At 29.9% G+C, this 144,179-nt stretch overlaps 1 protein-coding gene across 1 annotated transcript; it reads right to left on the bottom strand.

Moving 5' to 3' along the window:
- Positions 1 to 29,328: 29,328 nt before the first annotated feature.
- Positions 29,329 to 90,938, bottom strand: LOC147072186 (agrin-like). The gene is made up of 20 exons (XM_085946685.1): positions 90,842 to 90,938; positions 86,429 to 86,665; positions 62,547 to 62,762; positions 61,047 to 61,262; positions 60,316 to 60,528; positions 59,756 to 59,856; positions 51,838 to 51,952; positions 45,605 to 45,838; positions 43,934 to 44,410; positions 42,614 to 42,877; positions 42,062 to 42,208; positions 41,268 to 41,762; positions 39,792 to 40,503; positions 38,579 to 38,785; positions 36,088 to 36,248; positions 34,968 to 35,220; positions 32,011 to 32,175; positions 31,221 to 31,406; positions 30,270 to 30,461; positions 29,329 to 29,541 (listed from the first exon to the last, which is right to left on the bottom strand). The coding sequence occupies exons 1-20, from the start codon at positions 90,936 to 90,938 to the stop codon at positions 29,463 to 29,465; spliced, it is 4,767 nt and encodes a 1,588-aa protein (XP_085802811.1). The 3' UTR covers positions 29,329 to 29,462.
- Positions 90,939 to 144,179: the final 53,241 nt, after the last annotated feature.

The raw sequence follows: 144,179 nt of genomic DNA, 5'->3' as shown, positions 1-144,179 counted from the left end.
CTAAGTATTTTACCAAAAATTGACAGTTATCGGAAATACAACTATTATTTACTAATCTCCGGCAACTATGGTTGCCAATAGGGATTGCAATACCGAATGAAAATATCAATACTGGTTTAATACCGGTATTCATTACAATATAAAAAAACAGAATTATTTATCAGTACATATAGCTATTAAAATCTCTTTAAAACATTATTGTAAGTGTATCAAAAACCTACATACCTACATTTATTAAATTCAACTACATTTAAAAATATGTATTGATCATAACATTGTAGAATTGGTGATTTTACAAATAATTTGAATATATTGGTAATTTTAACTAAAGCTCTCCAAAATGCTAGTTTATCAACACTCGCGCAAATAAGTCTGGCTTCAGGAAAAACTTCTTAAATTCAACGCTTATACAATAAGATTGAACATTTTGTCACGGATGTTTTCTATTTCGAAATTTTGTTTTATTATTATTTCACCTAGAATCAGTTAATATATTTGCATTTTAGGAACACATAATTATACCACTCAATTTTATAGGCAAAACAGTACAGAGTAATGGAAAATAATATTAAAGCCATTTTCAAAAACGTTAACGAATGTGCTTTCTTAATACCAAAAATTCCAGTATTTTGGATTTTTAAAACCGGTATTTCGGTATTGATAAATACTGGAATGCCAGTTTTAAAATACCGTTATTGCAATCCCTAGTTACCAGCAACCAGAAAGTGTGACCGATTGTCGCAACCACGTGCGTTAATGCTGATTTCATTTTTTATTGGTGAATGTTACCGGAGACCAGTCGATAGTGCATAAGTGGGCATTTAACAAAGATTGCCTTCATTTTACCTGCGAAATTTTATGACTTATGGTTCTGGATGATAAATTACATACATGTGTAATGCGTCGATCACGGGATGTGTTTTGTCGATGGCACTATAAACTCATAGAAACTGAGTCGAGATAAGGTAAAAATCGTGAATATTCAGTTGGAATATACTATAATTTCATCGAGTTATTGAAGGGTAAAATTAACCATTCCTATGTGTATTTCCCTAACCAACTTACGTGAAATTCGTTTTTCAAATAACCACAAAAAAATCTGTGTGAACTATTATTACTTTATTCTTATTGCATCAATAACGGACTGCCTAAGGAGTGAGAGAAAGAGAATAATATATGTGACCTCCCGCGCTTTTTAACTTTTACTTAGGTGTAGTTATCCTTACCGTCGCGTTGTATGCTCTTTGTATATTGCAAAAAGACGACCGAAATTTATAATTTTTACGAAGAATGGGAAATTCGGTATTCCTTTGTATCATTATTAGTATAGTCACCTAAATATAATACATTTGTTCAAGTAGAATAATGGCAAGGAAAGAGTGTGGTAGATCACTGACAGTTATTTTTTTATTCTGGATAGTAAAACACAGCCTGCTTGAGATTGGATATGGCTGGATTAGGTAAAAGATTCATGGGGCGTTCAAACCGCTTGGGTGATCGGATGAAAGATATATTTGAAACAAAAAACTATATACTCTAGTTAATATCTATACTCTATAGCAGCGCCCGGCAATCTATGCCACGAGTGCCACTAGGTATCATGCGAAAGGATCTTTGATAGCACGTCTCGAAAGTGACGATTTATTAAAATTTTCGGTATTTTAAAAACTGTACCGTAACATTATTAGCAAAATTTCTCAGCTCATTCCAGCCGAGCGCTGCTGCAGTCACTGCCAGTCACTTTCAACTGGTGCATCTTATTGTGTGTATATACAGTACATAATAAGTATGCAATGGTAGCATTTATGTACATATTATGTACATAAATACTACCATTGGACTATGTGAGTGTGTTAGGCGGCAACCAAGCTCATGTGAAAAATAATGTCTGGCTGGCCTGACATTAAAGACAGCTACAAAATTAACGAAGAATATTTTGAATTTTTGAACATTGAGTATGTTGATTTAGAGTAATTCGAATTTAAGAATTCTGAAATTTGGAAATTAAACTTCAAAACTGCCATAGATGAAATTATCTGGAAAGATGAAATTATCAAGAAATGATCCTGGGATATTAACAGATTTGTTTTTTGCGAGAAATGAATGCCACTTGCACAACCTATTAAACCTCGGACACCCACAACATTATAAACCGATAGGTTGCCGCTAGGTCCTCATGCGTATTTTTTATTTAGTTATGATATTTTGTCGGATTATTAATTATTATTCCTATATTTAGTAAATCTGAAGTAAAGCAAAATTAATCATTGGTTGAGTTCTTTTACGTTTTTTTTTTAATTTGTAGACCTTCTGCTTAGAAATGGTCCCTATTGTAAAAAATATCAATTCTACATTATAATTTATAATGTCCCATAAAGTATTACATACGTCAAATTCATTATTTTTTTATTTGATACAATAAGTAGTTTCGTATTCAATTGAATATACCTCCATAAAAATAATATCCTTATACCATACAACCTAAATAATCACTGAGCATTTTGTATAATATTTTCAAATCTAAAACGACACGATGTAGGTATCCTTCGAGACTGACTTCAAAATACAATGCATGGTATCTGTTTTGTCACCTGGCCACACCTTAAACTAAGAATAATATAGGATTATTTAAATTTTATTCAGATAAAATAGAAAAAAGGTGACATACACGGACGATGTTAACTTTTTTTATTTTAGTGCTCTCTCTTTATGATTGTCAAGAGCTTTCTGAGCAGGTCAATGACTCAACAATAAATGTGTATCGTAAAAATATGGTAATAGTGGGTTTGAAGTCAATATTACAAGACATACAATACTATTTTTAGAATCACTTTACTACTATTATATCAATGACACTTGTGTTGTAGATAACTTTGGAGGCAAACTGAAATCTAATTTATAATAATATGTCAGAAAAAAAAATATTTGAAACCCATCTCTATGATTTTTATTCGTCTATTGGTCTGTTACATTCATCAGGGATCAAAGAAATCAGGTGACTTGTGTTAAAAGGAACTTGAGGTGGTATGATGGTGTTCTCCTTTCTTTAATCTAAGACAAGATTTTTGTGCGGCTCCTGAGCTATTTTGTTTAAAGGCCGTCATCTTGAAGGTAACTATCAGGTGATTTACGAGGGTGGGTCAATAAGTCCTTAGAAAAGCCGACAGGTGGCGCGACTAGTACTGTAAGCGGTTTGTTTTCATGCAGCGGCACTACCGATTCAGTATGCTGCGAAGTTTCAATCAGATTGGTCGGGTTGTTGTGTGTTTCTCGTACATTTAAAAAAAAATTTGCTTGTTTACAAAAATGGAGAAAATTGAGTTTAGAGCTGTTATTAAACATTTTAATATAAAAGGGTTAACAGCAAAGGAAATAAAAAATGAGTTGGATTTAGTTCACGGCACATCTGCTCCTTCACTTGCAACTATTTATAACTGGTTAAATGAATTTAAACGTGGTCGTACATCAACAAAGGATGAACCACGCTCAGGACGTCCTGTAGAGGTGACTACACCAGAAATGATCAATAAAATCCACGATATGGTGTTAAGTGACCGAAGATTAAAGTTGAGTGAGATAATTGAGGTTACAGGGATCTCAAAAGGTAGCGTCATTTCTATTTTACATGACAAATTGGGCATGAAAAAAATGTCTGCAAGATGGGTGCCGCGTTTGCTCACAGTCGACAATAAAAGCAATAGGGTGGTGGCCTCTAAAGCCCTGTTGTCGCTCATGCAACGCAATCCGGATGAATTTTTCGTCGCTTTGTGACTGTAGATGAAACATGGATACACCACTATACTCCCGAGATGAAAGAACAGTCAAAGCAGTGGATTGCAAAAAGCGAACCATGTCCAAAGAAGGCGAAAACCGTAAAATCAGCTGGTAAGGTTATGGCTACTGTATTTTGGGATGCACGTGGAATTATTTTCGTTGACTATTTGGAAAAAGGAAAAACAATAACAATGGATTATTATGCATCTTTATTGGACCAGCTAAAAAACAAAATTGAAGAAAAACGGCCTCATTTAAACAGGAAAAAAATCCTCTTTCATCAGGACAATGCCCGTGTTCACACATGTTTACGATCAATGGCTAAAATTGAAAAATTGAAGTTCGAATTGGTCGACCACCCACCGTATTCACCAGATTTAGCCCCCAGTGACTTTTTCCTTTTCCCAAACTTAAAAAAATGGCTAAGTGGACAACGTTTTTTTTCAAATGAAGAAGTCATCGATCGGACAAATGCTTATTTTGAGGACCTTCCGAAAACTTATTTTTCTGACGGTTTAAAAAAAATTGAGAAACGTCTAACCAAGTGTATTGAGCTCCAAGGAGATTATGGTGAGAAATAAAAAAAAAATACAAAAATAAAAAGTGTTTTAATGCTTTTTTCTAAGGAATTATTGACCCACCCTCGTACCTTCAGGGATGTGTTAAGACTAGATTGCAAGAAGATGGTCGAGAAACAGAACGAGAAGAAGTACGGAGAAGGGTTACAAAATATAATAGATATTAGGCAAAGAGCGCGTGCCGCTTTTTATATAGTATGGTGATATCATAATAATTAGTTTGTTGACTTCTTGTGTATGATATTCGGTTGCAAGTTCATATTCCTACGACCATATATTGGTCCACACTTGTGTTTATCAAGTTAGTATACTTCTATAGGTATTGCATCATCTTATATAGATATTATTTATCAGCCCTTATCCACTTGTCAACTTGAGTAGGTATTTCATCAGCTTTGATAGGTATTACATACTCTGAAACTTGGGAGGTCACAATATGACAGCTTAATCGATTTTGAAAGATACCTTCAAAGTTCTGTACAACTTGATAAAGTAAATATCCAGAAAATGAGTAGGTAAATAATATGTAACCCCCATTTTTAGGGCAATATATTATCTTAGATTCAAATTGATATATCTATTATAATAGATAATATTTTTAATTTGGTAGTTATTATAATTTGACATATTTAATATTAATAAGACTTATACCTTATCAATATTTAAAAACACAATACTTGTTAGGTATATGGTTGTCATGTTTTATTTTAATTTACCTATATATATATATATATATATTAAAATCACGGTTTCAATAACAGCAATGATATCATAATAATATATATGAGTATATCGAAATTCATTAGCACTGTGTTGTTATGTAAATAAGTAATTTTGACAGTATTTATTAAACCTACGCAATAGTCTTTGAACAATATCCTACATATAAGTAAACCTACATTATGAATTTTATCATAGGTATATGAAAATTTAATTACAAAATATATATTCAAGGTTATTAAACCATTGTTAAATTATCCGAAGTGATTCGGGAAGATATTCACTCATTATGATCAATCTGTTTTTAATATTTTTTTTATCATACAAAATATATAAAATACATACTGTAAATCTAATTTAGTAATATATTGTTGTATATTCATAATAGCGTTAATTTGACTTAATCAAAAATAAAATAATATTTAGATATTATGCATTACAGTCACAACCAAAATGTATGCTGTGAAGCCCAAAAATGGAGACATTCATATTCATCGTTCACAAACCCTTAGAGATCACATAAAATATGAACAAATTTTACGTATAAGTGCAGTCCAAAATGAGAAAAACAATGAAAAAATTAGAATGCATACGTCAAAAAGACGCATGAAACTAGGCTCCCACATATCGTAGGAAAGCACTACCAGCCGTCATGCTACAACTGCTAGGCCTCATAAGAGATAGAAAGATAGCTACGACCGAATCGGTCTAAAGATATAAAGGTATGCAAGAAAAAAAATAAGTAGTATTATAATGAAAATGTTTTATTTATGTACTTAAATTAATAATATTATAAAATGTTTAGTTTAATTAAATAGGAAATAAAATAAAGGAAACAGCGGTATATTTAGTAAGTATTTATTCCATTATAAAATACATAATAATTTGTTATAAATCTTAAAATCTTTGTTGAAATTCACTGAAAATTGATACGAATTAAATATATCTAATCACTAGAAATACATATTGTTTAATATCGGGTTTAATGAAGAAAAACAAAATGTCATTAATGAATTATTATCTATGAACGTGTTAATATCATCAAAAAAAATATTCATAATCAAATAATGATAATAAACTTTCGTGGTATTTGTTCATATTTCATTTATTTCTTTGATAGCGATCGAAAGCAAATGTAATTTCATAAGTGTGTCTCATTACCGTCAATAACGATATTCACTGATAAAAACACCAAAATATCACAATGTATATAAAAAAATATATTTTACAATATTTCACAAAATGTTTATAATATAATCCATATTAATTTTATTAACTTAATATACCTATACAAATTGCACAATTAACTTATATTGAAACGATAAGGATAACAACAAATTTCCGAAATGATATTTACCTACTTAGTGATTAATTTCATCGGTCATTTTAAAATGTCCAATAAAATATTTTGCGGGTTCCACTAAAGAAATACCATCACCATTATTTGTACGGTTATTTCTAAAAAAATGATTTAAACACCTATCGTCTATTATTGTATTCGTTTTTGTATCATTTTTAAACCGTACCTATATGTTAAATGTAATATTATTACTTTCCAGTTATTCAATAATACAGTACATATATAATATTATTATTATTGTTAATACAATATTATATAACCCATTGAAATATTACTTATTAACGATGTAGATGGAATGGTTCTCTTAAATATTGCGCACACGAGCGACATCTATCTAGTAGTGAAATTACCAAAAAAAGTGCAATTACATTGTATTGTCATATTAGATTCCGAAATCATTAAATATTTTGTTTATATATATATTATTATAATAAATATATTTTTGTGTTATCTAAACTAAGCCGTTGAAACCTACTATTTGATTCGAGTGAGAACAATAGTAAAGTTATTTCAGTTTAATTTTTAAAATACATAAAGTACCTATGGTTTTAAAGACAATAGCTTATACCTATAAAAGTATACATTGAAAGCATAGTAATTTATTGTTTCCAGTATCTGAGGTATGCTGGGTTACTACATTATATTTTATTTTGATTTATAATAAATACTTTATTATTGTTAATATTTGCCTTGTCAGTTAATAATATGTTTCAAAGATACTGCACTTCTATATTATTATAATATTATCTATGTTCTGTGATTTTAACTCACACAGTTGACGTACCTAAGCATTTTAAATAGTCTGAAACCCTAAGAAACTAGATTCCTCTAAGTATGTTAATTTTTCTACTGTTACAAATGCTGTTAGGCCTTGGAATTACGTCATATCAGTTCATAGCTGTAATATATATTTTATTAGTATGCACAAATCATGAAAGTGTCACTCAGTATTTCCAAAAAATCGAGAGCTTACTTCAACTCTTTCTTCTAAAATTTTCTCCGATTTAAACGGCTTTTTTGTACGATTTTTTCTATAAAAAATAATTTTGAGAGCATTTTTTAGGTTTTCATTTATTTTTTATGGTTTTTGTGCGATTTCTTTTTATACGATATTTTTTTTGTTAAACAGAAAATTCAGTTATAGCTCGAGATCTAGGACGTTTTATCTAGCTGGATCCCAAAGCTTTCCTATGAATCTGTGTTACATAATCTTTAAAAAATGAAGATAATAATATTTTTTATGAAGAAGTGTAATATTATTAAATATTTAAATGATGTACCTTCTTATTGAGTTTGTAAAATATATGATTTATATTTTAGAGGACTGTTGGAATATATATTAGTTTCTTTATCATAAAAGGAAGTAAATTTTAAGATCAAGAAAATCGTAGTTCTCTGCCTCCTTAGCATTTACATGTCACATAAATCAGCTAACCCGCTGAGCGATAGGCGCAGTTGACAAGAACAATGTTAATTTTTTTCAGAAACTTTGAGCCCTTAATTACTTACTTAAACACAAATAAGCAGTTAATAAGATTATGAGCAATTTGTTTTCAAATCTAGACATTGTAAATAGCCTTGGCAATTAGTTTATTAGGTATTGTCATGAAACACGATTTCTTTGTGGCATATTATGGCATAACATGCGTGGTTTTATTACGTTTGTTTTATAAATTCCAACACAACTACTATTTTCTGTGGTCATTTACCTTTCAGTTTAAAATAATGATATATATATTTTTTTTGTTTTCTTCAAAATTATATTTTACAAGTTACTCTACTTCTACTACAGTCATTAATGTAGATATCTGATTTGTAATATTCAGATAATTAAAAATTTATCACTATACTTATGATATTTAGACGAAGTTTTTGTTGAAATAAAAGCAAAAATTTTTGCCTAGACCCATAATATAAATGGTCTTTATTAATAATGAGGAATGTATTTTAAATACTTTTCATTTATTTACATTGATTAACTCACATAAGAGAGTGGAGAAAAAATAAAAGGAGAAGAGAATAACATTCAAAATAATAATAATTTGGATAATTTGTATCTGTTGGTTTACAAATAACAGAATCTAAATTAAATCCAGGTGATAGACTTGCACCAGGTTGCCCGCGCAATGTGCTATTACAATAAGTCACAAAAATAGACTCTGAGAAGTAGGAGAAGGCAAACTAAGAATCTTATCAGGGTATATTATTTTGTTGTGTTATTATGTAATACAATCATTTAAAATCCTAATTTCTATCCTCATTCGGCTATTTTTGTTATACAACGCGGAGTGCTGGATGATATCAAAGGCGATTGAGAATTCGGTGGAATATTAAAAGAAAAATATGCAATCATAATATTATATATTATACATTGTACAAAGATTACAGAATCACACACCATATTCTGATTTGATGATTTGGTGAGTAGGAGAAGTATTGTGGATCAATGATGGCAAGTCGTGCTTGAAAGTGTTTTAGGAAAAAAAGCAAAAATGATTTGACACCCAACGCAAAACAAATATGGTATCCAATATTGACGTTTTATAGTTCAGGACTGTCGTGCTTCAAATCTAAAAAGAAATATGAAAATTCGGGTTTTATAGGGAAAAAAGTTATACTACCTTCTCGGTTAATAAGCAAATATAATATTATTATTGTTAATATGTATCGACAATAAAATAGTCTAGTTTCTCAGTTGTCAAAATATGAAAACTATTTCGTATAACGCCAATATTTAGCAGCTAGACTTTAGTGACAAAATACTTTTCGACACGAAACTTTCAGTGAACTTCATTGACCTTTAGTTTGATCAATGATTATTTTTATGACTCAAGATTTATATAAGTAAATTATAATTTACAAAATACTTATAAATACATTCAGTAAATTATTTAAAAGTAGAGCGATGCATCAATATCTTACGTATACGAAGGTTAGAATAATATTAAGTGTTATTTGATTAATTGCTAAAGATAAGCCACTGGGTTGAAATTACTTCGGTTAAGGAGGATTTATATATGCATCGTGACATCTTCAGAAAATATCTCATTAAAGCCACGAGGACTGCCTGAATTACCACGATTATACCACATTAAAAAAAATGACCAAAAACGATATATTTATTTGTAATACATACCTAATACTACAATCATAATAATTATTTTGAATAAAAAGGGAGATAGTTATAGAAAGGGACAGAAAACTGATTGCTATGTTGCGATATTAGGCACAAATCGATTGCAACAGTGTTAAAAATTAGGATGTATGATTTATTATGACAGTACGTAGAATTTACGCAAATGCAAATTTCTTCGGATGTTTTTTGTTTTGTCTTCTTATGTCAAAATACTTTTTTCCTTTTGAATAATATGTTCGAATTTATGTTTGTTTTACCTATTTTTATGTTCAGTTTGTAGCATTCACTTTTATAAAAATATTTTTATACAATACTTGTATGTTTGCGTATTTTTTTTGGTCATATTTAGTGAAAATAATACCAGATAAAGATTCCATACATCTTACGCCAAGTTGCAGGCGGATCTGATGGATATCAAGTTGGTCGAATATTTGATGGAAATAGTTGTTTTTATAAGGTATCTATTTAGTATTATAAATGTATTCACGAAGGAAGCACACAATTAATCATGAAATACTTACATATTAGTAGATTGATTTCGTCTTCATACTACATTTATTACAATATATTTCTATCTTGATTTATCTATCTGTCTATAATGCATAAGCTGTCTCTCTCTGACGTACCTCAATTTACATGCGAAAGTTCGTATTTGTTGCGCGATCGCATAAATAGAACACATACATTGCACCCCACTTATGCGCGCTGCGCTTTACTTGTCGCGTACATGCATTTCGATCACACGCTTCTCAATGAAAGTTTTCATGAACACTCATGAAAATCATGAAAAAATATACCGGATTTATCGAAATAAGATATTGGTATTCAAACCGACGCATTTATTAGATATGATTATTGTTACCCCATATTGCTTCGCTTATGATATTACTGTTAGATAAATAGTATTATTGAGCGCATCGACAAGAATGGTTGATAGGTGGCAATACCAACTGGTCATTTTATCTAGTTATTATTTAATTATGTATGATGCGATATTACACTGCCAACCACTAATCACAATAATCGAACAATTGTTGATTAATTTCGGCTTACCGCCTTAATGAGTCAAAAAATTACAAACTTTAACTGAACGTACATAAAAAATACTTTCTTAAAAGCTTATTTTGCGATAGAAAAGCTATTCCCCATACTATCTGCTTCTGTTGAAATAATTGATTTCGTGGTAATAGTTAATTCTATTACGAGTTATAATAGTTATCTATTCTCCCAACACTATATACAAAATATATTGAAAAAACATCATGTATTTTCTCTAATCCCAGGATCTCACTCTACTAAGAAGGCCAGTATGGGTGCAAAACTTTATGGTACCTATTTTTGATTAAATTGTTACTTTTTAGTTAGGTACTTATTACCATAATATTTGTAATGCTAAAACATGTAGGGCAGTACTTAAAATACCAACAAGAAATGTCGGATATAATATACTATATTTTAAATCTCTTAGCTTGATTTTGATAATTAACTCTTAATGTCGCTCACCTTTGTTCGAGACTCCCACACTTATTAAGTCTCACGCACGCGTCCAGACCCCAATAGTTTAACAATGAAATAGAATCTAAATGACCCACATTTTAATGACATTTTTCCACGCTTTTGACCAGTAAATTAAATAAAAAAGATGTTTAGTCATTGATATCTAATGGAAACACACTTTAGATTCGAATTATATATTTATCACAACAACCTTTGAAATATTGTGTCGACTGCATTCCAAAGATAGACTGAAATTAGTACAGCATGGTTTTTTAAAATACTTAATATTCGCTGTGAATGTTTTCAAAAACAATAATGAAATAGATACCTCTATACCAATAATTTCTGACTGAGCTTATATTATGATAAAAACACTGCGCTATAAAACTGTTTAAATGAATAATATTTTGAAGATAACCAAATATTTAAAAAAAAATATATAGACATACAAACCTATTTGAAAAAAGCCGAGAAAAGTTTTTTGACCGAGAGATATTGAAATTCACACCTTTCATCGTTCGGGTAAGTGCTCGTTTTTATAAAACTATCGATCCATCTATGAATTATGTGAATTATTGGTAATACTTACGTTATCTGAAGTGTATCAAATTCTGGCAAGGAAGGGTTACCAACTACGTAATTTGAAGCAACGTATTAACATGACTTGTATCTGGAGTTATACATTTAATTTGAAAATAATATAATATTCTCTATATAAAGAATCTTTTCAGAACCCACATATTTAATATAAAACAACTTGTTTTATTGGAAATATATTATATAATAGATTCGTTTTAGTTTTTTTTAAATACATTTTAAATATAACAAAAAAAATTTTAATACCTATTCAATTACATAATTTAAAATTATGTCCCTCAATAATTTACATAAAATTAGACAAGAGCAATTTACGTATTTTCTAACTTCGCTAGATACTTTATACTGTCTAAGTATAAAGTTTATAAACATTTTTAGCTTAGATACCTACAAATAAAACAAATAGTATATATGTTGTGTAGTCCATGTAAATGCAATGTACTATTTAAAAATATATAATATATTAAATCTCTCTCAGATATGATCTGTATGCTATTCCATGTGAGCAATAATTTCAATCCGGGTTTTGACTTTCAGCAACTACATGCTCCAGTGGTGAAAGGTGACTTTTAAAAAGAAGTAGGCTGTGGTGACCAGAGAAAAATAACACACTTGTCAGGTATACCAAAGGGAAATAAGAAGATAATACGATAGTACTACTGATGACAACGACACGCTAAATCGATGAAATTTCAATAGATTGCTCACTGACGATATAGAATTGAGCGATGAGTTAATGTATTTATACATTTATACACATAAGAAAACATTAGATAAAATTAATTTTTATTTTTAAAAATAATCTAAGTATATTTATATGTGATTGAATGCCATAGAATATTTTTTTATTCTTATTATTACTTAATTATTTTTGACAAAACTGCAGTAATAGGAAATAATATTATGCCCAAAGAGTTTTTAGGCTTCGCCTTTCGAGCCTACCGTATTTTATACATTACGGTAGTCAAGGCTGAAATCCACGAGGTAAAATCCATACAAAAAATCTGACATTCTTCGCACAATAATCCAATATATACAATAAATAGTGGAAGAGAGATAGAGCAGTGGCATATTTTTTCAAACCTTTGACAGATGGTTCTGTGTATTATATTTATAATTTATTTCTACATTTACGACAGTTGTTGTTAGCAAATTAAATTATTTTTGTAGAACATAAAATAATCAAGTTATTATTTAAATAGGTTTATACGCAATTAAAAATACTTTTATTAATAAGATAGGCCTTAAATAATCGCCTAGTATAGTCTTTGCCACTGACATGCTCTATATATACCTATATAATATGCTATCTATACAACTGACAAGAAATATATTCTTTTTAAAGAGATAAATTATAATATGTCATTTTACTACTATATTAGTAATATATGCAAGAGATTTCCGTTTACACACAATTCCTATCTATATTCGAATCGTCACATTCAAATCTCTTTTGATTTATGTGTCATACAGCTCATACCGAATGCTGATTTTCCGGAAATCCGGAAAATATTGGACCTGTGAACGTTGCGGCAAATCTCACGCTACTGGAAGCACACGTGATTGGGAGGGGCCTATCACAAAACACTGATGCAGCCAGGAAATGGAATCTACGTATGAACGTATGGCTTTACTGCGAATATTCATTTTGTAGTTTGAGACGGTAAAAATGAGTCTCGAAATGAATATTCAAAACATTGGCGGTAAACGGTAAATGTTTCGAACATTTGCATTTGCGTATCTTTTAAACGTTATCGATTCAATTCAATCAATTCTAGAAAAGATTAACACCACCTGTCTCTTAAAATATCAAAAATGACTATTTAAATACTACAATTAATACGAACACAAAATGGTAGTATGTGGATTCATATAATATGCGTAATAGCACGATCGGCGGAGCATTGAGCGGCGCGCGCAACTCAAACGTATAACCGTGTGTGAAAATGTTCGTAGACAAAGTCTTTTTTTGGTTATACGTGTATACGGTTATACGTTTGAGTTGCGCGCGCCGCTCAACGCTGCGTCGAACGCGCCTACCCTGGACGAGCGCTTACTCACAATTAACCTAACGAGAAGCAGTGTGCAAATAGTCGCTTCTGCAACATTCAGACCTAAAGAATTGCAGATACTTCACATAACATCGGGTATGGTACATACAGATTTGTTGGTGGGTATGAATTATTTCAATTGTCGAATAAATCTCTTTAATATAGTAATCTAAAAAAAACTACTAATATTTAAATAATATTTTTTGAAATTCAAAAATATTGATAGGTATGCTTAAAAAGAATTTGTTTGATCTTAATTTTATTAATAATGCTTTTTATTAGAATACATGACAATGTTGTCATCCATAAAAAATGTAGAAAAATCTTATCGGTACATTTTAAAATATAGGAACTACTTTAGTACTATATAGCTATCCTTCCAATTTTTTTCTGTCTAACCTATATTTTCTTTAAAAATCTGTATAAAACCAAAGTGGAGAAGTTTTTTTTAGATGTGTGTAGATAATGTGCTTTCATCATACTTCTATTTTTCTAAAAAAATCCTTCCTTATCCAGATCAAGTTTTATTCAGTGGTTCAGGAGGTTGAATTACAAGGTATATGATGAAATATTGTAAATTTTTCTTGAATATTTTTAATCTATTTTCCAGTGTCAAAACGTTATATTTATTGCTATATGGCAGATTTTATAGATATAGCGTATTTTGCACGCTAGAAGCATATAAAAATGCTAGTTCTGGCAAGATATAATATATAATAATTGTCTAGTAACTAATATATTATTTTATGTACCACATATATATGTATATATAAATAGCGTAAAGTTATACAATCGACTGTAGATAATTAATATAGTTTGTATATATTATATATACCTACATCATATTATTCAGTTACATAGTTATTAAGTATATTAATTCATTTAAGGTAGTTGTTAGATAAAAGGGATATATAAAAATGCTTGCAAAAGTATTATTCTGAATACACTTATATAGTAAAATTGTATATGTATACACAATTTGCTCTTCATAGTTTATTATTATATTCTTTTTATGTACTATGTGGATACGTTTTTTATTATATGAAGACTATGTATTTCATCTAGAAAAGCAATATGTATGCTAATCTTTTTCATTTGTTTGTATAATTATTACCATGAAGCATTAAATCCTCATTTTTAATAACATAAAAGTCAAAGAGGGAACCCAATTGCCATCAACGTACATCCAAGCAAAAAACTGCATCTTTATTTTGTATATTGTGTACGTTGAGTCGGCAGTCGCCTCTCGCAAAGTGCAACTCTGCTTAAATTGAAGCCACTATAGCGCAATACTAGAGAGAGTTCCGTTCACCGGAAAGTATATGCGGAACAAGGGTGCCACATTTCGTGTTCCTGATACTATAAAATCTTTAACAGGGCACTACTAAATGACTCGATTATTATTTGTTATGATTATTGAAGAATATATTTTATTATATCTAAAATAATTAATAAACAAATTATTTAGATGGATACCTACCCACCTAATAATATGTATAAAATATATCTTATAACCGTGGCATGCTCCATCATTAGAGCATAAAGCGACCATAAAGTCACACCACTTCTCTCATTCAAGTACCACATGTATCGTCGTTTGCCATGTATTTTCGTTCATAGATCGTTCTTGTAGCAACACTGTAGTGTGAGCAGGGCCGGCTATGATCGCATTTTTTTAAAAACCAAATATTAATACAACATATCACTTGAGATTCCTATGATTGACTATTATAGTATTTGAATTTTGGAGTGGCAGTGACAATCGAAGAATCAAGAATGGGTCATTTTTTATTTTATTTTTATTTAATAGTTACCCTAACAGCTGTGTTTGATGAGTTATTAAGTATTTACTTCGTGGTATTACACTTTTTATCGAAATATCATGTAAAATGACACACTTTAATTTAGACATATTTTGACTACTGACATATAATTTATTTTTCATCATAAATTTTAACAAATATGAACAATCTCTGTTAGGTTTCATACAATAGGTATTTTCAATGATAATAATAATTATAACGTATATTATAACGTATATTATAATATATATTATAACATAAGAACAGAACATATTTTATATGTTTAGCGATACCCAATATTAATTAATTATTATAAGTAATTTAACTATTAATGGCGTCTCAGAACTCTTTCAGATTTGTTCATTGGACATATACAAACTTACATACTTTTGAAAACACTTCTGAGAAAATATAATAGTATAACCAAAAGAAAAGAAAATGAAAAAAGTGTTTTCAAAATTATGTATGTTCAATAATTAGAATGTTACATTCTTAAATGTTGTAAATTATTCATTGAATAAAAAAAATAGTTAATATACTTACAAACTATTTGTTTACTACAATTTGGAAAATGCTATCACTTTATCAAATTACTTACTACTTTTCGATGCCTTAAAAATCATCATTATATCATAATTCGGCTTATGTAGTGTTATTCAGTGTCTAATATTATATCTAATATATATATATCTACATGTGTAAATCTATCACAATTTTATTAAACCAAATAATATATGTTATGAATATTCAAATAATTGTGAATTACTTTAATTTATATTCACTCAAAAGACCTTGTCACTAAAATGCTTTTAAATGGCTAAGTACGAGTAAGTGAATGACAAAGAAATAATTATAATATACTCAACTATAAAATAGTTACATATACATAGTATATAGATAATATAATATGTTAGTTTGGCCTGGCTACTGAGTAGGCAGGGTTATTTTGTGCGTTATAATATTAATGCTTTACAATTTGACACACTGTCGCAGTATGAGAATAAGTATGACAACCTCAAAATGAATGCAAGCAAATGAGAATTTACATCTTATGCGAATCAAAATCAATTGGATTCGGTAGTTTCGTGTAAAAATTGTCTTGAAGGCGTATAGTTTATTATACGTTTCCATACTTCATAAATCTTAGACGATGCTACTTACTAAATTATTACTTTTTTTATTTAAAAAATAGCCAATTTTATTGGATGTATTGAGTTCGACCACTAGATAAATAAATATAATATTATTTATACAACCTTCTACTATTTCCATTGTAATTTTTTCTTTTCTATTTTTTTACAATGACAATGATACTGAGAGACCGCAATTAAAGGAGGGAACCTCTATGATAGAAAATATTGGAAGTGACAAGGTGACATTTATTTTTCATGTTTGTCAAAATTATATTCTGATTTCAGATTTCCTACATTGATAAAAAAACTGTTAAAGTTAATAAACCGATTTGTGAAAATACCCACTCATGTTTTTCTGACGGTTACATAATATTCTTACTTTTTTCACTGGGTCTATTAAGCCGCATTTAGACCAAGCGAGCGAATGTTTGTTGTTCCCCCACTCCCAGCAAAATTCTCTCTTTTTTGTTGAGCGAGCATAAGAATTTCGCTGGAGTGGGGGAAGAATAAACATTTGCTTGCTTGGTTTAAGTGCGGCTTTATGCAATGCATATCTGGGCCACCTCACGAAGAGGTTTCTAAAACGATTTTTGTTTTACGAGAAATAGATGTTAACCACTTACTCAACCAATAAGGTCCATGCTCTGAGTCTGAAAAAACATCATGTAAATTTTTCAGACCCGGAATTTGAACCGAAGACCTACAACTTTATAAAGCAACATGTTACCACTTAGCTGTATCGGGCGTATGTTTATTTATACTTTAACTTAATGCTTATCTACTCACACTATCAATCTGTAATTGAACTAATAGAACAGACCTAGTTTACGACAAGGGTTTTTTTTTTTGTTTATTTAACATAACATAATATTTTATAGTATGTTTTTTTCACATTTCAAATTTTATTTATATTTTCACATTTTGCATAATATAGTTTCAATCATTGTAGGATACTCTCAATCATTGTAGGAAATACTCTCAATCATTGTAGGATCTTACGTTTCATCTGGATCGGAAATGATGATAAAATCTTTGAAATTAGAATGTAAAATTACACCTCTAATAGTTACGCCAGATTTAAAATATAATGTGTGAGCATCCCTACTTTAGAGCTAATAGTGAACAGGAAGACGCCGTTTTCTGTGAGCAATATAAGATTAATCCTCGGGACGTGCTCGACATTTTGGATTTGCAGCAAATCTCTGTGTATGTATGTGTAAGAGTTGCTGCCGTACTTCCACTCTCATATGGAAACAATGTGATCTTTTTGAAGTCATTTAAGAATTTTGTATTACATATTCAAAGTTGATGCAAAAGCTATTCATTTGATATAAGAAGTATAATGTTAACATTAATCTAAACCCGTCCTGAAACTGGGTCATCATTTTAGTAGATACTTTTAGTATCCTAAAAAATATATAAAAATCGTATTTTCCTGAAGATCTTGATAAAAAAATATACATTTAATATAATATTTTGATAATTTTCTCGTTATGATACGTGCCAGTATTTTAAAATGTAATATATTTCAACCAATTTTCTCACTGGTATAAATCTGTAATCTTCAAGAAACCCTATTTAATTGATTTGATGTGTTGTTTCATGTTAATATTTTCTGTATTACGATTAAGCTAAATTTGTCTTTGTTACAAAAAAATTAATTCGGTTAAGATTGTAATTATTTATTGTAATTCATGTTAATCTGTAATTTATATGTATTACTGAAGAAATCTTTTGTTATCATCTAATTTAGTATTTTTTTTCCTCTTGCATGTTCTCTACATTATTAACCCAATGCTTATGGGCCCTTTTAATTAATTTTGTAATTAACGTGTTAATTTGCATTTGAAAAGCAATTAGCAAAAACTCAATTTTGTGCGGCCCGTAAACATTGGGATTGAATATGGATTCTAATATACTTTTACTGTAAATTGTGGTGCATTGGTAAAATACGATTATGTTATAATTTATGTAATTAGTGTTAATTCTGAATAAATGAATTACCTACTATAATAAGTATAGACCTTTGGTCAGTTGACGGACTATGTAGTGGGATTTCATAGTTGTATTATAATGGAATTAAGTTTTGTAATATTCCTTTGAGTCATTTTTGCGACTCTTGATTCGTTTTAAGACATTTTCAGGCACTATGTGCACTCACGAATAATAACTGACATCGATTGCAGTGAATTCTTGCTAATACTTATAACATCCATTTATTTTACTATTTTTTTATATTAGCCAGAATTAACTGAATTCGTTGTAGGTATGCATTTATCACTGGTAATTTAAATTAATTCTTTTCCCTAATAATTTGTAGCTTTAAAACCTTTTTTGAGAATATCCAGTGTAAACCATTAATTTACTACTAGCTGAGTTTAATTGTTCATTATCACAGATGTAAGTAAACAATTAAAAAAAACAATAATACGAATAGGATATCACCTAATATTACCGTACATGCTAGTAAATAACCATATTAATAATGACGTTGTCAAATGGTACGTGTATTTCAATGAAATGCTACATCCGGATAGCTTCATCACTCATTGAAAGCATCAAAAGCCCTAAGCCACGATTCTATTTGCCCCTTTCAGTAGCGTGTAATCAGAGAGGTTTTTAATTTAGTTTTATACGAAACTTTTATAATGAATGAGCAGCTAATATCTTCGTCAGCTATTTTTTGTAATATAACCTACCTACCTTTCTTCATTGTTGTTCTAAAAATAAACTTGTGTAGGTTTTATTGTTAAAGTATAATTAAATATTCATATTATTATATTTATAACATGGTTGGGCGATACAGAAAATAACTCCAATTACTTATTATGTCTAAGTAAAAATAAAATTCGGTTCCAAAAAACTTTTGAAATAGTTATTCCGTAATAAAGTTAAATCTATTGGTAGGGCAAGTAGTTAGTGAAATGTATAATATATCAAAAATATTCTTTTTTCAATTTAGTTTCCGATAATGTTGCAAATTATCAAATTTTCTCTTTTGGCTTAGCAATCTCAACATTAAATTGAAAGATTTGGTACATACCTGATTAAAAAAATGTTGCCCAACATACTGGTCCATTTGGTAGAGGGGGGTTCCCAACTTTTCTTAAGATGGAACACTTCGAAAATCTTAAATTTTTGATGGAACACCTTGTTAATTTTGTAAGGAAGGTGAATGAGAAAAACAATAAATATTTACTTAGTAATTATTTTTGTACCATTATAAATAAAAATATAATTGGATGAAGTAATCTTATGAGTTCAATAATTTTGGGTCCTTGAATTGTAAATTATGTTGATCTCAGGCACAATATTATAAAGTTGAGATCTTATATCTGATGTGGCATCGGGTTTGTTCCTGGACTTTAACTTTATTGTAGCAAAATATAGTCCTGCTTAGTATAAATATGTCGTAGTAAACGGAAGTAAAACAATAATATAATTTGTTTTGACGCACTGTGGTACTCTTGTAATTAATTACAAACTAATCATTGAAAATATATAATGATAATATTATTATGAATGTCTTCAATAAATTTTTTTTTTTATTTATCTTTGGATTTGAATAGTTTATTATATGCATAAGTATAGAAAAAATATATTTGATTTATTGCCTTGCATCAAATTGATAATAATATTATTATAGGTTATTATGAAAAAATAATTCTAATAGTAAACCATGTGGGCATCAACCAGAATCCGTCGATGTACCTAATAAGCAGCTTACGCTACTGAGGTTTGCGGACTGTCGCCTTTACGAGCGAGCAGAACTTTTTAATCAAGCTTTCATTTGCATTCAGCTGTCACGTCAAATGAGGTCTGCCTAGAGCGGTGTTAATTTTGCCATGGCACAAAACAGTGTTGAAAGTTGCCACATTGGCATGCTTTCCTTTATTTCTAAATAAAATCATGCGTTAATGATATAAATAATACTATCACCTGTTTCGTGAAAACGTTACTAAAAATATAAGTTTTATAATTTAATTAAGTACTTATAGTAAATAATTACAAGATAAAAAGTACTTGTTATATACAATGTTTTTAAATTTTCTGTTGAATCATATAAACTTGACTAGCTTAAATGATCAAACAAATTTGTATTTGATAAAAATAATACTGAAATATCTTATAATAGATTTCCATAGTAATGCATTTATACATTAATATTAATAATTTAGTTGCTAGGAATCACTTAGCAACCAATAATAGTTTTACTTTTTACGGATTTCATCCGAAATAACTTTTCATACAAAACAGAATTAACTGAAAATGAAATCAATTCTACTTAAATATGGCTAAAAGTATTAAAAATGCATTGGCATCGTGTTCTGATATATTCTAAAAGTTAAAATGTCTAACTAGTCGGGAAGTTTTTTAAAAATCAATTGCAAGTTTTGTACTGGACAAACAACCACCGAAAAAACAAGAATACGAGCTAAGAAAAACGTTGTAAAATACCAGTGGCGAAGGGTGACTTTTGGAAAGAGGTAGGCTGTGGAGATCTGATAAAAAGAGCACACTTGTCAGGTATACTTACGAGAAAAGTACGATATTTACTACTAATGAATAGGTATACACTAGTAAATGACAACGACACACTAATTCAATGAAACTTCAAAAACTCATTGACGACATAATAATGAGCGATGTGTTTAAATTACGTATTTTTCAAAACATGTAGGTATACCCATCAAAAATCATTAGATAAAATTTATTTTTATTTATAAAAACAATCTATACTTACTTATTTATTAATATTCGATTAAACGCCGTTGAAATTATTTTTTTAATTATCTAATTATTAATGATTTTGGACAAAGTGCGCAGTCGTGACAACATTATTATGCGCAAACGAGACGTAAAGTCCATACGAAAAAAAATCAGAATTATTTCACACATTATCGGAGATTTATTTACGTCGAGACGTCGCGGCGTTTATTATTTATATACGGCGCGCTGTGGTATATTTTTTAATACCTTTGCAGTTGTTTTGTAAACTGTGTAATACTGTAATACATTCTTACATAATATACGACATCTCTCGTTGGCAAAATAAATTATTTTTATATAACATAAAATAATGAAGTGATTAAGTATATAAATATGTCAATATGCATTTAAAAAATATTTTTCTTAATAATGTAGGCTTTAAATAATCACCTAGTATGGAGTCTTCGCCACTGTAAAATACATATTGTTTGATACAGTTTATTGTCTTTAAAATTAGTTTATATTTTTTATGTAACTGAACCAAAGATATTTTAGTAAAAACTTGTAAGTGATTCTCAATGTGGAATATAAGCTCAACAAAATAAACATAAGGCCAACAACATTGACATTTAATTTTGGAGCATTGTGCATTTAAATAATGATAAAGAAGCATAATTTTAATAAACTTCAGAAACATGCCCTTTAGAAAGAATCTTAAAAAAAATACAATGCCATGAACAGAAGATGATATTTGGAGGAAAAATTCCTGACGTTGGATAGTAATTGAGGTAAGTGCATATCATTGTTACCTTAATTCAAACTAAAAAATCCAGTTTCCAATATTACCTAATTTTTTAATGAGCTTCACCTGTATAACTACTAGTTAATCGTCGTAATTGGATGATGATATAAAAATAATAGGCAGCTGATACTCTTGATGATTAATCATTATCTTCTTCTTATTATGCCATCCCCTAGCGGAGGTCAGCCACAATCAATGAGATCTTAGCTTTGTCGTCTGCTACCCGGAACAGTTCAGTGGAGCTGTACTCGTACCAATCACGGAGGTTTTTAAGCCACGAAATGCGGCGCCGTTCTCTGCTACGCTTACCATTGATCTTTCCTTGAATGACAAGTTGGGGAATGCTGTATTTTTGTCCTCTCATAATGTGGCCGAGGTACTGTAGTTTCCTGGTTTTGATACTACGTAGAACTTCTCGGTCCTTCCCCATTCGATTGAGAACTTCAACATTTGTCACCCGGTCAGTCCAAGGAATTTTGACGATGCGTCTATACAGCCACATTTCGAAAGCTTCAAGTCTGCGTGACATCTCTTGGTTTACCGTCCATACTTCCATACCATAGAAAAAAATTGAGAGAACATAACAACGTACCATACGCAGTCTCAGATCTAAGTTAAGATCTCGATTGCTAAGGAGGCGTCTCATTTTGAAAAAGGCGCTTTTTGCGATCTCAATTTTAGTTTTTATTTCCTGAGACTGGTCCCATTTCTCATTGACCCATTACCTAAATAATGGTTCACACATTTGATTGTTTCACTGTTAATGACAAAATTTGTGTTGATGTCTGATGTCGCTATTTTTTATATACTATATTACTAGTAATAGTTTTGTTTTCTTGAGGTTCATTTTTAAGCCATAAGAAATACTGACCTCATTAACCTTTTCTACCAGTTGATGTAAACTCTTTAAACTATCAGCAATCAGCACAGTATCATCGGCATATCGTATATTGTTAATATGTTTCACATTAACCAAAATACCCACCGATTCACCTTGTAAGGCTTCCTTGGAAATAGCTGCTGAGTACATGTTAAATTGCAGAGGTGACAATATACACCCCTGTCTTACACCGCGGCAAATTTTTACTTCTCCACTGATTTCGTTTTCGATCTTAATATTTGCTGTTTGATTCTAATAGAAGTCAGCTATCAGTTGAATGTCTCTTGCATCGATGCCTTTCTCCTGTAAGAGTTCGAGAAATTTAGGATGCCTAACAGTATCGAATACTTTTTCGTAATCAATGAAACACATATAAACATCAAAATTAACATCTAGGCATCTTTGCACTAAAACATTCAAGCTGAAAAGTGCTTTGCAAGTGCTCAAACTACATCTGAAGCCAAATTGTGCGACATCTATGTCTTCTTAGCATTTACGAAAAATCATATTATGGATGATTTCTAAACTCGCTGCACTCCTTTGCATTCGCCTTTTTTGGTAGAGTGATGAATGTCGATTTCAATCAATCATCGTAATCATCGGGAATTATGCCCGTTTCGTAAATTGTATTAAACAAATCAACGATAATTTCCAATTGATCTTCTTATAATTATTTTATCATTTCGTTGAAAATATTATCAAGGCCGACAGCTTTATAGGCTTATTACGCTTTGCGTTTATTATTTCTGCCTTATTCATGCATGGGGCTTGTTCACGTTCATTAAAAGTATAGCCAATAAGTCCCCTGTCACCATCAAACAGATTTTCAATATATATGTTTTCCAAGAAATCAGCTTCTTTTCTATATCTTATATAATACACCCATGTTCGTCTTTCAAGATAGTTGATGAGGTTCCTCTTGTAATTCCTAATATTTCCTTTATCTTCTTGTGCATATTAAAGGAATCGTATTTTCGTTGGGAGATTTTCAATTTCTTTGCATTGGTCGGACATCCTTCCGTTCTTTAGCTGTACGAATTTTTCTGTTTATGGTATTATGAATTTTCCTGTATTGAGTTTCATTTTTATTTTTTCATTTTCTTCTTTCGTCCATTAAAGACAGAATCTCATATGTCATCCATTTTTGCTTCTTAGCTGTTCTTTAATATTCTAATTGATTATTAGATATGGAGGAGAACCTGCCCAGGGGCCCGATTTCCTAACTATCGTCTGGTGCCACACGAGACGATAGTTAGGAAATCGGGCTGCAGAATGGCAGAGTTCTCATTTATACCTCGTATAAGACGAAAAAAATACGTAGCTTAATAAAGATTTCTTCTAAATAGCAGACTGCAGTATGTAAGCATGCCTAAGAGAAAGTCAGTTGGATAAAGCTACGGATAGTATCCATACAACTTCAAGTAAAGGAGTCTCAAGAATTTCTTCTGTACCCTCTCCACTGATGCGGTGCCCAAACAATAGACCCACTTTCAAGTCTGCTTCGAACTAAAAAATTAAATAAAAGTTTTAATACCGTAACATCCGAAAATACCCGGGAAGTACGCATGACGAAGCCCAACATTTTAAGCGCCTTGTTACAAATGGTAACTATATGGTTAATAAATGTCAGTTTACTCTCAAACGTAATGCCAAGATCCCTTACAGATGATATTCGTGACAGAACTCTGCCGTGCATCGAGTATTGGAAAAAAAAACACTTTTGAGGCTCTGGTAAACGACAAAAGATTGTATTTATCAATATTGAATTCTAGTTTATTATGCCTGCCCCAATCTAATATATTATCTATATCGAGTTGGAGCTGACGACAATCGTCCAAGGTGACAACTTCCAAAAAGAGTTTCAAGCCATCAGTGAACAACAAAAACATAGTATTTTTTATTACCAATGCTATGTCATTTATAAAAATAGTGAACAGCAACGGGCCTAAGTTTGAGCCCTGAGAGACACCAGAAAATGCGTAAAAGATCTGTGACTGATAAAAACCGTACGATACGCATTGTTTACGGTTCCTAAAATAACTCCCGAATAGCTTCAAAAATCGATCCGACAATCCAATTAGTTGGAGTTTTTCTATCAGGATGTCATGATCGACTTTGTTAAATGCTTCCGAGAAGTCATTGTAAGAGCAGTCAACCTGGCGGCGTCTATACAGTGCCGATGACACATAATCGGTAAATACCATCAAGTTAGTTTTCGTTGATCGGCTTGCTCTAAATCCATGCTGTTCATTTATTATAAATCACTCAATTTTTGGAGAAATCATGTTGTGCATGATCATCTCATGAACTTTTGCTGGTGGAGAGAGAACAGCTACTGGCCTGTAATTCTTCACAGATGACTCTGTACCACTCTTATGGATTGGAGTAACCTTTGACATCTTCCACGTTTCCGGAAAGATACCTGTCTCCATTGCAAGATTAAATATATATGATAGCGGGCCTTTGACAAAGTCAATACAACCCATTAAAAAAAGTGTAGGAACATAATCAGGTCCCAAAGAGCGAGTATTCTTTAGTTTTTTGTAAACTAAAGTACGTCGCCCTCATTAATTGAAAAAATATCGACGAATTGGGCACCACATGACGGTTTTCCTGACGTTGAGGCAACATCCAGATTTGGAATACTACTTGCGTAGACAGACTTGAAATGAACAGCAAATGCTTCCGTCACTCCATGTCTGGTCACCTCTTTGTTCTTCCTACTCATCCTATCGGTAAACCTACCATTTCTTCTTAATGATTTTATGTAATTCCAAAACAATTTAGGATTTTCGCGAATGTAATCTCCTACCGTTTCCATATATGTTCGATAGGCCCGACGAACAGCTTGTCTCACTTTCGAATGATAGATGCTAATCATGATATAGTCAGTCTGATCATGCCCAGCTTTTCATGCTGTATGATAGTTATGCTTGACCTTAATGTCCCCAATAATCTCCCGAGAAAACCACCTCGGGTATCGCCTTCCACCACGACATGGCGACTTCCTCGAAAAACATTGATCATGACATGACATGTCAGTTCCTGGATAGGTTTTAGTAGATGTTACGCTATTTCTGTAACAATTTCGAATTAATATATAGTATAGTTGATTTCTTACAATGTTATTGCCATCATCTTTTGAGGATTTCCATGTATACAATCGCCTTGCTGGAAGTTTGAATATTGTGTTACAAACAAATATACTTTGTTTCTGGCAAAATTGTAGCAATCTTTCTCCTCGATCATTTCTTTATCCTAGACCAAATTCTCATACTTACTCTCCACTTTTACCTTTACCAATCTTTGTGTTGAAACCAAGATAACTTTATTATCTTTCGTCGATTTTAGAATTTCATTTATCTGTAATCATATAATTCTTCTATAATATCGTCATCTTTGTCGGCAGTTGAAGCGTACACCTGTATTATATTAACATTACCCATCCACGATTTGAGTTGTAATAGCATTACTCTAGCAGAGTAGGGAACAAAACTATTGACCGATCTGTTAATTTTATCGGTCACTATGATACCCACTCTATTCCGATGGTGGTTATCATCATTTCTCGAGTAATAAAAGGTGCCGCTGTCAGTTTTAAATCTGCCGTTTTCCTTCCACTTCACTTCGCCGATACCAATGATATCTAATTTTAACCGATTCATTTCCATAATGACGTTTTGCAATTTTCCACTTTTAAACATTGATCGCACATTCCAGGTCGCAATCTTTATAGCCAGCCCGTGGATTCTTAGCACCTTCTGACCATTTAAGGTCCTGTGATACCGGGGTCACCTCTAGGAGGATGTGGTCACCACGCACAGACGGTCTCGGTAAGGGAGAAGCTAATGATCTATTTTAGAACTATATTACGCATCCACTTGCCTTGTAGGAGAGTGAGGACCAGTGTCTGGTTTACTCAGAACAAAGGTACTACCTCTGCAGTCCAACTTAACTCTATTATAACCCTATTAATCATTATAATTATTTTAAATTGCATAGATGGATCCTTAGGCTTTATGCGTCACACATAATAATTTTATAGCACTGACCTCATCAAGCGGTGGGATAAGCCGTATCGCGAACCTCCGATTTTTATTGATTTACTATCATTTTACAATGCTTGATACCACTGTAGCGAGAGGATGCCTCATCTGATCCGAGAAAATTTGATGTTTTACGAACTATTTTTTCATTTTTTTCCTGTTCGAACTACTCGAAAAACTGTCCGGCACGTCAGACAGTCAAAAAATAATATTTGGGAAATTTTGGCACGTGTACATAAAAAGGTTCATCATCCCTGGTAAAGTGTATTAAATGATGAAAAAAAAAATATTTGGATCACTAGGGCTCTTCGAGGCTATATATAGAAGCGATAAATGTGCAACTATGAAATTACTATGTTCTCTGTACAGTAATTCTCTTTTGTATCCAATGTGGGGTATATTCGTTGGACAGTCCATGTACCTACCTATCAAGGATTGAAGATATCGAAAAACCAAAACGGCTCTTCTTTACTATGCTAAATCGGAAAAATAAGGATAAAATACCTAAAATGAGGTATTTATAGAACAATTTTAGTACGACTAAAATATAATAAGATATACAGAAAAAAAACTATTCATAGTATGTCAACAAAAATTAGCTAGGAATATTCCTCGTAGCATTGAAAAATAAATAGCCAACTTCAATAATATACTGAAAATAAATTGAATTTTGTTAGTACCTATATTGATAAGGATTTATTGTAACATTGAATATTAGTGTTATTTCGTAGAGATATAAAAAATTTAAAAATATTCATTCTGGAACCTACTTCTATTTTACTATTCTAATGGAAATAGATTATTTATCAAATAAAACACAACTTAAATGTATTTTAGAAGAAAAAAAAACCATTATAATGCAATGATGGCAACATTTTACTTAACATCAAATTTTGTAATTACTATTCTGCAACACATGAACTATATACATGTTGAACATACCTACATACTTTGAAAATACCTCAGATATAAACCTACTAGAAAAAAAATGTTTTTCTTGTAGTTTCTGTACTACTTTTCTACTAGTTAGTTCTGAATTTGAATATTGTTATAAAATCATGTCAATATTTAATAAGAAATTGTACTTATGAAATCTGCAGTTATACTAATTATTTATATTGACCAAATAATAATAATAAAGCCGTCGGTCCCAGGTTCGAATCCTGGGTCTGGCAAGTACACATATTGTTTTTCAATTTGTGTGTGTCAGGGTATGGACCTAATAGTTTGAGCAAGTGGCTGACATCCATTTCTCGTAAAAACAAATCTGTCAGTATACAATCCTCCACTCTGTGGAGGCCCATATGATCTTGACATGACCGAAAGAAGAAAATTATTGAATAAAATTGTTATAAGTATTAAATTGATATGTTTCAACCTTTTCCTATAAGATTTGTGGTTTAATATTATAAGGAGGAAATAAAAGAGATTAATGGATATGGAAAAGAGTATTGGTCAAATAAAACAACAATTTTGTGTGGTAATGTAAAATATTCAATATAACATAAATAATAATTTTATTGTATCACATTGTATTATTATTTACACGCAATGACAATTATTGTTTTACTTATCATATTTTACATACAAATACAAGTGATTTATTTGAAAATAATAATAATTAAGTTTCTATATTTTTTTATTTGTATACAGACAAATAATATTTTTATATCTAGGGGTTTTAAACATTTTTACATACACATTTTCTATTTATTATATTATCAACATTTTCTAAAATAAACAAGCTATTTTTACATGACTACAATAAAAAAACGTTTGTTTACGCCAAGCTGGCTGGCATTTTAAATGCATTTATTCAACATTTCACAAGAAAAATATAAAATATTAAACTAAATAATGTGTAAAATAAAAATAATTCACGATTTTTTTAAAACGTGTACACATAAATAGCATTTAAATTATTATAAAAATCTTATTATTATTGAAAAAAATACACAATAATTTAAAAGCTTTATAAATAAGTGTTTTAATCAAGGTCGATATTAAAGTTTTATTTTTTAAAGCAATCCATCCATCAAATGAAAAATAATTACGTACATATAATTATAATATAACACAATTTTTACCTTTTTTATTTTACTATAATTTTGATTATTAAGCTCCCTTTTCAATAAATGTTATCAATTTTTAATGTGACACAAAATATACTATGTACGTATGTTCTACGAAAAGAAAATTATTAGTGTCACAAAAATAATAATAAAAATAAATTTAGTATGTATGTTTTCCTAAATTTTAACAACACATAATATACATAAGGTTGATTTGAAAACAAACGATATGTCCATGATGATAGATATGCTCATTATTTAATATTTTTTTGTGATTTAATATTTCATTTTAATTTTTAATTTATCAGCTTACTTCTTCATAAATGGCTTCATCGGGATGCTTATTAGTTGCCAGATTGTCTGAAGATGAAGGTGTTTTCATTCTGTAAAATACAAATATTAAAAAAATAAATTCATGAGTTTTGATTATGATAAAAGGTGTTTTGAACACCCAAATATTTCTAGTTTACTATCAATACTATTATTTCACCATATTCGATCCTTAGAAGGTCATATGTGCCTCTACAGAGTATTTATAATTTAATATTTTATTATCTAAGTACTAATAATTCTCAAATAATACTATTTATTGTATCTGTGAATAGTAGTATTATTATCATTAAGCAAATAATATATTTGGTCGGAGCATACATTATAATGCTGTTTATATTTTATTATGTATTCGTGTTTTTTTAATTATACATATTTTTAAATTGTATAAAATAGTTCTAACTTTATATTCTTTCTGTTTATATTCGAATAAATGTCTTTGAAAACAATAGATAGAAAATAAAAAGTAGTCCTATTTTAGATGTTTTTTGGCAAAGCACTATAAAAGCATACATTATTTTTATATGATGCAAATAATTATTATTGTAAGTAAATAAGTTACGCCTAAAAGTGACTCAATTTTCTCAATAGGTTTCTTTATAATAGTTATTTACTAAGAAAATCATAATGTAATATGTTATCAAGGATACAATACGGATGTTTTTATATAAAATAGTATTCTTTTAGAATTGTTATAATATACAATTCATATAGTGCTATTGATTGTAAATCCGGTCGGATTATACATCTAATATTGAGTTATTATAATATATGTACTCACCGTTCCTTTCCTTTAATTTTAACGGTGTGATGGAAAGTTCTACCAGAAATTTCATTTTCTTTGTCAATTTCAATTGTTTGACAGGTGTCTCCTCCAAAGCCTTCGTCACATCGGCATCGGAAGTCTGCCAGGGTTGGGATACAAATTCCACGACCAGAACAAGCACCTTCCAAACAAGGTGGACCTCGATACCTAAAATGTAACATTACGAAAATACATATATGATATATTATTCTCTAATAATAATTATAATCTACTATTTTTCATTTAAATTGCATCGCCACCTTTACTTCAAAATATAGTATATTATAAGCTTCCTGTGATTTTTATAAAAATATTTAGTACCGATTTACTCAATGTAATAGTCATATTTTAGGTCATAATATACGGTACCATATATTGATTTTAAAAGCCTAATGAAGATTTTACCTACCCACAGAATTTGAATATGTGACTCATAGACCAAGAGATGGCTATTCTAACATTATGCTCTGCAGTCGACTCATAAACTTTATTGATTTCAATTTACTTTCTTCTATATCACAATATATTATATACTAATGAAGTAATAATAATAGTATTGAATCCTGTTTATTTGAAAGATTTTTTAGATATTAATTATCTTATCGAATAACTAATAATTAATAGTTACTACCTACTTTTGATTGAATGATACAATACTATTAAGAAATCGTATTAATTAATATGGCATTTTTTACTTTTCAAATGTATTTCAACTAGGCATGCCATGATTATTAGTGTTGATTGTCGCCACCAGAACTATTTAAAAACATATATATTATATGAATGTAATTATAACATACTAAAAATATATACATACTCTTACTGTGAATATTATAAAACACTTGCTAGATAAAATATATCTTCGTTAAATGATTTAAACTGTATTTTCCTTAATTGTTATTAGTTGTTACTACATAATTATTAAACCTGGTTACTCCCGGACTGGAACATGCAATTTGAGTACGTAGTTCAGTATTGAAGCTCTTCGGTCTTATTTCACACATGTTGTAATGGTCTAATATCTTCAAAGACTTCCCGTTGACAACTACCCGCTGAACAGCCCCCAGTAGTCCAGTTGTGACTCCGGATAATCGATGAACTTTCATCCAAGATCTGAAAGTTATACAATTGTGGAACATTTAATTTAAGTACGAGTATCATAAAATAATGAGTATAACATAGTATTATACTTATGGGTGTTTTATATTATTTGACACTTATTTTGAATTAATCATATCGATCTAATAAGAATTTACTCTTTATTATAAACATTGCTATATTTCTTTTAATGTGCACTATTTTGTGGTATTAATTGATTACACTAGGCATTGATTTCAATATAATATAGGTAAGTGGTATCTCTTTAAATTTATTACTAATAATGGAAATAGTTTTATTCAAATATTTGTTTTAAAATTTATACTGAAATACTTTATAGAGTTTATTATTTTAAAGATGAATTTGAAGATTTATATGCCGGTGCTAAAAACAGTTATTTGGAGAAGTGTTTCTTTAATTTTTATTAAAATGCCATTTATTAATTTTAGACATTTTTGATTTATATAAAACTTTTTTTAGATATAAGTTAAATTTAAATACCTACATTATAAGCAAAATATTTTCGTAATATAAACTTATATTTTTTGGCCCTAGTTTATTTGAAAGGTATTGACACTCACTTTAAACGGTGTGTGATGTATTATTATCATTTACTTACGGGACATATCCAATGTAAACAGGCTGCTCAAGATTGAGTTCAAGAAGGGGACCAGGAGACGACCCGCGGACAATAGTTGAGTTATCCAATTGAATGAGACCATCTCTTCCACTCCTACGCACTTTCACTTTGTGCCAGGTCTCCAAAGTAATGCTTTCACTTGATCTAAAATGATGAACATAAATCAAATATCATGAAATAAATCACGTTTTATGACTATTTATAAAAACAATATGGTTTTTATTCGTTTTTCTCCTAAATTTCATATAAATAATTATAAAAATTAAAAATATAATCTATATTGATTGGTCTTTTCAGATAAAAATACAAATTAATATTATATTCAATCCATATGCATTAATCTTTCCTATCACTTCCTTCAATTTCTACCTACTTCGTTTATTTAATAAAATATAATACAATATGTGGTGTTCTTATAGTTCCATAATATATTATATATACAGATAGATATTTATTATTCATTCGCTAAAACTCCCACTTTCAAAGATGTAAAAGATTTCAATTCAAAGTGATTTATTCTTTAGGATAATATTTAAATAAAATTAACACAGTAATAATAATTTTAACTGTAATAAACCCAGTGCTAAAATCTATCACATTTAAATTGCGATTACTCTACCAACAATTGACAAAAGGCTAGTGGGTTACTAATAAAGTTTGTTAATTTTATTGAGAGTGGTATTATTCTTATTATTAGTTAGTGCAAAAAAATGAAGAAGGAAAAACTATTAATTATAGATATTGTATTAATCTAATCTCTCTTAATATTTACAAGATAAAAAGAATTTTTTATATACCACGTTTTTCAATTATCTGTTGAATCATATAAACTTGACAATAATTGTTCTATGTATTAATAAATACTTTTTTTTTTGTACTTGATAGAAATACTGAATAAATATAGAATATTGAAATGTCAATTTGACATTTCATATTGATTTCCATAGTAACCTAAAACCTAAGTAACATAAAATATTAATAATTTAGTTGCTAGGACCCCCTTAGCAACCAATAATAGTGTTTTACTTTTTACGATTCTTTTCCGAAATAACTTTCCATACAAAACAGAATTAACTGATAATGAATTCAATTCTGCTTCAAGATGGCTAAAAGTATTAAAAGAATGCATTGTCGTCGTGTTCTGATATATTCAAAAAGTTTCAAATGTCTAGCTAGTCGGGAAGTTAGTTAAAAATATTCAATCGTCCAATACAAATCTTGGACAAACAAGAAAAAATTTGTAATGGACAAACAAGAATACGAGCTAATAAAAACGTGGTAAAAATACATTGTTTTACTTTAATTATATTGAAATGCACTTAAAGAGAACTTTTGAATTAAATTAGGAATTGGAGTAAGTAAGATATTTATAACACTATCTTCCAATATATTATAAAATGAAAACATATTGGCTAAAGCTTGATTCTTTAGTGTTTCTTTTTTATTGAATTTGGTTTTGTCTCTGTGTGTGTTCTTCCACCTTTTTATCGTCAGATCATATTCATTGTTAATAATAATAATGCATTAAAGTGTAATATTACGAGTATAGATGCGACCTCTAAAAATGCATCGAAAATATGCGGCTTAGCCTACAATAAACGTTGCTCATGGTAAAAAGATTGATAGTTACTGTGCCAGTTTCGACGAAGATTAAACATTCAATTTTGTTTGTCAGTGAGTCATATATTTTTTTAAACATCGTCCATTGTCCATATTCATATTATCGGTATACGAGTTCAGCTAGATGATTGCACGCGAAAAATGTCCCTTATTTCAGGCAAGTGAAGTGCATGGCTTGCATTAATGAAGTGTTTGAAATCACTGATAGCGTATATTATTTCAATTGATTTACCCTTCCGTGTTTACTTACATGCATCCTGTTTGTCAATATACTTACGATATAATTTATCTCATAATTTTCCACCAAATTCATATAATAAATAAACAGTACGCGAAACTACATTATCTTTTAAGAAGAAGTAGAAGAGACTATGAATGAATGAGGAAGGGGATGGTGATAGCATATATTCCATATAATAGTGACACATCGATTATTTTTTTGTAATGGTTCGAAACCTAAAATAACTACGGGTAGGTATTAATTCTACAACCAATCTAAAATTATTATAATTCTAAATTATCATTTCATTATTTTAATAATATGGTCCAATTATTTTTTATCAGCAACAAAAATGTAGCTATTGCATTTATTTTTAATAATAATTTGTAAAGTTTTAAGTTTGTTTTTATTAATTTCTCAACGCCCATCACATTTCTACAACGTTTTTATTAGCTCGTATTCTTGTTTGTCCAGTGGTTGTTTGTCCAGTAAAAATCTTTCAATCGATTTTTAACTAACTTCCCGACTAGCTAGACATTTGAAACTTTTAGAATATATCAGAACACGGTGCCAATGCATTCTTTTAATACTTTTAGCCATCTTTAAGCAGAATTGAATTCATTTTCAGTTAATTCTGTTTTGTATGGAAAGTTATTTCAGAATAATCCGTAAAAAGTAAAAGACTATTATTGATTGCTAAGCGGGTGGTCCTAGCAACTAAATTATGAAATTACTATGAAAATCAAAATGATATTTCAGTATTCTATATTTGTTGGTTTTTTATTTATTTCATATCAAGGACAAGTTTGAGCATATTTAGCATAATAATTCAACAGAAATTTTTAAAACGTTGTATATAAAAAATATTTTATCTTGTAATTATTTTGTTATTTAATTGTGATAAATATTTCAATAATTATTCATTTAGTAGATGATAATAATTTGTATGATGATAAATTGAACGGAAAATAATAATACTATCGACCTAAAGTACTTGGTGGAATTTGAATTTAAATCCATTAGATTTTGAACGGAAAAATTTTTTCTATTTATTTTATCATTGAAAACCTGCCATCATAATATTATGTTCACTTACGTTAAACTTGCAACTCCACTTCCAAGGTTAAAACGGAATTGCACGCGACCATCTACGAGGTTCACGGATATGAAATCTCCTTTCCCTTTGGTGGAGCTTTGAGCAGTGTAGAATAGCTGTCCACTGCTTTTCTTCGCCAAGAACCAGATTTCTATTTTGAAGGACTTTCCGAGGCCAGATGGTCGAGGTATCTGAATATAGCTTGACCCTGTGAACTGGGGGATCGAGTGCATCTCTCGCTTTTTGGTATCCGCTGAAACACATAAAAATCAAATGATTAATTAAATTAGAAATTATAATATGCTCTTTTCAATGTATGGGGTATATTTGTAAAAATTTATCGGTACCTTTTGATTATGGGCAAAATTTGATTAAATAATTTGAAAACTTGATTTGTTTCAATAATTTTGTGAAGATAAACTTTTATTATTTATATTAAACTTTACTTATATATATTACAATAATAGTATTTAATTGATTTGTTAATGAGATAAACATATTAATTACTTTATGAAGATATCAATAATTCATCTATGTGTATCAATTATACCGTACAAAATATTGATTTACATTAATTTGTTCATAATTTTATATATAAGTATTTAAAAATATTAATATGTTTGCATTTATTTATTAATTTAATGATTTATTAAAAAACACAGTCTTTTTACTAAATAATATACTAAATAAAGACATCATTGTATTCTTGAAAGTATCACCATTGCATAATAATATTTGTATTTGAGTGAAGTGCACTAATACTCGTATAGGTTCATTACGATCCTACACTGTTAAAAGTGTAATAATTATTAGAGATCTGCATTCATGATTGTACCTCATTGTTAATATCTACTATTTTAACAATACGACTATAGGTATCTGTTTAACTTCACATATTATATATATTATGCATTTGTACATATTTTAGTGAAAGTTATCATCACCTGGCACCTACATAGCAACATAGAAAATTATTACTATTTCACGTTCATGTATCACTTATTTTACTACCGCATATACTTTAATATGAAAATTGAATGTGCATATTATATTATTATCTTGACTCACAGCGAAATTAATCGTCTAACTTATGTGGAACTTTAAATAATAAAACTCTTACCAGCGACGCAATTTTCGGCTGGACCTTCGTTTTTGCTGCACTCGCATCTGAATGTTGTTCCATCAGGCATACACAATGTTCCATTTTCACAAGGATCTGAAGAGCATGGGTTTAATACTGTCTCACAGAAGTCGCCCATGTAGCCATCGACGCAAGCGCACCTGAGAATCAAATGAGGATTTTTTAAATATTATAATTTCAATATTAATCCTAAAAGATATACTGTGTTGATAAAACTGATTTTTAGAGTGTAGTAAATAACTACATCAATTATTGGTATAAATTATTTATCATATTTTATTAAATGTATCATAATATTTTTAATTTGCGATAATAAATAAATTTGATAACTCAGTTTTTTTTATTCAATGAATACACAAAATCTTATTGTACGCACTTTGGAACACAACGCCAGGGTTACAATAAAATTAATTGTCGTAATCAGTGGGTCTATTCTAAACTTATCGAACACTAAATTGATAAATAGTATCAAACTTAGGGTAGGTTTGTATCAAAATATTAGCACTTATTGTAACAATTGCCGGCCACAGACGGACAGTTCTCGTAACAGGTTGAACATGCCAGTTAATAACTATACAGTTATCTTTGGTAGATAATCTGCGGCGCCCATAGACGGACACTTTTCGACCTTTCAGATATGTGCCATGTTCAAACTGCCAGCGACCCCCCACTCCCGTGTTTTTGTAAAACTGTTGGAATTTCAACTAGCCGAAAGTTCTCGACTGACATTAGATGGCGGTAACGTAAAGTAGAATATACCGCACGATACAACTACGGCTGGTGTTGCTTGTTATAAAATACAAATTCATTTATTATTAAAAATATAATAATATTATGTACGCGGAGATCGCAAATATTATATTTTATTTATTTTTACGAGAGTAAAACAAAGTAATAGTTATTTATGTAAACATATTATTTTATACAATATAATATAAATGTTAAAAATTTAGAGAGCATTATAAATATTAAGTTATTGTGAAAATATAGACTAATTTTATTTATTGTATGTAGTGAATATTACAAATTATTAATTTAAGACGTTCACAACATAAATTAATATACCTAATTGTGAATGACAATGTCGCTAAATCTAAATAAAATCTAAGTATATATTTTAATAATATCATAGTAATTAATTATTATACTGATGATTGATGTAAATATAATTTTGTGGCTTATTGTATATAAAATCAATACCTTTATAAATATTACCGTTTTCTTACTTAATTAATACTGTCCATTAAAGGGAATAATTTATTCAAAAGAAAAGATTATATTTTATATTTACACGAATGTGTATAATATTGTTTCGGTGAATCGATAAAATACACAATCCACTAGCGAAATCATGATTCATTTTACCAACGTCATAGGTGTGTATTTATGTCAAATTATTCGTGTATCATCGTTCAAGTATACCCTACCTAAAACTAATTTAAACAATACCCCTGTGTATTATCTCCGCGAACATAACCTCCATAGTTTTTGACACTTGCTCTGCCACGGACAATAACTGTACGTATATGGGCACGTCTGTTGACAGTTCGACAGATTTAAATGGGGTAGTTAAACTGATCTGTGGTGTGTCCACTAACGTACAGTTATTGAACAGTTATTGTCTGTGCCATGTTCAAACTGCTACGAGAACTGTCCGTCTATGGGGGCCTAATTACACGAAGCCGGTTTTTATTGTTGCAATAAGTGCGATATTTTAACAGCAGCAAGATAGGTGCTGTTAAAATATAGCACTTATTGCAACAATAAAAACCGGCTTCGTGTAATTGTTACAATAAGTGCTAATATTTTGATACAAACCTACCCTAAGTTTGATAATATTTTTCACTTTATCACTTTAGCGGTCGATAAGCATAGAATAGACCCACCTGTGATATGCATTTAAAAATATATTTAACTTTAAAAAAAATATTGGTTGGTAAGTTTTTAAGTTATTTGAGACACATGAAAAACTGATATTCTATAAAGAGTTTTAAATGTTGTAATCCTAGAAAAATATATATTAACCTATTTAAAAATTACAAGTCTTAATTGCATACAATAATGCAATGTTTATTTTAGAATTATTATAGGTACCTAGCAATTTTATTTAATACTGTTATCAATTTTATTCAGTCTTCGTTAAAATTGTGTGTAAGTTTTCTGCATAGGTATCTGATAATGTATCATAGACATTATTATATTCTATGATTCTGTATTTATTTGGGGGTATATAATTTAATCAAGTTATATGGAAATTATAATGTTACTTACATTATTAGGTAATCACGCAAACCTTAAAATTATAATTTTAGTAAGTACCTACCTACCTACAATAATAAAAGTAATTTTTGATATTGTTGATAAAATCTAAATACAAAATCTTTTAAATTGAAATATAACTTAATTTGGTTATCCAAAACAAATACACAACTATGAAATTGAAGATTAGAATTATACTGATATTGTTTACCTATAGAGCTCTTGATCGAGTGCGTGGCACGTTCCACCATTGGAGCACGGCATACTTGAGCAGGGGTTAGCGGAGCACTCTTGAACATTCCTGGAACTGTAGACTGCGTCGTTGCGGCCTGCCTGTGGGTACACCTGGTTTCGACCTATCTTTAATCTGCGGATGCAGCCGATGAAACCCTGTCGGATTCCTATGTTTTCGAATACTCTGGAATGGAATTTGAGATTCTAATTTGAGAATTGCTGCCCGGATGGATGCAAATATTTACTAACGTCAGTATACTACAATTTTATCGATATTTATAGTTTACAAAAGGAGATCTTTACACTAATCTTATTATGCTCTTAATATTAATGTAATTACGGTGTTATTAATTCAAGAATTTTGGGGTTATGTTATAAATAAACTCAAAGTGTGAATGAGGTCTGAGAGTGATTATGAGAATTTAGGTTTTAAATTTGTAATTTTCTCTTTTATAGTAATTGTTGATAAAAATGAACTTTAGATACTCTAACTCTGAGGTACAGTTATACTTAATACAACTGGGAAAAAAACGTATACTTACTTTAGTTGGTAAAAAAAATATGAAAGAAAAAGTATTTACACTTTATTAAGTGCTTTCTGATATCTATGAATTATATTTAACCACAAACAATCAATAATAATCGGTATAAAATGATCCCAAAATCAAAGTCACGACTAATTTGTTAACATATTAATTATAAACGATTTTTAGTAATTAAATTGCAGTGGCGAGCGGTGTATTTTGAAATGGGGCACGCTCTTCTAAAACATATTAAAAAAAAAACTATTTTCATATAATTATTAAATTTTTACTTTTGACAAGGAGGATGTTCCAATTTTGACATTCATTATTTTTACTGAATACTCGATGAAAGATTTTTGAAATATTTGAATATTATCGGTTTCTAATTGAATTATACGTTGATGACGGTCTTAAAATAATGGAAACAATGGAAAAAATACCATCTAAGTACTAGTAAATTCGAACCACACCACATTTTCTCCTATAATGAGCAGCATCATGAAACTGGTATGTTATAAATTTATTTATTAGTTGTACAAAGACTTATATAGTCATATATATATGAATATGCTTATTTAAAATTTAGAAAGCGTAGGTCAAAATTATCAAATTTTTATAAGTATATTTAAACATTTAAAACAAAATGAACAATTAATATTATTTTACCTTGAATAATTGGTTGGTACGTATCCAATGTAGGCATGATCAACGAGATCTAATGCTTTTAGAGCTCCTTTAGACTGTCCAACAATGTCTTCACCGTCGTCCAGTTTCAGCATTCCGTCTCGGTGATATCTTTTTGCTGTAACTCTGTGGACCATATTCATTCGCACGGCATCTGGTGTGATAATCGACACCACTCCATCGCCCAAGTTATACCTCATCTCAACGTGGCCATTGACTAAAGCAACGGAAATAAAATCACCACTACCATCAAGCTTTTGCTGGTTGTACAATAGTATTCCGTTATCAGCAAAGGCCACAAAATCTATTTCAATACTGAATTTATGATAGGCTGACAATGGTTTCATGGTGATGTATGCGTGTCCATCAAATGATGGAGTTTCGTATTGCTGTACTGATATTCTGAACTCGCATAATCGCCCCGTGGAGTGTGGTTCACAGACGCAGGTGAAGCCGTTTTCAGGCAGGTTCATACACGTGCTGGAGTAGTGGCATGGAGACGTATCGCAAGGTTGGGGCTGTCGGATGCACTCTTGACGGTTGGAAGATGGAGCATATCCTGGTACGCAGACGCATGCGCTACGTAGGCAACGGGTGTTCGGAATCAGGCAGTCGGAACTTCCACCGCAGAGGTCACCTATCAAGGCAGTGATGGTTCCAAAGGTCGTACGAACTGTAGGGTAAGCTTTGTCACCTATAAATTAAAGTTTCAATGGATTTTTATTTTTACACTATCTACTAAAGGTAGTTACTTGATAGAGATTTAATTCAAATTCTTTAATAGTTTTGAACTGTTCCATAGTAAAGGTTTTAGTGACTTGGGTTTAGCCTCTCATCTCTCAGTATCAACTATATTGTTTATATTATACTAAATTAAATAATTTACTTTGTGCTTTAATATTATATTCTTTTGTATTTGTTTTAATCAGTAATTAAGTATATTTTTTACTTTATATTTCACTATATATTATATAATATAGCGCATTGGGCAAAAATTGTAATTACATGATACTGTTTTTTTTATAAATAAATAAACAATATAATTAAAATATCGTAGAGCTGACATAGATCGTAAAGTTTTATTGAAGCATCAGTAGGTAATTAATAATGTTTATAAGCATTTCTTTTACTATAACTGATTGAATTTTAAACTCGGTTACCCAAGTTAATTTGATTGAACATAATGTTTGATTTATATTATGGTCAATAGAATATTATAACGAAGACTTTTCGACTATTATTTGTTTTTGAAAGATATGTTTATTTAGTGTGAAATGTGTTCAAACCAAACATATTATAGAAATGTATTGGTTGATTACCATAGATTGTAACATTTTTGCACAATTGAACTAAATATTTTATAATTTAATAATTATATGTTATTTATTTATAATATAAAAAGGTAAATTACATTGAAAAAAAAAGGTTTTTTTAACATTATTTAAAAAAAAAACTCACCAGCTCCATTAATAGAATTTTTTGCCAATACATTATTCCCGCCAACATCCAAAACAACCTCTGCACCTAGAGCGGTTTTGTGATAATTCATCAAGTTTTCATTGTCTTTTCGTGGCGGAAAATGTTTAGGCTCAGGCATTAATAAATGCCGAGTGCTTTTGGAAAGATGTACACCTCCGTCATCAGGTTGAGTATAATGCATCGGAGTGTATCTCCTCAGTGGCCAATCAGTGCCTCCAACAGTGTCTTCTCGGCAGATTCCAAAAGCTTGAACAACTATGTCAGTTTGCGTCCTACAAGCACGTACTCTTAGATGACACTCTGACGTATAGGTCTGGCCGTCGCTTCCACAGACCATAAGGGTGTCCATGGATTCTGGCGGACACTGAGCAGTTGCGCATTCACAAACTGCTAGTCCACTACGTTCAATACACGAAGCTCCAAAGTAACAGTTGAAGTCTTTGCAAGTGGTTGGAGGTAAATGCACGACGTCCGCTTAAAAAACAAAATAGTCATGTTACGTATTTATTTCTCCTAACAATACGTCATAATATCATCAATTATGGTACTACCTACATCCCTAAGAGGGTTTCGGCTACTTTATTCATTAAAAAAATTCAAAAAGATTCAGCACTAACTCTATGTATACACACTCTTATTTTTGACTGGTATCAAATAATAATTTTAAAATTCATTTTCGACAAACATTGACTTGTGAATGAACACCACAGAATTCGACCAAAAATATAACAAGAATAATATAGAAATACCAAGTGAATATTTTAAACCCATACCAGAAAAGCACCCATTTGGTCCTAATATTTTATCATGGCTGGTACATATAGTACATTTTTGTCCTTGTATTCCTGGTTTACAAACACATCGCCCTGTCATTTGTTCACAATCTTCGCGCACCGATCCAAACATCGAACAACCGCATGCTGTAAATAAAACCAATTCTCAAAAAAAAATTCATTTAAAATACAGCATATATTTCAAATGTTATGTTTTTAAATTGTGAAGTATATTATATTATGTTATTTCTGTACAAGTATGTAGCTACTTATGTTTACATCATATGTGAATAAATACATATTTTACGATCATTTAAACACATCCAACCATCGTATTTCATAAAATAGCAATGCAGTATTTCATAATAATGGATAAAAATGTATGTCATATTGTAATCAAATACTTTGAATAACTAAAATGATCATGAGATAATTGAGTGTATATATATTGAATATATTAAGTACCTACGTTCATAAAAAAATAAATATTATAATTAATTGATTATAAAATTGAATATATAATATTATATTGTATGTTATCATAAAACTTACGTATACAACCCTGATGGCCTGCAGATATTTTGGGTAATCCCCAGTACCCTGGTTCACATCTGTCACATTTAAGACCACCGACCCCTGGCCTACAATCACACTGTTGCGATTCGGGATTACATGTTTCGGAAAATGATCCCAGCTTATTACAGTTACATTGTGAAGGACATCCGCCAAAATCTGCTCCCTGTGCTGGAGTTAAACTATCCGGGCAGCATCCAAACCATGAGTCTTCACAACCCTTCTTCTCCTCTTGGACTTTATCTAAAAATATAATATAATAATATGATATATGCTTATACAAATATAATGAACCTACAAATAATTCGATGTCAACAACTAGGTTTATAATTATTATGTTTCTGAAAATCATAATACCTACTTTTTTATGCACGTAAATAAATAAACAATTTAAGTAACCCGGTGCTCTTTTTTCGGATTTGTTAGAAAAGAATATTATGAGCATTACAGTTATTGGCCAATGCGCCATACATACTACATAATAAAATTTCAATACAACATTATAAATAATAATGCAATGTCTTTTATTGTGTTAACTGTCAATTCATGGTGAAAACGCATTGTATTAATAAAATTTAATTGAATAAAACGCAAATTTTTATAGTACTTTTACCACTTTTATTAATTAAATCTGGACCGGTGTCGTCCGCCTCAGAGGGACATTTTCAACGAAAGTGGTACTATGAAAATGTAGTGTAGTGAAAGTATAAAAATTTGCGTTTTATTGAATTAAATTAATAAGTAATGAATTGAATAAAAAGGACCTACTTACTTTTAATAACTAACATTAAACACTAAAGAGGAAAAGAGAGTAAGTTATTAATTTTAAAATAATATAATAACAAAATTTGATGCACCCTAATTAGTCTCGTCAGCAAAAATATATCAGAATATGTAAGCCAATTGGCATGATACCGATATTCATATTTTTTAAGTAAAAAAGTAGCCTGCGGCGCAATTTTATTTAGTAGCTACACAGATATATAATATGTACTTTATAAATTGTGTTTACGCATTGTTAAGTTTATAATTGCTCAAAAAATATATATATAAGCCCTTGGCGATTTTTTAAACTTGCATTATGCCTACATGGGAAAAAGTTGCCAACCGATTTTTTTTTTTATATTAAGTTTATTGAAATATCAGTATATTAACAATTTATTAATTCTATTAAATTTCATACATTACTTACCAGATTCAATTAAAAACATGTTAAACTCATAATATGTGTACTTCTGCATAAATATCAAATATTTTGAATTCTTAGATAAAGAATAATATAATATTGAATATCCATACCCTTTTTGCAGCACCTTGCTGCTCTAGTTGTTTGATGACAGTAGCTTCCAGATGGACAATCTTTTCTATGCGGTCCACTTCCACAATCTAGTTCTAATCCGGTAACCAAGTCTACAAGAGGAGCCTCTCCACTGCAGGGCTTAACTTCAAGACCTTGACAAAGCTCCAGCGGCCTTAGTCTCAATTCTTCCTGGCGCTGGCATGCTTCAAGTTTCATAGCGCACATGGATGGATAAGTTCTTAGATCAGAAGCGCAAACTGGCTTGACGTTTCCTTTGGATGCCGTTGCGCAGTCGAAGAGACACGAACATCTGGGGAAGTTATCGGGACCTAGCTCGCAAGTTGCTTCATAGTCGCAATGAATATCTCTACAAGCCTCACGCTCTGGGCTTGTCCAGCCCTTTTCAGGCATCTCTGTTGGTCCATGCGCTATTTCGTTGCTTATTGCTGGATTTGAATGACCAGGCAGTAATGTTGCTAAAATGAAGAAAAGTACACTTGATAAGTTGTTTTATGTCAAATAAAAAGGAAATTTATAGGCGATTATCGGTTTATTTTTTATTTGTTTGTATAATATAACAAGATCTCTCAAATTAATATTTTTTTATTAAAAGTAATCCTATAGTGTCATAATTTTGTGGTCAAGTATTACCTACTGGTTTAGATTAATTACATTTATTTAAACCGGTATATTTTCATAATTATAATAATACGCCTTTTCAAGTAAACATTTATTTAAATTTAGCAATACAACTAAAAATATTTACCAATATAGACGGTCATTTTAAGTGAAAATCTTCTTTACTCATCAAATAAAACTGGTTTTGTTGTTCGTTTAAAATAAACATTAGCTAAAACTGACATTCTTACAAGTTAATGACCATAAAATATTATCAAAGAAATCATCATTGGCGCCGCATTAGCCACAATATGTATTACTTAATTAAATATGTTGAAAAAAACATATAACTTTGGTAATAGTTTTAATTCATTTACATATATAAAAAACACCTGGTTCTATCAAATTAATATACTTAGACGCAAAATTTTGTAGACTTAAAAACATTAAAGAAAAATTGTATTTATTCAAATTCAACAAAATATGTAACAGTGACGACAACATAGTTTAATAATGATCAAGACCAATTTATATTTAATTTATTAACTCAGCATTTCTCAATATATAAAATTGATCATCGGTTAAGAGTGTCCTATCAAAGTAGATAAAATCGGTCCCAATAGTAAATACATTATGTAGACTAAATAATATATATATATATATATATATATCTTTTGAATTAGTATATACAGTCTTTCTACTAATCCTAATTCTGTATGTGAAAAATTCATGAATCAGTCACGTCAAAGTATACATATTATTTATAATCAGATACGTGAATGAAAACAGGAACAACTAAAGTCAATTAATTTCTCTTAATAAATAAATTTCATACACACAATCTTTTTTCGATTCTCCTGAAAAATAGACTCTTTTCTTTATTCCTTAAGATATTATACACTAAATTGATAAATTAAATAGATGAACATGACAGCAAAGACGTGGGGACCGAAAATAGTGCTGGGAGATGTGAGAATGCCTGCATCCAGCTGTAGATTGACACTATTTTATGATGATGGTGATATAAAATTGATAGTATAATATTGTCTCACTTGGACCACCGGCAACCGCGAACCTCTCCCGGCAATCTCCATAGAAGATGACGTTCAATGGGGGACCACCAGGCATTTCACATGCCGCCCTCTGCAGCTCACACTCGCTGGGATATGTGACCATGGTATTTGCGCAAACAGGCTCGGCATCAGAACCACTGCATTCTCTTGGGCAAATACACTCCCCGGCTGAACAATGCGCGCCAAATTTACATTCGACGTCTTTGCATGCAGCTGTAAATACAAAAAAATCATGCAATTAAATAATTTATTTCATTGTTTGAGCATACATAATGTGTTATACTATATTATGTAATACCTCAAATACGAGGGTGGGTCAATAAGTCCTTAGAAAAGCCGACAAGTGGCGCGACTAGTACTGTAAGCGGTTTGTTTTCATGCAGCGGCACTACCGATTCAGTATGCTGCGAAGTTTCAATCAGATTGGTCGGGTTGTTGTGTGTTTCTCATACATTTAAAAAAAAAAATTGCTTGTGGAAAATGGAAAAATGGAAAATGGAGAAAATTGAGTTTAGAGCTGTTATTAAACATTTTAATATAAAAGGGTTAACAGCAAAGGAAATAAAAAAGGAGTTGGATTTAGTTCACGGCATATCTGCTCCTTCACTTGCAACTATTTATAACTGGTTAAATGAATTTAAACGTGGTCGTACATCAACAAAGGATGAACCACGCTCAGGACGTCCTGTAGAGGTGACTACACCAGAAATGATCAATAAAATCCACGATATGGTGTTAAGTGACCAAAGATTAAAGTTGAGTGAGATAATTGAGGTTACAGGGATCTCAAAAGGTAGCGTCATTTCTATTTTACATGACAAATTGGGCATGAAAAATATTTCTGCAAGATGGGTGCCGCGTTTGCTCACAGTCGACAATAAACGCAATAGGGTGGTGGCCTCTAAAGCCCTGTTGTCGCTCATGCAACGCAATCCGGATGAATTTTTTCGTCGCTTTGTGACTGTAGATGAAACATGGATACACCACTATACTCCCGAGACGAAAAAACAGTCAAAGCAGTGGATTGCGAAGGCAAACCATGTCCAAAGAAGGCGAAAACCGTAAAATCAGCTGGTAAGGTTATGGCTACTGTATTTTGGGATGCACGAGAAATTATTTTCGTTGACTATTTGGAAAAAGGAAAAACAATAACAGGGGATTATTATGCATCTTTATTGGACCAGCTAAAAAACAAAATTGAAGAATAACGGCCTCATTTAAACAGGAAAAAAATCCTCTTTCATCAGGACAATGCCCGTGTTCACACATGTTTACGATCAATGGCTAAAATTGAAGAATTGAAGTTCGAATTGGTCGACCACCCACCGTATTCGCCAGATTTAGCCCCCAGTGACTTTTTCCTTTTCCCAAACTTAAAAAAATGGCTAAGTGGACAACGTTTTTTTTCAAATGAAGAAGTCATCGATCGGACAAATGCTTATTTTGAGGACCTTCCGAAAACTTATTTTTCTGACGGTTTAAAAAAAATTGAGAAACGTCTAACCAAGTGTATTGAGCTCCAAGGAGATTATGTTGAGAAATAAAAAAAAATACAAAAATAAAAACTGTTTTAATGCTTTTTTCTAAGGAATTATTGACCCACCCTCGTACCTACAAGAAAAGATCTTTTTTTTAATACGACATCCGAAACTTTATCAATTAAGCTACGGGCATCCTATCTATTTACAACGAAATTAAATAGTAGTTTTTACATAAAATGCTTTTCCAATTGCATTAATTTCTAAGCTATCGGTTTCAGTGGTTTAAATCAAGGTGTCAATTAAATGCCCTAATTACAAACCGACATCCGGGTCGCTCCAAATTTTACTTTTCTTTTGTTCAACGAATAATTAACAAGATTTGAGAATATAAAATTTTTATACAGGTTTAAGTTCCGTCGGGCGTCTTTATTTTTTCAAAAGGAGATTTTTTCTAGTAGGTATCTGAGGTGTTTTTAAATTATGTATGTTCAATATAAAGTATATTACAGTATAAATTATTCGTCCAATAAAAGAGATGGTTTATTACTTATTTTTTATTTCATATAATTTGATAGTTTTTATTGATCTTCATTCTGCCCTATTTATATAAATAAGCTTAATAAAACTCCATGATTATAATCAAATATAGAGTCCATTAGAATGCCAAAAAAGTTATAGTATGCGCAAGTACGCGGCAATATAACTCATACGACCAAAAGGAATGGAATCACTTTGGAGACCTTTACCAAGAAGTGAATTGATTAAAGCTTATTGATGATTATATAACCTTTTCATTTTTTTAATTGGCTCTACAATCCAATGTGGTTGCAACTTTCTATATGAGTTCCATGCTTTGAGTTTCGACCCACATTGAAAAATCAAAATGTCATTTTGCCAGACCCGGGTTCCAAGCCCGAGCCCCATGACATCATAAGCCGGCACGTTACCGCCAGCTTTAAGGTTTAAGATATACCTAAATAGGCTTATACAATAGGTAAATTTCTATAATAAAATATCACATTTAAAAATTATATAATTATAATATCTATTTAGTATTTAGAACTTAGTCAATTAATTAAAACATCGAAATATAAAATTGTATATAAATTCAGTTTAAAAGACAACGGTAGGTTTGGATCCCAACGGTAAACACGCGAACCTTTATTTTAGATTGGTTATAAAATACTTCCAGGTAACAAGTACTATTGCGGTTTTAAACTCATGAAATATTTTCTTCATATCAGGTTCAATTTCATAGAATTAAAGGGAATATGGTTTTTAGTAAAAATAAAGCATGCCAAGGTTAGGATTCTGGTACCTATATTAATCGGAAATATAAATTCCAAAAATGGTTTCCTCTATTATCATAATTATTAATATCACGTATATCAATATTCAGACAATGTTGATAATAATATTATATATCTGGAGCATTATTTTTCACGAAATAGTTATGTAGACAAAGTTATTGAAACATGAAGTTTTTAAGCAAACAAATAGGAGAAATGAGATATTTTGAAGAAAAATAGGAACTTATAATATTATTATGAATGCGGTTAACAGTTTTTTTTAAATTGTAAGTTTTCTCAAAATTTTTAAAATATTTGTTTTATTTTTTTGCTATCTATGGATGAATTGAAATACCTCTCTACTTTAAAATGTATATATTCGTTAAAATTCATAATTTTCTCACCAGATGGCCTTAGTATCAATACATTTCCCCATAATAAAATGATATATTTACTTGTATCCAGGCCAATGACCCAACGAATTTAACAAGCTAAAAATTTAACAATGCTCGTAATAAATAGTCTGCCAAACTCAAAAACGGTGATTTATCTTTTTTATAAAACATTCATAAAAAGATAAATTTGAAAGCATTCGTTTACACCACCATTCTTGTATTATCTGTAATATGTATCATATGTGCTATAAAATATGCCTACCTATATATCATTCAATTTATGCGTTCAATTTTAACTTAGCGTTTTTTTCCAGATCTACCATTTTTGAAAAATCGTTTTGTTTTAAAAATTCGAATCTGGCATATGGCATTAAATCTAATATTTTTCGACAAATAACCTAACATTTTCTTAAAAATCAATATTAATTTAAGTGGGAATCAATGTTTTTATCTGCATTAGTTTTTAGTTTTATAACTTATTTTAGACATTTTTTAAATTTTAAGAACACCTTCTATTTTTCTGCCGTCTAGTTAACTTAAGTATCTTGTTGCTATATTTTTTATGTTTTTATTGACATGAATGATAGTGTTGGTGACATTATCCAATTAACCGATTTATTTTATAAATAATATATGTGTACCTACACTATTCTATCTAACACTGCAATTGTTATGCGATCATCTTGGCACCATCGACGAAAAAAAATTGAGATTTTCAATGTTTACAATAATAAACTTAAGTTTGTAAGATAAACTATAAAAAATTAATTGTATTCATTATTATTTCAACACTATTTTGAATATAATATTATTATGTTATAATATGATTTCTTAAATATTATTCGTTTTGGATAAATAGCATTTTCCTGTAACGTCGAGTACGAAAATAGATAAAAGTTTTTAAATTCATTATAAAGGTATAAATCAAAAGCATAATACTTATAAATATTTATAGTATTCAATATTTAAAAAAATATATTTAGTATGATGTATCATATTTTAGATCATTTCTAAATTATAAAGAAAAAGGTTTTTTTTTTAATTTCAATTTTCCAATGCCAAACGCGACAAGATTATATTTTCATACGGCGACAAAAATACAGTTTTAAGTCATACGACACCCGCTAAATCGCTGAAAAAGTATAAAGCGAAATGAATAATCGGCAAAAAGTGTTCGAATACATTTTGCGCACACAATAAAAGTTTGACAGCGACGCGCCGTTGCGTTCATTTGGAAAAAAAACATTCGCGGATGAGCTGCCAGATAAAATATTTATTTTCGCAAAAGTCATGAACAATCCAGCAGAGGCTGGAAATGCACAATGCAACCTGTATTTTCATTCGCGTCGCGTACAGCGGAAATGCCGAACTTTTTAGATTGGTTCTGCTAACACAACAGAAAGAATTTTAAAGTGAAAATAATAGCAGGTGGGCACTTTATAGAATATCAAATGTAATGCTTAAATTTTGTTTTGTGTATAAACCTCACAGAAAAAACTCATGAAATTAACAAGAAATGGTTTATAAAATAAATTTTCTGAATAGTGTTAGAGAACGGATAGTTTATCTCTGTAGTATTAATATAGTGACAATCGAAATAGCTATCGAATAATTAATAAACTTGTAAAATGGCATCCTACCACGAAACTGTTAAAAAGTAGTTATACAATAATATCAGGTATGCACCGCTGCATTAATAATTATTCAATGCTTATCAAAGACATGTAAATGTATTTTTACGAAAACAATAACTAGGTACCTACTACGTTTTATTGTAAAAATAATAAATTGAAAAAAATATGTTTTACTATCATCTATCATCCATTGAAAACGGATAAAATAAACGGACACTGCCATCTCTTAGATTTTCTTAAAACATCTAAAAAATATATATTATTTATATTAAGTGTATATATTATCTTTTTATTCTTTGTTGTTCAACTTTATTGTGGTTGTATATTTTGTATTTAAAATTTCACAAAATTAATGATTAAACTTTCTCCGGGTTAATTGTGTCGTTTATTTAATAAACTGAATAACATGTAATAAATTGTGTGGTATAATAAAATCATGTTTTTTTCGATGAAACTGACATCTGTTAAAGTTAAACTCTGCTAGGCGTTATTTTATGACTACTTTTGGAATGATTGATTACTGTCAAAAGCTTAGTCAGCTGATTGCAATAAAATTCACCAGTTTCAGTAGAGCTTAGCACTGGAAATATTTTGTGAACGTATCAGATGCAGTGTGTTGCTGTTTTTAAATCCTGCTAGTAAACATTTCCAACCTACAGCTTTAATACTTTCCAAGTATATAGTATATTTATGAAAATGTACAATATATTATATTTTTAATAAGATTCAGTTAGCCGTATTCTTTAACAGAATAAACGATGATACTTGACACACATCATTATTATTAAATTTAACATGAGCTTTATGATTTTTTTTTTCATAATTACTTGCTTAATAATTATTGTGATACATGCATACGGAAAAATAATTAAAGTTGAATAAAAAAAATATTTGGATTTAGTTAGGCTACGGAGTCTGATAATAAAATTATATATTTTTTTTAAATTAAATTGCTACTAAATTAAAATACTAAATAGGTCCCGTTAAATATTGTCAATTTTCAGTGTTCATTCTTTGCCTACCAGTGGATCTATTCTATACTTACTATGAGAGGCGCTGTTAAAATGGAACGCTTATTGCAACAATTACAACCAACGTATTGTAATTGTTACAACAAGTGCTAATACTTTGATACAAACCTACCCTAAGTTTGATAATATTTATCATTTTATCACTTTAGCGGTCGATAAGTACAGAATAGACCCACAGAGGTACTTAGGTAGCTTTACTTACAAATGAGTTTTCGTCTATCGAAAATCCTTTCACCTTGCATATGAAAAAACTGTATTGTCAATAGGTATTGTAATCTAAATACGGATGGTGTTGAAAAATGAGTAAAGATTAGTGGACTATATTTATATTTTCTCATTTTGACGTCTTAATAATAATATAACAAAGGTTATTTTTGCTTACCGCAATCGCCTTTATATGCCACAGTTATGTGACGTTGATCCTTACACGCATTAGCTCTCAGCTGGCATTCACTCACATAGGTCTTTGAGTCAGAACCGCACACTTCGCCGTTTTCCTAGGGAAAATGAAAGAAAAACATGATATATTTTTTAACACACACCTAAGCATCTGAGGATTTTTTTTTTTAAGATTTCAACTAACTGTTAAGATTATTTTTTACTGTTTTTGTCGGTACTTATTATAATACTTTGATCTGTATAACAAAGACATTAGGCGAAACCCGGAATTCGTGTTGAGTTAGTTTAACAAGAAATATAAAAATATAATAAGAAATAATTTACAATAATTTTTAATAGATACCGAATTAAAATAAGTTTATTAGTATATATTATTAGTCGAGTGATATAAAGAAAATTCAAACTCAAAATGTGATTTTTACTCTTTTTTAAACAATACAGATCGATGACCGTTGCAGATGCGATATTAAATATTATGGATGATTGCGTTAAATGAAATATACATTATAAATTGAATACAATATTTCACCGAATTTGATTTTTCTTCGGCAATACTTTTTCGATCGTTGTGTGGCTAATTTTGTCACAATTTAGTCGACCATAGTCAAAAGTCAGCAGAAAATGTTAGTAAGCATGTCAAAATGTAGTTTTACTGATGTCTGAGCGCGTCATATTATGTCGGGAATTTCCGACAATATTGAAGAGTGTTTGACTTTTAAAAGTTATAAATATCTTTAATTAACTGTTTTTTTTATTCAACGAATAATTCAGAATATTTAAGAATGTAACATTCTAATTATTGAACATACATAATTTTGAAAACATTTCTGAGAAAATATATTATAACCAATAGAAGAAATCTTTTTTGAAAAAAAAAACGTCACGAATAAAAGATTAGTTAATTAAAATAATTATTAGCAAGTCTTCAAAATTTGTGACTCGTAGTAGATATGACTTTCGAAATTATACTACCATTTCGTAAACCAAGTGGTATTCAAATGAGAACTCATATTAATTTTGGTAGGAAGAGAATGTAATTAACTGTACAGAATTGGCAATAGAGGAAGTACGTGAAATTCCACGATCTCTTGAAATATTACCACGAGTTCAATTATTATTATGATATTTTTTCAAGCCTGGGTGCCTGAAGTGTTATACTTTTTAAATAAATTGTATTGTTCCTATAGATGCATTAGATATTTTTTATAATAATTAATATCATCAAAAACTTATATCTCATATTTATATTCAAACTTCAACATTCGATAGGTACCCTAGTTATAGGGAAACAACTCCAAATACGTTGTTCTATGATAATGGCGTTTGAAAATTTTACATAAATTCTCATTTCAATGTTAGAGCCCAGATTTTTTAAGTAAATGTGTTTATTGTTTATATAGTTCAAATGAACTTAGCAATGCAAAATGAAATTTTACAGTTTAACAAATACATTAACTTAAATTAACATTCCCGTTTAAAATGTTTATTCATTTTTTTGACCCATTGAAGAGATTTTTGATTATTTCTTTTTATTGAATTATAAAGATAATACCTTTCTACATTGAATGGCATTATTAACTCAAAACCTTGAAATTTTGAGTTGTTTCCCTATAGAAATAGGGTATAATGTTTACTATAATAGTTATAAAATATATACACAATGCATAAATTCAACCCCCAGTGAAGTTTATAATATGTAATTAATTACAATGCATTTAAACTTTTAGATACCTACTAATTATCTACGCTTTAAGGGGGGACATGCTCGTCGAAGGTCAAAATTGAGTTTTTATTGTATTTTCAAACCATGATCCTGGACACTCCTTAAACGTTGTAGATAATCTATTTATATAATTTTGAAGCCCTATTATCCGTTATAGTTATTTTACACATTTGATGACTGCATGAAGTATTTTTGTTACATAAAATAGTATTCTTTTAAACCTCTCGCTCTAATGTTTTAGAATATAGTCATATTTCGGTACAGAACTGTGCAGTGGTGTTAAGATTTTTTACATTTATTAATTTTTAAACGCATTTATAAAACCATTAGTATAATTTATTACGAGATAATTTTTGTAAAATATTCACGATAAAAAATTATTTTGATAATCTCTGTGATCCCAAATTTGACAAGAATTAGGCATTTTATTATTCAAAAAATCGGCAAGATTAACACATTTGAAGATGATTCTAAAGATACTTCTTATAAGCTATGTTTTTGACCATTCAAGTGTGATAAAAATCTTATGAATAATGATTGCTTTATAATAATTATTGACCTAAGAATAAGGTAGTGTTTTTTTAAAATACGCCATTTCTTTTGTCATTCCCTAGTGGTTAAGCTACAACATACGGCCGTAGCCATAAAATGACAAACTATAATTAAAGTAGGGAGTAAAATTATGTTAACGCGCGTGTTTGAACATGTACCTAACCGAATTTTTTTTTATTTTTTTTTAAACGGTACATGTTCAAACACGCGCGTCAATATAATTTTACTCCTTACTTCAATTATAGTTTGTCAATTTATGGCTACGGCCGTATGTTGTAGCTTAATCACTGGGGAATGACAAAAGAAATGGCGTATTTCAAAAAAACACTACCTTATTCTTAGGTCAATAATTATTATAAAGCAATCATTATTCATAAGATGTTTATCACACTTGAATGGTTAAAGACATAGCTTATAATAAATATCTTTAGAATCATCTTGAAATGTGTTAATCTTGCCGATTTTTTGAATAATAAAATGCCTAATTCTTGACAAATTTGGGATCACAGAGATTATCAATATAATTTTTTATCGTGAATATTTTACAAAAATTATCTCGTAATAAATTATGCTAATAGTTTTATAAATGCGTTTAAAAATTAATAAATGTAAAAAATCTTAACACCACTGCACAGTTATGTACCGAAATATGACTATATTCTAAAACATTAGAGCGAGAGGTTTAAAAGAATACTATTTTATGTAACAAAAATACTTTATGCAGTCATCAAATGTTTAAAATAACTTTAAAAGATAATAAGGCTTCAAAATTATATAAATAGATTATCTACAACGTTTAAGGAGTGTCCAGGATCATGGTTTGAAAATACAATAAAAACTCAATTTTGACCTTCGACGAGCATGTCCCCCCTTAAGTTTCGCTTAAATTATATAATAATACATGTTATACTATTCGTACTATCTACTGGATTGATTTTTAATTTAAATATTAATTGACATAAGTTTTGTATATTTTATGCGAATCTGAGTGTCTCCTTTTGAAAACATATCCACTCCTATCTGTCTGCAGGGAGCTTCCTTAGGATACCATGGTTCTTTCCACACAGTATAACCACCACAGTATAGATGGTATCTTCCATATTTTATAAATTCCTGCCCGACGGTGTCGCTTTATTTTTATAAGCAAGTGGACGAGTGGATCATCGGAAAGAGTGATAGTTAGTTCTGGGTAATCCCTTCCTCGCCACACGCGATACTATCGCATATTATGGCTCCGAAGACCCTTCTCAATATCTTTATTTCAAATATTCCCAGTTTCCTTTAATTTTTTTACCAGTCCAGAATTTTAAACCCATTCATAGGCAGCGTGAGCCTGATACGTTTTTATATTGTTTTTTTATGAAGAATAATAATATGAAACTACTCGCAATCACTTAATATTATAAACATTTCGAGCAATTGAGATAACATTACCTGCAATGTAAGTAATTTAATTAATATTGATGAAAATTTTAGTATTAGTCTTTGACGTTAAACAAAAGTATTTAGTATTTAAACAGTATCTAAATAACATATTGTAAAAAATCCAAAACAATCTTCTATTACTTGGCCAATTTTTTACTTGAAAATTTCTTTATAGAATATTTGTAACATGTTAATTTATATAATAAAATTATAAGCATTAAGTAATCATAATCTGTATTAATTTACAGTTATAGGTAAACCTGTAGGTAGCATCTCAACAAACTATTCAAATCGAATAGTATAAACTTTGACCAATTAAAAAGATTAATAACATAAAAAACATATTTTTTGGCGAGAGAAACGGAAGCTTTATTCTACTTTATATTCTTTATTTCATGAAAATCGGTAGCTTGAATTTTAAATAATCAATTTTGTTGGATTATTGATAATACTTTATATTTCAAACAAAATTCAATTCAAACAATAACAGAACGGTCCTTTAATTTTTGTTTACTTAGATGCTCTGTGTTTACATCGTAAACACGTAATAATAGGAAAATATTAATAACTAAATTGAGAACTACCGTTATACCCCGTTTATACGTAGATGGAATCATTTTTACTAATTTTCACGACCTATCAAATAGGAACCATACAATGACAACATCGCGTCTCGCTTACTCTTGAAGAATAAGATTTGCAAGACAGTCAGCACTTTTACGTGTAAGCAGTTATTATCACGATACTTTAATAGCGCCTGTACATGTACATGGATTTACTTCCACACCAATAGTGTGTATTTTAAACGATCGCGATAATAAGTTTTTACACGTAAAGGTACAGACTGTCTATCCAATATCATTCATCAAGTGTAAGCGAGACGCTATGTTGTCATCGTATGGTGATATTTTACAGATTCAGAAGGTTCGGACAAGTTTATATATAATCGTTAGACGTCAAAATGTTATGTGCGGTGTAGTTCGTATTTCCTCTGGCAGATTCGCTACTATCGTTCTACTGTGCATGCGCACCGCCATTCAAGTACTAATTATTGCGTAAAAGTTCAGAAGCTTCTGAACTTTTTTGATACACGCATATAATCTTTCAACTTACACGATAATACGTACAGTTAGGTGTAAATCCATGCACGTGTAAACGGGGTATTAAATACACACTATTGGTGAAAGTGAATCCATGCACGCGTACAAGCACTATTATGCATATTTATTAAAATATGTTATAATAATATAACATATTTTGTCATATTCTTTGAAAGAAAGTACAATCCCGAGCATTCTGTAGTCAGGCTATAAGACGTATGAATAGAAATTCAGTCAATTATTATGCAACATGCTTTCAATCTTCAATCGATTTCCACAGAATGTAAACACAACAACAATGTCTCACTTCAGTAGTAACGCTAACGTATATTAGTGTTTAATTATGGAAGTATTTCAAATTAATTTATTTCATTACCCATACTAGCAAATAAAATATTTATATAATCAAGAAAGATGTTTACAGATTGTTTGGGCCCCATATAATTACACCAAATTAAACAACTAAATCGTTTATTTTATCGCGCAGTAAGATGAGTACCCAACAATTTTAAAATATATTATTTATAATTATATTATAAATAATCACAAGATAAAAAGATCTATTTATATACCACGTTTATATTTTTCTGTTGAATCATATAAACTTGACAATTCTATGTATTAATAATTTAGGACAAATAAGGTAACTGTCAACAAATCATTTTTTTGCTATTTTGCAACAAACAAACAAATATAGAATACTGAAATGTCATTTTGATTTCCATAGTAACGCACGTATATATTAATAATTTAGTTGCTAGGACCACTCCTTTAGCAACAAATAATAGTGGATTGCATTACGGATTTCTTCCGAAATAACTTTTCATACAAAACAGAACTAACTGAAAATGAATTCAATTCTACTTAAAGATGGCTAAAAGTATTAAAAGAATGTATTATCATCGTATTCTGATATATTCTAAAAGTTTCAAATGCCTAGCTAGTCGGAAAGTTAGTTAAAAATCGATTGCAAGATTTGTACTGGATAAACAACCACCGGACAAACAAGAATATAAGCAAAATAAAACGTGGTAATAAAAAAGTATAAAGCGGACATGAAAAAATGTTATTAATTATTACTGATGATTTTATAAGGCATTGCAAATTTATTTATAGCAAAATTCTCATCTTATTTATACTTTGGGATTATAGCCAAAATGTGTTAATACAATGACACGTTATTATTATCCGAATAAAAAATGCAAACAATGGTAAGTACATAAGTACCAACAGCACACTTCTATGAATTCGTAAGCAATATATTAACTGCAGAACATTATTATTAATTTGGTACTCTATTCCCAATTTAACCATATCAAATAATGAAGTCCCTCTATTGTATAAGATACCTATATCTATTTTTTATTCATATACTGAAATGAGCCACAAGTTAAGTGTAAGAACATTTAAAAAATCTTAAATAAACTGTAGAAACAATATACTCAAACTAGAAAAAATACCAAGTATACCTACATCATGAGATTGAGAGAAGATTGAAGATTGAGAGAAGAGTTTCTATATATTATGAGAGGTAGGTATATTTGTTATAATGATATATCAATTATACCACCAAAGTATTTACGCTTTTACCCTTGTATTACAGGTTGTTTTAATGAACAGCTCACTATTATTGAATGTTGCCATTTAACTGATATTTTAATTGCAAATAATAATTTATATAATATCAGGTGATTAATTTCACAAACCGTTTTTGGTTAATTGGTTGGTTTTCCATTACTTTCTTTTTTCATTGTATTTTATTTTATTTAAGTACTCTTTTTCGTTATTTACTCTTTTATATTTTATTAAATATAAGTAAAATAAAACTATTTTATATTTTAGAATAATCGATTTCTTTAGGATCAACAATGGGTTTTAAACTATTTTTCTTAACAGTTTCAAAGCTATATACATTTTTGGTTAGATTCTGATCATATTATGTGTGATCAATCTGTTTTTAAATATACAAGCTTCATAAAAATATATGTATTAAATAATGAAAGATAAACTGAATAAATAAAATTTAAAAAATCGTAGGTACGAGGTACGTGATAATAGCTTGTTATTACCGCTGAAACATAATGGTATGTAAGTTGATTTATTTTTGTTATTTTTTTAACTTTATCTTTATATTCTGGTCAAACAATAAGCATACATGTTAATGCCTTAGCAGCAGCGTCTTGATGGCGTCCACACAAAAATATACACGCTGCACACTCTGCTCATTTTTTATGATCTACTTGAATTATTTAGTATTCTCTGGTAACAATTTTTTTTTAAATTAGCTTGTGATAACTGAAAAATGTTATTTTCGTTGTTTTCGCGACTGTATTAACTTAAAACAGTTTTTCTCAACCTTTTTGTATGGCGGACACCCTAAAACTTTATAAAATATCGGGAAATCTCTAAGTGACTGACACATATTAAAAAAACTAAGTGACCAAATATGCATATAAACCAGTAATCAGCGACATTCAAAGGCAAAGTAATAATATATTTTAACAGTTTATAGTAAGAAAACGGAATTTCTCCATTCTTTTTTGCTACAAAAATTCCTCTCTAAAGATATATATACTCTTCCTACTACAATAGAAAATTTTAAAACATGCTTTTACTCTTTCCCTAATTGGTTCCAAGTTCTACTTTTTTCTGCAAGCTATGACGAATTCTTGCAGAATCCTTGATATATTTCATGGAACCCAATGGTTCTACAGAACCTGTTTGGGAATCACAGGTTTAAGGTCTTTCGTTGATATGTAAGTATGTATTGCAGAACAAAAATAAAAATAAATCAAATATAATAATAACAAAACTACTTTTAACACATTCTGGCAACATCCATTTGCAAAGGTATCAATGTGGCTTTGATTGAATATTGACGCACTTACTCACAGCGATTGGCATAATACGGAGCTTTAAGTGATAATGTAATGCTTCAATGTTGAGTGTTAATTATTCTTAAAGGTAATTAACATCACGTCTCAATATATAATTCAGGAGTTAAAATTATTATTGCGAAAAGGGAATATTGCCAGTTATTATTAAAAACCCTATATGATTATGAACCCTAATAGTTTATTTAAACGTTAATATCATCTTACCGTTCCTTCTTCGCAGCGTTCTGGGCAGACGCACCTGGCTTCCGAAGCTCCGTCGCTTTCACATACTGAATAGTGTTCGCATTTTTTATTTTCGCACCCATCTAAATAATTAAAAAAACAGTTATCATTCATTGAGTGCAATATAATATATTCTTTATTACCTTCCATCAAAAATATCAATCCATTATATTTTTTAAATCATGGAGATTTCTCGTCACAATTTTATTCAAATAGTAGATATGCAGTAAGTAATTTAGTAATTGTCAATAATTATGTCAAACCTTAATTTTAGAAATAGACACACATTCAATATAATAAATCATAACTTTATATTATGACATATTATTAAATAAATTTTATTTCCGGTCTTCAATGTTACCTACACAAGTTATAATGGTTTTTGATACAACTTAAAAAAAATTAAGGTTAATCAGCTTATTTCATTAAATTTGTTTTAACAAGCTAAGCTACTATGAGTTCTCAAAGCCAAAAGTGAATTACTTACAGCTTTGTTCATTGTAGTTGTCGAAATTTAAAAATGAAAGTGTATAAGAACTCACTGCATGGTCCTTTGTAGAGTACAGTCACTTCTCTCTTGTACTTGCACGCTTCATGACGGAGTTTGCATTCGTTTCCATATGAAATTCCATCAGAACCACATACAGGGTCGAATTCAGCCGGACACTGTGGGCATTCGCAGCGTGCCTGGCCGCTGCGCTCGACGCAAGAAGCACCCCATTGACAAGCCCGCCCTTGACAGGGGCTACGTTCACCTAAACACATATGCAACAATTTGTTATTAAATATGAAAAATAGAAATTGTTGCAGAGATAAATTATATCGTTATTTATTATATTGATACCTAAGTACTAAGTTAATGTTCATTGAAAATAATTTTAATAATCACATCTCATAATGTTTTCACAAAATAAATAAATGTATATTTATTAAAAAATCTTTGTTGTATTTTTCAAATAAAATTGTTTAAGTATATACACACTAAGTACGCATTTATTTATGTCTCTAATAAATAATCTTCATTTATAAATCTAATAAAGAATCGCCTAATATAGTTCATATTTTATATAGGTGTACTATTTAAATGGTTCACCAAACAAGTTTTATACCTTCATTGAATAACTATTTATAAACATGCATTTCATTTTCTAGTACTTATCTACATTGAATATTTTACTATGGTGTTCCATTTCATTTATAAACATGTTAAAAAGAAATCAGATACTTTTAAATACTATTCTAAGAAATATTGTACGCATAACCAAAAACTTACCACATACTCCAGGGTGGGCGATCTCTATTGGCATCTTTGATTGACATGCAGCTCGTTTAAGATCACACTCTGATGAAAAGGTTCTTCCATCGACAGAACAAACGGGTCGCATCACAGGTTCGCAGTCCGAACCACATTCGCATTTTGCAATACCAAATTTGTTTATAGAACACTCCTCCCCAGGTATGCATTTAATGCTTTCACAAGGATTCACACCTAAAACCAAAATGAGGCTCAATGAGTAGTGCAGTGAATTAGTTGTATAGTAATATAAATTGATTAGTAGCAGAAAACATCCAGTCTTTCATAAAATCACATATATTTATTGTGATTTAACCGGGAATCAAACTCGGAGCTCCCAGATGAGAAACCAGTGCGAAACGTATTAGATTATCGGGTGTTTTTCAAAATTTCTTCTTCTTTCTTTGAACCATATCCGATCCTAATAGGATCATATGGGCCTCCACAGGGTGGAAACAGATTTTTATTTTTAGGAGAAATGGATGTAAGCCACTTGCTCAACCTATTAGGTCCATATTCTGACTTCAAACACAAATTAAAAAAACAATATATGTATTTTCCAGACCCAAGATTTGAACCTGGGATCCACGAAATTATAAGCCAACGCGTAAGTCGCTCGGCCATCATGACTGTTATATCTTTACTCATTTTATAAATTTATTTTTTTGATGATTAATAAAATATATTAATTAAATAAAAGTGTATTATTTGAAATATCGTCATGTTATAGGAAAATATAATACGCGAAAACCTTCCCAATGGAGTTTTCAATTGACTGGTAGTTTTTGATAAATTTGAATAGAGGTATTATATACATATTATATTTTACAGTGCAATACATTGTTTGACAGTAAATTGTATTAGTATAAAAATAATAAGAGAAAAGAATATATTTCATCCTAAAATATGATCATAATCAAATCCTATGTTATAACATTAATTGATAGTAATTAAATTTTCATATTAGCATTTTTGAATACGAAAGAAAGGACTTCGAGATACTATTGTATTTAATATTCATATTATAATACAAGTTTAGTGCTGAATGTAGAAATTTGGATTTATATTTAAATTATGAGTTAAAAATAACAAACTTCAATGAAAAGTTTAAAAGATTTGACCTTTATTTAATAATAGTCATTATCACTGAAACCATTATTATGTTTATTAAATGCTTTTGACGTATGACCTTTTTGAATCAATGTCAATATAAGTATACATTTTAAGTGTAAGTTAGACATTTTAAATAGTAAAATAAAATAAAATGTACCATTTACACGGTATTAAATAAATTAAGTGAAGTGATTATTAGGAACTTATCAGTTCAAATCTGTAAAAAATTGGTTTAAGTCACCTTGCTATACATACATAATATTATAAATCATTTTTGTGTGTATAAATGCATTAAAATATTATTATATGTTGTCGGTAAATATTAGTAGTAGTTTTAAAAAAATATATTGAATGAATTTATGTTACCTGAGCTGCACTGTCCACGGTAAATGATTCTCAGCTGTCTTCTGCTGCGACATGCTTCTCGCCTTGCCTGACACTCATTGGTGTAAGTTTTACCATCGGAACCACACACCGGTGTAAACTCAAGTGGGCATGGTTCGGCACACCGACACACTGGAGCTCTCAACTGGTCTAGTTGACATACCTCTGGCTCCGGACAAGATACTCCAGAACAAGGATCTAAATAAAAATAAAGTAAATATAACTGTATTGACTTAGTTCAAGTCCATTATTTTGAAAATTTTAAATTATAGATAACAATAATTGTCACTCACACAAGAATATTCATAGAAAAAGTCTTTTCTCTAAATATTATTCGTTAACAATGCTTACATAGGTTTATCAAAATTTTATTTTAAACAACATGTATATTGCCTATGACTAATTATTATGATAAAAAAATTATAGTCATGTATATCGTTGACATCATCATCAGTCGGGGTCAATCCACTGTTCATTGAAGACTTCCCCAAGATTCTTCCACTCTTCTGAATCTTTAGTTCTTTGCTATCATATTATTATGTCGCCAAACTTATCGAGTTCTTTGATTCAGCGGGTCTTAATACGGCCTAGTGGTAGTTTAATGTCTACTGAATACACCTGTATGACTGCATTTATCTAGTTGTTAAGTTTGGTGATCTCCACTATAACGTACTATTTTTACCTTTTTATCAATTGGTTTATTTTGTGGTCTTTTTGCGTAGCTACTATAAAAAATACATCCTTCCATGCCATGTAGCGTTAATCTTAGCGAAGTGCACAAAAGTCACACCTTAAAATGTTTAAATTGGACCAAAAATAAACAATTATTTTTAATTTAAACAAACAATGAGCAAATTAACTCAGTACACTATATTAATAAAATAAAACTTTACCTGCCTAAAAACCCTTTAAAACTGTTTCATTATTTTTATGCGCATATCTCAATGTGTATGTAATAGAAAGAAGCTCTTTTCTTTTGGCCTACTCAATTATGTCAATGCTGTATATGCATACACTAGCTTTCATAAAACACGTTGCTTGGACACTTTTTAGCTTTCATGCTTTAAAAAGTATATTGAAATATAAATAAATAATAAGTAGGTACATCGAAATAATAAAGTGTTAATATACCTGCAGCACTTTTACGTCGTGCGTCGCATATTTATCGGACAGATTGTTTTGTCTTTAGAATACTTGAACTTCTTAATAATTTTTAATTAACTATTTCTTTATTCAATGAATAATTCACAAGATTTAAGAGTGTACCATTCTAATTATTGAACATACATAATTCTGAAAACACTCATGAGAAAATCGATTGCCTACCGTAACTCAATTTAGAGAGCGCTTATGAGCAGGTATTAATAAGGCCAATAGTTAAAATTTGTCGCAATTAAGCATGGCAATCGTAGCATAGTGGTAATGCACAGGGCGCGAAACCCAAGAGATGTAGGTTCGATTCCTACAGTGTCTTACTTTTTTCGAAAAATATTTTTTTCTATTTGCTATATTTTCTCATGACTGTTTTCAGAGTTGTGTGTGTTCAATAATTAGAATGGTACATTCTTAAATCTTTTGAATTATTCGTTGAATTAAAGAAATAGTTTATGAAAAACTATATTATTATATGCATATAACGAAAAACAAAACGCAAATTTAAAGGACGGTTTTGAGTTTATTATGATATATAATATAAGTAATAAGATTGTCTATGAATAAATTAATAATGAATTATTATAGCTCTATAAGATCAATAATTTAGAACGATCTTTGAGTATTAATCAATACTATAAAATATAAACTGTGGGAATACTAAAAAAAGCCAAAATCAAATTTATATTTAGAATTATTTTGAATCTTATGGTATTTTTTGGGATCCTTGGTCTGATTTATTGACAATAAATAATATATATTATGATTATTCCAGTAATTATACCACTTATAAATTAAAAATACGTATTTTATTTTAATTTAAACTAGTGTTATCTAAAAATGTTGGGATAAATAAATTGTTGTTACAATTTAGCGGAGCCAATATATTTTATGCTTAAAACAATAAAAATGTGTACAAAAGAGCAGTTTATAAAAATTATACAGAGTCAGCGATATGGAATATACGTTTTTAATTTCGGGCGATTTTCCACACCCGCTTTGACTTTATGTCGTTATTTTGTTTTTAATATTCTACCCCGACGTGTGATAACACGTAAATTGTTTTTCCCGTACACGTATATCGCTAGGGTGTACGGCTTCCGGCATCCTTACGTTGATTTACAGCTTGTGGGATAACAGTAGAGATGGATTAATCTGGTTTAGCAAAGTCCAACCACTGCACCGTATTCAAAATGTGGTCCATGATAATACATCAGGTCAAATGTGGAAAACATTCAAACACAACAACAATTTTGTGTTAAAAGTATATTAAATTTTCTCTGTGTCAGTTAAAACACCTTTAAAATTTTACAATAGGTTATTTTTATTCTACGGCAACGCAAAATTTCCAATTTTCCCGAAAATTGTTGCGAAGTAAAAATAGCATTCGCCGGGAAAATCCAACAAATTTAAAGGGCAACAATTAGACATGACAGTATTTTGGCAGCGTTTAGAATTCCATCACGCTTCATTATTTTAATACAGTAAATCTTAGGAAAAATATTTTTCGTTTTACAGAATTGAATATAACCATTTTATAGCACTTGAATAATGAAACAAAAGTAGATATGTACTATAAAATATTAATATTGGTAATTTTTGATAAATTATAAAACAAAGAATATATTTTTAAATCAAGAAAATATACTCATATACACCGTTTACACGTGCATAAATTTATTGCTGACAGTACGTATTATCGTGGCCTATCAAGAATTCCTGAATGCACGTGATAACACGTATTATAGTGGACGTTGCAAGATTGCATCCATGGATCAAAAAAGTTTAGATGCTGCTGAATTTTCACGCGATAATTTGAATTAGTGCATCATCTGCGAACCTGCCGGGAAAAATACGAACTAGGACGCGCTAAGCATTTTGACATTTACAATTTTCCACATCCAGCCAAATAGCACCAAAAATGACAACAATGCGTCTCGCTTACGCTTGAAGAATCAAACTGAGGATACAGTCAACACTTTTACGTGTAAACAGTTATCGCGATAGCTTAACTTAGACACTATCGGTGCCAGTACATCCATACACTCTACAGGCGCTATTATATTCAAACATAATATTTAATTTCAAATGAGTAATAATTAATTTTCAAACGCTATAAATATATTTTGTCAGATAAATAACTACAATACTGTAATAGTATTATCACATTTTCACTTTTTGCCAATTTCACTACTTCTTTAGCAAGCTGGTACTTAAAAATAAAAATACTTTGCTATTATTTTCGATGGAGATCAAAATAATTCCATAGTTGACCTCGTTGCGTACAAATACATAATAGCCCTTTTAATAATATATCAAATCCACTAATCGGGCGAGTAAAGTTTTGTGTGTTTTTAGCCCAGTAACCACTACGTCACGTGCAGAGTAACATGAGAAGGACGTAAATCCATAGAGACACAAATTACATTTTCCTAGTTAAATAACAATAATAATAATAGGTACATAATAATATTATGTCAACTAATTCGTGGAAACAACACAAAACACATTATTTTTTTAAATTTCCTTCTTCCAGAAAATACTTGAATCATTATTGTTATGATGATTCGTAACTATGATTGTGATTAGGTATATAAAACAATGTAAATACGTATCATAAAAAACATGTAATAAAAGTCTTTCTCTAATTGGTGTAACAGTCCTTTTCTATGTCATAGAATACTTAATATGACAATAATAATATTATGTTGATTAAGTGTGTTATATTGTATTTCTTGTAAAAAATATACATATAAGTACCTAACAATTAACATGACAAGCTCCTATTATATGTAGGGTTTTAATAACATAATTTATTTCTTAATAATAAAACATATATTTTTGGTAAACGTAATATAAAGATGTATATTATATAGAAAACTTATGTTATTTAAAACCGTCAATATAACAAGTCAAGATGTAGTATTTTCAAATACAGCGGAGAAAAATAAAAATTGTTATATTTTAAATTATGACAATGTTGACAATGAAGGCATTATTCTTTACGTATTAATATAAATAAGCAATTAGACCCATAATAATTTTGATCTTTAAATGGGTATCCCCACACATTTTTAAGAATATTTTGTTGTACAACAACTGTAAAGATAATAGCTACAAGATACGAGTACCTTCATACTTTTAAATAAAAATCATTTATGAATAATATGTAACTAATACTGTTATTCAGTGAATTAGTATTAGTAAAATTTATATTTACACAAATAAAATCCAATATGCTATAAGCTAACTTGGTAAATTATAAATAAAGTACCTGTCTTGTTTGTATGAAACATTACATACATTATTAATGGCTTATTTTTATAAAAAAATATTTGAGTAATTTATTTCCTTATAACCAATTGAATAATAATTATTAAAACATAACTCGCATGTACACTATGTTGCCCATGCGCACTGACCACTATGCTATAGGTATTCCCAGGAGACGCAGGTTCGAATCCTGCTGTGTCGTATTTTTTTTATTTCATTCCTAAATTTTGTGAATTATTCGTTGAATAAAAATAACAGTTTTAATTTCGGTTATAATATTAGAATATGTTTTGTACTATCTACACCATATAGTACATATTGTTATATATCTTAGTCGTTATCCATTGTGGAGTTATGTTAGAGTATCCTCCATTGATTTTATGGATCGTGGAGTCAATTCACGAGTCATATTTTGATATGTTGTTTTTTATTCAACTTGTTTAACCGAAAACAAGAGTGCTATAGATTGATTATACAAATAACAAATTTTCATAGTCTTATTTTTTCAATCTGATCTTTTTTATATTATAGTTGCTTTATTGTAGAAATATTCTTAATTATTAAATAATGACATTGTTAAGTACCCACTCAATTATATAAATTTTAAATATCAATATTATTTTTCTCTCATTATTATTGATATTTCAGAAAGTATCACTTGGTCCATTTTTGTCCAATAATTCGATATGTTCTCGGGTTTGTGTAGGCTCGTATTTATTGCGAAATGTCACGCGGGGTGACCATAAACAGATTTAATGGAATGGAACCGTTGCCACAAATCTTTCGCGCTTAGGACCTGGGTGGACAGGACCAGCCAGTTAACCAGTGGCCGGTAAAACTACCACTGTTAACAGTTGTTATGAAATAAATACTTCATACATCTATTGAGTGCTATTGCATTAAATACAATTTTATTTATATTAGTTGTTATCCGTATATTGGTATCTAAGATAATACTAATAATCTATATTCTAGATAATGTATTTAAAATAAAATACAATATCATAGATTTATTTTTTAATTTATTTATTAGATTCTTATTATTGAAAATATATAATTTTGAAAACGTTCAAAATGTATAAGGTAGGTATATATGTAAAAAAATCCTAGATATAGATAAAAGGTAGACTAAGGAGGGTTCAAATTTTACATATTTATAATTCTAGATGAGTGCCGTTATCTTTTGAGATATTGATCCTCCTCGTGTGAATTAAATGATTGTAAGTATTGACTTACGCCATCAGAGAAAACTTTGCCTCCATGGCAGGTTACCATATATTATAATGGTATATAATAGGGTTTTGAACAGGAACAGAAACGAAAATCGAAAACCGGAAAAACCTTTATTTTTGTCGGAACGAAAACCGGAACCAAACCGGAAAAAATAGGTTCGGTATATGTTAAAACACGCGCGTTTGCATGATCATACATCTATATCAGTAGTTGTTGTAGGTAGGTCATTTGTGTGTCAAATTAAAGACACAAAAAAATCATGCACGATCGTGTTACGCATCTCGACATGATTATCATAATTTATAATATATTATTTTTTTTAAATATATGGCTATGACCATGCGGTACAGCATAACCATCGGTTTCGAAGCATGGCACCGAACTTTCATACAAGTACCAAAAAATGTTCTAAATTATGCTAGAAAATATATTTTTAATACAAATAAAAAATATTTAAAAATTAATCACTCGAAGCTGAACCAAAAACCGGAAAACCGTTATTTTTTTCGGAACGAAAAAACCGGAAACGAACCGATATATTTACTTGAAAAAAAAATAACGGTTCGAAGCCCTGGTATATAATCATATTTATGATAAAGTGTACTTAGTTTTTTTCATCGTGAATGCTGTTTATAAATAGTTAATTCATGTTATTATCTATATCTACCGATTTAAAACGAGAGCGTTACCGATAATTTACATCTAGGGACGTATAATATAAAGAAATGGTTCATTTAAAATTATGTAGAAATTTTGGTTTATTTAAAAACTATAACCATTTATAAAAATATTACACTATGTTGAGGTCAGCTTAAAACAATATCAGATCAAGAATTCAAGATGAACTGTATTTTGACAGATAGTTTTCTTAATACAAATAATTAGTAACAATAATAATATTATATTGTGTAAAATATATCTGTAAGTATGTTTTTGATAATAAACATCTTTATAATAAAAACTCTTAAATCCGTGAAATAATTCCATTTCGTATATTCTCTGAGGAGTATACTTATTTTTGTTTGTAACTACTGTATGAAATAATGTTTTGTCGTCATACCTGTGTTTTCAATTTGCTCTGCACTTTTAGTGTCCTGTTTTTCATTTGCAGCAGAGGCTTGCATTGCTTGGGTTAAATAAAAGAATTGTGTCGTGTATTTCTTCGAATTAATTTTCTATTGTATTTTGTCCATAATTACTTATATAATCAGAAAATGACTCTATAAAGTATATTAAAATACACATACGTATACCTTGTATGATAAAACTTTTATTTAAAATATGACCAAACTTTTCTTTAAAATTGCATTCGCAATATAAATAAAAAATAAATTCATAACATATTAACATCTAAGCAAATCGAACAAAGAAGTTTTTCGGTTTTTATAATATTGCATTTTTTAATTAAAGTGTGTGAATTGAAATATCTAAATTCCTAATTTTATTACCTCAAAAGTATTTTGGTGACTAGCTTATAAGAAATTTTCGAGCAACACCGTACATATTATTTTAATTATAATTATTTATGTAAAATAAAATAATAGTGTCTTGTTTTTGCCAAATTTAATTTTAAAATACAATACTTTTAAAAAAAATTGATAATATTAGTCAGCAATACCATTAAGATTTTTGTAAGTTTGTGCTACTTATATTTCGTTTAAAAGATATTACTTACACTTACCATAGAAAATTACGTTCTAAGAAACAATTAAATTTAAAAAGATAGTTGACTGGTTTTGAAAGCCAGCCAATTGGATTTCAAAAGGACGAGGAATTTTCTTTGGTCTTTTATTGGATTTTGGTTTTATTACCCTGTATAACAATTCGCTAACAGGTAGACCGACATGAAATTGGATGGGAATCGTAAAAATCCGCATTCGCGTTTGTTTTCTGTCAAATGAAATATATATCTGAGCTTAAAATGATATTGACTTATAATATATACGTTCGAGCTAAACGATAAATGTTATTAAAAATCAAGAATTTCATAAAAGTCATATTATTTGCTTCAGGTACTCGTGTACAATCAGAAATTTTTAGTACCTAAGCATTATGTTTTTATTTAAAAAAAATATATATTTTAATTTAGCAGAAAACTTAATGATGTAATTGCTTTTCCAATTATTTACTGACGCCGCAGATGCATAAGTACTCAAAATTGTGTATACACTACATAATAACATAATGCAGATTGTAGTATAAATATTTAAATAACAGCATTATTATTTACTAGCCAAAAAGAACCAAATTATAAATATTCAGGTGACATTAAGGATTAAAAATAAGCAAGTAGAATTCTAGATTATATTGACCACATTATGCGACATCCCGAGAAGTAACAACGTGTACACCTTATTACGTACATCTTATGATATTTCCGCTAATTAAACCCCTAGAAAAAGAAGAACGTTCTAGGTAAAAAAATATCAAAGGCACTCTTTCCTTGTTCAAATTATCAGTTAACAGTGAAGCGATTGCCAAAATGGTCGCCAACGTCAGTTAATAGTGAAGTTATAGCATAAAAAGCAGTAGCTTGAGTATCTATTAATTGTTACATTGTATAGAAGATTTAAGACTGTGGATACGTGTTATATAATATTGTTTAATTTATAGTTTTTTATTCAAAGTATTATTATATTACCTACCTAAGACCTTGGATTACCTATTAATATATTATAAAGGTTAAATAAACGATTTTAAATTCTACAAAACTATTTTTTAAATTCTTTAAACTACGTCATATTTATAAATAATTGATTATTAATATTCTAATAACAAATATCTATTTATATTAATTTATGGTTATCAATGTTTTAGTGTTCAAAGGAGGAAAAGTCAGCCCAACACATTAAAATGAGATACGTTAATTCGAAAATCAAAAATACATATAAGGTAAAGGAGTAGATATAATCCAACACAAATAATAAACAGTTTACACTTTTCATACAAACTTTGTAGTTATATTACGTTTGAAACCTATTTTACGCATACATAGGTAGGTATATTATGCTGAGATGAAAACAGCCTCTAATTTACTTTTTTATTTATTTTTTACTGTAAATTGCATTCATTTAATCATCAGTAAGTACTTCCAATAAAATTACATAAAATAATAATCATGATAATGCCTATACTTTTACAGTAAGCAGTTTTATACAATTAATAACTCTTTTATGGTATTTGGCGGAAACTCAATTTGTTGAATTTACAACAAAAGTAATATTTATTCGTTATACGATACAGAATTTTTCTCTTTAATGTATTCTACTTGAACAATCGTAGCATGGTTCTAGAAACGTGACCAGCATGGCGCCCAAACAAACTATGTAAGCACAATTCACTGCAGAACTAAAAAATACGCTATCGCGTAATAAAGGCAGCCAAACAGCAAAATTTGGTAGTCGCTATTGTTATCGAGGTGTGTACACCATAATTAAGTAGCCCTTTTGTTAAGTTTTACTTTATTTTAACACTTCTTACAAAATTATAAAGAAGTAATACTGATATATTATATATTTAGTTAGAATCCACTAAATATCAATTGAAGCATATTTTTTTCTTAAAAAAACTTGTAAAATCGATAATCAAAAGGTACTCATAATTAAAGCTCAAGTCACTCGCTCGAAATAGGACAACAAAAATGGCGTAGAGACCTTAACAGCGTGCTTTTGACGATCATTGTCATTTTTTGTTAGAATATTAGTTATGTACGAGAAATAGATAGATAGACAACATCGACCGATGATTTATGAATGTTAAGTTTGTATAAATAGTAGATTACAATATAAACCTGATCATTGTAATATTTTAATACTATTTGTTATTTTTATAGAATAGAAATACATTAAAAAAAATATGGAAAGAATTTATCGTAAAATGAATCTTAAAAAAATGTATGCTATGTTATATAATAATCATAATTTATTTAACGCTCATCAAATATTCAGAAAAGAGATAAATGATTTAATTTCATTTTAAACATTTAATATAACTAACCATAAATAACACGATGGATACACTAAAAATATATTATCAGACCTTCCTAAATATATGAAGATTTAAAAGAAATCGTGATTATTTTTTAATTATTATTAATTATGATTCATTATATTACCTATATAATAGTACAAACTTGTAATATTTTGTTTTTAATTCATTCAATATATTCAAATGAAAATAAAAAACGGTCAAAAACAGCAATCTGAGGGTTCTAGAAATAAAAATGGTAGTTTCTATTTTTGGAAATTAATGTCTTCTTTCTCTTTAATATGTAGGTATTATCATTGATATACTACTAGATGAGCAGTTCCCATACAAGTGTCATTTTAAAAATGTACCACAAAAGATATTACGAATATCGTCTTATAATATTTCCTTGTGGGTATAATGCGTTAAGACCGTTAACATGGATTCTCGAATTTCACCCGTATTGCCCTGGCTGTAAAACTAAATTTGCGTTCTTGGAATAGTGAACCTAAGGGTGGTTGCAACGCAAAACAGACAGAGCAAGTCGTCATGCGCTGACTATTAGTTAGAGTAAGATGCAAGCTAGATCGGGCTTAGTCAGTAAGTTTTAACAAAGGCCGAGTCGCTGAAAATCGGGCGTCATTTTAAGAAGCATATGATTCATCCAGTAGTATATCAATGGGTATTATATTTAAAAAGTTTCATACAGTTTTATATTTTATTAGTAGGTATACAAATAATATTTAAAAAACTTTTTTCAGAATTTATGCAATATAATATTATTAGAACGATGTATGATATTTTCAATGACTTGACACCATTTTACGAGAAATGGAAACTGCGGTTTTTTTCTAAGCCCTTAATATTATATAACATAGATTTAAATTATGACATATTTTAAGGAACTATTATCATAACAATATTAATTATGAAAAATGGGTGGGAAATAAAAAGTTTAAATATAACGCGAAAAACTTCTCATGGGTTAATTTAAATTACAATATGAAAACATTATTATGTAATTTGCATACATTTTCAAATAAAGAGTAAGTGTCTATTTTTGAATAATCTAAATCCAAAATATTATACTCAATAATTGATTATTATAAATGTAATTATTTTGTAGTGTACTTTACAGGGTTAGTACGTATCGTGTGAGTTTCAAATCCTCCACTGTCGTAAGCTTCGATCCGGTGCTTTGGTTCTGAAAGCGCATCATCAGAGTTAATTGAAACCGCTACCGCTTGGCACGGGGTGGGGCTGTTAAGATAAATGAACTGAGATAAGACGGAAAACACCGAATTAAATTACAATGAAACGAAAGTTTTCGCGCCCACTCCTCGCCAGACAGACCGACCGACGGACGGGGAATAGGCTCGCGGTAGTTGGGACTAGCGCCGGCTAATGCGACTGATGCTAATGTATAATAACCCAATAGCGTCGTTTTATAACGATTGTATCACCAGAGATTATAATAAGCAAAATAAGATAAGACTAGCTAAAACGATACAGAACACAGTGTTAAACACAATATGCAATTTGCAATATCTGATGTTAATTCTATGGGAATATGCATATTAGTATATACTTATTTAAATAAGTCGGCTTATGCACAAGTCAGCCGATCTTTAAAATAAAAAATAAGTGGGTGGCACTGCTGGCGATGAAATAGTAAATATAATTACGGACAAAGTAATATCGTATTGAATACAGATTATCTACCTAAATAATAAGGAAAAGGGAATAAACCAAATAAGTAATTAAGAGAATTTTATGAATAATATTAAAGGACCAGAGAGTATGGTATAAAATCAATAATAAATACAATAACGCTAATAATCAATTTGCAGTGCGTACATATATAATTAAAACAATAATAAAGTAGAAATTTCATTTTATAATGTTTGAATTAAATATATTATGTATTGTTTATTATAGTTTACCATTTTAAATTAAAATCTATAAGTATTAATAATTTACGGAAAATACTTCTAATTTTTAAATTTTTGGCGTAATTGAACTATCAGTACCTACATTAATTTTTTATATATTTTAATATCTCACCAGGCGCATAAAACTAATGATCTATGTCTAATTATTATTCTAAGCTATACTGACGCAAGCTTAATTTTTCATTATTCTCATAATATAACGAAATGAACAGATTCAACATCATTTATTTTCATTAAAGTCACGAATTTATCCTTCGTTTTTTTTCATAAAAAAAACATCATTATGCATTTAATATAAAACATAATGTAGTTTAATAAAAAATCTATTCTAAGATAATGTAATTAATCGATATATTGACCTTGCGATTTATGCGCATACTGGGAGTATAATTAAAAAGTTTTTATTATTTACTTATTTTTGGAATATTCAAGACATAATCTTCATATTACGGAAACAAGTCGTAAACAAGCATTATAATATAAAATGTACCTATGCATTTTTTAAATATTGTTAAATAAATATATGAAACACAGTATTATTATTCAATTATACTTAACCAACGCACTAACAGATAGGTTTAAATTCAATTTTACTGTTTTCCTAGATAGTTCATTGATAATAATTATTATAATTTTGGTACGTAGCATAGTAGCATTTTTATATTATGCTTATTCATTGTAAAAATATTTTATTTACTGACTTTAAATTTTCTTCACTTATAGTATTTATTTAATGAATGTATTGCATTATCAATAGCTCATACAGAATTCATCAATATGTAATAACTTGTGAAGTTTATATTAATCCGTCAGGTTTAATATTGTCGTGAAACGGTTAAGTGCTATTTTCAGTGGCGAATGCTTTTGAAGTAGAGTGCAAGGATCTTTCAAGAATCGGCGTCTTTTAGAGGGTGCTTTAAGAGGAGCGTCCTTTTTTGTTAACATCCCTCGATTAGCGTAAAATTTATAGCCGAATGGACGATTGCCGAAGCAAAAGCAAAGTGCGGATCTCATTTAACTTTACTTATTGCATTTCCAGAAACATTTTTTTATTCGAAAGTTACGCAACTTTTCGCGGAGAAATAAGCTTTTATCTTCCTTTTTATTCCATTAAAACCAATGTTAAACTTTCATTTCAATTCCGAGAGCGCTTTTTTTGAACTCCACACAAAGAGACTTTTTTTAAGTAATCCAATTGGTCGGATAACATTTTCCTAATTTTAAGAGACAAATTAATGTCAAATGAAATTTATATCTACTGAGTTATGTAACGTGCCCCTAGGGCTTTTTTAAATTTAACTAATGCTCTTTTTTGGTTTAATTTATAAAATCTCATTGTATAGTATACATATTACTAATATACATTGTGAAGATTATAGATAAATTTCTATTGCGAAATGCGAATTCAAAAGATATAGGAAATTTAACATAAGTTGAAAATTCTTATAATACTAAATCGCAAATGAGTACCTTGGTATCAAAGTGGGACATACGCCACCTCCCACTAAATTCATGTTTTAATTGATTATGGCAGTGAAAGTGATGCTCTTTTCAAAAAATCCACTAAAAGTATCAAAAACGGTAGTTTTCATAGAGATTTTTGAGTTTAAAGTTGGTATGTTATATGAAAAACGGTCACTTTTCACACTTGTTTGTCAGTCTCCTGTAAAATTTTGTAAATGGCTTATGTCCCACTTTGATACCAAGGTACTCAAATATCAATAATCATTAATAATTAAGATTTAAATAAAAACTTTAGTCTATCAGTAAGTAGCCAGATCCATAACTCGACAAGTAAAAGACGTGTTTTTGTTCGAATTTTTTTGTAATAATGGGTAGGTATCTAACGTTTCTGAAGTTTCTCTAAGTAATATAATTTATTCAAGTAGGTACCTATATGATTCCATATTATCAAATTCGACATAGCACTGCAATACATTATTATACATATAAATACGCGTTGACGTATATTATCTCTATATATATAAAAATCTCGTGTCACGATGTTTGTGGTCGAACTCCTCCGAAATGGCTCGACCGATTTTTATTAATTTTTTTATGTATATTTCTTAGGTATGAGAATAGGTCAACAAGTATATTTCATACCGCTAAATGATTAGGGTATCTCTATCCAGAAATTTTTTTCTTTTATTTTTTTGAAAATTTCTTTTTGTATTTTTTTTATTATTTTGCATCAAAAAATACCTATAACCTCAAATTTTCATCTTCCTACCCCCACCCTCCCATTTTTTAATCGCGATTTTATTATTTTTGTATGAACAAATTTAACCGTCGTTCGTATTTCAAACAGAACGAAATTATTTATGTTGTTGAATGACAGATGGCGCTACGTCCGAGAAGAATTCAAGAGAAGCGTCGCGTCATTTTGACATTTCATTCGGCATATCACAACGCAGTGCGTGCAAAATTTTGTACGATTTATTTTAATTTATCTTTTTTTATGTGCGTGTATTACAGTGCATAATGCCATCAAGACGCAAGGGGGGCCGTCGAACGAATAAAGCAACAAACATGCGAAACATTGAACGGCTTGCTCATCGGCACAGTTCCAGATTCAAACCTGTTCCTGAAGTCCATTCGCACATTCAATTCATGCTTCCAAAAGACTTCGTTCGGAGCAACTGAAATACTTTACAATACTGCGGAAAATGGTCAACAATTCCATTCTACGTTCAAAATCAAAGGCAAGGAAACCACAAAGTAGGCTCATTGCTGCCAATGCCAAACGAACCACATAAATTTTTACAAATCTACTTCATGGGCGGTGAGGACATCAATCATGTGGATGCACGTTGCGGCTACAATAGCCTCAATTCGCTTAATGCCAGGCGCATTGTCGGCGAACTGGACGCCCTGTTGAATGAGCACAATGAATTATTGAAATTCTTCAAAGCACCCATGCACGAGTTACAAAGTGACAATCACGCTATTGTCATCAATCCTGATAAAACACCAGCTGGAGAGCACGTGCTTCAATTCAATGCGCCTGTTGTTGATGACATTGCTGGAATCATGGTTGGCGACCGCACATCGACGCGAGAAATCGTGATTCGAAGAAGAAACAATAATCTGGAGTTCATCGCTGACACACACCGTTCATACGACGCTCTCCAATATCCGATAATTTTCTGGAAGGGACAAGACGGATATTGCATAAACATTAAACAACGAGATCCTGTCATAGGTAATTCATTCATTATGAACATCATTACTCATTTTGAATTGAGAAAATGAATGGTTGATGTTTTTTTGTTTTTTTCGGCGGTCATCGTCTACAACGCTCTATTCCTCTTTCTGTCATATATCCCATCCCCACACACTTACGATACATTTGTTATTTTTTATTTAACAACCAAAATATTCACTAGAAATAATTTATATGGCAGAACAACGTTTGCCGGGTCAGCTAGTAATATTATATAATACAAATATTAATACAGTAAAAATTACAGTTGTTACTAATTCGTTGATACGAGGGTGGGTCAATAATTCCTTAGAAAAAAGCATTAAAACAGTTTTTTTTTTTTTTTTTTTTTTTCTCAACATAATCTCCTTGGAGCTCAATACACTTGGTTAGACGTTTCTCATTTTTTTTTAAACCGTCAGAAAAATAAGTTTTCGGAAGGTCCTCAAAATAAGCATTAGTCCGATCGATGACTTCTTCATTTGAAAAAAAACGTTGTCCACTTAGCCATTTTTTTAAGTTTGGGAAAAGGAAAAAGTCACTGGGGGCTAAATCTGGCGAATACGGTGGGCGGTCGACCAATTCAAACTTAAATTCTTCAATTTTAGCCATTGATCGTAAACATGTGTGAACACGGGCATTGTCCTGATGAAAGAGGATTTTTTTCCTGTTTAAATGAGGCCGTTTTTCTTAAATTTTGTTTTTTAGCTGGTCCAATAAAGATGCATAATAATCCCCTGTTATTGTTTTTCCTTTTTCCAAATAGTCAACGAAAATAATTCCACGTGCATCCCAAAATACAGTAGCCATAACCTTACCAGCTGATTTTACGGTTTTCGCCTTCTTTGGACATGGTTCGCCTTCCGCAATCCACTGCTTTGACTGTTCTTTCGTCTCGGGAGTATAGTGGTGTATCCATGTTTCATCTACAGTCACAAAGCGACGAAAAAATTTATCCGGATTGCGTTGCATGAGCGACAACAGGGCTTTAGAGGCCACCACCCTATTGCGTTTATTGTCGACTGTGAGCAAACGCGGCACCCATCTTGCAGAATTTTTTTTCATGCCCAATTTGTCATGTAAAATAGAAATGACGCTACCTTTTGAGATCCCTGTAACCTCAATTATCTCACTCAACTTTAACCTTCGGTCACTTAACACCATATCGTGGATTTTATTGATCATTTCTGGTGTAGTCACCTCTACAGGACGTCCTGAGCGTGGTTCATCCTTTGTTGATGTACGACCACGTTTAAATTCATTTAACCAGTTATAAATAGTTGCAAGTGAAGGAGCAGTTGTGCCGTGAACTAAATCCAACTCATTTTTTATTTCCTTTGCTGTTAACCCTTTTATATTAAAATGTTTAATAACAGCTCTAAACTCAATTTTCTCCATTTTTGTAAACAAGCAATTTTTTTTTAAATGTACGAGAAACACACAACAACCCGACCAATCTGATTGAAACTTCGCAGCATACTGAATTGGTAGTGCCGCTGCATGAAAACAAACCGCTTACAGTACTAGTCGCGCCACCTGTCGGCTTATAGGTATTGTAGCTTATAGCTTTGGTAGGACTTATTGACCCACCCTCGTATTATATAGTATCAAAGCTCTGCTATTGAATATATAAATAAATATACGTCATTCATTTACCTTTACATCCATTTATTTTTGTCAAAAAAATATTTATTTAACGTTTTGTATTAATCGGGTATTTAAATTTTGTTGCAGATCTAATATAATATACTATAATATAAACTTAATATTAACGGACTATATTATAATATTATTATTAACGTGAAAAAAATTCCCTTACTTATTATCTTTTCTACAAAATACTTATTGTTCTATTGTTAAGAGAACTTTTACTAACCAAAAACCGCAGTCGTTTTTAAGCAATCAACAAAAAGAATCTTTTTTGAAGATGTGACTTTATCCCAGCTTAGGAAACATAAAATTCCTTTTAAGTAGATTGCATCGAAAGTTGGATGTTGTCTTAGAGAGGATAAGAGTAGCGACAAAAAAGACACTCAAAGCTTTTAAACAATCTCCTACGGATTAAATATTATATGATTTTTAATATATATAGACAAATGAGCACTCATATTAATATATAATATAAATAAATATACTTTATGTCAACTTATTGGATTCTAAGAATATTTATTATTTTTTTGTCCATATTCACTTTTTCGGTGTAGCATATAGAATTTATGTCATTTTCCGGTCTTTTTACATCTTCACAAGACTTATCGTTATTTTGTGGATCCATCATAAATAATCTATGTCGGTAATATTAAACGATTGTCCAGAATATCGGTATCCGTTTTTTCAAACAGAAAGCAGGCCAGGTTGTGACTTTTTCAAGGCATCAGTGGTGGATCCAGGTCAAACGTGTTATTATCTTAATAATAGCTGAGTTTTAAATCTATAAATCTTGAGAATTCGATAATTTTCCCATAAATAACCTTGATAATCTTGTGACAATTTGTATAGCTATTAACTTATAAACCGATTTGTAGAATTTAATATACCTAATTGATAAATAATGATTTCGCAAAATGTCTATGAATTTCTAAGAATTCTATGAAGTAAATTATAAATTTATTAATAAATCCTATAATTATTATTAAACCTGAAGCAAAACTAGAATCCTTGTTTCATAAATTTAAGAAGCTATTAGAAGCAATAACTTAAGGAAAATCATTGATTTTTAAATAAAATGTAACAACAATCTTTTCTTATTAGTAAAGCATTCAAGGATAATAATTATTTATTAATCACAGTAATAAGCTGCAACTATTCAACAAAACACAAGTTTATTACATTATCATTATAATATTTTGTATTTATCTTTGAATAATATTTTTTATTTTTAATTGATGTTAGTTTTTAACAAGCATTCTATTTTAATATATTTTAGCATGCCGGGTATAATATCCTGAAAATAATAATATTGTAACATCGTTATATTCATGTTTATTTGATTAAATACCTATCACGTGTTATTAAGCTATTGTCGCATAACAGGATGCTCGTTACCTAATGCTCTAAATAATCCTTTGCTTAATATTTCATGACTGAGCAATTCGTGTACTTCATAATAATTGTATTTTAATTACATTTTAATTAATCTAATTAAAAAGTGTAGTATACATGTAAAAAATACAAGAGTTATAACATAATATTCTTTATTGTTTGACAAATTATTTGCTTATAAATAGAATTTATTTAATTGAGTATATAAAGAGTATATAACTATTTTGTCGGTTGTATATTTACCATAGTTGAATGTGCAGTCTCTATAAATATTATAAGCTAAAACTTAGGTCGCTTAAAACGATTAAAATAGAATCGTAAAATTATTAAGGCAGTTCAGTTGAGGCATGGTCTAAAAAGATCGTGGCTAGGCGATGCGCGGATTGTGCAAATGACGCGTGGCGAACGAAATATATTTTGTCATAAAAATCTAACATGCGTCCATTTAATGTTATGTTTATTGTTATATTACTAATAATAATAGTATATTCATTGACATGTTTTCTTTTTTAAGTACATACGTAAAGTTTTATAGTCATCTTTACACGATTTAAGAATATTTTTATCCGACGCCATGACAAAACAAATCGACGTGCGCACTCTTTGACTGTCGGTCTCCTATTGGCGAATCCCGGCGACGAGTGACAAGTTTCGTCGCACCTACTGTTGAAAATTATTTACCGTTTCACTGAAGTACGCTCTTAAGTCAATTACAACTTAATTTACAATCTATCAACTATTTTGTTTTCTAATAACTATTTTTAGTTATGTGTTTCTTAAATAAATCAATACATTGTATTTTTGTATTCCCATTATTAAATGCCCGCTAGTTGCAAAATACTCATTACTGCAAAGTTTACTTCAAAAACACATTTAATTAAGAATACCATTAATTCGAACTTCTTTAGATTCAGAAAGATTAAATGAAAAAACTGTATTGATATTTTGCATATATTAAACTGGTATATTATCATAATATTTTGGTAATTTATATATTTATGATATAAATATAGTATATGCATTTTTAGCAAAATATAACCAAATCCTGAACATAAAAGTTCCTGTGTTTGCATGAGAGAATATACCTTTTGTAACAAATACATTATTCTTATTTATTTGATCACTCAATAAATATTAGGAATCATGAAAAATAAAGTTTTAAATGTCTTTATGTGAAACCCCTACAACTGAATGAGATGTTATAATATACGGTCATCCTTTGAAAGGAATATTGAAATAAAGTTTTTTTTTCATCAGTATCAAAATGGTCGAAAGCAATATCTGTATCATTTTAAAAAATACTTTTTTACAGTTTATTCGAAGAATCGAATCCATTACGGGAGATGGAGCAAGCAATTTGCCGGAGGGTTCTTTTCGTCAATGGGTTTTTATTGATGATTTGTATTTCTTTCCTCCCTTTTCCCTGTACCATATTCACTTTGCGAATATCCACTTCTTTTTTGCTCGATTAGCGGTTATGAGTTGAATAGCTAAAGATGTCTGCAGCGGAAAATAGATTTCAGCCCCGTCATTATTTTCATTTCATTTGTACGCTATCTTGATTCGGATATAAATTTATCTCATTGATTTCTTAAGAATTTATCGAGGTTTGTTTGTGCCTTCGTTTGTTTGCTTGTTTTTTCTTTAAACAAAGAAGAAAAAATATTCTTACGTTACGCGATAGAAGAAGCTCGTTATTTATAAGAAAAATAATGGATTTATTAGATCATTTCACATTTACTGCATATACATCCATGATCTTTCATTTCATCAACAATTTAAAAATTCAATGCGCGGTGAATTAGTAGTGTGTGTTTTTGTATTTCTGGTTATTTTATATAATTTTAAATCAATTGAATTAATCCAAAATTATGGGAAAAACAGACAAAACTTTATTATATATTTAAACTAGCTGACCCGGCAAACGTTGTTCTGCCATATAAATTATTTCTAGTGAATATTTTGGTTGTTAAATAAAAAATAACAAATGTATCGTCAGTGTGTGGGGATAGGATCTATGACAGAAAAAGGAATGGAGCGCTGTAGACGATGACCGCCGATAAAAATAAAAAAAACACCAACCATTCTTTTTCTCAATTCAAAATGAGTAATGATGTTCACAATGAATGAATTACCTGTGACAGGATCTCGTTGTTTAATGTTTATGCAATATCCGTCTTGTCCCTACCAGAAAATTAGTGGATATTGGAGAGCGTCGTATGAACGGTGTGTGTCAGCGATGAACTCCAGGTTATTGTTTCTTCTTAGAATCACGAATTCTCGCGTCGACGTGCGGTCGCCAACCATGATTCCAGCAATGTCGTAAAAAACAGGTGCATTGAATCTACGCACGTGCTCTCCAGCTGATTATTTTTTATCAGGATTGATGACAATAGCGTGATTGTCACTTTGCAATTCGTGCATGTGTGCTTTGAAGAATTTCAATAATTCATTGTGCTCGTTCAATAGGGCGTCCAGTTCGCCGACGATACGCCTGGCATTAGGCGAATCGAGGTTATTGTAGCCACAACGTGCATCCACACGATTGATGTCCTCACCGCCCATGAGATAGATTTGTAAAAAAATATGTCGTTCGTTTGGCATTGGCAGCAATACTTTGTGGTATACCTGACCTTTGATTTTGAACGTAGAATGGAATTGTTGACCATTTGCCGGAGTATTATGAACTATTTCTGTTGCTCCGAACGAAGTCATTTGGAAACATGAATTGAATGTGCGAATGGACTTCAGGAAGAGGTTTGAATCTGGAACCGTGCCAATGAGCAAGCCGTTCAATGGTTCTGGTGGTATCTCAATTTCTGGTAGTTGCACTTTTCCTGATGTGCAACACATCCCGGCTGACTCATGTTTGAATTTGAGCGCATGACAATGGGGACATTCTTTGTCCATAGCACCAATCAGCACTTTCGGATGAGCGGAATATTCAATATCTGGCTCGTACTCGAATGCGAGACGAAGAAATGAAGCGGATGTAAATGCTCGATGTACTTGTTGGCGTTGTCAATCATTTGCTCTGCGTGTGTTGACTACGAACCGGCGCGCTTGGCTCCGTTCCAATTGTCGTTGTTGATTTCGTTCAGCTCGTGCCTCTTGTGATTGAGATGCACGCAATTGCAACATGCTCACACGCACGTTTTTGTTATCTTGTTGGATTTGTTCATCTGTTCTTTCTGCTCTACTATTTTGCATGTTTGTGGCTTTATTCGTTCGACGGCCCAAATGGCCCCCTTGCGTCTTGCGACGGTTAAATTTGTTCATACAAAAATAATAAAATCGCAATTAAAAAAATGGGAGGGTGGGGGTAGGAGGGTAAAAATTTGGGGTTATAGGTATTTTCTGATGCCAAATAATAAAAAAAATACAAAAAAATGTCAAAAAAATAAAAGAAAAATTTTTCTGGATAGAGATACCCTAATCACCTAGCGGTATGAAATATACTTGTTGACCTATTCTCATACCTAACAAATATACATTAAAAAAATCATAAAAATCGGTCGAGCCATTTCGGAGGAGTGCGACCACAAACATCGTGACACGAGATTTTTATATATATAGAGATTATACACTATATTATTAAATACCTTATTGAGACGTATAATATTTTTATCTTAGCATTATGTGCATAAAATTTATATTCTGGTAAATACAATTTCCAGTACACTTAATTCATTAACATAGTGGTATAATCGTCATTTTTAGTTATACATGATTTTTGTCTATGAATCAAAACGCAAATTTGAATCTAAATATACATAAATACATGTACTTATGTACTCATATAGTATATTATAATCATATATTTGATATCATATATACAGTGCCTATTATAGAGAGACCACAAGAAAATACATAAATCACATTAACAATATAAACTATAATAATCAATACCATGCAATTATTTATATGTTCTTATGGCATAATAGAAATAACCACAAAGCAGTGGCAGACTCTTTATTATGTTATTATTTAAAGCTTACTTTAATAAAAAAATATATTATATCTATCTGTCTAGTGTCTACAGATGCGCTGCGTTGTATATTTTTGTATTCAAATGCAGTAATATGTAGTCCATTAAACCTACGACTATTATATTTTTTTTATTAAAAATTGTAATTAATCGACAAAAAGACACTTTGAAGGCTTTGCAATGTTAGTTTTCAAGTAAAAAATCAAAATTATATCATTTAAAAAACGTTTTTCTACGCCTAACTGCCCATCAATATTAGGTATAGGTAATTGAAATTTTATCTGTTAAGAATTTTTGTTCAGGTTTCCATGAAATTTTAAAAACTAACTTACACCATCTATTTTTTAATTCTACGTTAACATTATTGTGTGAATGTGGTGAATCAGTAGTAACATAATATTATGATAACCATATTATTAAATGTTGTAACTATGACTGACAAGTACATTCTGCCTACCAATTTTCAAAAGTCATCGATTCTTTAAATTTCAAAAACTTTTATTTATTTCTTGGTTTTTTCATACTTTGTGGTTTTACTTGTTATGTATATTGCAGTTCATTTGCCTATGGCTATTATGCGATAATAATTTTATAAAAAAAATGTAAATACTTCAATACTGTTACTGATTATAAAGATAAAATAAATTATTTATAGCTTGTATGCTTATATTTTCTGCATGTTGTATTATATTTTGAGAATTACCATGTAATTTGAATTATTAAGTAACTAACTATGAAATATTAATTGTATGAAAATTATTACAAAATATTTCCCTCCATATTATTTCTGTCTGTTTATTAAATATTACATCGTATCCCGCATGAATAAAGCGTTTATACCAACGCCCTGTAATTAATTATGTACGTAACTTTCGGGAAATAGGTACGCTTTTATATAGTGAGTTGTTTTGTACAAGAAACGGCATAATACATCACCGAGTATCCGAAAGAATGCCTGACCATAACACGACGTTTCTTGACATGAGATCATTAAACCAACGAGACATTGAACGCGCCTAGTAAATCCGCTCCTGCGAATGACAGCAAGGGTGAGGGCGGTAGGAGGCCACTGCCTTTTCGAATTATCGATTACTTTCCCACAATTAGCTACGAAAAGAAGCCACAATTACGTATTTGTTGCTTTGTTATAGAAAAAAATAGACGAATCAAAATAATTCATAGACCATTCAGAGTTCTTTTGAGAAAATAGACAATTGAGAAACGACTTTGAGTACCATAGTCACCACGCTAGCCATTTTTTTTACATCCTCTAACAATCATTAAATGTTCATTGAAAATTGAACTTTTGTTTCACAATCAAACTCTTTTTCTTTTGGTACCGTCATCTACTGAAGGTTGTCGACTGAATTGAAGCATACCTCCTTATCCTGGGCCAGTCGTATCAAATCCTCAAACACCATGTACATTAAGCCACTTACGGAAATTTCGTAGCCAATATAATCTAAAGTATAGATAAAAAATGACAAAACTATACAGTTATAATGGACCCACTAAATATAGTTGTTTATATTTTTTCTGATATGTAGTATATTATTTTTCACCCTTATAAATTGTGTTTTCTTATTTGAGTAAAAATTTAAAATTTCTATTTATTTGATAGTAGTTTTAGATATGAGTTATTACACCTATGTAGATAATATCACATACTCGACCACTTGCAAAAGACATACGAATACATAAATTAGCTTATGATATTATTTGAAAAAATAGTATTAGCAGGGGTAGTGAATAACTACAGTCACCCTAAATCCTATAGATTATTGAACTCATTAAATTTATCTAAAAGTGAAGACAAACGATCGACATGAGTGACGAAAGGCCTCCTATAGGAGTGGTTCGACCCCAGCTGATGATGATAATATTATAACTTTAATGTCATTAACAAAAAACAGTAACGGTTTGTTTGATATCTGAGATAATATATACAATTTATTAGTAATTATATTTAAAATCACTAACTATTTATATTTATACCTAAACATGATAATATAATTTAAAAAATATATATTTTTTAATCCAAATTAAAACCTACCACATTTCCCCACGAACTTGACTGTAATGTTGGCTCTGGATGAGCATGCCGCTCTGCGCATTTCGCAGTGATCCCTGTAGTCATGTCCGTCCGTGCCGCATACCGGACGGGATCCCGCATGATCACCATACTTGGGGCAGGACTCCGGACAAACGCACTCGGCTGAGCGACCGTCGATGGATGCCTGGCATCTGGCACCAAACTCGCACTGCATTTCGCGGCATGGGTCACTCATTTCTGAAACAAAATGAAAAACTGTTTTAAGTACCTAAATCAATAAATTTTTCAACAAATTTGTGCACAAAATAAATGTACAACATCGTGTACCCTTGTAATCATTGTATGTATGGTATTTCCCAGCAGTTATACAATTAAAATAATATTTACTCAAATATTTTTTTTATATAGTTAGTGTCTGCATAATCATAAATATTCCTAATACGAAAGGATCTTCATTAACTAACTACACTTACTTATAAAACTTTGCTAAAATCAAATAATTGTGATTGTAGTATATTTATATAAGAGTATTTTTTGTTTGAAATAAATATAGATAAGTACATACGATAACTATTAAAACACCCTTCTTTTAATCTTAAGTAATTGTGAAGATTATAAGATATAATTAAAATTTTACTTTACTTTAAATAATTCTATATATATTACGTTGACATTATTTTGCTTTAGGATCACTATAGATTAGTATAGCGTTTACTCTCCAGACTTGTAGAGGTTCATAATTATTATGTTATATTTTTATGAGTGAAAATAGTGATTTTTGTTTGTTTTTTATATATTACTAGCTGAAGTACCCGGCTTCGCACAGGGTCGCTTCGTGGTTATATTTATCTTAGATATTTGAAAAATAATAAGAGGTAATTATTTTTTTAATATTAAAATATCTGTGTAATACAATATGGCAATATGAAAATAATTCTAATAGGAGTAAAGGTCAAACATAAGAACACTAAATTAAAATCGAATCCAAAATATTAAAACGTTATTAATGTTATTAATATGTAGTAAAAAAAAAATCAAAATTGGATGGAACAAACAAACAACAAACTTTGTATTGTATATAATAATAATTTAGAAACCTTTGCAGGTGTGCGCACACCAACTGACAAAAGTTTCATCGCAATCGGTTCTATACCAATCGGATGATTGGTATAGGAACGCATACGAATAGTAGAAGAAGATGATTTTCTAATTCAGAAATCTTCGTGGGCATGCACATGACAACTCACCAAAGTTTCATTGCAGTCGAATTAATGGAATAGGAACACATACGAATAGAAGAAGAAGAAGATGGTTGTACTAATTCAAAAACCTTTGCGGGCGTGCGCACAACAACTGGTCAAAATTTCATCACAATCGGATGAATGGCATAAGAACGCATACAAATAGAAGAAGAAAAAGATGATCGTACTAATTCAGAAACCTTTGCGGCCAAGGGCACAACACTTGATAGAAATGTCATTGCAATCGGATGAATGGTATAGGAACGCATACGAATAGAAGTAGAAGATGATTTTCTAATTCAGAAATCTTCGTGGGCATGCGCACGACAACTCACCAAAGTTTCATTGCAATCGGATGAATGGTGTAAGTACGCATTCGAATAGAAGAAGAAGATGATGGTTGTACTAATTCAGAAACCTTTGCAGGCGTGCGCACGACAACTCACCAAAGTTTCATTGCAATCGGATGAATGGTATAGGAACGCATACGAATAGAAGAAGAAGAAGATGGTTGTACTAATTCAGAAACCTTTGCGGGCTTGCGCACAACAACTGGTCAAAATTTCATCGCAGTTGGATGAATGGTATAAGTACGCATAGAATAGAAGAAGATAGAATAGAAGAAAAAGAAAATGGTTGTATCAATTTAGATTGCGGGCGTAAACACAACACTTGATCAAATTTTCATTGCAATCGGATGAATGGTATAGGAACGCATACGAATAGAAGAAGAAGAAGATGGTTGTACTAATTCAGAACCTTTCGCGGGCGTGCTCACAACAATTTTTCAAGATTTCATCGCAATCGGATGAATGGTATAAGAACGCATACAAATAGAAGAAGATAGAATAGAAGAAAAAGAAAATAGTTGTATCAATTCAGAAACCTTTGCGGCGTGAGCACAACACTTGATCAAAATTTCATTGCAATCGGATGAATGGTATAGGAACGCATACGAATAGAAGAAGATAGAATAGAAGAAGAAGATGGTTGTACTAATTCAGAAACCTTTGCGGGCTTGCGCACAACAACTGGTCAAAATTTCATCGCAGTTGGATGAATGGTATAAGAACGCATACGAATAGAAGAAGATAGAATAGAAGAAAAAGAAAATGGTTGTATCAATTCAGATTGCGGGCGTAAACACAACACTTGATCAAATTTTCATTGCATTCGGATGAATGGTATAGGAACGCATACGAATAGAAGAAGAAGAAGATGGTTGTACTAATTCAGAACCTTTTGCGGGCGTGTTCACAACAATTGTTCAAGATTTCATCGCAATCGGATGAATGGTATAAGAACGCATACAAATAGAAGAAGATAGAATAGAAGAATAAGAAAATGGTTGTATCAATTCAGAAACCTTTGCGGCGTGAGCACAACACTTGATCAAAATTTCATTGCAATCGGATGAATGGTATAGGAACGCATACGAATAGAAGAAGATATAATAGAAGAAGAAGATGGTTGTACTAATTCAGAAACCTTCGCGGGTGTTGGCACAATTACTGACGAAAATTTCATTGCAATTGGATGAATGGTATAAGGACCATACGAATAAAAGAAGATAGAATGAAGAAGAAGAAGAAGATGGTTGTAAAATTCAGAAACCTCGTGGGTGTTGGCACAATTACTGACGAAAATTTTATTGCAATCGGATGAATGGAATTAGAACGCATACGAATAGAAGAAGAAGAAGAAGATGGTTGTACTAATTCAAAAACCATTGCGGGTGTTACCACAACAACTGACGAAGTTTCATTGCAATCGGATGAATGGTATAGGGACCATACGAATAAAAGAAGATAGAATGAAGAAAAAGAAGAAGAAGAAGATGGTTGTACTATTTCAGAAACCTTTGCGGGTGTTAACACAACAATTGACGAAGGTTTCATCGCAATCGGATGAATGGTATAGGAACCATACGAATAAAAGAAGATAGAATGAAGAAGAAGAAGAAGATGATAATTTTTCTAATTCAGAAACCTTAATGGGTGTGCATACAACCATTTACCAAAATTTTATTGCAATCGGATGAATGGTATAGGAACCATACGAATAAAAGAAAATTGAATGAAGAAGAAGAAGATGATGATGATTTTTTTAATTCAGAAACCTTCATGGGTGTGCATATAACCACTTACCAAAATTTCATCGCAATCGGATGAATGGTATAGGAACGCATACGGGACAGACACACAGACAGACAGACATACAGACAGACAGACATACAGACAGACAGACATTCATTTTTATATATTAGTATAGCCTATACTCTTTCCGCAAGTGCAAGCAATAAGTTTACAAAGTTTTATTGCAATCGGATGAACGGTGTGGCTGCGTATTCAATACGAACAAACAAACACACAAATATTAATTTTTATATATTAGATTAAAAACATACATGATTGAAATAATAAAATATCAATTTATTACATAAGTAAGTAATTTATTGTTCAATGGTTAGTTGAGTATGAAAATAATGTTTATTATTTAATATTTTAAGTATTATTTTTAAAGTTACAAAATTATTACACATTAATACATGTGATAGTTACAATTTCACCTATAAATGTTTATTGTATACGACACAAAATGGTTTATCAAAACCCATGCGTATCTATTTTCCTAAATCAGAGAAAGAGGTTGCGTCTAAAGTATTTTGCAAATAAGCCTACCATCGGCATGTAATATTGACCCAAAACGTAATGCCGTTACATTTTTAATGAGCTTCATCGAAAAGGGAGATGGAATTTTTTCGGAAAAATTACCATATTATTTAAAAATAATATTTTGAGAAAACGTTAGCGGAAACGTATCATTTGTGACTGTCTGACCTTTTTAATTCGGAAATGGGAGTTTTCAATTTTGTTCGAGTTGTTAAACATATTAAAATGCGTAAAACGTAATATATGCACATACCAATGTCATTATTATACGAATTTTAATCGAATTTGGTTTTATTATATCCATTATTCACTGTTAATAATTTCAATTTAATATACACAACCTACCTACCAACACACAGAATTAAGTATATCTAATATCATATGAAAAAGAAAGACAATAATATAGTTTAACCATATTTAAAGGCATTCAATGTATTAATTAAAATTGATATAATTAGTTAATCATTAAAAATATACAAGTAAGATGAAAAAAAACTTACCATTTGGGAAGACGTAACAAAGTTCACATTCATTAATTATAAATAAATACAGTAAAAATATTACTTTATTATAATCTCTTGGATTGATGAAATTCATGTTTCATCAATTAATATCACACACTTTTTAAAAAATAAAATTTATTTTTTGTAATTTCTTGTTTTATATGTTATGTAGAAAAAGTAAGTTTTCATTTTTTAATTTGGTAATTATTTTTTTTATTTCTGTATTCTTGTAATGAATTCATTCTAAATGAGATAAAAAGTCGTAAATTAATCAAGATAAGGAGTCTTTTGATATCAGTGACGACAGGAGCCAGAATAATGCCTTCGCAATTTACTTTTTTCGTATTCAAACATGAATACTACGATGGCTATCTAATTAATGAATATAATATCGTAACTCAATTTCCGGTGCGGCCAAGTGGAAAATAAACCTTAGGCTGGCAGGCTGAAGAAAGAGAAAACGGAAGGGACGGCTGGTAGTCAACCGGAAAACCAGATTACCCTACAACAGAGACGGTCAAGTGGCGAAAAACGGATTTGTACCCACTAACCGTATTACGATATTCACTTAAGTTTACCTACGTAATACCTAATACCCACTGTTTTTGTGAAACTTTAATTTAATCTAAAGATTTCCATAGCCATCTAACTTTTGATGATACAAGCCATACAATTACTCGTTATACAATTAGGTGGTGTAATTAATATTAGGTAAGTATTAATTTGCTTTGCAGATATTTCAAAGAAATTACATAATTACTCTTGTAATATTCGAGTTTTTCTCCACATTCACCAACATAAAAAGTCTTAAATTTACGAAATGTAGGTATTTATCAATCATATCATAAATCGAAACGAATTCTAAACGTGGAATAGTGGTGCCCAACCTTTAGTCTATCTCGAGCAAATTAAGAATTTAAAAATTTTAGGCGAACCACACATACGATGATGACCTTTTTTGAAAAAATCAGCACATATTATTATGTATATGTCCTTTCCACGTGTATTTCCTTTTAGTGGCAAAACTGAGAGTATATCTTCTTTTACTGAGCAATCGTTAAAGACCATCCTTATAAAAACATTTATTTGAGCAAAATTGCAGATGTCTGATTCATCACATTGTAAACTTTAAAAATGCATTTTTCTAAAAATTTTTTTTTTGTAATTTGATATTTTCAGACATTGCTTCTACTCTACGAGTGATAAAATTTCTCGATAATTGAACATCTTCAATAGCTGAAATAATTTGTTTGAATGTTAAACTTGAAAATTGTAAGTGTATGTCCGCTTTTTCTTTTTCTCTGGCTCATATTCAGACATAATAGGGTAACTTTATGATAAATATAATTGTCAAACTGACACTTTTGTCAGAACGTGTTTCATCTCACCCATATACTAATATACTAATAAGTCTCGCTTTTTCAATAATTGTGATTACCGACGAGATGTTACCACAGTGAGTAGCAATTTTGCCGATTTTTGACACAGGTACACTGCGCGCTTAATACATAATCTGAATACGCAAGCAACACATTGCTCGCGAGCTACGGGTTGAGCACCGCTGGTCAAATCAATGAATGTATTTATTGATAGTGTAAAAAATTTAAACAAATTAACAATGCATAATCATTCCATATAAATATTTTATAATAATTTCCTATTGATTTTCATTACTATGAGCACATTATTTAATAGTTTTAAATATTTTCAAAAGGTAATATAAATATTAAAAATTATTAATATATTTATTAATATTAAATTGATTTTATATATTTTATCAGCCGTATTCTTTTGGCTGGATATAATAAATATGTATTAGACTTTTTATTACATAATTGTTTATGCATATTAAAATTGCATAAAAACTATATAATTTAAAATACAAACTGCATTTCATGAAATTAGTATCATGCGTTTTTAATAAGTGCATACATAGTTCACGTTAAAAAATATTTGAAAAATACTGAATTAACTTCTGATATTTTTATATAATGCTAACGAATAGCCCTATTTCCGTATTCATGTTATCGTCATTAGTATAATATCTTATTTCATTGATAAATTAATTTGTATAAACAGCTTTTATTACTTTTACGGTGGTAACAAAATTAATGTTATAGGTACAAATAATAAACAATATTTGGCGATGAAAATTTTCTTTCGTGAGCCTAATCATAATCCGTAAATCCAGCTTTGGATGATATATAAAATTTTCTTTATTCTATTCTTCGTCATGAAATGGCAATTTCAGAGCAAATAGGGGATTTATTTATTCAAAAGAACAATATGAAGGCCTCTCATTCTTCCCTGTAGGAAGTTCTCCTATCAGCCTCTTTAGTTGAATTGAACAAACAAGCGCTTTTTGTGTTCCACCATCAGAACAAAAATATGAAAAGGATTTTATTTAAGATTTTTATAGCACTGTCAAAGGACTTTTTGATGTAATACAATTTAGAAGAAATCCTTTAGTCCCTTTTAAAAATCTATTTGCAAGATTTTTATTTGGAAATATGAGCACGTAGTGGTTTTTCTAGACGCTCAACCTTTTTCAATCTAAATGCTAAATGTATTTTGCATGACTCGTGACTTTTTTCAATTAAATTGTTAAAGATAATATTATTAATTTAATAAACAAAATAAACACATATTATGTAGTTGTTTAATATTTCTTTAATTTGAAATCATTATACCTACTTAAAAGTAGATTCCCAATAGACGATGTTTTAATAAATTATAATGATTTACTGAAAAAGTTATTTATATGAAAATTAAAATAATTATAATTGATTTAAATAAAACGCGATTATATAGTACTAACTTCACTTTTATTAAATATTTAAGTGGACCCGTTTCGTCCGCACCAGAAGGATATGGTCAACTGTGGCGTATTCAATAAAAAAGTAGAATTAGTACTACACAATTGCGTTTTATTTAAATTAATAATTTAATGGATTTCCACCATGAATTGACAGAAATAGAAAAATAATTATTTTAAAACATACATTTTGCATTATTTCCATTTTTTTGTAGATGATAAAAATAAGCATTTGAGTCAATAGATAAGCCTAATGTATGTATTCATTACTTGTAAACAGTCTTTATTTACGCATCCCTAATGATATAGGTATAAAATATACTGAGTTTTCTTTAGAACAGCTAAAATGTGCGTGTCTTATAGCCTATTGTGTATTTTTTTCTTCAAAAACGGTGAATGTGTATAATAAAAGAAAATTAGAATGGGGAAATTATACGTAAACGAGAAAAATAGCTATTCAAAGTGTATTGAATCGTAACAAAATTCAATACTTTTATATCATTCAATATTTGAAGGCAAATAACGTTGTATTTGTAATGGATGACTGTTTTTAAAAACAGATGCAATACATAAATAAATACATCTAAAGTAATTATAAATAATATGCGTCGGTGAAATCAAAGTATTTCATTCACATCAATAATATGTACTGATTTAAATAATTATAATTGAGTATACTTTTATGTCTAATTGATTTTTATTTTGTATTAGTCCATTTACGTATATTCTATTTAACAATATAGGAGAAATATTTTCATAATTTATACTTATAAGTATTAAATACAATGTTTATAAATACGTACTGTTAAAAATTACGTACAAAAGTTTTTTTTACATGACAATAAAAAGTCTTTGGTTTTTATAAAAAAATACTTTTATTATCATAAAATTTTCAATAAATGGACAACCTATTTATTATATTATCTTTAAACGCTCTGATAATTCAATATGTTTGTGGTAGTGGTTAATACGTCGATTTTTAAATATAAGTTATTTAAAATAATAATATGTTTTATTAAAGAAATACATTACGATTGTTATTATTCAAATGTTTAGATGCTTACTAGAAACTGGACACGCCAATTTTTATGATACTACATATATTTTAACGAATAGTTTCTTATTTAAACCACAGAATTTTTCTTTATTGTTCTGAAAATATTATATAACCTGGCATTATTTATAACGATTTAGGTGCTTTTCCAATCGGCTTACTGCTGAATGTAGTTTTTACGGTTGGGGAAAATAATAATATATGTGTAATCCCTTCGTTCCATTGTTATCTGAACATTATTTTATTTCAGATTCTGTAAAAGTATTTAAATACACACCTTTATTGCTAACCAAACACAAAAGGGTTTATGAACACATTGTGTATGAGAGAAATAAAATTATATTTACGTGCACATAACGGAACAAAATTGCAATCTAAAAAAGGCTTTTTAATATTTTTTTTGTTTGAAAGGCAAACGTATTGCAAGAACAATGATAATTTTCAATCAGATTTCGAATTTTGGTAAAAATTTTACATTTTGTACATGTATTATAAACATTACAAATTAATAATTTAGGAAGTTTACAATATTATATTGAGATTGTTTTAAATATAAAAAATACAAAAAAAGCATAATTTAAAAATACATTGAGCAGTAAATATTGTGATACAATTTAAAAGTCAACGTAGTGAGTTGAATAGATGCTATGATAATAAATTGTGAGATACTGTCGATTTACATTCACCCCGACTTAAGCAGAATATATTGATGTCCAAAGCAATGATAATATGTAATAGATAGTATATATATATATATATTCCCAGTTGGCATAATCATGGAAAGTTATATCTACACCATTTATGAGCAAAACACTGCTGCTTTCGACAGTTAAATAGTTATCGGAAACGCAAATATTATTCTCATTTAGGTACACTATAAAGCCAAATAAAGATCGTTTCTAATGTTCTATTTTCAGTATATTAGCTTTCAAAAAAAAAAACAGCTAGATATATCATATATTATTATTAAGAACATACTCTCCGTCATAAGAATGTATTTTAACTCTTATGGAGAGGATTACAAATAATCAACCCACTCTAAAGTATATATTAATTTTTTATTTAGTTAGAAAAATAACTCATAATTCAATATACGCAGAGCTAACTGTATCGTTATCAATTAGTATTCTACTCTCAAACACTAAACCATGATCTCTTACTGTTGTTTTTCGCTAGAGATCTCTACCTTTTCTTAGATATCGGAAAAAATAATGGGTAATCTCAAATCTCTATAATCTCAAATGTCTCAAGCCTTTAAATATAAAACGGTACTTTTTATCAATATTAAAGTCGAATATGTTACACATATTACGCAATTTAATATAATATATTATTACAAAATTAAAAATGATGACAATCGTCCGAGCTAACATATTAAAAACATAGTATTTCCAATATTTTCTACAGTTCTGAAAAATACTAGAAAATGTTGTTAGACATAGAACTTATACAAAAAATTGTAGGTACTTTATAAAACTTTCATTGTGTTCATTATCAATAGTGATGATATACGTAAATCGTAGTTTTGACTAAAGAATTTCACAAAATATATTTTAAAAAAAATCTTATGCTTTTTTAAATAACTCACGAGTCTATAATGTTGAAATTGCATAGCCAAAAGAGCACAGGGAGCGTTATGAGGTTAGACTGTATTATGGGCCTCATATCATTTTTAATGCTTTACAAGTTCATCGGCGATAGTTATTCTATGACAAAGTTACATCTATTTTGATTGGTTGGTTAGTGAAAATCATATGAGGAAATTGTAAAATTATAAGTAATTTAAAATCGTTCTTTTGTTAAATTGTAAATTATCATTTTTTCTCTTCTAGCTGAATAACTCGATTTAATGGCTATTTTCTACAAGCAAGGTATTTTTCCATTTAGGTATAATTGTTTACGTTGTTTTTATTAGGTAATACTTAGGTTAGGTTATAAAAATGTTAATACTACATTTTTATTATGCACCAAATTACCAATTATATGATATGGTACGTTGATGTATATTATCAATTATTAGTAAAACATATTCCCATTTAATTTGACTATTCACAAATTGACGTACGTAAGAAATGCAATTTGTTTTACTGATTTCCTTTTTTACTGCCATGAGTTCTGTGTTTAAGTCCTTTGTGCATACAAGTGCCAGTCTGGCTGTCCTCTCATAGCGATAGAGACTCCAGTACTTTTACAATGACAAAAGAGTATTTCCAACCAAAGAAGCCAACGTACTCTCTAAAGAACAAAGTTAATATATCAAAGCTTTCTTCTACGTGAGCTGCCGGAATACATTTTTTATTGCTTAACTTGCGCTTCTATATTCTTACATGGTTTCAAGCCGAGTCAAAGTTAAGAATAATAAAATATTTTATGGCATAGTTGTATAGTTTCCTTAATAAAATTATAGTATGTAGGTATGTATAATATCCATATACGACTATAACTTATGACAATATTACACTAATTTTATTGCGCAAAAGTTATGTCAGATAGCCAGTAAATGAAATTAAATCGTGTGTATAATATGTATAGAGTTGGTAGTTAAAACGTAAATAAGATAAATTATTAGAATAAATTAATAACAACACATTTTTGTTGTGTCTATCCAGTAACTAAATAATCGTTATATTAAAAAAAATATACAAAAAATTACAATTAAGCCTATCTACGGAAACGTATCTGTCTACTTTTCTGCAAAAATCATTATAAATTTAATCTTGAAGGAATATTAAGTCATGTAGTGGTGACGCGCAGCACGTATCATAATATCGTGTTTGAACGAGCGCGTTGTATAATATATACTCTTTAATATCTAAAATCGAATATTTCCGGAGAGTGGCTCAATAAAGTTTCTTGTGTTTTAAAATCAAGTGGGAAAAAATATACGGTACCATCAATTCTATTCACGTTTTAAATTAGAAAAGTATTTTGTATTTACTAAAATAAAATATGACTAGATTATACAACAATACACATAGCATTTCAAAATATTAAATTATAGGTTATTGAAAATAAATAATTTTGATTCAGACTATTGAAGTACATCAGAAAGCGTAGTTATTAGTTAGAATTTTCATGAATCATAAACGGATTAATAATTCAAATGATAAGAGCACTCACACAGACAGTGAAAGATGTGGTTTGAATCTCACCGATCCAACTTTTTCTAGGATTTTTCTGAGGTTTTTCAAAATAAGTAACCATAAATAAACCTTGACAATTAATTAACTCATTCGCTGCTGACTAGATAATAATTTTTTAATTACCATCTTTAAAATGCGTGCTAATTACATCGATTGGCCGCCTGGTCATTACGTGCCAGATGCGTCTTCAGCGTCCAAATTTTTATCATTATTTCATTATTAATGAAGTAAAATTTATAACCAAACTGAACTACACTATTTTTATATAGTATTTGGTCCTGAAGTATAATACCGAAGCCATTTCCATAAATCCAATACTGTATCGTGATTTAAAATGGTATATTGATCTTCTAATATAGCATATTAATAAAAATAAATATTGCCATTAAAACCTCTTGTATTAAAAAAAATCATGAATAATTTATCATTGCTGCTGCTAATACAATACAAAAGATATAGAATAAATGACCGAATACCAATATGGTATAATAATTTGTTCTATAAATGCATTTTACATAACGACAATTTAGTGGATGTCAATGCCACGTGGACAAAGGCATGCTAAATGCATCTCATAACATTGCATCAATTGCATTGAGTCGAACAACGCCAACCACATTCTACAATCAATGTCATTCTATTAACGCAGTGGTCGTGTATCAGTCGCTCGCCCACCACATACAAGCCGTTATACTCATAATACAAGTCCCAACACACCCCACAATATAGCGTTATCATTACACCGGATTGTTACTCGACAAAATTACCAAACTATGAAGCCGCGAGCAAGTTGGTAGATAAATATACCAAACTGCACTCTACGCATGCTCTTAACCGCTCCGCAAAAGCTAGGTTATGTGACAATGGAAACAACACGACCGTATACGTCAAAATTAAATTTTCCACTTATTTTTCCGACCGATTTTGGCGTTGCGGATACTTTTTAAGCTTTGAATACACTTCACTGCGGTATAATTTAGGCGTTTTGCGGAGGTCAGACGCGATCAAAACGTCCACCGTCCAAATCACGGCCACTGAAACACCGCGAGTAAAACAATAATAGACATATAAATGCTTGAAATGAAAACAGCCGAATTGGTGCGAAAGTTGCCGATGTAGGCCGAAGGTTTTAGAGGGATGGTTGTTGAGAGTAGAGGAGTGAGGAATTCTATGGGGTAAACGAGAGGCCGCTCTTGGGCCGACAACGGCGCGGCTTAAGGGGTGCGCTTTCGACGTCGTATGAAAAGATTTTCTTTAATATTCGTAGTATTATATTTTAAAGAAAACCCTAAATTTGTGCCGTTAAAATGAAAATACATTTATGATAATAAAAACTTTATTATAAAAACAGCTTTGTAAATCATTCAACAACAAAAACGCTTGAATAGCTGATATCTTTAAAAGCCTATATAGAAAACTTATGGACAGTATTATTTCTAAATTAAGAAAGAGTTATACTTATCTCTTATACAAAAACTAAAAATATGTTTTGGAATACTTGAATATAATAGTTATTATATAGGCAATTAATTATTACTATCAAGTAAATATAATTAGCTATATAATTATAAATATAAGATATTATAAACGTAATTTTATAAAATCTTCACCCTTAATTTAATTCAGACAATAATAATATACGCATTAAAAGTTTTGTATATCACTATGATTCAAGAAATTCTTAAGAAGCTGAGATATGATACTCATTATCGTTTTTCCTAGTTACGAGCTTATATTAAAAATGATAAGTATAAATTAAAAAATGCAAATCTAAATCAGTACATACCTATATTATAAATTGAAACTAATATAATATAAATGGCAGCACAGTATAGATTTCTGTTATAAAATAGTATTTTTATATAATTTTAATTTATGAAAACGGTACTTTTTCAAGTACGCATAATCAAAACTACCACAACCGATTTTGTCTAGTTTGAGTATATTATTGTCAATTGGTGAGTCATTAACAGTTAATCAGATCAGTAGATCAATAAGAATTTACAGTAGTCGACACAGTTAAACAATAAAAACCAAATTTAGTCTGACAAAGTCTTATATTGGAATATCGTGCTCATTACTAAGTTTTATTCATTCTCTTGTATGACAACATGCTGTAAATATTAAAAAGTTTAAAAAAGAAATCATAATTATTGTACATCAACTAAATCATAGTTAGGAGTCCTCTAAAAAATCAAAGTGTGCAGGTTTCAACGATATTATCAATGGTTTGGATTTTTCCAAACTCACACATGAGAAGCAGATGTAATCCTTACACCAATGCAAACATATATGTATGTGTATTGCAGATCCACTGTATATTTGCGACTAAGCTATGTGCTAAAGATTTTCATCTGGTCTATGATGAGACGAAACTACCTTAATCCAAATTCTGACTATTGAAGGCGCCAAACTACTCTCAAAGCTTATAGTTCTTTTAAAGCATTGTCTTCTGAGATGTTCACAAAGACATTTACTTTGGAATAATTATTTAATTTATAACTTAATTAGTAATTTAGTAATTTTACTAATTATTTGAGTAATAAATTTGTTTGTCATTTTGTGTTTCGTGTGTTTTGTGATATAATATTTGTATATACCTAGCTCATTAATCCCGTATGGACTGCTTTCCAAATAAGTTTCAAAACAATTTTTTTACGAAAAATTGTTGTTACTAACCATCCACTCAACCAATAATTAATACCATGTGTTGTATCTTTTGGTTCAAGTTGAGGGACGAAAACAATTTTAAGGGTGATAGGTGTAGAGATGAAAGGAGACTGGTTGAAGGTTGCTCAGATGAATGGAGGAGCGAGAGTTTATTGCTCCGTAATAGTATAAATACCGTTGGTATAAGAGTAAATTATACAGGAGAGATGTTATCGGTCCGAGGCTTGGTGGAAGTGAGTACTGTGCGGTGTGATACTGAGATCTGACAGATTACTGAACGGAATAAGACTGGAATAATCTCATCAACTATGGACTCGCTATTTATATACATGAATATGTGATAGATTGCGAGAGTCATCGTTGGTGTAGTTTCCAATTGGGAAATATGCTAACCGCCGTAACGTTGTAACTTCAAGGCATTTCGATGATCAAGTCTGCGGTAGTCGACCCCCATGGAAGTATGGTCACAACTGTAGCATATATGCTGATTATAGATGCGGCGATTGTGTGATAACTGAATGACTGATTCTTGCGTTGTCGTAATAATGCTGACAAGGCCCGAAGTTGTTGCTCTCTACATATCCAAACACATATTTAAAAATTACAGCTGATTTTTCCAAATGTAGCATTTTCATATAACAATGAAAAGCTTTAAAAATACATTAAATTAAAATACTTTTATGACAAATTCTTACAATAAAAAAGCAAGTGTGATGTTTTCACCATTTTACTGGCTCTTTAATATAGGTAGATAATCTTAATATTATTCGAAATTTTCTGACGGCTTTGTATAATATGAAAGTTTTTACACACTATACGGTTAGATATTATAAAAGTGACGCTGCAAAATATTTTTCTAGAAGTAAGTTTGATTGATTACCACATTTATGATTAAATCTTCTATCAATATTCAAAAATATACTTTTCACTGGCACAATATTATGAAACTTCATCTTTTACATTTAATCTGAATTATTAACTATTAAAAATATTTTATTTTATTTCAACTATCCATCAAAAATTTTTCAACTCATTATAATTTTTTTTTCAACAAAAAAACTATATCTGTTCAGAAAATGGCTGTTTAAGGATCTATCCATCTAGTCTTTATTTCACATATAAGAATTTCAAAAACACCGAACAGAAAATCTTAAAGTAATACACGTAACTATTGAATAATTAACTTGTTTTTTTTTAATTAGATCAAGTAAAAACGTGAGAAAGAAATTAAAAAATTACTCACCATTTCATATCAGAAATTTTGTAAAATGGCTAAAATAATATTTAACAAATAAATCAACTTATATTTACCGTAACTTGATTTTTTTAAAAGAATGTTTGATGTATTGCCACACTGGTTTCACATCAGAAAAAAGTTACAAGGACGGAGTGGTATTCAAACTCGCATAGTCGTATCCGCTACTGATTTGTGTATGACTCATGCGAATTAATTCTAAAATTTATATTATCCGATATCAAATTTCTGATAATGGAAGGGCAGCCAGCTTTTTTTAATCAAACTAAAGATATTACTAACATGAAAAACGTATTTACTAGAATTATAACTCGGTCCAAAAAAAAATTTTCAGATTATGTATGTTTATGACATTTCTCTAAGGTGTGCATTTTCATTACTACGAATTTAACATTCTTTAATCTTGTGTATGTTTGGTATTGAATAAAAAAATAATATTAATATGATTGTATTGTTTTAATATTTTCCACTCATTTCGTAAAAGCAATAACTTGCTGAGAAAAACATTAACAACGTCAGTAAATTTATTATATCCGCTGCTCGTAAAACACAAAACCTTTAAATGGATTTACAACTTACTCTCAGAAGCGCGTTTGTATTTTAATCGCTTCATCAAATTTGGAATAAGTCGTACCCGCCCGTGAGGGGCTCATCCGCCCTATTATCAAGACGAGAGATGATATTCTCGTTAATTTCGAAATAATCTCCAATTTGCATACTAAACCGCTCATTGTTTTAAACTACCGTGGCAAAATGATTTTCGACGAGCCGACCCTGAATGACTTAAACGTGTCACATACAAGCGCCGAGCCAGTAGCTAGTGGTCTCATTTATATAGTCACGTATGTTAACTACTAAAACCAGTGACGTGCTTTAATTCATAATATATTATATTCGTGACATTTAGATAAAACGTATGCTAACTGAATATTTTATTAGTTGCTGTATCATTGTTCCAAGTACTGCCTACTTCTACAAAATATATTCTACACATTTCCATTTAGTTTCAACGAAAAATATTTTCATTTATTAATTATTAACTGTAAAAAATAACCTTCTACATTATGATATTTAAGTAAGTCTTGTAATAGCTTTACTTTTAGCTCTTAGCAAGTAAGTAAACACGTGGAAGAATCTTTGTCATTCAGCGAAGATAACTCGATAAACTAAGATGACGTGGAAGATTCTTATATTCCAATTGGGTGTCTGATACAGTTACTAAGTCAAAAATGTTGTGAACTTACTATTACTAATTGAAGAGTAGAGTAGAAAGATGTGTAAGTGAAAATTTATTTTACAGCAAAACTAATAAATAAAAAATATATAAGTAAGACGTATCATTTTGTTAAGAATATATTCATTTATAACGGCATCCGGTAGTTATCATATTGAAATATATTTTTTTCTAACACAGAAATGAAGGATTTTTTAATTATAAACAATAAACAGTAGGGAATCTTAATTTTATATAAGGTTCTCATAGTGCAGTTTTTTTAATATTTTCACGACTACATAGTGAAAAATGAGACTTATGGGGTGCATTACAACATTCTTTTCGAAAAGAAGTCAAACTTTTCAGCACTATTAATTAGTGCCAACTTAATTTCATTTTGGAATATTGATAAACTGATAAAATTATTACTTTTTTTTCTTTTTAGAGACCAAGAGAGTTATATAAGATAGAAAAATTAAATATCACTTTTTCAATACATAATATCATCACTGTTCTGGCAGAAGACACTAATTCTAAAAAAATGACATACTGAGTTAGTTATACCAAAATGTTCCTTATTTCAAACTTTGCCGCCTGGAAACCTTCTTAATAAATAAACAGTCTTTATTTTAAAATCATCCTTTTTACGATTACTTAATAAACTCACATGATAGACCATTTCAAACATTTCAACTTCAAAGTCAAATTACTCAAAACTAGTATTCTCCAGTTAGTGTGTTCTGCCAGAACAGAGACGATATAAGAATGAATATAATATTATCAAATGAATATTTTTCATCTTAGAATGATATGATATTGTATATCATTCTGTATCGGTATGGCTAATTTCTAATGTTTATATTATCCTCGCTCGAAGACGAAATAATTTCTGGAGGAATTCTATTTATTCAGTTACTCAAGATGTTGACCCACCAAAGATTCTACTTAAAGATCGCTGGATTGATTAAATATTACAGTTTTTCATAAAAACAGAAAAACACGACTGAGAATAATGAAATATACTTGGGTAGATACTCATTAAGCAGTAGGTTAACGACAAATGCTGATGACGGTTGAATAAATTACGATAATAATAATTGTTTAACGAAATATAACAATTGAATTATTTTCGGAAAATCTACCTTATAAATTTAATTCAATTTACGAATTTAACAAAGTTTACTGTAGTCTCTTTGACCGCATAAAATAACCCATTTCCTTAGAATCAATGCAAGCCACTGGCGGCCACCGTGTATAGGTTTGCGGGTACACGTGTAAGTAGGGGTCGGTCAGGCGAAGTAGGGTTGAGGAGTCATTTTCAACCGCACCACTTCTGCACCACAACCGGTATAAGGAAAGGCCTATTGGGAATTTAATGAAGATAAACGCCAATGAAATTTACAACCATCAACCTAATAGTTACATTATGAACACATGCTATCGGCAACATAGTCAAAAAATGTTTTTCCTCGCCTCTTTATTATTTATACATAATTGTAATAAAATACTTTTTATACAGTTATTTAAATAGTTTTTAGTATATTCAGATTATATTATATATACTACTTATTCTAACCTGTGACAAAAATATTATTGTGCGTTGTTTATGTAGGTATATTTAAGGAATCGAAAAAAATAATATTTTACAAGTACTACATAGAAATACCAGAATAATCGCTCATTATTAATTTAGATTATATTATATTATATAATATGAAAATCTCTTTAAAATTATCAAATATTTTACGTATAAATAACTACATGACATTAATAAAATTGCCAAGATAGGATTATGATGAATAAATAAATGACAATATTATCATAATCTAACTATTTAGTAAATACAAGCTACCAAATATAATAATATATTATAGTAATTTGAAATACAAATTATGAAAAGTTGTCAGGTATTTAAACCACTAGTATTTACGAATAATTAGGCTTTTTCTATTAAATAAACGGCTTAGTTTGATTTAATGCATTTTCCTCCTAATAAAGAATGAAAGCTGCTTGTTTGAAAAGTGATGATTTTGAAACTGTTATGTATTTCAACTTTTCTAGCGTATAAATTAATAAATGCACATATAACTAGTTTCTATGTAAATGATTTTATATATTTTTTATATTAACAACATATTTTTTTAACTGTCTGGTATAATAAAATAAACAATGCGTAATAATTACAGTTGTTTAGTTGGAGTAGTTATTAAAACGTCCTTCTCTGTAGCATCATGTACACGTTGGCACCCCTTCTGGAAAATCTTACATGATATATTATTAATATGTATTTAATACCAAGTAAGGACCGGATTATTTCAGTAAATATTCAATTAATTACAACACTATACAAATATATGTATAATAGTCTTTAATAATTTACAATATGCAATAATGTCTAAATTGTTTTGTTATTAATAACTTAGGTCTATATAATATTTTACCTATAATTCTTCAAAGTCAACAGCAAACCATTGGATCATAAATATTTATTAAAGAACCTTTTGTATGTTGTAACGCATCCATAAAATAATATACAGTTTCATTTTAACGCATTACGTAACATTTCATTACTGTACTTAAAAAGCTTTATTCACCTGTAACACCTGGGTATTGAAAAATGATGGGATTGGCATTCCCCTTTGAGGTAGATTTATTATTCTGCCTTAAATTTTTGCATAGGTGAGCGTGGCTATATGAATACAGTTTCATATAATATGTGTTGACTTCTTTTACGCTGTGGAAATGGTGGAAATTTCCATAAACTCAGTATATGTATTATTCATAGACTAGTAGCTCATTGTTAGAAAACTTATATGAAGTATATAAAATACAAGGATACTTACTAACAATTCTGACGAATTTGATAATATATATAGAACAAAAACCAATATTTTATCTATATTTCTGTTGATGATATTGCCTGCTGTTTAATAAAATATTATTTATTTTTAATATATACTGACTCAATGACTACCTACTCATATATAAACGAATTAAATCAACAAGATATTGTTTATATGATTAATTAAACAGAATATATACCCCTACTTTAAATAATTTTGCTCGTTATGGCTACATATATAAAATAATCTTCTAGTGTCTTAAGACATTTGTTTTTAATTTTAATTTCAATATATTGTCAAATAAATAACTTTCCATATATCGTACATACATAACTTGAAAACACCTCAGATATACCTAATATACCTATTAGAAAAAATCACATTTGGAAAAAATACGATGCTCAACAGGTTTTGAACCCGTATCCACTGGTATCGCGCCAATATGCTTTAACCAATTATTAAACTACGAGTATTCTACCTAATTGCGATAATTTAAACTAGTAGTTCCTAAATGAAATGCTTATCAAATTGCGTTATTATTGATTATCGGATTTCAAGTTATGTATGTTCAATATATGGTATGTTACATTCTCAAATCTTGTGAATTATTCGTTGAATAAAAGAAATAATTTATCAAAAATAAATAACTATTTAAAAAAGGTTTCAATTACGCACTTGCATGCTTTTATTTTGTGCAATATGTCCAAAGAGCCTAGGTACTCGTATAAGTCTGTAAAAATATTTTATATCTAAGGAGTTTATACCTATACAACAGCTTGAGGCAAAAATGATTAGTTGTATATTTCAATACGTTTAACGTGAACACAACGCGTTAACATAATTTTACTCCCTATTTTAATTATAGTTTGTCAAATTATGGCTTCGGCCGTATGTTGTAGCTAAACCACTAGGGAATGCCAAAAGAAATGGCGTATTTCAAAAAAACACTACCTTATTCGTAGGTTAATAATTATTATAAATCAATCATTATTCATAAGATGTTTATCACACTTGAATCGTCAAAAACATAGCTTATAATAAGTATCTTTAGAATCATCCTTAAATGTGTTAATCTTGCCGAATTTTTGAATAATAAAATGCCTAATTCTTGTCAAATTTGGGATCACAGAGATTATCAATATAATTTTTTATCGTAAATATTTTACTAAAATTATCTCGTCATAAATTATACTAATGGTTTTATAAATGCGATTAAAAATTAATAAATTTCAAAAAATCTTAACACCACTGCACATTCATGTACCGAAATATGACTATATTCTAAAACATTAGAGCGAGAGGTTTAAAAGAATACTATTTTATGTAACAAAAATACTTTATGCAGTCATCAAATGATTTAGGGATAATAAGGCTTCAAAATTATATAAATAGATTATCTACAACGTTTAAGGAGTGTCCAGGATCATGGTTTGAAAATACAATAAAAACTCAATTTTGACCTACGACGAGCATGTCCCCCCTTAATTTATTATTTTAATGATAATTTTAATAAAACTCAAATTAAAGATGTTTTCAGTACTATATACTAAGGTGTGTATCTTTATTTTGTTCTATAGCTTAACGTGCATCTTCTAAACTTCATTATTTATCGTTTTCAAGCCCTGTTTTTGAAAGAACATCTCGTATATACTCACTGATACATTTGTTTTGGTTGGATTTATGTCTTTTTGATGACGCTCAACGGTATGTTTTTCGCTTCTTTAGGGAGAAAATGGATCTTTCCATATGAAATTTCTACAGTATACATACTTTACTTTACGGCATAATAATTTTGGTAAAAGTAAATAATATTAATGTGGTTAAATTGTATAATATTTTTAGATAATATTAAACAAAAATACATTCTCACAACATTTTAATAATTATGCCATAAATGTGTTATTCGGTCAATCAATATTTCGGTACTGTTCGGTTAAAGCGGATACAGCGGAAAACGCATTTTGAAAATAGCCGATAAACTAGATTATTTGTTAGGTTAACCTAACCAAACCTAACCTAACCTAACCTAACCTAACCCAACCTAACCTAACCTAAACTAACCCAAACTAACAAATAATCCAGTTTATCGGCTATTTTCAAAATGCGTTTTCCGCTGTATCCGCTTTAACCGAACAGTACCAATATTTCAATTAACACAATCTTATCGATTAGCTTAAAAATATATTGAATAATATTGAAGTAATATACGGTTGAATTTTACAAACTAAATATTAAATTTATCTAAATATAATTTCTGAAACATTATAATATTTTTTTAATAGCCTACTAGACAATATTTTATTATTATATTCTGCACATTTAACGCATTATCCAAAAAAATGCTTTTTATTTAGAAATAAAGATTTTTTTTTTAAATAATTTACGATTTTTTTACCACAAATACTTATTTTTTTCTTTTGAAGTGAATGAATTATGATTTTTATACCTTCCTTAATATACCATAGGTATATACATACATATATATACGTATATATATATGCATATATTACGCGGCGTGAATGTGAACTCTGCCATTCTTGGTGGTGTTGGCTTGTGTGAATCGAGGGCATCCGTTGTTTGTTTTCCCTAGGTTCTCCCAGAACTAACCTGCCAATAGTAATGCCAATTGGGAGGGTAATAACCATGTTTAATGAAATCGTTTCGGATATTGATATATTCCACTTGCGTGAGGGTGAATTTATGTGGACGTTGTTTTATAAGTTTTTAAGATAGCGTCTATCAATAGTTCACTATGTATGCTCCCAACTACTTTTATTTTTGTTATTTTATTTTATTTTATATCTTTTCTTATTTTATTACTTATTGTATTATTAATTCACATTTTTCTGTATTTTTATTTTAAAAATTGTTAACACTTATTTTATGGCATGTCCTGAACGCTTTGAATTTATAATTTGTTATGTATATAATGAACAAAATAAATAAATTTGAATTTGAATATAGTCAAATTACTAATCTATTTATAGTGTTGTATCAGCGAGAATGTGAGAAATTTTCAAAAATTCAAACAACAATTATGTAAATTATTTTATTCTATATCCATGTCTACTGCCAAGTTTATTGTGAATGTATAATATGATATGTATTATATAACTTGCGAATAAGCTCACAATACAGTTTCAAAATCGAATCTGCGTATGATTAGCTTATCACTAGTTTTTGTGAAATTCGAGCTGGATTTGTGAAATCCGCTGAATAGAATTAAATTCACAAAATATTTTGATCCACGAAATCTCTGTCCAGGTTATACCATTCACTGATACCCTTGATATTTTACAATTGAATGATGACATATATAGGCATGATCTATCACTGTTAAGCGTTCTAGTGACTTTGTGCCCCACTAGGTTTTGAAGATAAGTAAGAATTTTCAAAAATCCTTCAACACAACATACTATTTAACTAGGTACACACATATGTATTTTTTACATATACAACGCTATACTTCATCTAATAGTAGGTACGAGTAGTTAGGTTATTCAATTTCAACATAATGTCAGGTGTATTTATATAAAATTTTCCCCAGTCTATAAATTGACATTTAGACACAATTCTACCTAAACTTCTGCCAAAATGTGTTTCGTGAAAAATTTGTCACACAAAAGTGAGTAAATTAATTTTTTTAATATTATAAAAAAAGTAAAATAAAGTCACAATTTATGTTTATTGGAATTCAACAAGTACAAATGATATATATTTTTTAAAACTAGTAGTAACTATTCTGACATTAACTATGTATGCGTAAAACATGATATAAACATGTAACTGATTTGGGTGCAAAGTTATAAGCATTTTATTTCTAACATTAGATTAAATTTAGTCATTATTTTCAAAGCAACATAATATAAACATAATTAAAATGTTCTAGTTTGATTGGTTTGATTTCCTTCAAATACTAAAATATAATGATATATCTTTTTTTTAATAGTATAGGTAATTGGTGAGCAAAGCATAATTAATTAATCATTAATCAAATATTGAAAAGACTTCTATCTCTATAATTTACAACTACATATTTAATATTGTAGAAAATTTACTCAACTTGGGCACTGGTGCACATGCATTTGCTTAATCACAAATACCTCAATAATATAGACGATAAATAATATCTAATATTAGGAATGGGACAACTGGATACCAAGACAATTGGACACCGCACTGTCGTACACTCATAAACAGAACGTAGACATTGAATTTTGATCAGTTTCTATCTACTACTTAGTGGTTTTAATTATTCATTTTAGACTTAACATAATGTTTTTTATTGCGGACTAGCTGAAGTACCCGGCTTCGCACAGGGTCGCTTCGTGGTTATATTTATCTTAGATATTTGAAAAATAATAAAAGGTAATTATTTTTTTAATATTAAAATATCTGTGTAATACAATATGGCAATATGAAAATAATTCTAATAGGAGTAAAGGTCAAACATAAGAACACTAAAGTAAAATCGAATCCAAAATATGAAAACGTTATTAATGTTATTAATATGTAGTAAAAAAAAAAAAAACAAAATTAGATGGAACAAACAAACAACAAACTTTGTATTTTATATAATTTTCCTTCACCTTTGCCTTCACCTTCGCAGGTGTGCGCACAACAACTGACAAAAGTTTCATCGCAATCGGATGAATGGTATAGGAACGCATACGAATAGTAGAAGAAGATGATTTTCTAATTCAGAAATCTTTGTGGGCATGCGCATGACAACTCACCAAAGTTTCATTGCAATCGGATTAATGGTATAGGAACGCATACGAATAGAAGAAGAAGAAGATGGTTGTACTAATTCAAAAACCTTTGCGGGCGTGCGCACAACAACTGGTCAAAATTTCATCATAATCGGATGAATGGCATAAGAACGCATACAAATAGAAGAAGAAAAGATGGTTGTACTAGTTCAGAAACCTTTGCGGGCGTGCGCACAACAACTGGTCAAAATTTCATCACAATCGGATTAATGGCATAAGAACGCATACAAATAGAAGAAGAAAAAGATGATTGTACTAATTCGGAAACCTTTGCGTGCAAGGGCACAGCACTTGATCAAAATGTCATTGCAATCGGATGAATGGTATAGGAACGCATACGAATAGAAGTAGAAGATGATTTTCTAATTCAGAAATCTTTGTGGGCATGCGCACGACAACTCACCAAAGTTTCATTGCAATCGGATGAATGGTGTAGGTACGCATTCGAATAGAAGAAGAAAATGATGGTTGTACTAATTCAGAAACCTTTGCAGGCGTGCGCACGACAACTCACCAAAGTTTCATTGCAATCGGATGAATGGTATAGGAACGCATACGAATAGAAGAAGATAGAATAGAAGAAGAAGATGGTTGTACTAATTCAGAAACCTTCGCGGGTGTTGGCACAATTACTGACGAAATTTTTATTGCAATCGGATGAATGGAATAGAAACGCATACAAATAGAAGAATATAGAATAGAAGAAGAAGAAGAAGATAGTTGTACTAATTCAAAACCATTGCGGGTGTTACCACAACAACTGACGAAGGTTTCATCGCAATCGGATGAATGGTATAGGGACCATACGAATAAAAGAAGATAGAATGAAGAAGAAGAAGAAGAAGATGGTTGTACTAATTCAGAAACCTTCGCGGGTGTTGGCACAATTACTGACAAAAATTTTATTGCAATCGGATGAATGGAATAGGAACGCATACGAATAGAAAAATATAGAATAGAAGAAGAAGAAGATGGTTGTACTAATTCAAAAACCATTGCGGGTGTTACCACAAAAACTGACGAAGGTTTCATTGCAATCGGATGAATGGTATAGGGACCATACGAATAAAAGAAGATAGAATGAAGAAGAAGAAGAAAGATAAGAAGAAGAAGATGGTTGTACTATTTCAAAAACCTTTGCGGGTGTTAACACAACAACTGACGAAGGTTTCATCGCAATCGGATGAATGGTATAGGAACCATACGAATAAATGAAGATAGAATGAAGAAGAAGAAGAAAATGATGATTTTTCTAATTCAGAAACCTTCATGGGTGTGCATACAACCACTTACCAAAATTTCATTGCAATCGGATGAATGGTATAGGAACCATTCGAATAGAAAAATATAGAATAGAAGAAGAAGAAGAAGAAGATGATGATTTTTCTAATTCAGAAACCTTTATGGGTGTGCATACAACCACTTACCAAAATTTCATCGCAATCGGATGAATGGTATAGGAACGCATACGGGACAGACACACAGACAGACAGACATACAGACAGATAGACATTCATTTTTATATATCAGTATAGTTTATACTCTTTGCGCAAGTGCAAGCAATAAGTTAACAAAGTTTTATCGCAATCGGATGAACGGTATGGCTGCGCATTCAATACGAACAAACAAACACACAAACACACAAATATTAATTTTTATATATTAGATTGAGAATAACCATGCCTAAGGCTTTGTATAAAAATAAAAAAACTCTTTTTTCGTTGGAACTTAAATAATATGCACGATTAAATCATTATTGAGGTTTGCATATTTAAATTTTCACCAACTATTAAATCATAATATAATAATTTAAATATAAATAATAATATTAAATATTTTTTTAAAGTACGTAAAAGTACCTAACGTCTACTTATTTTCAAATTGCGTGGCGTCCAGTTGTCATGGCACCAAATCGTCCTAGACCCCTAATATTGCATCAATAAATTTAAGCGAACAATTATTTTAAGTAAAAGTGTCATCTACGTTCTATCATTTATTAAATAACTTCTACTAATAAAAGAAAAAGAGAAGTTTTATTATGTAAACAAGTCAAAGAAGATAAACAAAAACTCCTTTGGCAGTGTACAAACAGTTGATTTTATCGTAAGCCGAGTAACTCGGTAGGTATTTTGGTATAGCCTTTACTATTGTCATGGCGGCATTATATTGTAAAGCCGTATAAGTTACGCTGACGAATCAATCTCAATAATCCTCATATGCGAACGGCTTCAAACATGATCAAATGCCCTGTCGGGAAAACCAGTTTGGAAATTTACATTTTCCGATTGAGTTATCATTCATGCAAAGACCGAATTTATAGAGAACTTTTTTTTCATTACGTGGTACGTACCTAATAACCACAGATTTTTCTACGTCCAAATTTTATTGAAGATATTTTTTCTCATATAACTACACAATACATAGTTTATTATATTCAATGCCAACTGAGTGAGCGATTTTACCTACCGTTTTTTTGTTATCATAAATTTGTTCTTTTATTATATTTTATCATTCGAGATCGCATTTACTTTCAAAAATATTTTATTTTACATCAATAAAATATTAATTAAATAACTTCTATAATTTAGTATTAACTTATACAAATAGAGGCTTGCGACCATTTTCCGATTGTAATTCAGAAAATAAAAGGTTAAATATCGCTTATATAAATAAATACCTTAATATTTTATGAACCTCGCCCCATATTTCACACTAACTTGTCAACTAACTGCATCAATATGTACGATTATGTTAGCTTAAAAAGTGTTTTCCTTTTTTTAAACACTATCAAACTGGCTTTAATAGCTTTATGGTTTACAAACAAAGATTATGCAAAGTTAACTAGTATTTATAATTTAGTAAAAATAGTTAGATTATCCTGAAGATAAAGATAAAGCTACTGTAACCATAATAATTTGGTCTTAAAAAAGAGGACGTAATATTAGGTTTCTGTACTGTTCTAAATTTGTCCTAAAAACTAGTCCAGAATTCAGTTCGAGATATTTTAAGCTCTCTTTCTATTTTTTTCGTCCTCTGTGATTTCCCATTTAAAAAGATTTCTCCCCCAGAAAACCTCGATTTCCCCAAAAATACTCTCTTAGGTGTCAGATATGTTTCGGGTTCAAAAAAAAATTAAAATAAAGGACAAAACTTAGTTTTTCATAATAAAATAAACTTGAAAATATTATTCTAAAATAAAGGACTGTATTCTTAAATAAAAGTCAGATAGTCACCAAAGTTACGTAAAGCCAAAAGTAAATGCCAACATCAATAATTCAAAAATTATAGAATAAACGAAAACTTTGTATCCTAACTATTATTATAAATTTTACTGTGTAAACTATAGTTAAATTATTAATATATTAAAAATAGGGTTAATAATATTATTACCCTTGGAGAATGGTAGTTAGGTTCTTTAAATTATAATATAAAATAATGAAAAGAAAGCTTAACTTTCAAAATCATACTAAAGGTTTCTTTGATAATAAAGTTCCAGATTACAAAAATGTTTCGAAAGTTATGTTATACAAAATTTTAATAATTAATTAGGGTGTAATATGAGTCTTTATATTAATTTTATTCATTATCACCTGTACCTATTATTGTACTTATATTGGAGATTTAAGTGATAAATTTTAAGGTATAGAGTTCCATCAAAACATTATATGAATAATTGAACTTATTAGGTAGATACATAGGTATCAAGAAAAGCGGGACGCTTATATAATAGCGGAGTAATGTTTTAATAAAAAGAGAAAATTCTTCAACATACCAAAGGAAATCTTCCAAATGGGCATACTTATTTTGTCTCTAATTAAAGTACCTATTCTATTATGCGATTATTGTTTTGTGGCTTTTTTCAGTACATTTCAACATTTTAATTACAATATTAACAAAATAATGTTTATTTAAATATAAAACTGTAAACAAATATAATTTCACACACCAGTAAATGTGTTTAAAAAGATATAAGTATTTTGTTTCAATACATAATACACTAAGGTAGTAGGTGCAATGTTTGTATACAATGCTTACACTTTTTTAAAACTATTTATATGTAAGTCATTACTACAAATGAAAAAACATTATGTCATCATAAAATCATTTTTTTATAATTGAAACTATTTTTGAGAAAGCGATATAATAAACCATTATAAAAATATAATTTAATTACAAATGCAAAACAAAAACTCCAATTTATTCGGTCAGTAATTGCAAACTTCTATATAAAGTTTACCAACTATGTAATTAATAAAAAATAATTTAAAAGATGCTTCTATAATCACGAAAACCCGATATATCAAAATATAATTTTATTATCAATTTCATCAACTACGATTTTTATAATAATAGCTTTTTAGTGTATTCATAGTATTAAATTATCCATGATCATAAAATGATAATTTCTAGGATAAAAAGAGAGAATACATAAAAATAACATACATATCCTCTATACAAAATCTACAGATTTTTTATATAATTTAGCTCCAAAAGATACCCCACATTCTTAATTTTTGACATATGCAAGGGATTTGGCGTGTTATGTAATATTATGTACCTACACTTCATTTGTGGTGGAAAAGAGTTTTACATTCTATAAATTTCACGTAAATAAAAAAAAACAATATAGCAGCTACTGTATCATAAAATCTATAGCAAAAACTTTTTATTATAATTTATAGTATTCCTCTTGTATGACAGGAATAATTTTATTACATCCTTTTACTGTTAAAATGACATCGTAAATCATATCCAGCTCACAAAAATAAAAATAAAAAAATGAAATTATGTGACCCATACCGTACTAAAAAGGAGTATTGATGGCATTTCAAAATATTGTATTGATCAAAAGGCTTAATGGTATTACTACCATATAAAATATAAAAACATGTATTACATAATTTAATTTATTAAGACCCAAAAAAACTGTGTTCGTTTATAATGGTAGAATAATAATAATTTCCAACCACAGAAGTTTGACAAGATATTGTATGAATAGATTATTTTAGGAGAAATTATCTTAAGCTATTCTTCTCATGGTTTTTTTTCTCTGTAATAAACACATGTTTAATATGTATTTTTTTCAGAAACAGAATTTAACCACACGGTTACAGAGACGGACATTACATTCTGAGGGTTATTTTTTTCAAATATTCAAGAAATCGACTACCTCTTTTTTTTTAATTGTATTTAAATCGTTTTTTACTAGGTTAATCCTAATTTAATGTGGATCGAGATTTTTTTTTACAAAAAATAATAATTCGGATGTAAAAAAAATATTTTTAAATAATATTTTAAAATGACTTACTTTAAACACAACAACTTTTTCAAATTTAGAATAATTCACTACACTACACGATTTATAAGTCCAGTAAAATTTATTTTAATATTATGATTTATTAGTTTAATCCCACGCCAAAATGCTTAAGCACTCGCTATTCTTTCAAAATATTGTATTTATAAGACTTCAAATAATATTTCTGAATTTTAATTGTATTTCCTGAAGCCTTTTGATACCAAACGCTTCACGGAAGAACTCATTTCTAGCGTCAATCTTGTTGGCATCTCCTTTTGTGACAAAAACGACATCTCTTTCACTAAAGCTTTCGCACGCTATATAAAAACGATAAATATATATTTTCAATGGATTTTAGTATTAAAGCGCGCTGTAAATTTACTGTTTCTTAATTTATATTAATACATTAAAAATATATAATATTTTTTCTTTAATTCAACTTGTTATAATAAATGACGTTGTATTTTTATATGCTAAGCTGCGGATTAAAGTATAATATGGCTGTTATTCATTAATAATCATTTTGCCATGATAATTGTAGCAATACAACAAGATGAAAAAAAAAGAATATTTTTGAGAGAGTAGTCATGAGAAGAATCTATGGATATGTTAAAGAGAGGGGCATTTAAAAATCAAGGTACAATAAGTAGTTTATGAGGGTGAAAACACCAGTTAGTAAAATAAATGTAGTGTTCTACGTCAGATCGGCTACAGTATAGTACCGGATAAATTACTAGTATGAGCGAAAGAGAAGATCAGGACTATCAAAACTAAGATGGTTTGACTGAGCATCGAGAGATTTAAGGATTTTCAGTCAAAATAATTTGAATACGATGGCACTGGATGGTATACGTTTTTTACGGAAGACTAAGACCCGCTTATATAGTAAATTGTAGTGCTACAAATATATATATATTATGTATATCAGTGGCGTGCGTACCACACATGATATACAAGTTTTGCATCCCCAGAAATAATCAATATAATACTACCTATATAATTGTATTATATTGTGTAGGTATTTATTATGCAATAGTATAAAAAATTATTTTGACTTTACTTCAAAAGGATATTACTAATACGACGTAGGATTTTCAAAATATATCGAAACTACCAGGCTGTAATATCACACACCATAATATAATTCATCGACCACCCATCAACATTTAATAAGTTACAAACCCCTCAGTAGTTAATATATAGCGAATAGTAGATTTTTCAATTGCATCCCTTCAAGCAAAGCTCATGGCACACCACTTTCACATAATATATTATTATGGTCATCATATTATTATGGTCATCATAACAGACATTTTGGTTTTTAATAGCTTTCAATAATATGACAATATTAAAGTAGATACTCACATACTTTTCACTCATTACATCATTAGATATATGTTTTTATGTAAAATTTCTTGTACATTTATATATCAGTGAAATACCTACACATTATACGATAATGGTATTGTATCATTAAGGCAACACTTTACATTTATAATGTATATTGCCGCTCATTATATTTTCTTTTCACGCAATTTTTCAACGTGAAAGATCTTTGAGGTAACGTTGCATAGTGTTCAAGTACACTATATTCAAAAAATATATTTAGGTGTCTTTAAATATAAGTTTATTAAAAATATTTTTAATATACTCCAAAAGAAAAACGTCTAAAACATTGATATTTAATTATTTGTATTTATTTATTAACAAATTATTAATTCAGGACGTTCGCAACGTGACATCTAGAATAAACAGTACAAGTAATTAGTTAGATAAAAACAAGGTAGAGAAAAACAAAGCAAAAAATAGTTTTATACAAAAGAAATAAAATAAAAAAAAACAACAATAATTAAAAAAAAAATAGAAATTAAACAATAAAATAGAATTTTAAAAACAGACTATATAATGCATCGCTAAAAGTATCTACATCTATAAGGAGTCCATTGACCAGCCGCAAAGCCCTCGCTATTGGTGCCTGGTGAGCCTGACATGAGGAAACAGCTTTTACCCAAAATAGGTCATGGCTGCGACCACGCATGTAATTGACGGGTGCATAAAATTTCAAATTTTCTAGAATATCGGGATTGGAAACTATACCAGCAGGGAAAAATACTTTAAGAGCAGAAATGACTTTCAAGAGAATGAAAAGCGAGCATGCCTTGAAGAAAGTTAGTTGAAAAATACTCGTTTGAGAAAGAAATAAAGATGACGTAGATTTTTTTTCTGAACACGCTCTAATACAAGCTTATAGGAAACCTCATAAGGACTCCAGATAATGGACTCATACTCAAGAATACTCCGTACTAACGACTCATAGAGTGTACGTAAACCAGTTGGATTCTTGAATGGCTTGGCTTGCCTCATGACGAATCCTAGAAGCTTGCTCGCACGCAATGCCGTACGAGTGATGTGTGAGCAGTACACACACTCATTTTGATAAAATTAAATATTCACAAAGCGATCATTTTATATTATGAAAGATAATAAAAATGAAACAACCTACAGCTGCAGATACATAAATAAAAAAATATGAAATTAATAATACATGTAAGTAATCATATAATATTGTACGATTTTCACTGCGAATCGTGTATATAGCATATTTAGGTAGATATTATGTTGTTAAATTGAAATCAATTGACCGGTATCATGATAAAAAAAAACAAAATCTGTACCTACAACAAATATAAAAAAATTCACAAAGTCGTAATCAAAAAGCAATATTTTTTGAGCTCTTAGACCATTATGGAAACGTGTAGTTTCGTGAGTCAGTAGTATGTAGTAGTTTAACCATGCGTGCTAATGATCCATTTCCTACGATAGATATCAAATATCTGTGGGCACCCTGTTGCTTGCTGAATGTTACTAGGTTCGAAAAACCACCACCCGGGGTGCCATTTTCTTCCTGTACACATAATAAATGTTCCATGAGAGAGGATATATTCACAAAGCTCGAAGGAAATAGAGACAATAATAAACAAGGGTTCACAAAAAATCTCTATCATTTTTCAGTAGGGTTTGTTTTTTATTACCGATAAAATGTTAAGGTTTAATGGATTTTTACATTTTATAGGCAACTTTATCCGGGAGCGAGTGACGTTAAAGTGTATTATATTTTTACAATCATCAAATAAAAACACAGATTATTACTCAAAGATAAATTTTGCGTTTACAAGTTATCCGCTGAAATATCGGTTGGTAGTTATGTAAATAAATTTGATGAAAAACAAAGAGTATTTTCTTTTATTTTAAAGAGTATGTCAAAATACTGAATTTTAAAAACTTTTAAAAACATAACAATGAGAAAAATCTTAGACATTTCAAAAAGAAAACGAGTAGGATTCAACCATACTCTTTCACTTTAAAGGAGAGTTTTCTTGACATTGACTTATCGATCCAAGTGTTATTCTTAAATACGCTCTATAGATAACTATCTTTATTATAATTTAATTCAAGTTATTTTAATTACTCAATTTAATTATTCAGCGATGGCGTCAAGATTTCTCAATATTTTGATTGTGATATATTTGCTTGATACCTATATTAGCCAACATTTACAAAAAAAAAAATTCGTGATCGTGCGGGTCATTCATTCATCAGTTGAGTACTTGGTGTGTAATAAAAATACGTGTTAATTAACTATTTCTTTTATTCAACGAATAATTCACAAGATTTAAGAATGTACCATTCTAATTATTAAACGTACATAATTTTGAAAAACACTTCTGAGAAAATATATTATAACCAATAGAAAAGATCTTTTTGAAAAAAGAAAGACACCCGGCAGGAATCGAACCTGCATATCTTGGGTTTCGCGCCGTGCACATAGACCACTATGCTACGAGGTGACATACTAATTACAACAAACTTCAACTATTGGTACTTAATACTTTGCTCATCAGCGCTCTTCCAAATTGAGCTACTAAGGCAATCGGTTTTTGTATTCTAAATCAAAGTAGGTACCTACTACTTTAATTACTAACCGACGTCACGGATCTCTCCAATATTTTATGTTGTAACTTGCTAATAATTTTAATTAACTATTTCTTTTCTTTAACGAATAATAAGAACCAAAAATCAAATACCTACACCCTTCTCGTGTGCAAGATTAGATTATTACAGTTGTCATCTTATTAGTACAATAATTTTCATTTTTATGATATATGAATTATTGAGTAGGTTAAAAACTAAATGTTATTTGTCACTTTTGAAATTCTAAACAGTCACTTTCTGAAGTTTTCAAATACGACCAAATAACTTTGTTATCATTATTTTAATTATTAATGGTCACAGTACATAGTTCTGTATATTTGTTCTATTAATATAATAATATTATAAATAATATAATACTATACTATAAATTATATAAACCGCAAAACCCATCAACTGAGTGTCATTATTTTTATGCGCATATCTCAATGTTTAAGTGATGGAGAATAGTCCTTTTGCTTTTGGCCTCAAAAATTCATTAACCTATCAAATAATGGTTTGCAAATGTCAGATGATCTCATGCTACTTTTTTATAATATTTATATTACCAATTTTTAAAGGAGCATTAATTACTTTTTTATCGTCATATTTTCTAAACAATAAATATCGAATAGTGCTTGCTTACCACATGGTCCTTCGTGACTGACTCGAATGTTTAGACGCCTCTCGCATGCATCTCGACGCAATTCGCAGTGCGACCGATGCGTTCTTCCATCAGTTGCGCAAACAGGAGTGGCCGTTGATGATGGTCCAGCATTGTTGGTTTCTGCACATTCTGTTGGGCACTCGCACCTTGCTCGTCCATCATCGCCTCTGATGCAGGATGCACCCCAACGGCAAAATGTCTTTTCACAGGGCTCTGGAATGGAAGATAATACAATAAAATTTAATATTAGTCATGATTGAAAGTTTTAAATATATAGTCATAGAACATATTATATAACATGAAAACCCCTCAGATATACCGACTATAAAAAATCATATTTGAAAAAATACGACACCCGACCGGATTTAAACATATAAAACACTGGTATCGCGCCAATATGCTTTAACCAATTAAATTACGAATATTCTACTTGATTACGATAATTTGGGTCTAGGACGATTTGGCACCGGACAACTGGACGCCACGGAATTCGAAAATAAATAGACGTTAGGTATTTATAGGTACTTTAAAAAAAATATTCAATATTATTATTTATATTTCAATGATTATATTATGATTTAATAGGTGGTGAGAATGTAAATATGCAGACATAAACAATGATTTAATCGTGCATATGTTTAAGTTCCAACGAAAAAAGAGTTTTTTATTATATATAAAGCCTTGGGCATGGTAATTCTCAATCCGCGATAAAGAATACATTATGTTAAGAGAAAAATGAATTCAAACTACTAAGTAGTAGATAGAAACTGATTAAAATACCTCGTTTTCACGTGTCTACGACGATGCGGCGTCCAATTGTCCGGAGGCCAGTCGTCCCATTCCCGATAATTTTAACTAGTAGCTTTTACATGAAATGCTTATCAAATTGCGCTATTTTTGACCATCGATTTTTATGTTTTAAATTAAGGTATCATTAGCTGCCATAATTACTAATCGATGCCAAGCTCTCGCAAATAGTCATAACTAAAAACAATTGTAAAATAAAAACAAATTTTACTTATACGATAGTTCCATTACGCAATCTAGAGTTTTTTTAATTCCCTGTATGTTTTATATGTCCTTCTGTTGATGTATCATCATATAATATGTGTTTGTTATACAACTATAATATTAACATAAAACCTATGTAGGCTTAAAGAAATCTGGGCTTATTAAATGTATAATATTATATATTCGTAAACTTATTTGAATAAAATAGTCTGTTGAAAACAATATTCCCTTTGTTGAATGTTCTTTTCTTTTACAGTACCTACCTATATACATCATTCCGACATCAAGAGATTCATTTATATAATCCCGCCAAATTTTAAATCGCCAGTAGTATGTTCCAACTTAGTTTATACAAGTAAGTACGAGTATGTATGTGATTTTTGTCAAACTGAATAAAAACATTAATAATTTTGTTAGTGGTTCATATAATTTGACGTTCAATATAAACTATACCAACAAGTGATTTATCAATAGCAGAACTTCCTCTGTTATACTTTTATCAAGAATAGATAAGTTACTCGTAAGATAAACTTATTTCGCACACTGGTATTTTCCTTTAAAAAAATATATCTAAAATTGTGACTTTTCTTAGTTTAGTTATACCTACTGCGTATTCTGCGAATCATATCATTGTCCCATTAATAATGCATAATTTTGAAAACACTTCTGCGAAAATGTATTAGAATAACCAATAGAGAAAAAAAAGTAAGTCACAAGCAGAAATCAAACCTACGCGGCGGTGTGAAGTGTTTTCAAAATTATGTATGTTAAATACTCAGAATATTACATTCTTAAATCTTGTGAATTATTCTTTGAATAAAAAAAAATAGTTCATTAATAATGCGTTTTTATTTAGAACATTTTTCAGAGTAATAGTACCACATTATTTTATACAATATATCACTCATGCATTTTAACTAACAGCAAAATTGGGCGTATCAAAGGATATACAAAAATATCTCAGAATAATGATTATTCACAGAATATCTAAATGTTATAATAAAAACTGAAATATCTTACGGTTGCTTTGAAATAGAGATATGAACTCAAGTGTATTATTCGGTTGTATTGCAGTACTATTCCATAGTAAACTTACTATGGAATACTTATAAAATTAGTTACAAAGATCAACTATATTTTTTTCAGTGGTTTTTTTTATAATATGCATAATGGTAAATATTAAAACAGTTTTGATAATTTCATCAATGATGGTTTTTGTAAAACATTATACTGGATATTTATGGATATTATGATAGAAAAATATAACAAATAATATAGTGATTGTAAGGTGTATTTATAATAGAATAAAATGAATCTGAGTATCTTGAATTATTTTGCTGCTAAACAACCATTATTAAGAGCAACAATGTACGTTTATGAGTTATTATCGAAGTCAAAATAATATAGGTATATCGTAGGGAAGACACACTAACACGTTTAAATTAACCACGCCACCAGACTTCAGGAACAAAAAATTACCCTGCTTAACCTACCTTCATACAGTTCCTTCCCACCTCCAAGATTTTTATCTTTTGACTGTTTGCTAAATATTCTTTTATTGTACTTACATACATTTACTTGGTGAATCTCATTGTAAAGATTATTGTTACAAAAACGTATTTTTTAAATATTATGTTCATTAAAAAAACATATTTCCAATATATTTATTTTCACGAAACAAGAAATCCTTTTTATTTATTTACATTGAAAACATTTCATCCGAATGAATTATTGAATTTTGCAATATCATTGCTTTACCATTTCAAATATTTGGGAAAGTGCGCCTACGGTAAAAAAAAACAAACAAATAATAAAAAATCGCCAAACTGGATTTTAGTTCACAGCAAACTGATACTAAACAAATAACTTGTTTGCATATGGTATCTGAGGCAGCCAAACTTCGCTATGTACATATTCGGTATACGCCCCGAGACAATAAATGTATCCCATAGTCAGCGATTTCTTCGCAGTTCCAAATACGTTTTGGAAATATCATGCTTATATTAGTAGTGGGCGTATTCTGAAAAGTCTTATAAAATCTTCTAATCTTTTAATACAAAAATATGATAACGGTGAAGAAAAACATATTCATTTTCAAGATATTGTGATTTCTTTCGTTTTCTCAATACCCACTCCTAAGTGCTATATATGGACACCACGTAATAATTCCTGTCGCTCGCCAGACTATTTTCATCTATCCAGGTCATTTATTCAATTATTTATTTAGCACATAAACAAAAAATACCCGACACTCATTCATATTCACTCCAAGGCAGAACACATTTTGGAATAAAAATAAAATATTAACTTGTTGATTGCACTGGTGTTTACGTGGTTCATTATAATAGTTTTGAAATAAAGACTGATGATAGAGTAATGTAAATAAAGTTGAAATATTTATATAAAAAATACATTAAATCGATAAAACTAAATATATAAAAATAAAACACATAACGAGTCGCTCAACATCTTCGAATATAATTTGAGTTACCCCATCTCCACCCGCCGCGTATATGCAGCCGCGGTATGTGCACGGCCGCCTTTCATGATGCTATAAATGTGTCAGAATCAAAAGATTTTAGTGACTCACCGAAGCAATGCTGCACGGGACCGATATAGCAACCATGCACCTCAGTGCTTAAAGAAAGAGTTTTAGAAAATAAGTTGACGAGTGAAAAAATGTTCGCAACTATCGTATTATAAACTTGGCACGAGGAAACAATTTGAAGTAAAAAAATATAATGGCCAACATGTAGATATTCAGAGAAAAAATGATTTAGTAAAAAAAAACTAACCTCCGAGTCACGTGTGAGAAAAACGAAACTATAGATACCTTGAAAAAAATAGTTTACAATAAACAATGAAAAATAAAATTGTCTAATTGGCAAATAATTAAATGTCTAAGAAAGTATAAATACTCAATACAAATGTAACCCTTAACTTACATACGAAAAACAAGTAAAACATTCTTAAATAATGTCAAACCAATATTCTGTTTTTTAACTATATACAGCTTTTGGATAGTATTTACCGATTTTCTAGAATACCGGAACCTAATTGACAGAAAGGATAAGGCAAAGTTCAGAATCTCTTGAAGCACATTTAATACGTGACCAATATAAGCCCAAGGCTGCATCTTCACATGGTCCATAATTCTAGCTCATTGTTTCTGGAAAGAACGCAATTGTCATATAGAATACGATGAGCATTGAATAGACGTCATTTAGTGTTAACCGAATACAACTGTGGATGACATTATACATAGACTTTGATGATGGTTCAGTTATTGCCTTTAGGATATTAAACCTTATTTGCAAAGTAAAATCTTTCATGGTGTCCACCGTTAATACTTAAAATAGTTGACACTCATTCTATTATATTCGTTCATAATCAAAAAGAACCCTGGATTAAAATAGGTGCTTTCGCACAATAAATTTGTTGGTTACCTTGACTTTTAAATGAAGAAAGCTTTGTGGAAATGGTAAAATTGTTTTGATAACCATTTTTTTCTAAAACTAATTTAAACTAATATATTTCATACTTTGTGGAAAATTTTATATTATTAAAACCTCCGTAATTACGACCATCATGATATACTTAAAATCTATGCAAAAACTTATCATTATTTTAACTACACTGTGGATTTATTTTCATATATTTTTTACATTTATATAAAATATAATATCTATTTTAATTTACTAACTTATTATCCTCATAAAGTCATATTAGTCAAATGTATTAGCTAGGTAGGTAGGTATGAACTATAAATTTCTAGCTTAAAACGTATATACCTACTAATAATTCATTAAAATACCTTATGAGATGATACTTGGAGACTTTCAATGATTAGCTTGGCGAATATTCAGATGTTATTATAAGTTTATTCTTAACTCAACTGATAATACCTTCAATAAACTTATTTCAGACACTACCAAGCTATGAAAAATTTGAGATCACTATAAAACAATCTCCTGTTAGGTTTTTTTGTGTTTATTATATTAAATATAACTACACAATACATGATATGCAGGGGCGGTAATATGAAACCAGCCAAAAAAAAAAAAAACAATTACGCCCGGGTTAATTTTTATGTACCATATAATATATTTAAAAGTATCGACGTAAAAATTAATGAATTCTATGGTTGATTATTGAACGACATGGAAAGTGATAAAAGTGTAATAAACACAGCACGACTAAATTATGTTGTATGAGTTCATTAATCTTTATTCTTTTCTATGATATCATAGGTATTTATAAAAGTTTAGTAACAAAAAAATTTAAACTAATTGCTTTACTGCGATTCTATCCGGTGTCCCGTCGTACTAATAAGACTGACAAAATGGCACTTAAAAAATATTTGTCTTATTTCATATTACTTGAACTTTCGATTAATTTTCGAGAGTCGTAAAAAAGCATGTATCTACTTAAGGGTACATATAAATATTCTAAAGTACTTTTATAATTTTATTCATAAAAAACGCCTCTTACAGTGTTGTTCAAATTTGATGGGATCGGGATGTATACGAGAAAGAAAATAATTGAAAAATAATTGGAAACAGATGAAATCGATGTGAAACTTCAGCCTTATTTGTACCAAGAAACCCAACTTATAAAACACATATACAAAAACACTCTAAATGCCACAGAATCCGACTTAAACTTTTAATAATACGGCACACACAAAAAAATAAAAATACTTAAGATTGGTAAGTGTACTGAAACTCCAAGCAAAACTCGTAAGTGGTTAAAAAACTTTGGTTCCCAAGTTTGGCACGCGGAAAATTAAACTTCCAACCGGGGCGGAGTGGCTCTTTTTTACTCACTTTGTTTTCGCTTGGTTCGACACTAAAGTTACTACAGCCTTGTACCACCCGGGAACATTGGCTGTCATTAATTTCGACCCTTATTCCTTATCACGTTCCATAAGGGCGCGTGTAGAAATTATGGGCCGAACTTGTTTTTGCCTACCGGTGTGGATTTTAGCATGCGCGTAAAACAGAAGTTGTGTGAAGGTGGTCGGCGTATTGACTTTAAACTCCTTGCTATTGTTTAAAACACCATTAATTTATTTAAACGTTTGCTGGAGGAGAGAAGACCTTCATTGTAATAAGAAATAAAGTTCATTATTTTATTACCGGGTTGGTGTAAAGGCCAAAATGTTTCTACGCAGTTCCAATTTCTAGAGATGTAAGAACTGAAGTGTCACTGAAGCTCAATAATTAAAAATTTGGGGTATTTTTAATGGCTATGTCAGGACGAAAAATAAAATTTACAGACTAAGTAGAAAAAAATTATATGTCATTATTAATTTGTATATTTTCCTATCTCAGAAATGAACATTTAAGTTTAATGTAGGTATCTATATATAATAAATATTAACACCATAAAAGAGGACTATTATAAGCGTCATCTTTTGAAATTGACAACAATGCCATATTTTACTACAGAAAATATTATGTCTGTGGTGACAGCACCTTTTAAAATTAGTTTTTGTCAATACACGCTTATACCCTTAATTTTAATAATAAATAATTATTATATTACAATATAAATTCAGTACAGCATTCCACTGAAATTTATAATAGATAAGTAAGTAATGAGAAATCTCAAACATTTTGGATTTTGCATTTGCTATGACACATATTAATGGCTTATGTTTATATCAGGTCCATCCTTTTCCATTCTAAAATCCAATTAACCCGAATCAATAGTTCCAGCATTATTTAGGAATAGGCAAAAAAAAAAAACACTGGTATAACCAAAAGACTGGAAGGAACTATTATCATATGAAGCTATCTGTAGTTTTATTATCAAAATAGTCGAAAGAAGTTTTAATGTATCGTGTCATTTCTCTATTCCATGAATACGCACACCACTTTTTATTGTTTGTGTGAATATTGGTAGATTTCACTTTCATATGTTTAGGCTCCATTTTTCCGAATTTCTAATGCAACATTTACGTAAAGATCAAATGCATATTATTAAGCTTTATTAATGGTGAAAAGGGGTAGTTAATACACAATTATTGTTTTGAATTAGTATGGCGAATATTAAATAACTTCAATACCATAGTGAATAATTAGGTAATAAAAACCAAAAGAAATTTTCAGTAAAATAATATTCTTGGCAAATAGAGGCACACTAAAATTATTTCACAAAATGTTCTAATTGAAATCGCCTTTTTTAATGAAATCAAATATTGATTGAAAAAAATTGAGTCAAAAATATTTATGAAATCATTGGTCAGTTATCTTTTTATTTATCTATAATGTTGAATAATGTATTATTATTATTATTATGCATATGACGTTTTAGTAAAACTCTATATCTGAAAAATTATATAAGAAATATACGAATACAGCATTTTTATTTAGCATACATTTTGTAATAACTTTAGAAAAATATAATATATATTATAAAATACTATCAGTATTTACAACAAAAAATTTGCAGTGTTATCTAATATGAATAGTTCTGAGGTTATTTTAAAATTATGTATGTTCAATAAAAATTGTTAAATTCTAAAATCATCATAGGTAATATTTTACTGAACAAAAAAAAATATTTAAATATATTTATTACCAAGTGAAAGTAGATATCTTAAAACTACAATTTAATGAGGTACTTAAATTTAAAACTATAAAATATTCTCGGTTAAATTAATGGAGTTTAAAACAACGCCTCGAATGATGTGAGGTTCTACTCCGTACATTTTTTCGAGGAACTTTTCTAAAACGCTTCTAAATTATTTATATACTGCAATTTCAATGAAAACATAGATAATGTCATATGCAGTACCCCTGACGGGATAGGAAACAGCGTAAAAAATAAGAGAAAAGTAGTTTGTCTGAATAAATTTACGTTTAAAGCCGAATTCCTTGGCATAATAGATCAACTCGGTTGACAGTTTCTAGTTAATACTTTTTTTAAAAGTGTTTTCTCGCATTTCCTGCGCCCGCAGAATACCAAGCCCTCCAGGAAACATAAAGCACACCGTAGTCTACTGTGCGATATCCTCTTTGCATTATTTCTCCTCACCCAGTCTGGGCAATAAAGACATTTTGCTTTATTTTATTACTTCCAGGTACGTGTTGGAACGATGCATATTTGAATGGAGTAATGAGATTCTTTTTCGTTCCGTCTTGCTCTACTTTGGCGCAATTAAATCCGCTCTGACAGTTACACATAAAAGGTTGAAAATCTCTTGATACAGATTTTTTATTCATATAGAGTATAATTTAAATTATGGTTTCAAGGTTCACACTAATGAAATCATATTCATCATCAACATGGAAGGATTCCATTAGCCTTGTTTTAGTACATTGAGTTGGCATATACTTCTATTTAACTTAAATATTTTATCAATTCAGATGCCTCAACGTCTATATTTTTTTAATGTAGTATACCTTTTGTTTACCACTAAATGAGTAGATTTAGCAAATTCTATTAAATCGTTTACCATTGTTTTTTTCTTCATCAAATTATTCGTTCTTACGCGTTATACCTATCATGCACCTTTCCATACGATGTGGTGCTTATTTTTCAATATGTCTTTTCCTATATTTATCACACATATATATTGTATCTAATCTAATAATGGGTCACATAAGTACACACTCATTAAGCAATTTGCTTTTTAATCACGTTGAAATGTCAGTTTAGAAGAGATTATTCAAGCGACAATAAGTTTGGCTTGCCATATTATATGGACGAAAAATACAATGATGAGATATTAACATATTTTATAATATTGGAAAACATACATGTAGGGCATAACATCTTAAAATATAAATATAATTATTCGAGCGTAAGACACATTGGCGAAGCTTTTATATTCACACCGTGTTGTAGCACGTCTAATAAGAGCTCGTCATTTTTAATTAAATTATTTTAAATATAGAAAAGCTCATTACATGTTACTACTTCACTACTAAGAACATTATTTCTTTCCATATACAATAGATATGTGTATTTAGAAAATTTTAAATCCAAACACACGTAGTAGAGTTTTTTTTAAGAAAATAATAAATAAACTGAGAACCAATTATCAGTAAAGTATAAAAGAAAATTTATACTTCTGATATAAAAGGAAACCAAAAGAAAAGGTATAAAAAATCTTATTAAAATTAATATAAAAAGTTTTCCTTTCTTTCAATACAGATATTTCATTTTATGAAAGCCACCGAGACTGTCAAGTAAAATAAACAAAAACATATAAGACATTATGTGAATAGGAATGAAATTCTAGTAGAATATTCTTACCTATAGAAAACTGTATCATTTATTTTGTTTATTTTCTGTGGCGTACCAATTTTTTAATTTGATTTCATTGTTTTTGAGTATGTATTTTATTTTTTTAGCGTATGGAATTTTATTTTATTTTGTATATTCATATTTCCTTATTAATTCATGGTAAAGTAGAAAAGGATTTGAGAAAGGTCGTTGTCACGAGCCCAAAATGTCGAGGTAAGAAAGAAATGTAAAAATACATACTTGACAGTCTATATATCTCGAAGTGTCTCGAAGTATAAAGTGTCAAAATAACGTAAGAATTTTTTATGAAAAGTTTTTAAACGTTAATTTTTTTGGATTAAGATGAAAATCTTTTTTATTTCTCTAGCGATATTTTTTAAAACTATTTATTATGAAACATTAATCATTTTAAAATAAAATATTCCCAGTAAATTTGATTGAATATATTATATTTTTAAGCTAATAAGAAAGCTTTATAACTAACAATAAATGCCTGTATTTTGGTTTAAAAAACTACAAAGCTTTTAGCCTCACGTTATTAATAACAAAGATTTGGCGGCTCTTGTGCCTTGACGTGAATGCGTTTGCCTTCCACCCGAGAGTTCTGGGTTCAATTTCCGGTAAGGACACAATGTGTATGTGATTTTCTCAAGACCTGGGTGTTTGTGATTGTTAAAAATTATTAACCACCTTGTACGAAAAAGCATGGACATGGTTATTTATAATTCCTAAAAAAACAAAGATGTGATTGGAGAATAAAACATTATTAAATTATTTAAAAAAAAAGAATGAATTAAAAAAAATATTTCCGAAATTATAAGGATTCAAATCTAGCCATATTACATACTGGTGTAATTTTTTTCTTAGGTTATTATGGTAACTATATGTTATTTACTATAATAAAAATATTTCTGTACTTCACTGTTGATTACAGGGTCCAATAGCTGATCAGGCGTCTCTCATGCAAGTTGATCCAGGCTTTCCTTTCAAAGAGATGTCTATTTTCCAAAATACTCTCTTTCCTCTATGTTATTATTTTCTTAGATATATCTACTTATGACCAGATCAGTTCAGACTAAGAAAGAAATTGACGCAGGTAACAAAATTGGAAAGACAGCGGAAAATGAATTTGTTACCAGTACTGTCAATAATATTTGTTTTGGTAAAGAAAATAGTACACCTTAAATCTAAGACCATGATTGTTTTTTATATTTAAAATAATACATTCTACATTGGCTAGACAATTATTATGACCTAATTTTCTTTTTCAATAAATAACAATTCTTCTATTACAATATATGTTGCTAAGCCAAAATGGAACAAAAGAAATTTTGACAAAAAAAGTTATTTATGAATTTTAATTGGTTAGAATGTCTCTCTCAATTTACCTACTATAATAAATAATTACAATTTTTGGTAGAGCCATCATCAGCTTGAATCTATCCACTGCTGGATGAAGGCCTCTCCAAGCAGATTGCACTTCGCTCGGTTAATTGCATTGCGTTGCCACGTACTTCCGCAGAACTTAATCATGTCATCGATCCTGCGGCATGAAGGTCTACCTTGCGGGTGTTGTGTACCTTTTAAGTACCACTAGATGACTAAATTTGTCCAACGATTCTCCTTTCTTTGAGCGATATGTCCAGCCCATTTCTGTTTGAGGTTTTTAACGAACTCTATTACATCGCAAACCCTTGTTTGTTTTATTATCCATTCATTCCGTTTTTTGCCCTTTCGCGTTATGCCCGGCATGCACCTCTCCATACTATGCTGTACTACTCCATGTTTCTAGATCTCTCTTTTAAGGGGTCCAAGTTTCACACGCATATGTGATTACGGGAAGCACACTGGATGAACACATTGCGCTTTAAACACAATGGGAGATCACCTTTGAAGACATTATTCAAGCGGCTAAAAGCGGCAATTTCCTACATTCTACTTTGGAGGTCTTCTGAGTCTTGCGAGAAAATTACTATGTCATCGGCAAAGCGCAGATGACTCAGGAATTATCCATTTATGGGGATCCTTTTGTCATTCCAGTCAAGTTACCTGAATAAGTATTCAAGGGTAGCTAAAATAGTTTAGGTGAGATTGTATCACCTTGTCGGACATTGCTGATAGAAAATTTGCGTGCTGGTTTATGGAGGTTGACAGATGCTCTTGCACTACTGTATATATTATTGAAAATATTTATAAAGCACCTGGAGATTCCTTATTTCTCAGTGCATCGAGTATTGAAAATTTCTTTATGGGATCCAACCTCTTCTCATAGTTTATAAAACCCATGCATCGTAGCAGTTTGGATTCTGGTTTGTATATTGGTAGGGTAGTTAGTAAAAAATATGGTGACACCAATACAATTCTATTTTCAAATGTATCTTCTGTAATATAGCAAATTATTACTTTCACCCTTTTAAAATAGCCACCATTATGAAAGAAAAATAATTATGCAAATTACGAAATAAATTATTAGTTATATTTTTCACGAAAAATTTATTTCTTTTTAAACAGATTTATTAAGTATAATTTAAAATATTTTTATTTATTTAAATAGCCCTGGTTTAAAAAATATTCCTTATCATGTTAGCAAGGCTGAGTTGTATGCACGAACTTGAAATGCTTTTTCGCATTGATAATAAAGTACCTTCGTAATTTGATAATAAAACATGTGTAACCGTAAACTTCAAAGAATCTCTGCGCTTACAAATGAAATGAAATAATAAAAATAAAGATTCAATTTTTCTTTATACATGAACTGCGCCTTTTCATCAAAGAGTCAAAAATAGCCCATCAAACAAACCAATATCCAGATTGAAACATTTATTTTCCCATTCATTTCCGCTTTGGCTTGGGCTTCGTGCAGCCAACCCTCCCTCCGCGCTCCCGCTAGCCCCTAACCGTTCTGATTTTTTTTCGCCAGTGCCCACCGTTGAGTTCTTCTTGCACTCTAGTACTTAACACATTGAGGCAAACATTCAGTCTAGCGTGAAGAATCAACATTATTTTTTGGACTTGTGCCAAAATATTTTTTTTTTTTTTTTTGTGATTTTACCGAGGCTTTGACTGCGACTCGCTGTCATATCGCCTCTTCTCTTCTAGAAGGGGATCCGTCGATCAGGTCCTCACTCCTATTCTGTTAAATGGCTTTATAATTATTTTGTCTAGCTCTTCCGTCTTTCTTTCTTTCTTCTTTAGACGCCAGTGTTTTATGCACCAGAATCGCTCTCCTCCGTATCCATCCCTTCTGTATTTTCGATACATCGTGTATTCATTGAATTTCAGATAGTCTAATTCAGACCTCAGCCAAGTCTCTGAGATTAATGCTATTGAATTTTTTTGTCTTATTAAGTAGAGTTCTATATCATCCTTTTTTTGCTTCATACTTCTGGCATTCCATTGTAACATCCTAATTTGTTTTTTACTATCCATTTTGCTCCAGAACCTCCCCTAGAATTTCCTTTAAGTGTCCTTCTTTGAATTGTTTGCATACCCAGTCCACTGCTTTAATTATTAGTTGTTTAATGATCTGCTGCCAGTCTCCCCCTTTCAGCAAGACTTTCATAATTTCTCCCATCGCGTTAACCTCTGTCTTCCCCTTTGAATTTTCCTTATTTTTTGTAGGCTTTACGCTACTACCTGTAGATATTATTGTTGAGCCTGAAGCTTCTACCACCGCTTCTTCTTTCTTTTTGTTTTCCTTAGTTTTTTGAATTGTTTCGCTTTCATCTCTTCCTACGATTTTTTTTTGTTTTAATATGTCAGCATAGCTATTATTTAACATATTTTTTTTTGCTTCCTTGAAAGGTATGTTCATTTTTTTCATTGCTTCTTTGCAATTCTTTTCCTCTTGCCACTTTGGGCATTTTTGGCTGTTTGCCGCGTGGTTACCTTTGCAATTGATGCACGTAATTTCCTCATTTTTTTCGCAGGTTTTGTGGTTTTCACCACACTTAGGGCACGTTTCTACTGTACGTCCGCAATTGTTCGCGATATGCCCATATCGCCAGCATTTGTAGCATTGCATAACCCTGAATACATACGGTTCTACAGCAAAAGAGACTCCATACATGTAAATTGTTCTCGGCAATATTTTCTCCCCAAATTTAATACTGACTGACGAGGTCTTTGTCAGCTCTCCTGTATCACCTTTTCTTGTCAACCTCTTAAGGTTGATTACTTTTGCATCACTTTTGATTTCCATTTGCAGTTCTTGGAGGTCCATATCAATATCGACTTTTCTTATTACTCCATAAGAGCAGGAGTCATTCTCTTTGGTCACAAAACCGAGATCTTTGAGTTCTCCAGCTTGTTTCACTTTATCTGCTTCTTTTTCGTCTTCTACTTGGATGTACGTCTTTAAATTTTTATTGTAAATTTTCTGTACTTTTACTCCTGCCTTATGCAGCATCTGCGCTATTTTCAACTTTAATGGAATTTTACTTCCCGTCGCTATCATGACGATGTTTTGGTTTCCCTTTGGAGTGACCCCAGAGTCTCTTCTGGGTTTTTTTCCAGAGGTCACCGTCTGCCATTCTTCTTCTTTTTCTCCAACCACTTCCTCTTCATCATCGTTTCTTTTCTTCTTCGTTTTTTTGGTTTCATTCACTTCCATTGTGGTGTTTTCCATTTTATTGTTTTTGCCGTTCACGCGGTCTTGGAATTCGCGCAACAGTGTGAACAAAAAACAGTGTGGACAACCCCTCGCTTCACAGCGTTTGACGCTCTCCCCGCACAAAGTGCACTATCCGTGCAACAATAAATATTTTTCACTTTTTCTCAAGCACTGGCACTGATTGTCAAAATCACATGGGACCACACATGTTGAGTTTATTGTCAAATTCATTTACAAACAATATTATTTTTGTTGTATCCCGTATTTATAACCGTTCGCGAGTAACCAGGCGATTAGCGACACGCATCACAAGCGAAGTTGTACAACCTCACTCCACCGCTGTTGGCTTCCGACTGGCCAAAATATTAAAAGCCTCTAAATACACCGTGTATATTTTTACTCACCTATTTTTTTCTTTAGATGTTTGTGTATTAATCATAATATAAAGAGTCGATCATAAGCCTCAGACGATTTTTCTTCTTAAACATATTTCCATCGATATTTTTTCCCCTTATTCTTATACGTTTTATCACAATAATTTTATTATGATCGTGTAGTAGTATTTTTTCTTACTAAAAATGCATAATTTGTAATATCTCAGAAATCGTAATATTGTCACCTAAATACTACAACTAAATAAATTAATTTTCACTTTTTTTGAGATAGCTATTGAACATAATTCTACATTTGATAAAACTAGGTAAGTCAGAAGTTAATGTGAGTTGTGAAGAGTTGTTAAGTGTGTGTTTGAAAATATTAGATAACTTTAAAACCATAAATGCATTAAATAAATAAAAGAATATATCTACAATTTTCTTTCATACAATTGAACATTATTTAATTGTTCCCAATTAGACAAGCACAATTTTCCATTTTTATTTTAAATAATAATTATAGCCCAGATTTATGTTAATCAAGTAGGTAAAGTTTAAATTTCATTTTCCCAACAATCACCAAATCAGAGTTATCTAGATGTAGTATTGAGGTGGCGATATACAACCTAGACAAAATATTGAACGTGCATTCGTCGGTTTCCGGCCATTGCTCTTTTCTAATTTTCAATTCTAACTTACCTAAACTTAATTAAACCTTCTTCCAGTGTAATTTAAGAATTAAGCGTTTTATATTGAAAATACATAATTTGGACAACCTCAGGAAAATATCTTATGGAAAATACATTTTTGAAAAATGTGCTTATCAAATTCATTGAAAAGGCAAAACAAACGGAGATTCTAAAACTAGTTTAATGCATTTTTTGTTTATCTAAATATAAATGAATTCATCACCAACCGGGGTCAATCCACTGCTGGATGAACACCTCCTCTAGCTTCCTCAACTATTCTTGGTCTCTAGTTCTTCGCTGCCACGTACATCCACCGAAATTTATGAGATCGTCTATCCAGTGGGTTTTAGGGTACCCCTGGGTACCTACATGACATACTATATGACAGCATTTTTTGTCAAACGGTTATCCATTCACCGAATAACATGTCCAGTTTATTGTGATTTTATCTGCTTAGCGACCTCTAACACATCGCGTACTCTTATCTGCTTCCTTACCCATTGATATATTTTATGATATTTATTCGTTATGCCCAACATGCACCTCTCCATGCCATATTGCACTACTCGTAACTTCTGGATTTCTCTTAAACTAAGACTCTATGTTTCACGCGCATGCGTGAGCGTTGCTAGCACACATTGGTTGAATACTTTACGGTTACAATATTATAGGAGAACACTTTTGAAGATACTATTCAGGCGTCCAAATGCACTCCATGACAGTTTGACAGAGCAATCTCATCATACATGTCACCATTAATTAATATATGTTCTCCAATATAAACCTTGTTGTTGACTCGTTCAATTTGAGTGTCATTGATGAGGATTGCTTTTGGTACAGCAAAGCAGTTTATTATTACTTTTGTCCTTGATACATTTATCTTTTAACCTTATTTTTGGCTTTCATTTGCAAGCTTCTGTATCTTATTGAGAAGGACTTCTGAATGATAATAACTTTGAACGGTATTTTCCATCAATCTAAAAAAATTGTACGATATTATCATGTTTAATGTCATCAACAATGGTATATCATTCTCTAATATCTTGTTATCATACAAGAAAAATCATAACATATTATCAAAGTTCCCAAGTTATCACTAATTTAATTCAACATTGCACAAAATTGATAATCAAAGAAAGTGCATGATTCCGACTATTGGAAGAGTGCCAGTATGATAATGAACTTGTAATAATCGCTAAAACACACTCGCAGGCTTAATCAACGACAATTACTGGGATATAGTGACATAAGCGTTCGGAGGGGTTACAACCTCTCCCTCGTAAATTTTCCACCATTCCCATCCCTCCAATGTCTCATCTTGTGATCCTTTTACTCCCCATCTCCCTACCCCTACCTGTGTCGCCGTCTGATATCCTGCTCGCGATCGTTGATATTATGCGCATTCTAAATTAGATATCTCCTCAATTCTGCAACATTTGCGCTCACCACATCTAATGCATTACACTGCTAATGTCAATAGGTAGAAACGTAAATATACTGAATTTAAATGTATGTACTATTTATATTATCAGTCAATATTATTATTATTACAATACTAAATATACAAGTGCATGGATTTGAAATCATGAATCTTTGATTAATAGAAATGTTACATTACCTAATTCAAATTATATTATATCCTTGCAATTGAAAATTATTTAATAATAATAATGAATTAAATTTAAACTTTATTAGTTTTAATAGTTTATTCTTAGTGAAAATATATTGGTTCTGCTTTTTATAGTGGACTGTTTTTGATTTTGATGGTGGATTTAGATGCTGGGGGGAGGGTTATGTTAGGATTCTAGGCACTGACTTTTTATGCTGTTGATGATCTTTCTCCGTGGTCTGGTTGCACTACCATTTGCGCGGTATTGTTTGTTGAGTCACCCGGTGCGTGGCACTTGATATTCAGAAAAAAGTTTGGATTATTAGTGTTTAGGAGCGCACGGAGGCTTTAATATAAATAATCAGTGGACTACTTACTTGTAACTGCGTTGCGTTTGGTCTTGCGACAATATTAAGGATTTTAGGTAGAAGGGAAATATAGGAATGAGAGCCACCATAAATGGCCCAACCATATATTATTTAATATTATAATGTAAAATATAATACACTATTTATCACTAAGTATACTTTTATTTTTATGTTAATCAACGATTAGAGGTTCAAGTACATTATAGTGTCAAAAATAGATAACCTTAACAATAAATAATGATTTAACGAACCCTAGCTGTACGTCTATATTTTTTTCGATATTCACACAAAATATTTGTTAACACAATGGAAGATATGATTTGCGCGATTTACGTTGTTTTCTAAACACAGTACATATATATATATATGACAATGGTAGCTGACTTTATGATATTTTGAAAAGTCTAGTACCAAAATGAACTTATTTATGAAATATTTTTGTTTTGCCAAACTGTTCAGTTGAAAGCGCTTTTAGGTAGTAAGTTCAACTGGCTGGGTTTCACAGCTCGCCACAAAAACAGAAAAACACACAAACGCTTAAAGTTTGCAATAGCCAGTGTATATTGAAAAACTTTCAGTTAGCGAACGCTTCTGACTGGCTTAAATACAGCCACCGATGGGACGGGAAAAATAGCACCACCCAAAATACTTTATAATATGTTTCAAATTTTGCACACAATTTCACTCACTATTCCATTGACAAGGCACACATATTTATGTCAGTAGTCAAATTATCATTAAATTTGTATTAAGACCAATAAGTAATATTAATGTATACCTATCTAACTACAAATTAAGAAAAAAATAGGTACCTACTTAGGAATGAAAAATATCAATAAATATCAATTATTGATAAATTAATCTGCTCATAAAGTATGAGTCATTAATTACAAATATGAAGGTATATTATACCACAAAGAACCTATTTCACTAAGTCAAAGCATACTTTCTATAAAATATTTTCTAAGAAAAAATATATATAATATTTCTTATTTTAAATATACCACATAAGCGTGAAGATCGATAGTTTTGAAAGAAATATGATGAAGCTAGAGCGATTCCAAGTGAGAAAAAATGATACAATAAGCTTCATGTAAGAAGAATCGGAAATAATATCGATAACAATAATAAAATTTACCCTATGTAATTCGAGTACAGTAGAATAAATCGCAAGCTGCGCAATTATAAGGTTAATCTGTTCCACTATAGGTAGGCGTTATAAATAAAAACATGGTTAAGAATACAAAATGAGACATTATGTTAATAAGTATAATAAAATATAATTATTAGGACATTAAACAAAATATGAAGTTTTGGCTAGTGTATTGTGTACCAATAATAAATTCAAACTTTTGACTTTGTTATTTATCTAGAGTACAACTGATGAAAGTAAAAGTTTCATTCAGATTTCATAGACTACGTCAATTCTTGGGGAACCTTTTTATTTCAAGTGATACATCAATCAAATATCGCGTGATTCGGTTATTGAAAAGGTTTTTTGATGAAATTGCGTATTCGTGTGAAATGGCTAAAGTTTTTTTCTCTCACAAAAGATAGTCCCAAGAATACAATCTTCCCATAAATTGCTTTGAAATATACAAGCTTTAGATAAAACATGTTGGTTTATAATTTCTAGCTGAGTTAATACCTTTACAGATAATATTAATATGCATATCCAAATACAATACATATTTTTTATATAGAAAAATAAATAATTATACTTCAACAGGCAATCGTAACTCTTAATTTAATTTTCTTTTCTCTTTTCATTTATATTATTGATCATAATAAAAATTATTAAAATTGTAAAATTTATTAAAATATTACCTATGTAAATTTTAACAATATTTTTAATTAGCCGTTGTAAACTGAGATTATGTTACAAAAATCATAAAACATTCTAAGTAACGTAAAAAAACTACTAATTTACATTAACCAAGTCATTAATTTAAATTCAATATCTTAATAACACGTTATAATATCTACCTGTACAAATATTCAAATAATTTTACATTTATGTGAGATACCAATCGGTATCTATTGTATTGAAAAATCGTAGCTGACATTGGAGAGTAATCTAATACTTACTGTATACTTTCTCATTCGATATTAAAAATGCTCTGATCTTGAGCAAAGCTGCGTATTGATTGATCGACGTCGGCGGAAACGGCGCTGACGCCGAGAGTTGAAAAGATTCCGGGAAACCGGAAGGGCCGCGCCACCGTCGCAGTGAGGAAATCAATCATGCTTTCAACGAAAGTTACTGCCCCACAATATGCGGACAGGCATGGAATGAAATTTGGCCTTTGTAGCAGATCAGCAAAACCCCTTAACCGGGATGTGCGTAGTTGTGGTGGCTGTCCAAAAAGCAAACAGTATACAAAACCATTGCCAAGTATTATAACTCTACCGGATATACACACATTGAGAGATGTGATGTGGTAAATTATTACTACATGCATGCTTTTTTAGACTTATTTTGATTTTTTCTATTTACATAAGTTTTTTGCTTCCATGATTACATTAGCTTCTTGTAATATATAAGACTCGACAAAATAAGTATATGTGAGATTAATTTATTCATATATAAAACGTTAAAAAGTCCTTTTTTATAAAACACAGTTGTATAATGTATCAATAAGCTCAGTTTCAACAGTAACGGTGAAACAACTAAATAATACTGGGTCGAAAAGGTATTTATTTTAATTACCTACCTACCTTAAATTTGTATCACAACAAAAAAAACCAAAAGAGTCATATTTAATATAAGTAGTCCCTTATCATGCATCTGCACTATAACTTCACTACTACTACTACTACTACTAGCAGCTAGAACATCTCTGACATCTTGGAAATCACATCACACTTCATAATGGGTTCGCCTTGAAAGTGAAATCATGATGACATAATCAAAGTATGCGAAGATAGACTGTGCAGTTTGGAGTACGCAAATGACGTAGAGACGTCGAGAATCGAGCCGTTGGAGGTAAGCGCGAATAGACTCGCCACAAACTCGAACTGTGTTCAAAGTCATCGTCTAAATGCAGCGAACACCAAATCCATGTGCAGTGCTGCATGCATTGACATCGATACTCTTCTACTGGTTTCGGTCTGCCGTCGAGCTGCTGACCAGGTTAGAATACTAAGCGGCTCTCGTGGTACAGTGCGTAAGGTGCTGGCCTTCCACCCGAGAGTTCTGGGTTAGATTCCCGGTGAGGACAACCACCTTGTACGAAAAATCAAGGATATGGTTATTAATAATTCTAAAAATAAAAAAACTAAGGCGCCACAGTTGCCGACGCTGGTAGTTTTTTTAGTGAATTTGGAATCTGCATGGATATGGAGGGTAGCATTCAACCAACTTGCAGTCGTATGGAGACTAAGGCTGTATTTTAGGAGTACTAAATGTTGTTATTTCAAGTCGTGCATGCTACTTGTCCTGTGAGATATGGCATCTTATCACGTTTCAAAGTTCACAATTTTTGACCTACGATAATTGATGTCTTTGGAGTACATTGGTATGACTGTTGGCATGAGTGTGAGCGAGTAATAAGATACGCATCACTTAGTTGGGACATGTATTCCGGATGTCGCCAGAGAGTACAACATTCCATACTTTTGTGATACAACCTCAAGGGTTCCGTCGCTGTAGCCGACCATCCCTCACTCTGCAGCGGTACTACAAAATGATCTCACATCGTGACTCTATACGTAAATAAAATCTATATTATATTTCTCATTTTCTGTAAAACTACACATTTTTGATTCACTTGTTTTTACAGTTTAAAAGGGAGCTATACATGACAGGTAATTGATATATTTTGTAGATTGTCAGTTTTTAATATTGAATGGTTCTAGCATTATGAGCTAACGTGACATAATGCTATTGTGTTTCTAACTTAATTTCATAAATAAAAAATCTACTACCGCAATCTAGATGTGTTTGAATTTAAATTGAAATATAAATATTAGAATACACCTATTTTCCTGAATGTTTTGTGGTCAAAAAAACTTATGAGAAGAAAAAAATGTTCCCATATGTTCGTTCATATTTTCATGACAATAAATTCTTTATAGGTCATATTCCAAGCCGTAAATTCTCAAACAATATAAATCAAACCATTCCGATTTTATTCTGAACGGTTTTCAAATGTATTTTTCTTCAAAATTCCGATGTGATAGAAAACATTTCTCATCTTTACGTGTGACTATGCATCTTCCAATAAAAATATGATTCCGTCATATCTGTATGCCAATTTATAACAGTCGGTCTTTACCATATTATTATTATGTAGATAACATGCAAAATATATTTCATTTTTGAATAAAGTAAAAATAGTCTTATCATATAAATCGTAAAATTACATATTATGGAACGAAATAGTTATATATTATGAAAAATTTATATTTTTTTAAACTAACAAACTAACTATTATAAATAGTCAAAACTTACATCATTGAAATTACACATAAATATCTTGTTGATTTAATACATTTAAATGTAGTTTACGCAAAAAAAAATATTTCTAATAATAATTTAGAAATTAATTTACATAATTAGAAATCTCTTTCGTTCAATTTGTTTAAATTTCAATCAATATGTTATGTTACCACGTTAATATGCAAACATGCGATTTTTTCTAATGCTTAATAAGTAAACTTGGTTAGTTTATTTATGCTTTTAAGTTCATTTTATATGTCAGTTCAGTCACCATGTTCAGTTGTCATTTTAATTTGGAAACGACATATTTTTTTCAATGAAAAATGAACTATATTTTAATAATAACTTTCCATGCATATAGTTTGGTGATGCAGTAAGTACCTATATATTTAAGAAAAGGAAAAAAAAACAATCTAAATTAGAAGAAAGGCATTAACATAATATGAGAAGTTTGGTCATACCTAAAGGCTCAGATTAAGGTTAATACCTAAAAGTTAACTACCTTCTGGTTACAAAAAAATGTACTTTTATATTTCTTATTCCATATGAACTTTTTCGTATTTTGGTCTGATCAAACATTGTAGGCTGCTAAATACTATCCACATGATGTAAATTGACTCGAATACACTCAAAAAGATTTGTAAGTGACAGAGATTCTCGGAGACGCCACATGGTATGTGTATGCTCTAATTGAGGAGCTGACACAGTCAAAGAAGAATGATATATGTTATAATATACAAGCTTCTTTTTCTGTGGCGGTATGGTACTAAGGTACCCTTTTTTCATAAACATAACGATAATCTCAATATATTTTGTTGCCCAGGCTATCATTATATGTGGACTGTTTTATTTACACATTAGTATACATTGCACATATGGTATTAATTATTATATATCAAAATAAAAAAAATTCAAGTCAATTTAGAAACTGTACTTTTTTGTTTATTTTTTTTATGAAATTAAAATTGTATTATTGGAATATGTGTAAAACACAAGCGGATTATTAAACTGCACATATGTGACGAATAATCACTCGGTATCTAATGGTATACATGCATGCACGAAATGTATCATCCATACCAATGGCTGAGCACCATTCGTCTTCTAATTTTGCAGGTTTCTTTATATTCGACCACTGGACCGTGAAGGTGTTGAAACTTGTAAGTTGTGCGACCGCCGTTCATGTTTTTGCCACGGCGAGAGCTTTTGCGATAAATATACGACTTATAGGTATATGTCAAAAATGATCAAAGTCAATATTGCTCTCAAAAATTATCTTAAATCTACATAATTTATTTTTTAGATTCACAACCGATTAGCAGTATTGACTTTGTACAGTAACACACGAGATACGGACTACTGTTCAGTTTTAAATTAAACAATATCATGCAAAGACTAATTTTATGTCATCGTTATTTATTTCTTTGCCGTTTATATGATTTTATATTACCATCTGCTTCTATAAAACCGTTTTTATAATATATATTTTAAAGTTAAATATATTTTAAATTATTATATTGTTTTAAAAAATAGCTAAATTGCCATTTTTGCTCCTAAGTAAAGCAAATAAACCTCCACAAAGTTGAGGTTTTTTACGAGGAATATTATTATTGTTAGCCACTTATCCGATCCAATGTTGCCACTTACTTACTCAAAAACACTTTAAAACAATACTTATGTACTTGAAATATTAGATTATTTACCATATATTATTTTATATTAATCTCAACTCGTTTTAACAAAGCGTACAAAACCGGTCCCTATATTTTTTTATTGAACGTAGAAAAAGTTTTACATGTACAAAGTTTACTTTAATTAATTTTGATTCTTTGCACCAATAATTGACAGTTAATACCGTTAAATAGCATTAATATTTTTAGCTCATATTGTTTGAAATTTTATGTTAGTAGTTTTTCAGTATATTTGTGATTGACCAAGGTATATTTATATTATGTGCATAACTATGTATTCTCTTGTTGGGTAAAAAGCTATATCAGTAGAAAGTGTATTTTTGTATTTATTAGAAATATTACTTAATTGAAAACAAAAACTAAAAAAAACTGTTGATATATTTTGGAAAACTGATTTTAACTAAATTGGTATTAAACACACTTTCGAACTTAATAGACATTATATATGAATAAAAACCTGCCTGTTTCAGGTAGAAATGTGACTTTGATAGTTGTTTGCGTATACTTTTCAAGTGTGTTATACTCCTCGGAGATCGTTGTGTTCGCTGAAAATCTTTTCATGCGGAAGATTCCCGGCGCAAAAGCTT

This window comes from Rhyacophila brunnea, unplaced genomic scaffold (assembly GCF_057557595.1).
Source record: "Rhyacophila brunnea isolate RB1 unplaced genomic scaffold, BYU_Rbru_1.0 scaffold_2, whole genome shotgun sequence".
Taxonomy (NCBI): Eukaryota; Metazoa; Arthropoda; class Insecta; order Trichoptera; family Rhyacophilidae; genus Rhyacophila; species Rhyacophila brunnea.
The sequence above is the reverse complement of the archived record's forward strand: the minus strand, read 5'-3'. Positions and strand labels throughout refer to the sequence as shown.

Excerpts from the sequence above, each read along its gene's own strand:
- LOC147072186 (XM_085946685.1), bottom strand. The coding sequence starts at position 90,938 with ATGAATTTCATCAATCCAAGAGATTATAATAAAGTAATATTTTTACTG. Across the intron at positions 45,839-51,837 it reads GGCATATAAAGGCGATTGCG|CTGCATGCAAAGACGTCGAA; the intron begins GTAAGCAAAAAT and ends TTGTATTTACAG. Across the intron at positions 44,411-45,604 it reads CGCGGTTGCCGGTGGTCCAA|CAACATTACTGCCTGGTCAT; the intron begins GTGAGACAATAT and ends TCTTCATTTTAG.